This window comes from Festucalex cinctus, chromosome 7 (genome assembly GCF_051991245.1).
Source record: "Festucalex cinctus isolate MCC-2025b chromosome 7, RoL_Fcin_1.0, whole genome shotgun sequence".
In the NCBI taxonomy this organism is placed as follows: domain Eukaryota; kingdom Metazoa; phylum Chordata; class Actinopteri; order Syngnathiformes; family Syngnathidae; genus Festucalex; species Festucalex cinctus.
Window position 1 is genome coordinate 11,605,353 of NC_135417.1, and position 144,179 is coordinate 11,749,531.

Sequence of the window (144,179 nt, forward strand, 5' to 3'; positions counted from 1 at the left end):
CCGATGACAAAAAAAATATTAAAAATCACACACAATTCTCCATTTACATACCAACTTTAAAAAAAAATTATTTTGAGAACATTAGAACATATTTAAATAGAACAATAATATTGGAACATCTATAATTCACCATCTTCAGCTTTCTTCACCTTGATTTTACGATTTCCCTTGGCTCCATAAACCCACCTTTTAACCCCCCTCCGATTGATGGAGGGTTTTCTTTTCAGTCAACTGACAAGCACCTTGGGAAGACCAAAAAAAAAAAAAACAGACTTCTTTCAAAACATGACACTTTGTGACCTTTGTATCGTCTCTTGCCCACTGCAGAAAAAAAAAAGAATGGGAATAGACATCACAGCTTCGTGTTAGCGAGTGTGTGCTTCCACACATCCGAATGCACAAAGCGAACTCAACGAATAGGTGGAATATGATCATGTCATTTCAGTGGACCCATCACTTTATATGAAAAGGATTTATGACGGGTTATATCGTTCTTAAATTGTGGTCTAAAATTCAGTTTATTAAAAACATTTTGTTCAGAGCCATACAAGTGTAAATATTAGGGCTGGGAATCTTTGTCTCACGATTGGACTCGATTACAATTTTTGGGTCTACGATTCGATTCAGAATCGATTCTCGATTCAAACGATTTTCGATTGAAAATGATTTGATTGACAAATGATTTCTGCTTCAATTTACAGATATGCACAACATTGTCATGATCTACTCCAGTCTGCTTTGCAAGACAAAATGACAACGAGAGACATTAAAGTGTTTTTGTTCTTGTTTTTTTAAGTGCCATTTTCCACAAAAACAGCATGTGGGCTACAACTGCCTTTTCCCCTTCGTCTTCATTTTTAATTTAAATAAAATCGATTTTTGGATATTAACTCTCTGACCTCCAAAAACGTTTAATAACGTTTAATAAAATCACCGTGTATGCCGCCATAAACGTTAAAACACCCACTAACTACGGCCAGCAGATGGCAGCGGTAGCTGCTCGGGCCCTAACTAGAGCTGCGAATGACAATGAAACGTGACGCAATCCGATGAAATCGAACGTTTTCAAGGCTGACGTGAATGATCAAAGCCTTTGTAACATTAAACCTAATTTGACGGAGCGTCACTAAACAAAAAAAATATTAGTATCAAAGTCACTGTTGTGGATAAAATGTATCTTTTCAATTTTCGCTCAATGTTACTCAAATGACCTATTTTCAAATGGTGATTACTAAAGAGCGTAATAAGGTAGAAACATACTTTTTTTCTAATGAAAAAATGGAATGCGATCTTTCATGTGGTAGCCATGTTGTATATGTGGCAAAAGAACTCAATATTCTGTATGAAAAATGAGTTAAAATGCTCAAAATCCACTGGCATTGGGGGTTGTTTTTTTAATAATGTGTGGCAGTAAAAGAGTTAATATCGATTCGATTCATAAATGAGAATCTCGATTCTTTTATGAATCGATTTTTTTTGGCACACTCCTACTGTGCGTGCCTCTTTTGCGCTAAATTTGAAGTGACTGAGTGAAGCTTTGTCCAAGGAAGTGACAAATGACTTTTACCACAACGGTGTAAAAAAAAAAAAAAAAAAAAATCTCAAAAAGAAAGCAAATTCCACCCAATCCTCGTCCCACTTTGCACTAGATTTGCACAAAAACAGGGAGTCCTTCGTCTTCGGTTTGCATTGTAGAGATGCCACGGGCAGTTTTCAGCGATTCCCGGAGAAGCGTTGAAACACGCTCGCCCTCGTCTCCTTCCCATCCACTTATCAGCACCGCATGTTATTGGCCTTCCTGCAGCTTTGGAACATCTCAGCTTGCGGTAGCAGATTAATAAAACAAGAAATTAAATGCATTTTGGATGAAATGGTCTCAGTTGGGGGCACGTCGCGCCTCATTAAATCCTGTATTATTGATCAGACTCAAAACCTCTGCTACCCTTGAAACCAAACCGTTAACCAGAATCCTGTCTCGCCCCTCCTCCGCGACGAATGCTAATTGCACAAGAGGTAAAGGATTAATAGCTAATTGAGCGTATTTTTCAGACAAATCATCATCATAGCTTGACACTAAAATGTAATCCTTTAATATGCACGGGCCCTGTCGCACACAGTTAGCCTGGTGTAATATTACGTGCGCTATTTTAACTCATTCACTCGCAGCCATTTTCACATTTCGCAATCCCGTTCACTCCTGACTGTTTTACTGGATCTGGACTGATTTTGCAAGGCCCACAGAATATTGTGTTCTTTTGCTATAAAAGCATGGAACCTATCAAAAGAAAGATTAAAGTCTCTTCTTTCATCAGGAAAAAAAAAGTATGTTTCTATCTGTTTCCGTTTTGCAGCAATTAGCATTAGAAGAGAGCTGTTTCATCAGTTTTCACAAATCTATTCAAAATTCTAAGTAATTGAGCTTTTCTTTTCTAGATGGCCCTGGTTGATCTCCTTTGCTCTACTACCATTTCTGCAACCGTTCTTTGCAGTTGAGAGGCTGCATCAAAGCCTTCTGTATGCTCTAGCATTAAAAAAAAAAAGGAAAAAAAGAAAAAACGTATAAATACGTCTTTGGGACACTTATAACATTAAAGAAAAAAAACGTATTTACACATTATTGGGAGCAAATGAGTTAAAAAGGTCACACACGATCAAAAGAGCTTTGAATGAATGACTTGTGACAAGGTTATAAAAATGATAATACTCATGTAAAATATGATTCACATATTTCGATATTTTTATTATTAAAAAGAAATACATATTTAAGGTTAAGATGTACCCATCTGTGTTGCGGTTGTTTGCAATTGTTTGCCACTGCATCTTTGTTGTCTTTGCTTTGGTCACTATAGTGTTTTCTTTTTTTTTTTTTTTTCCCTCCCAAGCAGCTTGTCATAAAAAATTAAAAAGATGCTAAGTGACTAATGCATTTTCTCCGTCGCGTGTTGAGACAATAAAAAATTAACAATAGAAATAATTAATCTTGATTGGTGTCTGCAGCAGTCGTTAAAAAAAAAAAAAAAAAAAAAAGAAAACTTGTGTCGCGCCCTTATAAGTTATTTATATTCCATGCAAATCCTCTCCTTTAGTTACATGCAAAATAATGTCGCTTCCATGTTATATAAATTGTGAAAGACTTGTGACTTATGTTCCAGGATGTTGTGATGACAATATGCCATTGTGCACCTTTGGAGTTGCTTAAAAAAAAATAAAAAAAAAATAAAAATGTTATATGCTTGTGTTTGGAAGCTTCCAAGCCGTTCATCTAATATGCATTTAACCAGAGGTAAACACGCGTCCTAAGAAGGATTTCATTTTGTAACTATTAATTCGTACCTTTTTCTTCGCTGGCATGGTTCATTGTGGCACGATTGTTAAACATCGCGAGTTTTGTTTCTTTGCCTGCTACTTGGCATGTTTGCTCCGAGCGCTGCAAGCCGTTAGCTTTAACTGTCATTTAGCCTAATGCGGCATCCGGTTCTCCTTGTTTACATCATGTTAGCTTGACTGCTACCATTGCGGTGAATGTTAATTTTGCCTGTTTGCTAAAGTGGCTTTACAAATTGGTTTCTTGTCCCAGAAATAACTTGCTGTGAATTGGTGTAATCTATATTATTTATTGACAAAGTGGGCTGAAGGGGCAATCAGGCCGTTAATTCAATCTTTTTTGAAATATTTGGAATATATATATATATATATATATATATATTAGGGGTGGGGAGATACGGGTAAACCACGATTCGAAACTGACGATATTTGGCTCACGATATCGATAATATCACGATAAACGATATCTACGATTTTTTTTATATGTTGTCCAAAAAAATTTAGCAACATATCACAATATTTGACTGAAAAAGCCAAACAAATGCCCATAAAGAGGAAAATGTGTCATTATGCATTTATTCAATGTTTGCATAGTGCCTCACTGCCTCTGAGCCTTTTAACTGTAAACATTGTAAAGTGAGACAAATTAAAGTGCATAAACATTTATAACATAACACTGCACGAGTGGACACATTATATCGATATCTAACGTCAGTGTATCGATAATTTATTGCAACAGAGAGCGCAACAATATATCGCGATATCGATTTTTTTAGCACACCCCTTATATATATATATATATATATATATATACACTTAATGCTTATGGTATTGAACAGGAAAACAATTTACAACTTCTCATTCAATTTATAACACAAAAAAAAAAACATCTTAAAGTAATAGCAAAGTACATCATCGCAAAAGTTTGACAAATATAAGAAGATTATTTCTACGATGCTCTACTACAAAGTACGGTAAAGATTAGAAAACCATAATCTATTTGGTCAATATAATGTGAAATTTTATGATTTTTTTTTTATTTTTTTATTTCTTTGGTAACAAAGGTTGGTCCATTAATTGGCCTGATGTTTGAAGGACTGACAAAACTTTGCTGAAGAAAATCGGAATTTGGCCTCTAGACTTCAGGTAGTCATCGACAACGAGGTCAATGATTTAAAAAAAAGAAAAAAAAATGTATTAAATTCACACTTTTGCTGTTTAACTCTTTGACCGCCAAAAACGTTTAATAACGCCTTTGTCATATTAAAGTTTTTTTTTGTTTTTTGTTTTTGATAACGCGTGGCAGTAAAAATAATTAATTTCAAAGCTTTGAGAAACATTTGAACTCCTGCCCCGCAAACACTCAAAACCGAAGACAGTCTCACGCGCAGACACAAATTCTTTTTTTTTTTTTTTGGCCCCTCCCCCGTGATCCCCTGTTGTTATCCTCATATGGTATCTAACTGGAAAGAGTGAATCCATCCTGACAACAAATGGAATAGAACACAAAGAATATGTCGCCGCCATATTACTAATGGATAGACCGTTGGGTAGCAAAGCATAAATACTTTAACCACGTCACCACCATTTGTAACTTTGCGGCCCAAACAGATTCAAACAGGAACGTATGAAATATGAATTGGCATTTTATAATGGTCCTTTGTATGTCTGTTTTGGGGCAGGGAGTCCTCAGCCTTTGTAGACAAAGTAAATTATGGATAACTAGAAATCAAGCCTTTTTTGGAAAAAAAAAAATAAAAAAATCTAAAAATGTTTACAATTGATTGCATTGTATAAATTCCGCAATGTTAAAGAATTTTCCACGTTTGCATGACTTTGTGCTTTATAATTTCCAAAGAATGTTATCACAAAAAAACACCACCAAAAAAAAAAAAAAAAAAAAAAAGCTCCCAAATAAACGTACGACAAGCAAAAAGGCAGCAAAGGATTGAAGATGACGAAAGATGTCAGAAATCCACCCAGAGGAGAAAAATGTTACGTTACGAATTGTTGATGTCGCAGAACAAATTCACAGCTCATGTAAGACCACAAGCGACGTTGCTTTGTACAACGCTCGTGTTGGACATCGCGTCAACCCGACGGCCGATCATCCGTCGCGCGCCCGCGCACGATCGCATCCACGCTAGCACAAAAAAAAACGCTAGTTCACTATAGTTTTGCATTTCAGCCGCAGAGCTGTCGTTGTTAAGGCTGTAAAACATCATGTCCGCCTCACGTACACACACAAAAAAAAAAGAGCTTCACTGCTGTACTGCATCTCGAATCACGGCTTAAATCAAACGTTAATCACTGCAGCAGGCGAGAATGACCGAGTTTGTTAAGACGACAAAGTGAGGCAATTGTCAGAAAAAAAATTACTTTTTCATTTGAGGGCCACATACAGAAAATCCGAAGGACGCAAGGGCCACAAAATGTCATAAAGAGAAATTGTGTTTAGTCCTAAAAATTGTACAAATCATTTATGTGTATTTTTGAAAAATATTTAGAAAAATGCTACAGTATATAAACCAATTTATTAGTAATATTCCAATAGGGTTATTATAATTTTGGAATGTTTCGTTTTTGTTTTTATTGTTTTGAGTTTTGTTTTTTTTATTTAGTTTTAATTAGTTTTCAGGGTGGTTCTGTTAGTTTTTTATTAGTTTTAGTTCTTTAATAAAGGCTTAGTTTTAGTTTAGTTAGTTTTCAGTAATAGTTTTAGTTTTTTGTTTTTTTTTTAAAGTGTAGTATTGTGCGCAATATTTTTAATAGTTTTTATTGTTTCGAGTTTTGTTGTTTTTTTAATTTAGTTAGTTTTAATTAGTTTTCAGGGTGGTTCTGTTAGTTTTTTATTAGTTTTAGTTCTTTAATAAAGGCTTAGTTTTAGTTTAGTTAGTTTTCAGTATTAGTTTTAGTTTTTGGTCTTTTTAATGTGTAGTATTGTGCGCAATATTTTTAATAGTTTTTATTGTTTTGAGTTTTGATGTTTTTTTTATTTAGTTAGTTTTAATTAGTTTTCAGGGTGGTTCTGTTAGTTTTTTATTAGTTTTAGTTCTTTAATAAATGCTTAGTTTTAGTTTAGTTAGTTTTCAGTATTAGTTTTAGTTTTTTGTTTTTTTTTAAAGTGTAGTATTGTGCGCAATATTTTTAATAGTTTTTATTGTTTTGAGTTTTTTTTTTTATTTAGTTAGTTTTAATTAGTTTTCAGGGTGGTTCTGTTAGTGTTTTATTAGTTTTAGTTCTTTAATAAATGCTTAGTTTTATTTTATTTAGTTTTCAGTATTAGTTTTAGTTTTTGGTCTTTTTAATGTGTAGTATTGTGCGCAATTTTTTTAATAGTTTTTATTGTTTTGAGTTTTGTTTTTTTAATTTAGTTAGTTTTAATTAGTTTTCAGGGTGGTTCTGTTAGTTTTTTATTAGTTTTAGTTCTTTAATAAATGCTTAGTTTTAGTTTAGTTAGTTTTCAGTATTAGTTTTAGTTTTTTGTTTTTTTAATGTGTAGTATTGTGCGCAATATTTTTAATAGTTTTTATTGTTTTGAGTTTTGTTTTGTTTTTTAATTTAGTTAGTTTTAATTAGTTTTCAGGGTGGTACAGTTATTTTTTTATTAGTTTTAGTTCTTTAATAAAGGCTTAGTTTTAGTTTAGTTAGTTTTCAGTATTAGTTTTAGTTTTTTGTTTTTTTAATGTGAAGTATTGTGCGCAATATTTTAAATAGTTTTTATTGTTTTGAGTTTTGTTTTTTTAATTTAGTTAGTTTTAATTAGTTTTCAGGGTGGTTCTGTTTTTTATTAGTTTTAGTTCTTTAATAAATGCTTAGTTTTAGTTTCGTTAGTTTCAGTGTTGTTTATATTTTTTTTATTGTTTTTTTAAAATATGTATTACTTGTGCACAATATTTAAAAAAATATATATATACCATGGGCGCAACGTCATTAGAATCAGAATCAGAATAAATCACGCACGCGCACGCACACGCATACGCGCGCACACACCCACGCACAAAAACACGTAAAAAAAAAATAATAATAATTGATAAGACGTTGAATCGGTAAGACTACCGAATGAACAATTCTGAGCTCTCTCTTAAAAAGAAGAAAATAAAAATAAAAATAATATTTTATTGTAAATAACTTTTTTGGGTTGACTTCCCCTTTAAAACCTCAGCAGTACAATGATACAAAAATTGATACTCCATACATGAATAGCGATATCAGAAATGTTGATGTTAATCGGTCACTGGAAAAAAAAAAAGAAAAAAAAGAAAAGAGGATTTAGTTCGCCCGCTGTTATTAATGACTCGCCAATTTGCATGTGCACAATAATTAAGCACTCGCAGGTGAACGCAAGCGATAGGCACGTTGCGTTTCGCAGCCACAAATCAAATCAACTTTGATAACATCGGCGGTTATCCCTCTTTTCCCTTGCAACTCGTTCATTCTGCCTCTTTGCCGGTGTTCCCGTTAGTTATCAAACTACCGGCCAAATTTGCTCGCCCATACATCGAGGCGGGAAACGGGAGGGAGAGGAGAGAAAGAGACAGGAAAAAAAAAAAGCCTAATTACTTTCGGCTGTTCGAGTGTCAGGTCATTAATAAAGCCGAGTTATCTTTCTGTGACGCCCAGTGAGGAACCTCCCTCTCGCCTTATCGGCTTGATCGACTATAAAACATTTGAATTTTTTTCGAAAAATAATTCAAGATTTTTGTCTGGGGCATCTGGATATTAAAAAATAAAAAAATAAAATAAAATACGCTTCATGCGGGAGATATTCACGGCATAATGGAAAAGTCACACGAGTGTACGCGCGTGTCGATGCATTTTGATGTGCGTGTTGGTGTATGTGTTCCAGTTGGATAAATGTGCGAGAATTACGCTGGCCCCGGTTTCATAAACATTGATGGATCTGGGGAAACCTGCAAATGCAGATAAGGACCGAGTTAAAAAAAAAAAAAAAAAGAGTCAGTGGGGGGACAAGTCAACTTCTTCCCAAGTGTATATTTAAATAGAATATATATATATTAGGGGTGTGCAAAAAAAATCGATTCATAAAAGAATCGAGATTCTCATTTATTAATTGAATCGAATCGATATTAATATCCAAAAATCGATTTTATTTCAATTAGAAATGAAGAAGAAATGAATTCGCAGCTCTAGTTAGGGCCCGAGCAGCTACCGCTGCCATCTGCTGGCCGTAGTCAGTGGGTGTTTTTGATTTCACAACTCATTGACCCGGCTGCGCTGCACTTGGACGTTGCACTGACCACTGATATATTAAAAAAAATAAAATAAATAAAGTAGTTGACGTCACTTAACGTTTATGGCGGCATACACGGTGATTTTATTAAACGTTAGTAAACGTTTTTGGCGGTCAAAGAGTTAATATCCAAAAATCGATTTTATTTAAATTAGAAATGAAGAACAAGTGGAAAAGGCAGTTGAAGCCCACATGCTGTTTTTGTAGAAAAAGGCACTTACAATACAAAATTAGTCAATGTTTATACAAAAAAAAAAAAAAAGGAGAAACATTAATGTCTCTAATTGTCATTTTGTCTTGCAAAGCAGACTGGAGTAGATCATGACAATGTTGTGCATAATCTGTAAATTGAAGCAGAAATCATTTGTCAATCAAATCATTTTGAATCAAAGAATCGAAAATCGATTCTGAATCGAATCCTAGACCGTCGAATCGTGAGATAGTCAAAGATTGCCAGCCCTAATATATATATATATGGTACGGCTTATATAAGCATTAATATTTCCTTGTGCTTAACCGTGACAAGCTCGAAGTAATAATAGTGTGATGGTGTTGTCCCATGCACGGACTCTAGTTTTGCACATTTTTTTGCACCTGCCTTTACCAAAAGCAAAGAGTTACATGATATTCACTTCAAAGTGTATGTCTCAGTATGTTAAAATACATAAAACAAAATCAACTTTTTTTTTTTTTTTTTTTTTTTTTTTTTTTTTTTTTTTTTTTTTTTTTTTTTTTTTTTTTTTTTTTTTTTTTTGAAGAGCTCAGAATTGTTCATTCGGTAGTCTTACCGATTCAACGTCTTGTCATCATTGCTCTTTTCCTTTTTTTTTTTTTTTTTTTTTTTTTTTTTTTTTTTTTTTTTTTTTGTGTGTGTGTATGTGTGCGTGCGTTTGCGTGCGTGCGTTTGCGTGCGTGCGTGCGTTTGCGTGTGTGCGTTTGCGTGCGTTTGCGTGCGTGCGTGCAAATACGTATAAATTTATACTCATTCATTCACCTAAAACCTTATAAATATCCCATTACCCTTCGCCTTAACCAGGTACTTCAGAATCTTGCCAGAGTCGTGAGATTTAAATGGTCAGGAGACCAGAGAAAAGGTCAGAAAAAAAAGAAATAAAGAGAAAAGAAAGGTAAATCAAAGTGACATCCAGCACCGACCAAACACTTCCTGCCTTCCCCATGATTACAAAATCAAAGTCTTACGCCAACCCCGGAAGCCTCTAAATTCCAGCAAATTTAGCGAGATCTCAAGAGCCCAGAGGAAAAACTAAAGAGAGGAAGGAGGGAAGGATCGATAAGGCAGAGTGAGATCAATAGAAGCCAGTACATCCAATCCATCAAAGTGAAGTCCAGCACCAACAAGACCCCTCCTGCGTGGTTACAAAACCGGAGTCTTATGCCAACCCCAGAAACCTCATACTTCTAATAAATTAAGATCTCAAGTGACCAGAGGAAAAACTAAAGAGAGGAAGGAGGGAAGGATAGATAAAGAAAAGTGAGAACCACAGACACCAGCACCAACTGATTCAAGGGGCTGTGGGAGGGAGAGGGTACTTCTGTTGAGTTTCAGTAGATGCTGGTGCGACGGATCTGGCATGCATAAGGACCACCACCAAAGAGAGAAGCCGTCAACCGCGGTCCAGCAAAGCGAGCACCCCCCCCCCCCCCCACCCCCCCCGGAATCCCCAGGCCGCGGCAGCACCAAGGCCACCCCCAAGCCACCCGAGCGGACACCGGTCAGCGAGCCGACCCAGATACCCGGAACACCCCCGCCCCAGCCCCGGCCCACACCCCCGAGCCCAAGGCCGCAGAACGAGGCCCAGCGGGCCCCCACAGCGCCCCACCGGTCCCCAGCCCCCATCCCCCCACGACCCCCCCGCACCCCACCCAAACCCGCCATCCACCACGACCCAGGCCCCACCACCCCCGACCCCCAAACCCCCGAACACACCCCGACCCCCAGCACCCAACCCCCCACCCACCCATACCTCCACCCCCCCCCCAAACAAGCCGCCCCCCCCCCGACGGCCGCCACCCCCCCCCCGCGAACCCGGCCCCCCGCGAGAACCCCCCACCCCCCCCCGGAAACCGGCACCGGGCAGCAGCGCAGAGAGGGAAGATGACAAAATCAACTTTTTAAAGATATTGTCGCAGGTATCCCACAGGGTTCAATCTTTGGTCCTATTCCGTTTTTTTGTTTTTGTTTGTTTGTTTTTTAACCTTACCTTACCTCTTTGTACCGAGCCCCTAAAGTGACATGGAGAAAGTTTCTTGTCCGGTCAAGAAAAGTTTCTCGTCCGGACAAGAAACATTTTTTTTTTTTTTCCTCCCATGTCACTTTAGGGTCTCCGTATCTTTGATCACATTTCCGGCATTATTTTAAATTTTGTTTTCTGTCATGACTTGGAAAATGATCCCCAAATCGCAGCAAATGCCAAATTTATTTATTCATTTCAACTTTAGCCCTCGTCTTATTTTTCCCCACAATGTTAAGACGAGCTCAACAACACAATTAAATGCACAATTGGCAAAGATGTTTTTTACTCGGATAAAAAACGCTCATCTGTAATTCACACCATCAAATTTCCCAGGCCTCTTTTTTCAGTGGGTTATAAAGTTGAAAATATCCCCAGTAGGTTAAACATCTGTTTACTAGTATTGTATATCTTATAAAATAAAATAAAAAACGCATATTGTCTTACGTTGATCTTATTTGGCCCGATAGATCAAGTTCACATCACGGCTGATGTTGCGGGTTTGATTCAATCACACTTTTATCATCTAATATAACCCCCCCCAGCCCCCCCCCCCCCTCACCGCCACCAACACTTACACATAATTCAGCCCCTTATGATTCCTGGTCAGCCATGCTCATCTCCCCGGCTCTGCATTTAGAGCTCATGAATAAGTAATGACGTCTCTCATCACCTCAGAGCGCTGACAGTCGGGCCGAGAGCTTTTCATCTGCTCCAGCCCCGTGTTCCATGTTAATGTTTTTCTTCCTCCCTGATCATGTGACGGACAAGCAGCTGACCCGAAACCGTAATAAACACAACCAATCTTTCCGTACATGATGGCCTTGAAATATTTTTGCAAAGAGTATTTGTTTATCACTTAGCCATCCTTGGGGCTCTCTAGTTTGGAAACTTTAAAAAAAAAAAAAAAACGGAAAATTATTGGTTTTATATATATATAAGTATGTATATTATTATTATTATTATCCAGCCATCTTCTTGACCACACTCTCACAAGCACAATTGGGAGCACCCAATGAACCTGCCATGCATGTCTTTGGAATGTGGGAGGAGACGGGAGTACCCGGAGAAGACCCACGCGGGCACGGGGAGAACATGCAAACTCCACCCAGGAAGGCCGGAGCCTGGACTCGAACCCGAGTCCTCAGAACCAGGAGGCGGATGTGCTAACCACTGGTTCCACCATGCTGCCTGTAACTATAACTACTATAACTAAATTTATGTTAATAAATTTTTTAAAAATAGCTCGAAAAAGAGTGCTGATGGTATATGTAAAATAGGGGCGTGCCAAAAAATCGATTCATAAAAGAATCGAGATTCCCATTTATTAATCGAATTTAGTATCCAAAAATCGATTTTATTTAAATTAGAAATAAAGAAGGGGAAAAGGCAGTTGTAGCCCACATACTGTTTTTGTGGAAAAATGCACTTACGATACAAAATGAATAAATGTTTAAAAAAAAATAAAAAAAAAAGAAGATACTTTAATGTCTCAATTTGTCATTTTGTCTTGCAAAGCAGACTGGAGTCGATCATGACAATTGAAAATTGCAAATTGAAGCAGAAATCATTTGTCAATCAAATCATTTTAAATCGAAAATCGTTTAAATCGAGAATCGATTCTGAATCGAATCGTTGACCCAAAAATCGTAATCGAATCGTATCGTGAGACACTCAAAAGATTCCCGATCCTGATATTTCAATATATTTTCGATTCCATTATGAAGTATACCGATAAACAGTCGTGTGATGCGTTCGTCTTGAAAGAAAAAAGTAGGATTTTTCAAACTCACAATTCATGCGTGTGTTAGTCCCTCCTCTTTAGTCACCGCTGAAGAGGCCCGACTTCCCCCCTCTCGCTGCTGCATATTCATGTCATGTTAAATTGATAGATGAAGTTATCCCTGGCTCAAAATCAATCGTGGCTTGCATCCCCTTATTCTTTTTTTTTTTTTTTTTTACCACAGAGCCAAAACCCAGCGAGGAAGCGAGAACGAGGGAGAAGGCACCGAGACGCCGATAAGGCCCAGTCCCCATTATATGTCATTTTAAACAAAGAGGCAAAGCAGCCTGTGGAGACTCCCTATCAGCTATTAAACAGAGACGTTGCGCACAGCCCGAGATTGATGATTAGCATTTTCTCTTCCTTTTAGAATAAAGATGTGCCGGCCCGAGCTGGCGATAAACACCCAGTGGAAAGAAACGCATTTTTTTTTTGTTTTTTTTTTTTTTACTCCTCAATTTATTTATTTATTTATTTTTTTACCATATGTGTAAAATGCTCATTGCACCCCCCTCTCTCCTGTCGAGCTCTCTTTACGGAGGCAAATCAATGCACAGGCCAAGAGTCGGTCCCTTTTGTCTGGTGTCCTTGTGTAATCTGTTTGAAATGGACAACACGAAATCCCTCATGTCACAGCCAGAGACTTGTAAGTCCCTTTCCAGATAGAAGGCGGAATGACACCCAATGAAAAGCGCGTTAAAAGAGGGGATTTAAAGGAAGAGTTTGATAGGAGCATGTAGGGGCCATTGTTTATTTGCTGATTTTTTGTTTTGTTTTGTTTTTTTCCCTACACAAGATCAATGTCAAGCTTTGTTGCTGTGACAGTGCGAACGTCGTGTTCAGGCCGTACGACAGATGGATTTTAGCTGAGATTTTAACACAATATTTGATTCAGCTTTGAATGACCATCAAAGTGGAAAGTTAAACTCATACTTAATAAAGTCGTTTTGTCTAAAAAAATAAAAAAAATAAAAAATTTAAAAATGTAAAAAAAAATTATCAGACAATGCCTAATGGGCAGATGGACTGTGGATCATTACATTACATTTAATTATTAATTACACATTACATTACCTGTAATACTAAAAAAAAAAAAAATAAATAAAATAAAAGCACAATATTGTGCTTTTGTACATAACAGCAATGCAGATAAACCACCTGCAATCTCTAATAACAATATTGAGGCACTTATTTGCACTTATTGATCGCTTCACAAGCAAATTGGGTTCCCCTTCGTCTGACAATTTGCAAAGATTTTAAACATAGAGGGCCAAAACATCCCTAATGAAAATTAAATTGCACTAATAAAATAGCCACTAGAGGGTGCTAAACTGCACAAATGGAAATCAACTTTTTTAACAGATGTGTTAAATGTATATATATATATATATATATATATATATATATATATACATATATATATATATATATATATATATATATATATATATATATATATATATACCCCGACGAGTACAAGCGACTGATGCTGGGGGGGGGGCTTTGAGTGAGTCCTCCTTGCCTGTAGCTGGCGCTACCCTGCAGCAGTTTAACACCATGGCACAAATCATGAGGATCACTTCCTGTTTTGACAACAACGAGCAATTGGAGCGTGTCTGCTTTTTTCACCAAAAACTTCACCGGCTTGGAAATACTTCAAAATTGACAACAGCCAACTTTACAACAAACTCTGCACAAGACGGATTATTTTTGTTTAAAAATATCTTTTAGTGATTTTTTTTTTTTTTTTTTTTATCAAAATGTGCTACTGATGTCGACGTTTGGTATCGGTGAGTAGTGAGAGTCTGATTATCGGTATCGGTCTGGAAAAAAAGTGGTATCGAACATCCCTAGTTGTTATATATGGCCACTGTACCGTCCATCAAGGGGGGCGCGTTTGGCCTTGGGGAACATGCTTTTTTATTTTTTTATTTTTTTATTTTATTTTTTTTACTGTCCGAGAATAAAGTGCAATTCCACCTCCACTACATTAGGGGGCAGTGGTGCTCTCATTATTGGCAAAGTGTGCGCAGGGAGCATTTGTTCGGTGGTGCACTTTGCACACAGCAAAAAAATAAATAAATAAAAAATAATAATAAAAAAAAAAAATAAAAATAAAAAAATATTGGAGTCTATAGTAGACTGCTTTGTGCAATGTGATCAAATGTTTTACAGTTTTTCTAATGGAACAACCAAAGGTAAGTTTGTCATGTGTTGTTTATTTTAAGGGCCATATTGCAAAGCCAATAATATTAAAAAAAAAATAAAATAAATCAGTAAAAAAAAAAAAAAAAAAACTTTTGATAAATGATGGTTGAGCTATACATTATTATAGTGATGCAATGCACAAGGTAGTTTACTGCCTTTACTTTTTTTGTTGTTGTTTTTTTTTTTTGTAATTGTATATTTCTGCATAACCAATTGCAAAGTGTATGTTGGAACATGCATATCCTACCACACAACAAGCTAAATGATGTGCAACCAACACGTGTCCAGTTAGTCAACATACACACACACACACAGTCACACAAATTCTGTACGCATGCCAAAAGATGTTTCTCACGCACCATCAGTTGGTCCTGTGCTGTCCTGCATTGGTCTTCCCAAGTGGTCGTGAAAGAGCATCACTAGAGTGCCTCCATCTGATCACTACTAGTACTGCAATCCAATACAGTATTTGGTTTCATTTAGACTGCACCGAAGGTGGTTTGCCGTTATTCGATGTACTGTATTATGTTTACGTGAATGCAAATACTGTTTACATTAACTTAAAGCAGGGGTGTCCAAACTACAGCCCGGGGGCCATTTGCGGCCCGCCATACATTTTTTGGCGGCCCGCGGCCGATACTAAAAATAATTTTTCAATGCTGTTTAAAAAAAAATTTTGAAAATAAATATGCAGCTAATAATTCAGTTTCAAAACTTAAAATAGTTTCATCCACTTGTCGCTTAGCGTCAAGGTCCAATTTGTGAAAACATAACATTAAATTAACGGTTCTTAAGTGTGGTCAGTTGACGACCGATTGTTCTTGTTGTGGTTCCGAATGTCAAGTTGGGATTCAGCTGCTGCTCAGTGGAGAGGCGTATCTATTAAAGTGGCCCACAGGGGTCACTATTTGCCTTGTGACTGTCAGCAGTTTTCAATAAGTATCTGTACATTGTATCAACAGTTTATAATTGCTTCATTGATTTTTACCATGTTTAACTCATTCACTGCCATTGACGGAAAAAGACGTCAAATGATGCATTTTTTTTTTTTGCTGGTCTGGCAATGAATGTGTTAAATATAAGAAATAACTTAAAAAATCAAAGTGGCCCGTGCAGCTTTCTATTTTTCTGTATGTGGTCCTCAGAGGAAAAAGTTTGGACACCCCTGACTTAAAATGTTGGGGGGTGTTTGTATGGGCAACAACAGATCATTATTGCCGCACTTTCAGATTTAATAGTCTGTGGCCAACATAAATTCAAACGGTGTGAAAACCGGAAGCAAGACACATGCTGCAATGTTGACAGACGAGAACACATTTCCCCTTCACAAACCTTTTACCAAGAAGATGTAATTAATAACATGAAACGTGATCTCAGCTTTTCGCCGACGGACAAAATAGGTGCACAATGTCTGCAACGATAGTAAAAATTTGGCACAGAATGAACCATTCAAATGTTCGGGCCGCTTCTTCTTCTTCATTCTTCAACAGATGTGATTGCTTGGCCCTTTTAGTGAGATGCTTTTTAGCCAAAATGATATGCATAATGGATTATCGCTACTAAATTATGAAGCGTAACACCTGCCACTTTATGATGTCGGCGGTGTTGTTTCATACTTCAGGAACCACGGCGATGCTTGTAGAGAGTCAACGTATCGTGATAGTCTGGCAACAGGAGCATTGTTACAGGAAAAAATTAATTCCTACTACTCGGTTGCATACTTCATTCGTCATTTTAGTAAAAACTGAGCGGTGTGTTATTGACACAAAGATGCAGGTCACACATGACCTTGTAGCACTTCCATCACAGGTCAGCTGATCACATGGTCACATGATCATAGTGCGTCTACAGTAGTGTGTTTGTGTAGTCTAGCATGTGTATTCTCATGAAAATAATAATAATAGTAAAATCGATTGGAAATTATTGTGCAAAATACTCAACACTTTATCAACGATTGAACTGATTTTCTACTCTGTCAATGGCACACGCCTCTAATGTGCTCCAAAAATTTTAAAAGCAAAAATAAATTGGTTGCCCACCCATCCATCCATTTTCTGCACTATTCATCCTGAGAGGTCAAAGGTGAACTGAAGCCTGTTCCAGCTGACTTTGGGCGAGAGGCGGGATTAACCCCAAACTGGTTGTCAGCCAATCATAGCTGAGCTGTTGTTCTCTGTGGAAATTATTACCTGTATATTTTGCACAAACATGATATTATATTTTTTTCATAAATTGTCATTGGTTATGATAGATAGTAAGGCTTTTTTTTGTATTTTGTTTCCTGAATTGACTCGATTTCACAAGACTTCAATTCTATTCGATTTTGACTTTTTTGTTCCCGATTCAATTCTATCCAATATTGATTCATGTACATATATTTATGGAACAACAATTCTTGGTAAATATCAAGAACAAGATAAAAACTCCAAAAACATTAAATCCCAGATTAAATTACTGTATGTGGCGGGAGTAAATAGTCAATGGATTTAGTTTATTTTTAGGAATGAACGTAACATGATACAGTCATTTAAGTGTGACACAATCATTGACATTTGCAAGGATGAGACGAAAATTACTAATTCCATCATTGTAATTCAATCATTATAAATTTAAAAAAGATTCCAAATTGTCTTAAAGTGCAACATATCAGGCTTCTCATAAATGTAACAAAATACTTTTAAATTCCTGTGAACAGGAAATTTCAAGAAAACACTACAAAAATCATATTTTATCATGAATTTATGTAAAAAAAAAAAAAATAAAATAAAAAACATTTGATTTATATGAAAATGAATTCAATATTGATCAATACATTTTTTTTTAAATTTTCAACCCATTCCTACTATTTTGTAGAAAATGCATTAAAAATGATATAATGCATTTGGTTGAAACAAGCTAAAATCACGTGTTCTGCATTGATTTTAGTAAGTACAGAAATAAATAAATAAATAAATAAATAAATACAAAGTACCATACCATACCATATATTTTCATATACATTTTTTTTCCCTTTTGCATAAAAGTAAGCACTATTAAACTTATTAAAGCAGTTTTTTTTTTTTTTGTTTTTTTTAAACATGTCTTCTTTAAGTCATGCAAGTTCATGGACAGTTAGTGTGTTAGACAAAAAATGTAAAATGTGTTTACTTGTAAAAAAAAAACAAAAAAACTGTATTCGCACTCGCAAAATGTTTGCTTTGTTCTTGTTTAAGGCAAAACTGATGTTTGTGTACAGCACTTTGTATACAGCAACGCCTGTTCTTAAAGCGCTTTATAAATAAAGTTGAGTTGAGTATATCGGCCTCTCCTATGAGAAGCTGTCAATTGTTATAAGCCAGAAAGTTCCTGTCAAACAAAGTCTCTCAGGGCAACACCATAAGCATGACTTTATGAAGAAAAGCACAAACACAGGCCATGATAATCCTTCTTCACACATCGCCTGCCTTTGTAGGGTATTTTTCCTTTGCCAGTGGACTACGATTACAATTGTATAGATTGTACAGGTGCCCGAGTCCAGCAAAGCAGCGCTGACAGACGGGCGTGCGCGAGGACAGCCAAGCACTTGTGTTCGCCACAAAGATCTTTCCTGTCTTACAACTGTCTGTGTCCTGCCCAACATGTGGCTTTAGTTACAAAAAAGTAGCTCTCCAAACCGAAGCCCCTTCATCTCCCGCCGGAACGGCAGCGGGATGATGGAGGCTGTCTTCCAAACATGATCCGAAAAAAGGGGCTTTCCTCTTTCAAAATGATGTTTGCGGCGCACGGATTCATGTCTTAGCCGGGGGAGATGGCGTGGCACCTGGACACATCATTGAGGAAGAAAGGACGAAGGGACGGCAAGAGAGAGAGAGAAAAATGCTTCGATTTGATGCCAGCGAGGAGACAGGCGGCGCTCTCAGATTTCAAACGTGGGATATGAAAAGGCGGATTTGAGCTCACCTCCCCACCATTATCATGTGAATCCTGCCTGCCCTCCATCACATATGCATAAAAAGTACAGTGTATAACAATAGCACTGGTCAACACACATTTTGTTGTCAAGAAAGTTTCAATGGTTTGGGGGTATTTACTTTAGTTTTTGGTTTTGTTTTGTTTTTTGTTCATTCGGTACTCTTACCGATTCAACGTCTTATCATCATTGCTCTCTCTTTTTCTTTTATTTATTTATTTATTTATTTTTATTTTATTTATTTTATTTTTTTTATTATTATTTTTTTTTACGTGTAGGGGTGCGTTGGTGTGCGTGTGTGCGTGTATGCGCGTATATGCGTGCGCGTGTGCGCATGTGCAAATACGTATAAATTTATACTCATTAACTCATTCACTCCCAGCTGTTTTACTGGATTTTGACTGATTTTGAAAGGCCCACAGAATATTGTGTTCTATATTTTATAAAAACATGGAACCTAACAAAAGAAGGTTTAGCAAGTATATTTTTATGTTTCCGTTTTGCAGCAATTAGCATCGTAATATAGTTTTTCACAAATCTGTTTAAAACTGGGGAAAAGAGCTTTTTGCAACATGGCACCAGTTGATCTCTTATACTCTGCTGCCACCTACTGGCCGTTTTTGTAATAACTACCTTTGATTCAAGCATTCTCTTCAGTTCAGCGGCTGCATCAAAGCCTTCTGTATGCTCTAGCATTTAAAAACAAAAACAAAAACGTATAAATACGTCTTTGGGAGCTAATGAGTTAATTCACCTAAAACCTAATAAAAAACAAAAAAACATTACCCTTCACCTTAACCGGATACTTCAGAGTCTCGCCAGAGTCGTGAAGTTCAGAAGGTCAGGAGACCAGAGGAAAGGTCAAAGAAAAGAAAGATAAATCCAAGTGAAATCCAGCACCAACCAAACACTTCCTGCCTTCCATGTGGTTACAAAATCAGAGTCTTACGCCAACCCCAGAAACCTCTAAATTCCAACAAATTAAAGAGATCTCAAGAGAGCAGAGGAAAAACTAAAGAGAGGAAGGAGGGAAGGATTAGATGAGGCAGAGTGAGATCCACAGAAACCAGCACATCCAGTCCACCAAAGTGAAATCCAGCACCAACCAAACACCTCCTGGTCACAAACACCAGTCTTAGAGACCAGAGGAAAAACTAAAGAGAGGAAGAAGGGAAAGATAGATAAAGCAGAGTGAGTTTTTTTTTTTTAGATATTTTATTGTATGCTAATAATGCACAAGTTGGTATTCTCTCTTTATATTAAAACTTCAATGATAAGCATGTAAAAGAAGAGCGTCAGAATGACCAACATGTCACAAATAAAAAAAACAAACAAAACCATTTCTTTCAAAAATAAAAGTCACACAAAAAAAAAAAAAAACAGGCATAAAAACAGGCACATCTTTATTTTCATACAAGTTTTCGGTTAGCTTAGCATTTAGCACGGCTTCCCCATCTTTTTTTTTTTAATCATCCTGTTGTGAGAGCGATTACTTGTCACAAGTGTAGCTTACTCGTTACGTTTTCGGTTAGCTTAGCATTTAGCACGCCTTCCCCATCTTTTTTTTAATCATCCTGTTGTGAGAGCGATTACTTGTCACAAGTGTAGCTTACTCGTTAAGTCTTATGAATGCCATGTCGAAGTCAATTATGACAAGTCTTTCAGAAGTCACAAGTATTAAACTCAGCGAGTCCAAGTCATATAAATCGAGAATATTATATGAAATATAATATATAATGAATGCTTCCACATGGGTCAATAATAAAAGTTATTCAAGAATACACTTTAAATGAAATAAACAATTGTGTTTATATTTTTTGTTTAGCGAGGTAAAAACGATCATCGTAAACCTCCTTGACTTGGAGGCTGCGGATTGGGGACAGGAGCAAAAAAACAAAGAGCTTTAGTTGATTGACACATCCGCCGGGTCGCCTGCCAATCACGCGCACAATCCATTTCCTCGAGCTCAACGTGTTTTGTCTGTGTGTTGAATATGTTTCGGAACACGGCGGCCATTGATTGACAAGGGCGCGAGGGCTAGTAAAACATTACTGCGGTGCGGAGCAAACAATGGTCGGTATGTCGTTCGGCCTCAGATGTTTGGCCCGAGGGGTTATCCGGATTTAATAGTGGTCGGAAAAAACCCGGACATCCTCTCACTTTCATTTTCTCCCTTTCGCTTTGTTATTATTTGGCGGCACGGAATCATATTTGTATGTGTTATAGTCCAACAATTCATTTTTTGTACTTGTGTTCCCATCAAAATGCATCGTACTTAGGGCTGTGCAATTAAATGAAATTAAATTACAATTTCAATTATTACACTCCACAATTACAAAATCAGCATAATCGTTAAAAAAAGAATATTAATACTATTTTTTTTTTTATACATTTGCACTTTTTTTTTTTTTTTTTTTTTAGTAGAAAATAAACAATTTAATAAATTTTGTTTCATCCAAAAGTAACTTGCATAATTATGGTGTTTCATATTCATTCATAATATTTATTTATTTTTATTTTTATTTTTTTTGTTTTGTTTTTACGTTTATGCATTTATGTATTTTTTTTTGTACAAAAAAAAAAATAAAATTATCATCCTACTGCACAGTGGACGTTCTGCACTTCAACTTCAAGTTTTTGCCCAACATAAATAAAAATATATATTATTATAAATATATATATTATAATAAATTTTGTTTGGTCCAAAATGGACTTACATAATTATAGTTTTTCTACTTTTTAATTGGTTTAATATTTTTAATTGTGTAAACATTGTCTTGTTTTTTTTTTTTTTACAATATATATAATATAATAAACCATTTTTTATTTTTATTTTTTTTACCAAAAAATAAACAATCGTTTTAATAATCGTGATTTCAATTCCTGCCAAAATAATCGGGATTATTATTTTTTCCATAATCGAGCAGCCCTCCTCATACTTTAGATGTATTCAATATTTGTCTTTTCCTTTTACCATCATTTAATCACATTCCAAAAGCCATAACCTCCCTCAAGCACTTGTCACACATTTAGCCTTCAAATGTTTGGTGTTCATTTTCAAGTTGCAACAAATGTCCAAATGTTGTCATCGGAATTGGAAGTCCACAATTTCGTTTTGTCTTTTTGACATTTCAGGTTAAAGGGGAAAAAAAACAAAAAACAACAACAACACATTATTGGTCAATCTACTAAAATGGCCTCCAAACCGAAAACTAAAATTGTTAATTGCGCTATTAGAGGTTCTCTGCAGAGTACCGACATGCAGCTTTGGCATAAACACTATACAACAATGATAGTGACATATTTATACTTGTCTGGGATATTGAAACTTCCCCCCACAAAACAGTTGGAAGGCATGATCGTCAAACACACAGTGAGTCACCTTGCTGTTACTGAATGAAAACAATAATAAAATAAAATGTAAAAAAAAAAAAATGCTGTATGTAGAAAATGTCCCGATACTTGTGTATTTCGAAAATGTCATATGGATTGATTCAACGCTGACATTACAATTTTAATCAGAGGCGTACAACCAGGTGTTAAAGTGCAGTAGCAGCCCTCCAGGCCATAAGAAATTGGACAAGGCACCAGCAAATTGTGTCTCACCCAGAAACAAGTGTTTGGTGATTGTTTACCCCATGTCTTTAAATTGCATTTCTTCCTTTTTAATTTAAGCACCTCGGCTATGAGATTGAAGGGAAGGGGAAGGGGAGGAAGGGTCCGGGCGCAATGTAGGAAAGCTTTTATGCCCCCCCCCCATCACTCCATCCGCTGCAGTATTAAGCATGTCTGATGTGATTCCTGTCAAATGCAAATGTCACTACCTCATACGTCAGCCTACGGCGCACTTTGACTGCATGCTCGACAAAAAAAATGAAAAGGGAGTAGTAGTCTTTGCGCTTTGCGTTTGTTGACGAGTCGGTTCTTGATGTACTTGCAATTACAGCAAAATGTGCGATGATGGTGAGGTAAATTAGCCACAAAATCCACAAACCATTGGGGCCCTTGTTTTGATGAGATGCTAAAGTTATTCAGTATTGTACTTTATTTTTATTTATTTATTTATTTATTTTTTTTTTACACTTATGCCTTTAGCTTGAGGGCTACAGTAGAGCTGGACAGACAGACAGATAGATAGATAGATAGATAGATAGATAGATAGATAGATAGATAGATAGATAGATAGATAGATAGATAGATAGATAGATAGATAGATAGATAGATAGATAGATAGTGTAATAGAGATGTAAATCATGTTCTTACCACAAGGGGATGCACTTCCTCCTTTATCACTGTCTGCCTGTGTTACGGTACTTTATGTAAAGAGAGGTTATTGCCACCAGAGGGAAGCAAAGGATTAGTTACAAATGTTTGTGCATGTCGAATCTGTGGCCGACTGGTCCATCGTTGACATGCAGAAAGAGAGAGAAAAAACCCCCATTACATTCTATGTTTACATTGTGCTTCCTGTGACGTAAATTAAAATGACAAAAACTGGATGACGCTCTTTATTGCCTCCCATATCCGGTTATTTACATAAACGCACCATCGCAAACCAAATAAATACATTCATATCACTCGTAAATTTAATTTTTAAACTTTGTGGATTGTAAAATTAATTAACGTGCATGGAGCCAAAAATGTCTTTACAAAAAAAAACAAAAAACAAAAAAACTGAGCGGTATTATAACAGACTACGGTGCACTGGACATCAAATAAGAAATACCATACCATATATCGGTAAATTTATTATATTTGTGATTTAATACACATAAATGAACGAGCACAAATATTTTTTAACTTGATTATCGAATATAGTATCACAGTATTTATGTTGTTTCCATCCTTATTGTGGTTGGACGCTTTTTGTGCGCATGCGCCATGACAGGGCAGCGGAATCGTGGCTCCGTTAGCATCCCGAGCTAGCGGATCAGTTTTGCGAGAAGGCGTCTCGGCGTAAAGATAAAGACGACTTCAAATAACCCCCCGACTAATCCTTGAGCTAACCATTATCCCTCCATGGTGCCCGATAAGGGGAGATAACGTTAATAAGCACGCACTGTCGCCGTAATTAGCCGCCGAGCACGATAACGATTGGGCGAAAACTGCGTTGCGCGTGGAAAGAACTCTTGTTTTGAATCATTAGCACGTTTGTGTTTTAATAGATAAGAGTAACCCCGACAAATACTTGTTGTCGGGATGAGGTTACGGACCCAGAGACAACAATGTGCGATGGCGGGTGATGAGAAGAAGGTGGACCAAGCGCCTCCGTTCAGAAACCCTTTTGTACATGTCTTGAAATTCACCCCTATGGAAAAAGCAAAGGTAACGTGCATGCACGCATTTGTATCAACGTATCATTGTTTGTGGTAAATAATGCGGCAAGGCTGTCACTATACTATCAATGACGTTTGTTTTCTTTGCTTTTTTTTTCCCTGCATGTATGCCAGTCAGCTGTGTTTACCAGGTGGCTAACATTAGCTGCTTAAATGGTGCAGCATTCTCTCATCTGACTTCTTTGCCAGCTTTCAAATAATGTCAATAAATGCACCATTTGAATGATGCTTTGTTAGCATTGTGCTGTAGAGAAGTGGCTAAAAAAACACACACAAAACAAGCTAGTTCAAGGAATATTTAAAGCATGGGGGAAAAAAAATCACGATTTAAGGATGGCCAGCCACCAATGATGGACCTAGCTTGTTGCTTTTAAACTGTTTTGTTGACCTGAAACACAATAGTTAGTTTTTGTTATATTAAGAGATGAACCCAGCGCATGATCGATAATTTACTTTAGAGAATATCGCTTTATAAAGCTGCAGTAGACCGTTATTTCGTTATTCCCACTTTGTTGCTTCCGCACATCCCATTCAACACGTTTAAGTACATTTAGGTTCATAGGGAAAAGATGATATGTCAAATGTCACGTTGCACGAACTGCTAAGTTTTCAGAAAGCAGTAGAAAAGTTATTAGTGCGATCCATTCTGGAATCTTCCTTGTGAACTTTGATTTGATGACGTAGCATTGTGAGAATTGTGTAGAATTGTGACTGACCAATCAGATGCAACCTTAAAAACTCATCGCCATCCAATAGAACACTATTAAAACACTATTTTGGGGTCATTACTAACACTAAATAACTTCACATGGTAAATTATGGCAGTGCTTTAGATATTTTGCCGTGACCGGCAATTATTCCTGCTAAGCGCTATTTTGCCGTGAATGGCTCTGATTGGTCAATCGCTGGTGCTGGGCGTGGTTCCTTCGATGTCTTTTTCACGAAGTTTTCACACGCCAGCTTTCGGGATTCCCTGCCTAACCATATCCCTCATATAGCATAGGTTGTTTCGACAGTACCAGCCTAAACCCGAACCGTAACCTCCAGGGCAGGCCGTTGTCAAGAAATCGTAGGGAACAAAATAGTTTTTGCGTGTGACTAGCATACAAACCAGGCACATTGTTATAGTCAACATTTTGAAATCAAAATAAACCCCACAAAACAAAATACAACTATCCAAAGTCACAATTGTAACAATCCATAGTACGGGTCTGCTTATTTTGCCAAATAAAAAAATCATTTCTTATATTAAGTTCATAAGATGTCTTTTTTTTTTTTTTTTGGGAGGTACGTTAAAGATTGCAGTAATATCAATATGACGTTATTCAATACCCATATTGCACGTTTTTTACAGTATCGTGTAGCTGTCATGTTCCGTTATGTTTCACAAGTGCTGGTCGCTATTCTTGAGCAATTCCCCAATCAACTCAAATGGGTTATTTGTTGTTCTTTTGACAACTATGCTTGTAACTTTGGTCGGCGCTTTTCCAGTATGGCTGCGCCAATCCAATGGTCTTCCACTGTCCACTTTTACCACGATTAAACCTTGAATGTTGAATGCATTGGTTGTGTTTTATTTATCCATACTTTTTCTTTTCTCTCTCATTGTTTACAGATGGCAGTTATGACGGTCACGCTATTCCCTATCCGTCTACTCATAGCTGCTTTTATGATGCTGCTGGCTTGGCCTTTTGCATTCCTGGCCTCAGCGGGACGCTCTGAGACTGCTGTTGAACCCCAGTGCCTCTGGAGGAGGTGGGCGCCCTGTTGAGAATGAATGTTTTGAAGTCCTGTTCACACAAGCGGATTTTGACATTTTGTAATGGCACGACCGCAAAAATGTTTTCGTCATTGAGAGAAATCATGCCGAGTTACCTCATCAATTCTCATCCGACCCAAATTTTTACAATCTCATTATAGTTGAATTAATGCAGATTTTTTATTTTGCACCCTTTGACGCCCACATACTAGCGGTGTATCCTATTAGAGATTTACATGTGTCATTTTTGTCATTTTCATGAACACATATTTGAATGTTTGTACATTAGTGTTGTGTTGTACTTGTATTGCTGTACTTGTTGATGACGGTTCCGTACATTTTGTCTACGTGTGTCAATTACTGCTAACCTGAATTCTCTTGGTTTCAGACTGGTCGACATCATTTTGAAGATCATCATGCGGGTCATGTGGTTTGCGGGCGGCTTCCATTGGATGACTGTTAAAGGGCAGAGGGCGTTGCCTGCCGAAGCGCCGATTCTCACTCTGGCACCCCACTCGTCTTACTTTGACGCCATCCCAGTCACCATGACAATGGCCTCGATCGTCATGAAAGCCGAGAGCAAGGACATACCCTTGTGGGGAAGTGAGTCGCTGTCACTGATTTTTATCATTTGAAACATATACTGTAGAGCAGTGGTGTCCAAACTACGGCCCGGGGGCCATTTGCGGCCCGCCATACATTTTTTTTGGCGGCCCGCGGCCAATACTGAAAATAATTTTTCAATGTTGTTAAAAAATAAAAAAAAATAAAAAGAGGGTGGATTAAACATTTCTAGCTACGCAAAGACACAAATTTGCAGCTAATAATTCAGTTTCAGAAATAAAAATAGTTTCATCCACTTGTTGCTTAGTGTCAAGGTCCAATTTGTGAAAACATCACATTAAATTAACGGTTCTTAAGTGTGGTCAGTTTACTACCGATTTGTTCTTGTTGTGGTTCAGAATGTCAAGTTGGGATTCAGCTGCTTCTCAGTGGAGAGGTGTATCTCTAATAGTGGCACACAGGGGTCACTATTGGCCTTGTGACTGTTAGCAGTTTTTCAATTTATAATTGCTTCATTGATTTTTACCGTTTAACTCATTCACTGCCATTGACGGAAAAAGACGTCGAATGATGCAATTTTTGCTGGTCTGGCAATGAATGTGTTAATAAATAACTTAAAAAAAATCAAAGTACGGTCTTGATAAGACTGATCTCAAAGAACATACTTATTACGCTAGTCTCTTTGTAATCGTGTACTTGTGAACTTCCTCCGCCGGTACTGACATTTCCACAATTCATCACAAAGATGAAGGGGGAATAAAAAGTAATCAACGTGAGTTTGGTCTGCTTGTCAGATTTAGGGGATGAAAGAAACAGAACCCTTTGCTCAAACTCAGCAAGTTGAATCCAGAATAAGGCATTAAGACGTGATCAGCCGCACCACAGTGCCGTGTGCAAAGTGTCTCTAAGGTGTTGTAGTCGTAATCACTTTCCATTAGCTCACGGTTGGAACCAATTAAATTATTTGCATGACCTCACTTCTCATCCCTTGTTGTGCTTCTTTTAGGAGCAATTTATATCATGTTACGGTTCCCCCTATAAATTTGTGTACGTTTTTCCCTTTTGCGGGTAAAGCTCTCAAAAGTGGGGCACAAATTATATGTTAGGGGTGCAGCTGTACAGGTAACCCACAATTTGGTATGTGTCTCGGTTTTTGGGCCACGTTGGTACGGTTGTGGTACGGGTTTTGTGCATGATGAAAACAAAGTTTTTGTCCCACGTTAAATTTATTAATCTACTGAACTAATACAGCACTTTCTGACAACAGTGCTTAAAATCATGCGTCGTAAAAATGCCAGTCGATTTTCTTCGACTCTCACTATTGTCAAAGTGATTGACTCATTTGCTCCCAACAACGTGTAAATACATTTTTTTTAATTATGTTTTAAGTGTCCCAAAGACGTATTTATCCGTTTTTTTTGGGGGGGGGGGGGGGGGGGGCTGGTTTATGCTAGAGCATACAGAAGGCTTTGATGCAGCCTCTCAACTGCAAAGAACGGTTGCAGAAACGGTAGTTATTACACAAAAGTTATTACATAACGGCCAGCAGGTGGCAGCAGAGCAAAGGAGATCAACCAGGGCCATCTAGAAAAAAAGCTAAATTACTTAGTTTTATTTTAAATAGATATGTGAAAACTGATGAAACTTAGCTCTCTTCTAATGCTAATTGCTGCAAAACGGAAACAGATAGAAACATACTTTTTTTTCCTGATGAAAGAAGAGATTTTATTCTTTCTTTGGATAGGTTTCATGCTTTTATAGCAATTGAACACAATATTCTGTGGGCCTTGCAAAATCAGTCAAAATCCAGTAAAACAGCCGGGAGCGAACGGGATTGCGAAATGTGAAAATGGCGGCGAGTGAATGAGTTAAGAGGTGTATTTAGTTTTTTTTGTACTCTCACCTGTGTCTCTGTCTTTTCCCGCAGCGTTGATAAAGTACATCAGGCCAGTGTTTGTATCACGATCAGACCAGAACTCAAGAAAGAAGACCGTGGAGGAGATCAAACGGCGAGCCCACTCTGGAGGGGAATGGCCACAGGTAAAGGAAGGTGCCTCCAAAAGGCGTTCATTTATGATCACTGTTGATATGTTTTTAGGCCGAGCATCCTTAGCTCATCAATGGAAACTCGAAAGTTGAACACAATCCGTTCACTGATGCTGTTTGACTGATTTGTTATAAAACAAAAAACAAAAAAAAAATCATTTCCATTGAGATTATAATTTGGAATAATGGGTTCTAGAGTCAAAGCCAGTACAAACATTAATTTTACAGTCATCAAGTTATATTTTAAAATACAGTAACCTAACAGTCATGCAAAAGTGGTACATCTATGTTTAACTCTTTTACTGCCACACGTTATCAAAAAAAAAAAAACTTTCATACGTCATCCTTAAAAACGTTCTATTTAATCAGATTTCGTCATTTTGCATACACCAGCAGCCCATTGAAAAGAGATACAATGCTGCCATAGTTAGTGTTTTTGATTCCACAACCCATTAACCAGGCAGCACTGCACTTAGACGTTGCACTGCCCATTGATAAAAAAAGAAAAGAAAATGTAGTTGACGTCATTTACCGTTTATGGCGGCATATATTGCATTTTTACTAAACGTTTTTGGCGGTCAGAGTTAAAAGTAAGATTTCATTTGAGGTTCTGTGTCCTGATTAAATAGTTTTCTGTTGTCATCCTTTGTTTTCTTATAAACATGTGAAGGGGAATATTATTTATTTATTTATTTATTTACTTACTTATTTTTTATGCTGTCTGCATTTTTTTTTTCCCCATGCAGATAATGATTTTTCCAGAGGGAACCTGCACAAATAGATCCTGCCTAATCACCTTCAAGCCAGGTAAGCCGGTCATCGTTTTTCTTTTTCATAACTCGTTTCAGATGTATTTACGTCTAAGCACAGATTCTGTCAACAATTTTTCTTTTTCTTTTTAAAACCATAGTATTAACGGAGGTCCACCGTGTTTTTTTCAATTATATTTACAATTTGAATGTTGTTGGTTTGTAATAAAAAAAAAAACAACCTTTGAAGTGTATTCATTTTGGTTTTGTAGGGGCCTTCATCCCAGCAGTACCAGTGCAGCCGGTTGTGATGAGATACCCAAATAAACTGGTAAGGAGTCTTTAAATCATGATTATGTAAGCACGAGTGATGAACAATTTTGTTTTAACAAACACACTATTCATTCCATCAGGAAAGAAACTTTTGTACAAGTGATTTCTTAGTTTTTTTTGTTTAATTTTTATTACATTTGCAAAGATAAACAAAAAAAAAAGAGGGTGTTGTGTATAGTATTTTGAGGAGAAAATAAATACCATTTTTAAATGAGGCTATAACAACAAATGTGGGAGGGGGAAAAAAGTGAAGCACTATGAATACTTCCCGGATGCACTGTATATGAATCTATACTCCAGTAAACATCAGTCAGATTCATAATACATAAATCTTTCGGTCTTATGCTAAAATTAAGGAAAATGAACCGTTAATTAATAAGAATTTAATTGTATCTACATCAATTAGTGTTGTTAACGTAACATTTCGACTTGCAGTCTTTTAGTTCACTATGACAACTTCTAACAAACAAATCAGTCAATAATAGATCATATTACAACAATAATGGTAAAACATTGATAAATCGGTGGTATATATAAACAAATGGGATCTTATTAGGAATTGTTGGTTTTGTTTGTCCTGCCAGTAAATAAATAAATAAATAAATAAAATAATAAGAAATAAAAGTCTAAGTCAAACGATGACGCTCCTTTGATGAGTACATTGTGTCAATCTTTGAGAGTTCAGTGTAACATGTTATTCTGGAGACACCTGGTGGCCATTTTTGGGCAAAGCATTAGAGTAGAAGCAGTTTAATTTTGGGCATTTCGATTTTTTTTTTTTTTTTTTATTGACTCAGTCATGGTAAATTGCATACTGGAAGACTATTGCGCAACTTTTGGAAGTGTGCTTGCATTCTTTGCATAATTTTAAACCTATTTAAAAATGCAGTCGTGACAAAATCCGTGTCCGACATTTGACAGTATTGAACTGTGCAGCAAACTTTAAAACTACAACTGAAAATGCTCTTATACAGAAAATACCGTTTGTTTAATTTACCTGTGTATTTTGTCTTGTGAAGGATACAATCACGTGGACATGGCAAGGGCCTGGAGCGTAAGTATTATTTGCTTTCACCATGTCCAATACTCGTGTTTGTTTACTTGTGTTTGATGATTGAGCTAATTACTCTGCACCTACATGTAAACCAAGGCTTTTGTGTCACTTTTCCTGCATTGTTTATTTACTTATTTATTTTTCTGTACAGGTTCAAGATCTTGTGGCTGACGCTATGCCAGCTACACAATGTCTTTGAAATAGAGGTAAGTGTATTTGTGTACGTCTCATAGTTCATGAAATAATGCTGTACAACGATCTCAGATGGGATAATAAAGGGTGAGTTTTGAATCGTGGCAAATTACCCTAATCATTTCTGAAGTGATGTATCTTTCTGCAGTTCCTTCCCATCTACACTCCCTCCGAGGAAGAGAAAAGGAACCCTGCTCTCTTTGCTATCAATGTGAGGCATGTCATGGCCAAGTAAGTTTTGAAATGTTTTTTTTTTTTTTTTTGGTTGCGTAAACAAATACAATATGATTCAAACGCTACATGTAGTACATTGCATGGCTCGAAATATTTTTATTTTTTTGTCCTTTTTATGGAGTAATTTTGCTAATGAATTACTTCATTTGGTGAGCATCTTACTAATATTTTACTAATTACTTCATTAGTAAATATAACAGGGAGGTTGAATGCAGGGCTGCAGCGATTGAATTATTATTCGAGTATCCATCCATCCATCCATCCATCCTCCTGAAAATTCTACAGCATAATCGTGTATTTTGGGTAAACAATATTTATACTAAAGAGGGACGTAACGATATCCAAACGTCACAATACGATATCACGATATGAAGGTCACGATACGATAATTATCACAATATTGTGGGGAGGTTGGTGATATTAAAAAAAAGGTCACACTGTTGTAAAAAAAAGAAAAAAGAACTCATACTAAAAAAAAAGCACAATATTGTGCTTTTGTACATAACAGCAAGGTTCTGTTATTATTATTTTGTTATTATTATGTTGTAACCGGTCGATAATGGTTACAATGTTATGTTACTAATGCACACACACATTGAGTTCCTCCGCATACTGACTTGCTTCACAGGCATATTACATTCCCCTTCATCTGACAATTAGCGTAGATTTGAAACATAGAAGGGCCATAACATCCCTAATGAAAATTAAATTGCACTAAAAAACTAGCCACCAGAGGGAGCTAGAACTGCACAAATGGAAATCAACCCGACTTTTTGAACAGATGCGCTGCTTTTAATATCGTGACACGACGACGATATATTGTGGCAGTTTTAATATCACGATAGCACGATATTGCGCTTATCGTTACATCCCTAATGCTAAATGCATTTTGCTGTATAACCAACAAATTAGTTTCCTTTTCCTTTTTTTTTTTTTTATGTAATCAAGAGGTTTTATTTCTTAAATCCGCACTGCGCACAGCAACAAACTCTTTTATTGTCTCTAAATATTTTGTGTGGCTGGAAATTCAAACAATTTTTAGCTTATGCACTTAGCATTGACCTTTCATATTAGTCTGTAATGTGTGCATTTGTGGGAGCGTCATATTATGCTTAACTTTGCATTTGACAGCGTTTTTCTTTGTAATTCATAAGGTATGCAATGTGTGTCCATACACTAAAGAGATGCCATTGTCTTCCCGGACACAGAGCCCTTGGGGTCCCCATCACAGATTATTCATTTGAGGACTGCCAGCTCGCCATGGCGGAAGGTCTGTTGAGGCTGCCAGTTGACACGTGCCTGTTGGAGTTTTCCAAACTCGTCAGGAGACTAGGGTAAGTCGATCAAACCTCACCGTAGGCGTCGTCGTTGTGGTTAATCATTTTGAAGCAGAACTCAAAGGAGTCTATGAGGTGTATGAAAGGAAGTTCTTCGGCTATCTGACTCGTGAACTAAAGTTTCCTTATTATCACTGAGCACACTATTCGTGATAATTCAATTTCCCGTCACAGGCTTAAACCCCAGAACCCCGAAAAGGTGCTTCAGGATTATGCAAACAGATGCAGGAAACTGGAAGGGCAGAAGATGTCCTTGGATGACTTTGCTCACTTCTTGGATGCGCCCGTTTCAGATATGTTACGAGACACGTTTTCCCTTTTTGATGAGGTCAGCATTCTCCGTCTTAAGCTATAAAGTTTGAAGAGTGTATTTGGTTGGGGAAAAAAAATGTTTCGTCATATTTGTAATGGTAATGGCAAAGTATTTGTGTCATTGAAACAATTCATGGATTTTTTTTTGTTGATTTTTTTTATTCGGGCTGCTCTTACTTCTTTTTTCCAGCATGAAGATAATTGCGTGGATATCAGAGAGTATGTGATAGCCTTATCTGTTGTATGCAGACCTTCTAAAAGTCTGGAAACGCTGAAATTGGCCTTCAAGGTAAAGTTGTGTTTTAATCTTTAATATTTATTTTGTAGCTTTGTCATGTAAAGAAGAAAAAAAATCAAATTAAACTGAGTTAATGTTTTAAGATTGATCATGAAAAATAAGGTCTTGTTGCAGTTGCATGTAAGCTCTAAACTATCTACATTGAACAGCTATTTCATTAATTGTAAAGCTGAATATGCGCTATAATTTAGATTTTCAGAATACATGATTTGAATTCAAATGTATTCTTAATAAACTGCTTACTCATTCACTCGCAGCCATTTTCACAGAAGCAATCCCGGCTGTTTTACTAGATTTTGACTGATTTTGCAAAGCCCACAGAATATTGTGTTCTATTGCTATAAAAGCACGGAACCTACCAAAAGAAAGATTATAGTCTCTTCTTTCATCGGGAAAAAAAAAAGTATGTTTCTATCTGTATCCGTTTTGCAGCAATTAGCATTAGAAGAGAGATATGTTTCATCAGTTTTCACAAATCTATTTAAAATTGTAAGTAATTTAGTTTTTTTTTCTACATGGCCCTGGTTGATCTCCTTTGCTCTGCTGCCACCCGCTGGCCGTTTGTGTAATAACTACAATTTCTGCAACCATTCTTTGCAGTTGAGAGGCTGCATCAAACCTTCTGTATGCTCTAGCAGAAAAAAAAACAAAAAAACGTATAAATACGTCTTTGGGACACTTACAACATAAAAAAAAATATTTACATGTTATTGGGAGCAAATGAGTTAATAGGGACATAATCACCGTCTCCCCACTTAGTCTCAGAACCATAGAGCAAAGTCAAGGAGGTGACAACAGCACTTGATGACATCCAACTAATAGTATATATGCTGTGATGTCACTTTTCAGATGTTTGAGGCCGAGGAGGATGGCGCTATCACAGAGACAGAATTGGCAATTATTCTGAAGACCGCTCTGGGAGTGGCTCACCTCAGTGTAACCTTCTTGTTTGCTGCCATTGACGGCGAAGACACAGGAAAGATCACATTTGGTGAGAAAAAAAACAATTTTTTTTCTTTAAATTTATGAAACACAATAGAACATTTTAGCTGAATTTGGCTTTCAAAGTATAAGCAACTTATGAATTAGAAGTAAAGCATTTCTAAGCCTTTGTTATTATTATTGTGGTTATTTCTGTCTTTTCAGCACTAACTAGAGTGAATAAATGAATGACTGAAGAATGAAATGTATTTTATTGCACAGCACAGGAGTACAGAACAACAAAATTCTTTATTATTAACTCATTCACTCGCCGCTATTTTCACATTTCGCAATCCCGTTCGCTCCCGGCTGTTTTACTGGATTTTGACTAATTTTGCAAGGCCCACAGAATATTGTGTTCTATTGCTATAAAAGCATGGGACCTATCAAAAGAAAGATTAAAGTCTCTTCTTTCATCAGGGAAAAAAAGTATGTTTCTATCTGTTTCCGTTTTGCAGCAATTAGCATTAGAAGAGAGCTAAGTTTCATCAGTTTTCACTAATCTATTCAAAATTTAAAAAGTAATTTCGCTTTTTTTCTAGATGGCTCTGGTTGATCTCCTTTGTTCTGCTGCCAAAAACAAACAACGTATAAATACGTCCTTGGGAGCAAATGAGTTAAAACAATTTTGACTGTTTTTTTTTTTTGTTTTTTGTTTTTTGTTTTGTTTTTTTTAAGTCATGTCGCCCTCTTGTGGTGTTCACAGAGAATTTCACAAGCTTTTTGCAAGAGCACCCGGACTTTGCAGAGGAATACCTGTACCCGGAAAACGCAGGCCTCCTCAGCGGCACCTGCCAACACCAACAACCAAATTCAAGACCAAATTCTTTCCACAGCGCGCGTGACACTGCCAGCGGCAAAATCACGAACGGCATCTGCGCCGATTTCAGCCCCAATGATCACGACGGCACAACAACACGTGGACTCAAGAAACACAATTGAAAAAAGCGGTAAGGTGGTTGTTGTTGAGCAACAAACGTCTCTCCTGGTGAGAGGTCGTTAGGTGGCGCATGCTTGGTGTAGATGGTTGCATTTTTTTTTTTTTTTTTTTAAACTGAAAGGGAAGATATGTTTACCTTACTTTTTATTTTTTTTTATTTTTGCTAGTATTGCGTTCAAACAGTTTTCTTTAGTAGCGTTCTACATGATAGCAGTTTTACTTCTGTTTTTTGTAGCAAGGGTTGTCAGAAGACCAACTTCGGCTATTTCAAATACAATGCATAAATACTTGAAGGGCACTTATTAAAGGTCGGGGCAATGTTTTTTTTTTTTTTTTTTTTCGTAGCTGCATTTTTTAAATAGTCTGTGCATGTTTATAGCAAGAGGAAATCAAGCCTTGACAATGAAAAGGAACACATTTTGGGAAAATAATGAGTTTCAAATTTATATATTTTTTCCCACCTTTTTTTTTTTATGGTAGCTGCCTTTTGGCTAGAGTGTGTAGAAACGTGAGCATTTTGTGCAGTATTGAGGAGTATTTTACATAAAAAAAAAAAAAGGTCCACCCGAGTCGACCAGTGACAATTGTACCACTTGAAGCGTTTTTTTTTTTTTTTGTTTTGTTTTTTTTTTTTGTTGCTTCAAGCCACATTTGAGGTGAACTCGGGTGTCTTGAGCTGGTTAGATTTTTTTGCTATGAGCTTGTTTAAATATTATATTTATACAATATTTTTGATTTAGCTCAGGGTTCAGTAACACAAATGACAAACTTGTATGATGTCATCATTTTTACTTTGGCTTTTGTGCACGTCTTTTCCTCGTATGACATCATGCAGTACGGTTCTGCCTACTTTCGTTTTGTTTTGTCTTTTCATTGATGAAATGACACAACGCGGACCAAAAAAAAAAATAATGTGTTTGGTGTTGATATCACCTGTTAAGTCTGTACTGTCCCTATCAGTTGGTGGTGTAATGGCTTTAAAACGTGGAAGGGGAGGGGCTTCAGGCGTGGCTGTTTGAAAGCACATTTTGTTTTCGGTGGTTTAGGTAGATTTTTATAAAGACGTGTCATTCCAAATTCCCTTTCTGCCTTACATTGCCGAACATTTTGACCATTCCGACTCAATTCAGAGCATACACAGCTTCAGTCACTTGGGAAGTAATAAAATAATAATAATAATAATAATAATAATATGCTGAAGGGTCTTATTTTTGTATAAATTCTCAGTCAGAAGGCTAAATGTGGACCCAGCGTGAAAACATGATGCAATGAAATTAATTTTGATCACTGCCCAAAAATGGAGGCAAATTTTGTATTTATCTCATTTTCTTTTTCCGTTTAAAAATTATATTAGCACCACTTTTGAAAGAGAGATTACCCCCTTTTTTTTTTCTTCTTTTTTTTTTATTTAATTTTTTTTAAATAATTCTAACGCTGTCTGAAGACCATGCTTGCATGTCTTTCATGTCTTTTTAGTAAAGCAATATTCCACTTGTTTTTTTTTTTTTTTTTTTTTTTTTTTTTTTTTTTTTAAACCTTTCGCAAAGTTCTGTTATGTATTTTGAATATTCCAAATGCAGGGCATTTTCAGAATCTTTGATATACCGGTACCTATTACGAATGAATTATTTTATTTTTTACCTCCCTGATTACGATCTGTGGTCTGCATATTGTTGATGAAAAAAAAAGAAAAAAAGAGCCACATTGTTTTATTTTTTTCTTCTTCCTGTATTACAATTTAATGCTGTATTTTTCAACCAGTCGAAAGTCCAGTTATTTTATTCCTCTTAAATGCTCGTTGACTGCTTCCGACCTAAATGCAGTTTTAGTAGGGAAACCGATAGCCTTGAATATAAATGTTATGCTTGATAAGAGAATGTATAAGACAATCTTGTCACAATCAAAAGCAACTCCAAGCAAACTGATTTTTTTTTTTTTTTTTTTTTAACGTTTTTATCTTTTCGACGTAACCCTTTGTTGAACTTTCGACGTACTTTAGACTTGCTGTGAGTGTACAAACGTGTCCGGCCTTGAGGTGATGTTCGCGCCGCATGACGGGCCACAAGACACGACTCCATAAAGTACGCGTATTCAAATTGCAATGTTGATACCGAATCACAAAACATTTCGTATTGCTTTCCGTTCATGTTTTATTCCTTTCAGAATACGTTTGCGTTTGTTCTCGCACTTTAGTTTCCTTTGTCGTAAAGAAGAAAGTTCACATATAAAGCATGTTAACTCTGTTTAGTATCACAGTGTTCTCCATTGTAGGTGACATTGAAGGTGCACCAATCCCCCCCCCCCCCCCCCCCCGTATTTTAGGCCAAGTTTGGGTAATTTGCATACCTGAAATGCAACTTTTTAGACCGACTTTACGCTTTGTCTTTGGGATTGTTGAACATTTTACAGCATGAGAATGAAATGACTTTGCAAACTTGGAAACAGATTTGAATGAATAAGAAATGCTTGCGCCGCACAGTGGAAAATGTATTTCACGTTTAACGGGTGTTTAATTACGCAATTTTCCATGTCAATGTGAAGTAAACAATATTTTGGATGTCGAGAGGAGGAGGAGGAGGAGGAGGAGGAGGAGGGAGACGTGACTGTGAAATATGACTGAAAAACAATGGCAAGGTTTGAATGTTTGAATTTACATTAATTACCCCTTTGAGCTTTTATTTATTTTATAAAAAAAAAGAAAACATACTTTTGATGTCAAAAGAATGCTATTATTGAGTATGTTATGTCAGTATTTACACTAGTGTTGTTCCAATACCGTTTTTTGGCCCCCAATATCGATTCCGATAACCAGTTTTGCATGATACCGTACCGGTACTGTTTTTTTGTTTTGTTTGTTTTTTTGCTTTTTTCCAACATGAAAAAGCTTCCCTACCATTGGTTCAGAGCATTCAAGGGCCAATTGGATATCTTTTTGTTTGGTATGCAGTAGGGCTGCACGATATTGGAAAAAAATGCGATATCGATATTATTGCGATATTTAACATGTACCGAAATAAATCACATTTTTATCATCTAATGAAAGAATTAGTTTTTTTTTCATGCACCAAAATAAACACATTCAATATTTTTAGTTAAATAATTGTAATTACCTCTCGATAATGTTCAAGTATTGGATGATGGCGAACATTTTAGTTTGCGCCTGACTGGTCAAATTCAGATAAAAGCATAAAATTCCATATGAAACTTATTGCATGTCTTTGCGATGTGCATATTGCATGGGCCAATATCGCGATATCGATAATTTTTCGATATATTGTGCAGCCCAAGTATGCAGTGAACACATCAGTGAATGTCGTGCACAAGCGAGGCACAAGATGCTGCACACAAAAATTACGTAAATTTACGGTATCGGTAAATTATCGGTATCGGTTACTTGTTAGTACTTGCCGATGCCGAGACGGACCACTGTTTTAATGCAGTATCAGGGCCTCCCGATACAGGTATTGGAACAACACTAAATTTACACCTGTATACATTTACAGTTTTATTACTGCATTTTTCATCTTGCTGTACCCTCTGAATAACTTTGTATTTGTGCTGCTTGCTGAACAGTTTGTCCCATCATTGAGCCGAAGAAGAAAGATGTTGTGTACTCGTCAGAGCGATATTGTCTTTCTGATGGTTCTTTGCTCGTGGACTAAAAACAACTGTTTCCTCTGTAGCTTTATTTCACCTCTTCTTTTTTTTTTTCCTATACTCGTTTTGTTTTAGAAATGCGTTTTGATGAAGAGTCATCATTGCAAGCCACTTTGCATTTGTCTATAAAGGACTGCTATGATGTAACTTGTTAATGTGACTCTAATAAAAAAAATAAAATAAAAAAAGTGGTTGGACAAATATGTACGATACGAATTGGCATGTAGGCTATGTATGGCGTTCCACAGGGGTCAATTCTGGGGCCTCCGCTGTTTTCACTGAGTTCCATCTTAACTCATTCACTCGCCGCCATTTTCACTGAAGTGGTCCCGTTCGCTCCCGGCTGTTTTATTGGATTTTGACTGATTTTGCAAGGCCCACAGAATATTGTGTTCAATTGCTATAAAAGCATGGAACCTACCAAAAGAAAGATTATAGTCTCTTCTTTCATCGGGAAGAAAAAGTATGTTTCTATTTGTTTCCGTTTTGCAGCAATTAGCATTAGAAGAGAGCTAAGTTTCATCAGTTTTCACAAATCTATTCAAAATTCTAAGTAATTGAGCTTTTCTTTTCTAGATGGCCCTGGTTGATCTCCTTTGCTCTGCTGCCACCTGCTGGCCGTTTGTGTAATAACTACCATTTCTGCAACCGTTCTTTCCAATTGAGAGGCTGCGTCAAAGCCTTCTGTATGCTCTAGCATAAAAAAAAAACAAAAAAAAACATTATAAATACGTCTTTGGGACACTTAGAACATTAAAAAAAAACGTATTTACACATTAATGGGAGCAAATGAGTTAAGAAAACAGTGGATGTTTTAAAGTGCTGGGAGTTTAAAAAAAAAAAAAAAAAAGGTGGGACAGGATCATGTTTACATGCATCTTACGTCACCTTTCCTCAGAATACTAATTGTCGAAACTTTTTAGGGGTAATTCTTTCCCATTCTTGCTTGATATACAACAGTTTCTCAGTTTTTTTCTCAGTTTCTCAACAATCTGGGGTTCTCCGTTGTCAGATTTTGCACTTCATGATGTGCTACACATTTTCAATGGAAATCAGGTCTGGACTGCAGGCAAGTACCTACTTTTATTACAAAGCCACAGTGTTGTAAATGGTGCAAAATTGCATTGTCTTGCTGAAATAAGCATGAACATCCCTGAAAAAAAATATTGCTTGGATGATTCAGCACTAACACGCCATCAACCGATGCTGGCTTTTGAACTTGTCACTGACAGTTGCGGACTCGTCAGACCACGGCACTTTTGTGCCAAGCCCATTTCAGATGAGCTCAGACTCATGAGAAATGGGCGGCAGGAAAGTTATTATGGACAGTTGATGATGAAATCCCCTACGAAATACTTGCAACTGACTCGCACTATTTGCTCAAACTGTTCACTTGTTTAAATCAATTGGAAATAGGCTTAAAAGGATTTGCAAATAATTCTGTTTTTATTTACGTCGACCCAACTTCATCGGAATTGGTGTGTGGAACTACGACACAGTTTGCCGACTACAAATATTTTTACTTGACCAGCAGTCAGTTCCGACACCTTGACCTCGCCCATTTCTGGTTAAACCATAACAAGACCGAGGGCACCAAATAACACAATCAGCCATCTAGCTCCCCCGCGGACAGATTTATGATCTTTACGTTCAGAGTGACAGCCTGTTGCTTGCGAGCCAATCACAATGATTAATCAGCCACTAAACAGCCACCGAAGCACACGCACGCCCTCAAAGTACAATCATCCGTCAAGCCTCAGGCTTCATATCAGAAATCATTGGGTCGATGGAAGCCATGGTGGGCGTATGAGGTTTTTTTTGTTTTTTTTTTCCCCTCCCCAACGGTTCAGACAACTATAATCGAGTGGCTTGTTTTCATAAATGCAACAGCTGTGACCCAGAGAGAGGAAGGGCAGAGGAGAAGGAAAAGAGCAAGACATGAGGTGAAGCAGAGCAAGAGAAATAAGAATGGCAGGTTGTAAGAGTTTTCAAATTTTAGCAGAGAATGCAATAACATTCATTTGCAGCCAAAATGTAGCCAAGGCTTACTTCCAAAACAATTGGTAGGTGACTACTGTATTAAACAACAAATATTTAGTTGCTGACATAAACTCTCCATGCGGTTGTTCCGTCTACCCCAGTGCTTCTCAAATAGTGGGGCGGGGGCACGAGGCTCCATCAAGGGAGCCGCATTTGACCTCGGGGAACATGCTTTTTTTATATTTATTTTTTACTGTCCTAGAATAAAGTGCAATTGCACCTCCACTACATTAGGGGGCAGTGGCGCTCATTATTGGCAGGGAGTGTGCGCAGGGAGCATTCGCTCGGTGGTGTCGGGGTTTTGTTTGCACTGAGCATGCGCGCTTTGCACAGGGCAAAAAAAATAAATAATAAAAAAATAAATCACAAATTATTTTATATTTTTGTTTTGCAGGTTTTTTTGTTCTGTTTTTTTTTTTTTTTTTTTATATTGTGCTTCTGAGTTAATGTTGGCGATCAGTTTGAATGCATTATTATTTATTGATTTTATGTCATTTTATTTTTTCCGTATAATATGGTTTGGCAAGGTCGGTCAAAAAAATGTTTATAGTTTAATTAAGGATTTAAGGATTTAACGAGATGTTTTTTTCTTACTAGGGGGGGCATGACAGAAAATAATTGAGAAGCACTGGTCTATCCTAACATGCTTGATACACAATCCAGAGGTGTGCAAAATGTGGAGAAAGACAAATGTAAGGAATGGGGACACATTCCTCGTCTATTGAGGCCACTGCCATTATTTCGAAACGGAACATTGTACCAAAACACACATTTCGGGATTTCCTACTGAGAAACCCAGTGGGGGGGGCTCATGAATTCAATGAATACTAACTGGGCAGTTATTATTTAAGGCAGGGGTGTCAAACATATGGCCCGCGGGCCGGATCGGGCCCGCAAAGGGGTTTAATCCGGCCCGCGAGACGATTTTTGTAAAGTTAAAAAAAATAATTTTAAAATGTAATGTCAGACTAATTAATCAGCCGGCCACAATCAAAATATATCAATATATATATGCAACTTATACGGGGAATCGTCCTGGATGTCATTATTTTACACACAACTTAAAGTTAAAGTTTGTTTAATTATTATTATTATTATTATTTTAATCACAGTCTGATAAATGTGTTAAATATGACACAAATTCAATTACTGGAAACACAAATAGATATGACAACTTATAACGTCATTAACTGCGCCACGCAATGCATTCTGGGAACAATATATATGCAAAACAGGTCGATTTAACACATCCAGAACTTAGAATTTAGGGCAGGCACACAAATAGCGAAAATCTGCGTATAATTGACGGCAAAAGTTATATACCGTTATTTTACCGATGCGGCCCACTTGGTAATATAATTTTCCTCCAATGCGGCCCCTGAGCTAACGTGAGTTTGACACCCCTGAGTTAAAGTTAAAGTCAAGTGATAAATTCCAAAGACTTCTCATTCTACTATTTTTATTTTTTCGTGTCAACGAATTTTACATAAACCAACCGCTGTCTTTAACAAGAGCGATAAAGCTTCTTTTTTTTTTTGTTCCTGTTGAGTGGGTGGAATTTTGCCCAACAGTTCAATAATTATTACATCAATCGAAAGTACTTGCAAATATTTTCTGTTTGAAGATCCTCAATTTCCAGGCAGATAGGATGATTCTCATCCGAGAGGAAATTTACACTGACTTGGATCGTGAAGAGGAGGACGAGACAAAGGGATGGTGAGGATGGGGAGGAGGGGGAGGGGTCAGGGACGGCGTGGTGGTGGGGGAGTGTTGTTGATTGTTCCCCATATTTCAAGAGTGGTCCTGCAGACAGATCACCACAGCAGACCGCACGGTTATCTGGATAACACTTCATCATTCACGAGCGCTTCTTTTCATCACTTTCTGTGATTTTTGCACTTGTTTCCCCCCCCCCCCATTTGGGATACTTTCTAAATTCTAATATAAAGTAAATATGTCAGCATTTGTTTTGGCAGCCAAGTGAGGAACTTCAGCACAACTGGAAGTTGACAACTAAGGGAGCTTTACACTTGATACGGGTCAACGGTGAGATTTTTTGTTGTTGTTGTCATTTTTACCTTGTTCTCATATGTAGTCTAGTAATCACTTTAGTCTTATGGCATTATTCACAGAGTCAAATTATTTATTTATAGTGACGTGCATTTATTATTATTATTATTGAAATGTTTTTGTTATATTGATTAAATGTCAACCAATATTTTACCCATCTTTTTTCTTTTCAAATGAACTGCTTCGGTGAAATAAAATATTGTCAAATGTTACGTGATATTACACCCAGTTATTTCAGTGAAGCAAAGCTAAACTCTTAAATCTCAAAAGGTGAATGATGCGGCCGAGCTTATTAAAGGTAGCTGTTATCAAAATGGCGATCAACAAGTGTGAAGTGTAATTGAGCGTGCGGCGATGGCCTGGTAGAGACGTATAACCGTTCTCGGTTGCTTTTTTGCCAAATTCCTCTTGATCTTTTTGTATGCAAAGCCAGAAAGAAAGTACTAGCAACGTACTTGATATCAATGACATTAAACGGTTTAAATTGAATTTCATTAGGCCGAGCGTATAAAATTTGGGCTGCACTGGTGGGGTGCTGGTTGCACGCCGTCATTTATTGAAGTTCATTTTAATACAGGGGAATAGTGTTACGTTTTATTGTTTACATTTCCTCTATTTTCCCCATAATCAAGGTTATTTGCCTTCACCGAAAAGCTGATAGAGTCCCAATCAGCCTGATGTCATCAGTTGTAGCCCCCGAAAAAAAACCTTCCAATGCTATGGGTCCCAAAGAGGTCAGTGCAAATGTACATATGCAGAATTTGTGTCATATTATTATAAATGTGTGCTCAACTGGAATATAAAATGATTCTATGATTGTTGTTCATGAAGTGCTTAAATGTAACATTGAACATTTGTATAAGTAATCTTTTCCTACTTTTCATTTTACTGTATATTTACTGTATATTCGCATAATTATATATTATATATCTGATTACGTCATTACAGCATTACCAAAATACAGTATATGACATAACAGTAGATGCTCAGAAAGGTTCAGAAAGATGTCCTGCGTGTAGTTTTGTGAGGTGGTGCCAAACTGCACTGCATTTGCATTACGATACCCTTTAACATGAGAAGAAAATTATAAATAGTTTGAGTACAGTATTGGCTGGCGTGCTATCATTATTCTCATTTATAATGTATTACATACTTGATGGGAAAATTCAAGAAAGAACTAAATACCCAAACATGGGCAGACATAGTAACTCACGAATCGGGCCCTCCAGGTGGAGCTGATCCTTGTGAAGGAGCAGAATGGGGTCCAGTTCACCTCCAGCACCCTTGTGGCTCCCACCACGTCTCAGACCAGCCCCAGTGGTGAGGAGGAAAGGGAAACCTGGGGAAAGAAAATTGACTTCCTGCTATCGGTGATCGGGTTTGCGGTGGATCTCGCCAACGTCTGGAGGTTCCCTTACCTCTGCTACAAAAATGGAGGAGGTGAGTTCAAAGCTTAAAGTTGGCTGTAATGGGGGGGAAAATAGGGAGCAATTGGTGGTGTGACAGAAAATCAGCCTCGTATTAAAATAGCTGAGGTGGAAATGAAAGGGTGACATTGTCTGCATTTTTAGTGAGAGAGATTTAGAAAGTGAAATGAAGGTGGAAGTTTAATATACTTGAGTTCGGAATGTTTGTACGGAGCCCCTAAGGTGACATGGTAGAAGAAAAAAAACAAAACTTTGCGTTCAAATTGCGTGTCCTCGCAAAAAACTTTGCGTTCTCTCTCGAGGGAACGCAAAGTTGTTTTTTTCGCCTACCATGTCACCTTAGCTGCGTCGTAAACACTTCCGGGTCATCTTCCATGTGAACAAAAGCGACGTGTAAACAAAGCAGTAGAAAAATACATGCTCCATCCCAGTCGCGTTGGGAAAGCTTTCCCACTGTTGTTTCATGTTTAAAAAACGTTCCATCCTCGTCGCTTTTGTTCACATGGAAAATGACCCGGAAGTGTTTACGGCGTAGCTAACGTGACATGGTAGGCGAAAAAACAACAACTTTGCGTTACCTCGCAAAACAACTGCGTTCTCGCGCAAAGATTGCGTTCATCTTTGCGAGAGTACGCAAAGTTGATTTGCGAGGGCACGCAATCTTTGCGTTCGCAAAAATGTTTTGCGAGGGCACGCAATCTTTGCGATTGCGAAGGAACGCAAATATGTTTGGGAGGGAACGCAAAGTTGTTGTTTTTTTTTTTCTACCATGTCACTTTAGGGGCTCCGTAGTATCATCTGTTTCTTTTCACCAATTCTTTCCAACCCTTTCAAGAGATCAAAATACGGATAAAAAAGCAACCACAGCTGCTGTGAATAGATTAGCGCCGACAATTATGGTCACTAATTATGGCTGTTGAACATGGAGCTCTCATTAGGTTTAAAAGCTGTAGCCGTAGTCAAGGCTCACACCCAGTTCGGAAGGATGCTCAGTACTGCTAAACATGCGTTATTGACATGTCTGTTTTGGAAATATGACTTAAAGCATGTCCGTGTGTGTGTACAGGTGCTTTCTTGGTGCCGTACCTGTTCTTTATGGTGATAGCAGGCATGCCTCTCTTTTACATGGAACTGGCTCTGGGACAGTACAACAGAGAGGGGGCAGCAGGGGTCTGGAAAATATGTCCCATATTTAAAGGTATGATATTATTAAGGTCCGGTGCATGTACAGGTATATCTAAAACGGATGATATTTGGTTTAATTTCTAAAGATAATGCTAATTTCAAATAAACACTGTCAAAATTGAATGAATTTAAAACAATACGAATAAAATTGAGAATTTCCTTTTAACTCCATAATAACAAATAAATAATAATAAAATAATTAGATATATAATAAGTAATTCAATAATATTTCATATTACTATTTAAAATGACAGTATGTTCTTATATTATACTCTACATCAGGGGTGTCCAAACTTTTTCATTTGAGGGCCACATACAGAAAATCAGAAGGACGCAAGGGCCACATAATGTTGTGAAGAGAAATTGTGTGTAGTAATAAAAATTGTACAAATCATTTATTTGTGCTTTTGCATATTTAGAAACACGCTACAGTATATAAACCAATTTATTTGTAATATGGCAGCAGGGTTATTATAGTTTTGGGATTTTTCATTTTAGTTTTTATTTTGTTTTGAGTATTTTTTTTTTTTTATTTAGTTAGTTTTAATTAGTTTTCAGGGTGATTCTGTTAGTTTTTTATTTGTTTTCGTTATTTAATAAAGGCTTAGTTTTACTTTAGTTAGTTTTCAGTATTAGTTTTAGTTTTTTGTGTTTTTGTTTTTATTATTGTGTAGTATTGTGCGCAATATTTAAAGAACACCATAGGCGCGACGTCATTATTCGCGTTTTTATCAAAATAAGTCTACTAAAAATCACATTTAAAATCATCCGCAAAGGCTCATGCATTAAATTAATGACCAAAGACTAAAACGAAGGACATTTTTCCTATAATTATAGTTAGTTTTATTGCCGCTAGCTTTGTAAACATAAAATGTTGTTTCAGTTAGTTTTCTTTTTTAAAAAAGCATCTTTGTTTTTATTTTATTTCGTTAATGAAATTGTTTTTTGAATTTTAGTTTTTTCGTTAGTTTTAGTTAACTAAAATAACCTTTAATAGTGCCTGTTTTTTTCGACACCCTCCCCTTCTTACTTTGACCATCTCCAAACATCTTTGTTTTTATTTGATTTGAACTCAATGCCAATTTTAGGATATGTCGCGGGCCACTAAAAAACGGACGGCGGGCCGTCCAAATGGCCCCCGGGCCGTAGTTTGGACCACCCCTGCTCTACACGTTTTGCCTGCGCGATCCACTGAATCCATCAACGTCCCCGTCCGTCCGTCCATGTGTCCATCCACCTTCCCACCGCACTGTCAAGTCGTTGACTTCCCTCGTCTCCGCAAGTGTCTGCTTGCCTTCCCACTTGCCTGCCCATTCACATGCCAGTCCCGCTTTTGTTCACTCGTCTGTGTCATAAGCGTCGACAGGCATTGTTTATCCTCCCAGAACATCAGGTTCCGGTTGCACTCAGATGGAAAACAAATGAAAATTAGGCTTTTAGACTCTCGTCCTGATTGTCCGAGTGCTTTTTTTGTCAAACAGTGGCTTGACAATCTCTGCAGGTGATTTTCAAAACAATGATGAGCAAGGATGCATTTTCTTTGGATTATTTTTTTCTGCTTTTGTTTGTTATATCTGTATATTGATCTATTTTGCACATGCATTTGTATATATAACATTTATTTGCGTGTATATGTGTTGATGGTCTATTTACATGCAAATAAATTAACAAGACCATCACCAAGACCATCTGTTGCTTCTCCGCACGCCATCAGACATCCATACTGTGTACAATAATGTCCTTGTCGGACTGAAGGTGGCTCATAGTTGTGTTTCAGCCCCTTGTGCGTGACAAAAAGTGCGTGTGTGCGTGATTGCAAGCGTGGGCCTCCTGTCTGTGAACATGTGTTGTCTGTCAGGGTTCCACAGAAGACATTGACGTTCTAATCACACACTTCCCACACTGTCATCGTCTGCCTCTCAGTGGGGGGAGATAACAGTAATTATTCAAATGCATACATGCCAATATTGGCAGTAATTATTCTGATCAACAAGCTGGTTTCCCCTCGCGATCAATGTAAAAGGCAACAACTACTGCATCCACAATTCTTGTGATGGTAATATCAGGCAGTAGTTAGATCAGGGGTGGTCAAACTACGGCCCGCCGTTCATTTTTTAGTGGCCCGCGACATATGCTAAAAATGGCATTGGACTCGGTTCAAATAAATTAAAAACAAAAATGTTTGGAGATGGTCAAAGTAAGAAGGGAGGGTATCGAAAAACACAGGTGCTATTAAAGATTATTTTAGTTAACTAAAACTAACAAAAAAACTAAAATTCAAAAAACAATTTCATTAACGAAATAAAATAAAAACGAAGATGCTTTTTTAAAAAAAAGAAAACTAACTGAAACTACATTTTATATTTACAAAACTAACTAAAATAAAACTAACTATAATTATAGCAAGAATGTCCTTTGTTTTAGTCTTTGGTAATTAATTTAATGCATGAGACTTTGGGAATGATTTTAAATGTGATTTTTAGTTGATTTATTTTGATATAAACCTGAATAATGACGTCGCGCCCATGGTGTTTTTTAAATATTGCGCACAATACTACACATTTAAAAAAAAAAAAAACTAATACTGAAAATTAACTAAACTAAAACTAAGCCTTTATTAAAGAACTAAAACTAATATCACCCTGAAAACTAATTAAAACTAACTAAATTAAAAAACAGCAAAACTCAAAACAAAATAAAAACTAAAATGAAAAATTCCAAAACTATAATAACCCTGCTGCCATATTACAAATAAATTGGTTTATATACTATAGCATTTTTCTAAATATGCAAAAGCACAAATAAATTATTAGTACAATTTTTAGGACTAAACACAATTTCGCTTCATAACATGATGTGGCCCTTGCGTCCTTCTGATTTTCTGTATGTGGCCCTCAAATAAAAAAGTTTGGACACCCCTGAGTTAGATTCTCAATAAATGAATCACTTTCAAAGGTTATAATATTTACTTGAAATGACGATTTTTTTTTTGTATCGCAGGCGTAGGATTTACAGTCATCCTCATTTCCCTCTATGTTGGCTTCTACTACAATGTGATCATCTCTTGGGCTCTCTTCTACCTCTTCTCCTCGTTCACCGCCGAGCTCCCCTGGGTGCACTGCAACAACACTTGGAACAGTCCAAACTGCTCCGACTGGGCCGACAACGGCACTATCAGTGACATTTACAAGGCCACGCCAGCTCAAGAGTACTTTGAGTAAGTTGGCTCAATTTTACCATTTACCGTAGTGGATATACAGGATAGGATACTATAGTATATTTCGGTACAATAAATGCTGTAAATCCTTAACTCATTCACTTGCAGCCATTTTCACAGAAGCAGTTCGCTCCCGGCTGTTTTGCTGGATTTTGACTGATTTTGCAAGGCCCACATAATATTGTGTTCAATTGCTATAAAAACACGGAACCTATCAAAAGAAAGATTAAAGTCTCTTCTTTCATCAGGAAAAAAAAAAAGTATGTTTCTATCTGTTTCCGTTTTGCAGCAATTAGCATTAGAAGAGAGCTAAGTTTCATCAGTTTTCACAAATCTATTCCAAATTGTAAGTAATTGAGCTTTTTTATCTAGATGACCCTGGTTGATCTCCTTTGCTCTGCTGACACCTGCTGGCCGTTTGTGTAATAACTACCATTTCTGCAACCGTTCTTTGCAGTTGAGAGGCTGCGTCAAAGCCTTCTGTATGCTCTAGCATAAAAACAAAACAAAAAAACGTATAAATACGTCTTTGGGACGCTCAGAACATTTAAAAAAAAAACATATTTATACGTTGTTGGGAGTAAATGAGTTAATGATCAAGACTGCAGCGTTAGTAATAATAATTTTCATTGACATTGTCGTGCAGGTATTATTTGATTTATACTGAATTTAATATTGTCATTTAGTTTGATGTCTCCGATATTTATGTTGTGAATATTGTTTGTCATTCACGTTCATTTGGGGATCCAGGTGCGAGCCAGGTGTCTTCTATTCCGGTGAGCAAGGGGATTGTTTTGTTGTGATAGTTGAAGCTTTTCATCAAGTATAGCTGGAATGGCAGTTTGCTATTTATTTACAGTGAGCCACCAGCAGACAGTTGGAGTGCATTTTGTGTCATCTGTCTGAACCGCTCAGGATTAATCTAAATCGTTGCATTATCATGACCAGGATATATTTTTTTAAATTTCTTGATAAGGGACACATTTTATTTCATAGATTTGATTGTTTATTATCGACGTATAATACACGCTCTAATGCTGGGATGGGCAACTGAAATGCTGTGGGACAACAACATTTTTCATCAGCGCTACTTCACGGATCACGCACTTCCGAACGAGATGACAAAATATGATTCATAAGTAGCATATAACACAAAAAAAACATTTTAAACAAGGACAAAATATGTGCACAAGTGCAAAATATGTGTTCTTAAAGCAACATTAAGGAACTTGCAGTTTATGTTGATTATGGCGCCGCCGAATGGACAAAAGCGGTACTGTTATGCCTGGAAGGAAGACCACATTTCCCATGAGGACAAGCGCATTGCGTTGTTTTTTTTCAGCTCACGCCAGCGAGTGAAATCCGGGCCAATGTTGATCCTTGACTTTTATCGGGTTAGCTTCCCTTTTTCTTTTTTGTCTCCTCAGACAAAACTTTTAAGTTTCTTTGCAGCTTCTGCCATGAAAGCAGTAACCGTGCGTCAACATTCAAATTGACTTCCGTCTTTGTAACGAATGGGGCCACCATCAGCACATTTGTAGTTGTTTTTTTTTTTTTTTCTGTGGCAGTGTTCCGACCATCCTAGTTTAGTACCAGTAAAAATTATACAGACACCTCGGACCATAGCAAAGATTCATTCAACTACTTTTAAGTCGATGTTTCATCAGAAGAGTTATGAAAATATTTTATGTAGGTTGAAAATTTCCTTAGTGTTACTTTAATACATAACATTTTTTACCATACATATTTATAAAAGATCACACAACATAGATGTTTTTTTCCAGCACAAAGGTCTGACTTGCTCAAATATTTCCGTTCAAGTATGACACTAAAATGCTCAAAAGCAAACCAGCAGTAAGTGCAAGAACTTTCTTTTTTTTTTTTTTTTGTAAATTTTTTTCCCCACAAAAAATCAACTCCGTCAAATATTTTATATTATTGATGTACTACGTTTGTCCGGCATATCATTCTCTAAATCTTAAAAAAAAAATAAAAAAAAAATCAAATATTAGGCCAACTCACGTTGGACAGCATAAGCCCCAGTGTAAGTGCAACTAAGCCATGTCTGCCATCTAGTGGTGAATGGTGATATTACAACTTAAAACTACAGTTGGCCTCTGTATAAAAGATTTGGATTTTATATTTTAGAGTTTCTTTTTTTTTCCACCCATGGACCATCAGTTGCCCATCCCTTCCTCAAGGGTAAGTTAAAATATATCATAGAGGTCAAATAATTAACCTGCGCGTCCACTTTTTTGTTAATAATTGTGATAAAGTAGTGCAGCAGTGTACACTTGATTTCCACCATAATATTCCTTCCCATAGGCGAGGTGTGCTCCACATTCAGGACAGCAACGGTATTGATAATCTGGGTCGTCCACGTTGGCAGTTGACGTCCTGTCTCGCCGTGGTCATCGTTCTGCTTTACTTCAGTCTGTGGAAGGGTGTCAAGACATCCGGCAAGGTAGGTAGAATTGAAATCTGTCATTTCCGATTGTGGTCATTGGAAACGAATGTATATGTTGGATTTAACCGAGTCATTTAAACTGAGCTAGCTTGAATGCCTATACGGTATTTTTCTGTTGCCATCTTGATGCGTCTGCTAACGCGCATCTATTCTGTCTCCGTTTCTGTGCGTGCATGTTGTGCGGTCGCCTTCTGTGACCCCTCTCAGGTTGTGTGGATCACGGCCACCATGCCCTACGTGGTCTTGACTGTGCTGCTCATCCGAGGAGTCACCCTGCCCGGAGCCAAGGATGGCATTAAGGCCTACCTGTCTGTCGACTTCCTGAAACTCTGCGATGCCAAGGTGAGATACAAGTGGAAAGCAGGAAACCCGAAGTGCGGGTACTTTGTTGCTAAATTTGGCTGTGGAAGTTACAGTAATTCTTTTTCTTCATTGTGTTTCTATAAAAGACAACAGTAGAATAATAAACAGTCAAGGAAAAAATTAATTTGGTCCAGATATATTTTACAGTCTGGGGAGTTGACACTAATGAGACATTTGACATGGCATTGCCCATTTGAACTGTAAAATTACTTCTACTATTCGAAAAACAAGTGAATTAACTCTATAAAGCCTGAACCATGAACCATTCGGATTCTTTGTAGAGTATTTATTGGTCCTTTTGGGGGGAATCGCACATATGATTTTTTTTTATTTGTATCATATTTGATACATCCGGTCACAATGCTTTAAATTTGTACATTTTTAGCAGTCAAAAATTTTATAATAAACCGACATATCAAATATGTTAGTATTTCCAAAAAATCAGAAAGAACATTTCCCACTATTAACTCATTCACTCCCAACCATTTTCACTTAAGTGTTTTCCTGGATTTTGACTGATTTTTCAAGGCCCGCGAAATATTATGTTCTATTGCTAGAAAAATATGTAACGTACCAAAAGAGAGATTAGAGTCTTCTTTTATCAGGGAAAAAAAAAGTATATTCCTATCTGTTTCCGCTGTGCAGCAATTAGCAATAGAACATAGCTAAGTTTCATCGTTTTTCACAATTCTGCTGAGAACTGTGGGAAAACTGTGGGGAGTTTTAACATGGCCTGGTTGATCTCTTATACTCTGCGGCCACTCAACCATTTTCTGAGGTAGAGAGACTGCATCAAAGCCTTCTCTATGCTCTGGCATAAAAAAACAAAACAACAAAAAACGTATAAATACGTCTTTGGGGCACTTAAAACATTTAAAATATGACGTATTTATACGTTTTTGGGAGCTAATGAGTTAATAAGGATAGGTGTCACTCCTTTCGCAATTGGGGCGATCTTGCACGTTCGCTGTAAAAGCCGTATAATGGATTATCATTATCAATGCATGTCAGATCATATATGTCAGAGTTTTAATGGGGAAAAATTATTATACTCAAAATGTCTTGTATTTAATATGATACGTTTGTCGTTATTAAATATTCAGGTTCCCTTGCAGACTACATTTTTACCCAGTCCGTTGGTAAACGTGTTGGCACCTGCTATTTACCTTTCTTGCGAACGACATCTTCAAGTATCTGCAACTAAATACACAAATATGATTTAAAAAAAAAAAAAAGCGAGTGAGAAAGACGCACACATTGCAGGGAATTTTAGAATTAGATTAGGCAGATGCATGGCGCCGTAATTTGCAAAATTACCGCCGCATTCACAAGCGTCTTTCATCTATTGCCGTTGAATGAGTTTCCTGCAATTATCCCTAATAATGGCTTTTTTTTCTTTTCTTTTCTTTTTTTTTTTACCTCCCCTGTGCCTTTTGTTTGCCGCTTCACACAAGTGCACCTTTTCTGTCACCCGTCCCCGCAGGTTTGGATCGATGCCGCCACGCAGATCTGTTTCTCGCTGGGAGTCGGGTTTGGTGTGCTAATCGCCTTTTCCAGCTACAACAAATTCAGCAACGACTGCTACAGGTAAAGAGATGCGCGCGTGAGGAGTTGCCTCACACGCACACGAGTTACAGAATCCTTTTATGTTGTGTTTTGATATTGCTGTAGCATCTTGATCATCTCACCATATAATATTCAATATTTACTCATTCATTATCAGTGTCAAGATGGTGATGATGGACTAATTCTGCCTTCTGTCCTTTTCATATTCAATCTTCACCGGATTTGGTTTTGATGATTCGCAGGGACGCCATCATCACCTGCTCCATCAACTCTTTGACCAGCTTATTCTCTGGCTTTGTTGTCTTCTCCTTCCTCGGCTACATGTCACACAAGCACAACGTGTCTCTGGAAACGGTCGCTCGAGACGGTATGTCGCTATTGCAATCATACACATGAATTCACGGTTTGAGTCGATATTTTAGTGTCACAGTTTCAAATTATTTTTTTTTTTGGTATGTTGTTTTTTTAATTTAGAGATAAATTAGATTATTTTTGAATTATTGGTGATAATTAGTTATTCAAAATATTTATTTATTTATTTAGTTATTTAGTTATGTATTTATATAATTTTTTAAAATAATGATTATTAATTATTGAAAATATTTTTTTGTTGGGAAAGTATTTTTTTTTAATTAGAATATTTGAATTATTGGTGATAATTAATTATTCAAAATATTTATTTATTTATTTATTTATTTAGTTATGTATTTATATATATTTTTTAAATAATGATTATTAATTATTGAAAATATTTTTTGTTGGGAAAGTATTTTTTTTAATTAGAATATTTAATAATTTCATGCAACTAAAATAATAATAATAATAATAATAATTTTAAAACTAACAGTGTGAACAGCTGATTCTGAACCAAAAAAAAAAAAAAAGGATGGGAAAAATGAGAAATGCCTTAATCAAAGCAGGCATAAAACCCACTGTGCTCTTCTGATAAGGTCGGCACATTTTTGGTTTTCTGTCTGAACTTAATTCAAGTTACCGTCTTTGGCTGCCACTATTTTTTACAAAATGATTCACAGCTTGTCGGAGCTGTCCACGGTGCTGAAACCACAGACCACTATTATTATGTCAAGACTTTTTTTTTATGTCATGACAACATGATTACCTCAATTACATGTCATTTAAATTCTTTAAAGAGTAATAGGGATAAACGTGACCAATTTCCAAACAAATCTACATATCCAAGTGACACTGGATGTAATATATACAGTGAGTAGTAAGTATGCATGCACAATAGAATGGAATCCAATACAATCAATGTTTTGAAAGTAACACATTTACAAACATGGTCTGTGTTGACAGATGCTGTCCAAGAGGTATTGATTTAAATGCTTCCAATGTATTTTCTTGACTTACAACAAAAGTAACATAATATACTAGGGGTGTGAATTGCCTAGTACCTGACGATTCGATTCGTATCACGATTCACAGGTCACGATTCGATTCGATACCGATTAATCCCGATACGAATTTATAAGTCGATTGTTGCGATTTTTTTTCATTCAAATTTAGAAAATACTAATCAGTAAGCTTGTAGAGTGTAAGATTTATATGAAAATGTATTATTTATTGATCTGAAATTTCAGTCTTATAGAGGTTGTAATCTGTTTCATGTTTGAACAGCATTAAAATAAAATATTAAGGCTTAATGTTCCGTTCATAACATTCTTCCATGCTCAAGGTGTGAATCCTAACCCGAAGTCAGACGTTTTGTTGAATATTTTTCCATTAAAAATGGACGTTTAAAAATCGATTCACACACACACACACACACACACACACACACAAAAACAAAAAAAAAGGCAATGATGATAAGACGTTGAATCGGTAAGACTACCGAATGAACAATTCTGAGCTCTTTAAAAAAAAAAAAAAAAAAAAAAAAATCGATTTTTTTTTTTAAATTGAATCGATTCGAGAATCGCGCGATGTAGTATCGCGATATATCGCCGAATCGATTTTTTTTTTTAACACCCCTATACTATACTGTACTAGTATGACCTCTAAATAAAATATAGCCAAGTTTAACACCACTGCATTTTTTTTGGTATTTTCTGTTTAGGGGCCGGATTGGTGTTTGTGATTTACCCAGAAGCCATTGCCACATTGCCTGGCTCATCAGTGTGGGCAGTGATCTTCTTCATCATGCTGCTGACGTTAGGCATCGACAGTGCCGTGAGTATGCAGTCACCTTGTTCGCAAACGTCATCTGACAGCGTCTTACGATATGTTCCATATTTTCTGCCTTACGATGCCTACAACCAATGATAAATAGAGCGAAACCTCATTTTAATGGATTAATTGGGGAAAGGTTTGTCCGTTAGAACTCATTTAATGTGACATCATGTACTTTTGTAAATGGCCTAAATACTCCCAAATACCATACAAAGTTATTGTTTTTTTTGTTTTTTTGTTTTTGTAGCATAAAATGCCGAGTAGCCTATTGTACAAAATTGTTGAAAATGCAGAAAAAAGCTTGAAACAGTTTGAAACGTTTTAAAGTTTTTCCAAACCGTTCTCTTACATCCTTAGCCATTCCATTTGAAGGGACTCTCTCTTTTCTTAACATGGCCGCCATGTTTGTCCATACATTGTTTTGATGGGAAAGTTGCCACATTGACACACTTTTTAGCTCGCTCTAGTCATGTTTATACTGTCTATATATGACGATAGAGCAGCTGGAAGCTGGAAATACGTGACCAGTTTTTTGATAGTGCCACAGCGCCCTTTAGTGGTAATATCGGTAATATTTTTTATTTTATTTTTATTTTATTTACTTCTTTTTTTTTTTTAATTTAATTACTATACAAAGTTGAACTATGAAATAAACACCAATCACTGCACTGGTTAATAAACAGTAATCAGGGGAAAAATGCTTTTGTAATACACTTTAATGCAAAATGAAAATGAATCTCATGAATCGATGGACAGGTAAAAAAAAAAAAAATATATATATATATATATATATATATATATATATATATATATATATTTTTTTTTTTTTTTTTTTTTTTTTTTAATTATGTACAGTAGTTTAATATTTCATTTAAGAGGCAGTGCAAAAGACATTTCTCCTTCTCCTTCTTCTTCTTCTGTACCGTTTAGATGGGCGGGATGGAGTCTGTCATTACCGGCCTGATTGATGAATTCAAATGCCTGCACAAGCACAGAGAGCTGTTCACCCTCTTCATTGTGGCCGCCACCTTCCTCATCTCTCTCTTGTGTGTTACAAATGCAAGTATTCACGCCGAAAACAATTTCCAATTATTGCGTAATCATGTAAACCGAAAATCTTCAATCTGCATACTGCGTTGAACGTGACGTTTGTCTTTGTTTCTTGTGTCGCCGCAGGGCGGGATGTACGTGTTTACTCTGTTGGACCACTTTGCCGCGGGGACGTCCATTCTGTTTGGAGTGCTTATTGAAGCGATCGGCATTGCCTGGTTTTACGGTGAGGGGAACTGATCGAACGATAGGAGACAAAAAAAAAAAAAGAAAAAAGATGATTCGTACGGTCGTGGCGAGCAATGCCGATGTTATATTAAGGCCCTGATGAGAAATCTGTCCGTACGGACGTGCTGTGACTCAACGTGACGTCCTTCTATTAGGCCCCAAGTGTAAAGCAAGAAAGAAAAACGTCAACACACAATAATCGTTTTTTCTGCCACTTCAGTCTGTTGACCGCCTCAGCGTGCCTCCTGCTTGAGGCATAATCTGACTTATTAAATGATCATTATCATGTTGTCATTTTTTTGTGATTGCCTTTTGCAAGGATGCGGGAAATTGTGATCGATATTGACTTGCTTATTTTGAATGTGCTCGTTATGCACTGCAAACAAGATGTAGAAAAGATGAAGAGCAAAGTTATGCTATATACACTTATTGGAACGCGTCGGAGGAAAACTTTTAAACCAGCAACGTGTAGGGATGTCACGATAAGGGCAATATCGTGATATTAAAATTGCCGCAATATCGTCGTCGTCATGTTCACAATATTTCAAAGGACCACATCTGTTTAAAAAAAAAGTCAGGTTGATTTCCATTTGTGCAGTTCTAGCACCCTCTAGTGGCTACCTTATTCGTGCAATTTAATTTTCATTAGGGATGTTTTGGCCTTCGATGTTTAAAATCTATGCAAATTGTCAGATGAAGGGGAACCGAATTTGCTTGTGAGGCGATCAATAAGTGCAAATAAGTGCCTCATTATTGTTATTAGAGATTGTAGGTGGTTTATATGCAGTGCTGTCATGTACGAAAGCACAATATTTATTTATTTATTTATTTTTAGTTTGAGCTCTCTTTTTTACAATATTGTGATCTTTTTTTAAATATCGCCAACGCCCCCGGAATATCGTGATAATTATCGTATCGTGACCTTCATATCGTATCGTGATGTTTGGATTATCGTTACATCCGTAGTAACGTGCAAAAATGATCATAAACCGGCCGTAATCGTCTTCCGCCATCAAAACGATCTGAAGGTCGGGAATGAAGCGCGACTTGAACTCCTGTCTCGGGTTACTTTTCACATGTCCGTTCGCCTCATCGGGAGGATTCAATCCTAACTCGGCCCCCAGGCGAGTAGGCGGGTAGTTTTGTATCTCGGCCCACTTTTGGTGGGGTTCGACCTTGGCAGGCCCGATAAATCAAGCCGGCGGCCTCGGTGAGCCCTTTTCTTCCTCTCCTCAGAGCTCTTAACGAGAACCTTTCGACCCTGGCCACTGTGGTCTTTTGGCAATAAAAACCTCGGCGGCAAGAGATGCCTTCCGGGGAAGGAAAGCTCTGAAAAGTGAACTCGTGGTGTATTGTATTATAACTAAAAAAAAACAAAACGTATTTTTGTATACAGTTCAGTAGGGATGTAACGATATCCAAATGCCACAATACGATATCATCACGATATGAAGCTCACGATACGATAATTATCACGATATTGTGGGGGACGTTGGCGATGTTTAAAATAGGTCACAATATTGTAAAAAAAACAAAAATGAGCTCATACTTAAAAAAAAAAACACAATATTGTGCTTTTGTACCTATCATCGATGTTGTTATTATTATTATGTTTTATTATTCTTATGTTATGTTACATATTAACTTGCTTCCCAGGCATATTACGTTCCCCATCATCTGACAATTAGTGTCGATTTTAAACATAGAAGGGCCAAAACATCCCTAATAAAAATGAAATTGCACTAAAAACCTAGCCACCAGTTGGCGCTAGAACTGCACAAATGCAAATCAAGCTGACTTTTTTTTTTTTAAACAGTTGTGTGGCATTTAAATATCGTGAACATGACAACGAGGATATTGTGGCAGTTTTAATATCACGATATCACGATATCGCGCTTATCGTTACATCCCTGCAGTTCAGAAATTTACCATTTACAATCTGTGGACACATTTCGAAGGCTGTGAGTAGTTTTGAATAGTCAGCCACTGCTAGATCAACGGATTTTTCAATTTGTCAGACACTGTGTTGAATAAATGAATGAATGAATGCAATCGGAGTGTTTATTTGCCTTTCCAGGGGTGGATCGTTTCAGTGACGATATCGAGGAGATGATTGGTCAGAGGCCAGGCAGATACTGGAGACTGTGCTGGAAATTTGTCAGCCCCTGCTTTCTCCTGGTGAGTAGCTCTCATCCCGTCGTTTTGGGCCGCCATTACATTAATTGATTTACTTCAATGACCTTTTTCACAGGAGTCAAAAAATAAATAAAAAAATAAATCGATAAGTATGACACGTATAATTTACAGGATTATATTTTCATGTCATTTTGTGTGAGTGGTGCATAGGTGGACGCAAAACAACATTGTTGTGTCGCACAGTAATGGGGGTGCTTTTAAAAGAGTTTTGTGATGCTAATAATAACAATTCATTCAGAATCATACAATGATTCATATTTCTCCCATGTTGCTGTCATATTGACGATAAAATATGATGACTCGCATCACACACGTCAGCTCGATCAAATCCACCACCTGCGCCAACATTTAGACCTGCTTTTTGTGAGTCTAAAATGTCATCTACTTTCAATTCAATTCAATTCAATTCAATTTATTTCACTCTTTAAATTAAAAGAAATGAAAGGGGACAGAAAGAAATAAAACTTATCTGCCCCTAATTAACACACACACAAAAAAAACACAAAATGAATGACGCTTTTAGTGTAACAATACTACAAAATAATTCAACTGCATGTCCTTTTGATGTATATATATTTTTGCAGTAAATGTGCTTTTATACATTTTTTGCAATCCAAATTGAGTATTTAGGTTTCGAAAAAAAAAAAAAAAAAAAAAAAGTCTGTTCCTCTTAATTTATACTCACTTCCCCTTTTTATAAATCCGGTTTGTATATTAATAACTGATAAAAAAAAATAATAATTCATGATGGGCTTTATACATTAAGGCGGTTAAACTCCATCAATTCATTACCTTTGAAAGTTTTTAAGATGTATAAATAATGGATTAGTGTGGTCTCTGCATCCACAACCAAAAATGACACAGATAGCACGTTTCTGTAGAAAAGAAAAAAAAAAAAATTACTTTTTGTCGCCAAATTGCGAGTGAGGCCCCAAAAATTTAAGACAAAAATATCCATCCGTCCATTTTCGGTAGCGCGTGTCAAATTTCAGCTGACCGATCAAAACGATCAGTGTTGCTGTTTCAAGCGAATGTGACTCCCGATTTGATATTCAATTCACATTGTGCTTTTGAATGTGATTTTATCTGATTACTTGATGTCTTCCCCCCCGAAAAAAAACAACAAATCTCTTAGTTCATGGTGGTAGTGAGCTTTGCAACATTTAACCCACCCAAATATGGCACCTACGTTTTTCCTCCCTGGGCTAATGTGCTTGGATGGTGCCTGGCCATTTCTTCGATGAGCATGGTGCCCCTTTACGCCTTCTACAAACTTTGTCGCCTACCTGGAAAGTTGTGTGACGTAAGTCTGAGCCGCTTTTAAGTTTCAGTCGCGTTTGGGGAATAATGACCATTTTGTCCAACCTCCTACTGGAACAGAGGCTGGCGTACGCCATCACCCCCGAGACGGAACATCATCTGGTCGACAACGGGGAAGTTCGTCAGTTCACAGTAAGAACCGATTAGCATTGATGACCGATTCTCGTGCTCAAAAGTGACTGCCGGTATTTTCCGCACTATAAAGCGCACCTCATTATAAGGCGCACCATCAATGAATGACATATTTTCAAACTTTTTTCCATATATAAGGCGCTACAGTAGAGGCTGGGGTTACGTTATGCATCCATTAGATGGTGCTGCGCTAAAGGGAATGTCAACAAAACAGTCCGATGGGTCAGTCAAACTTTATGAATAGATTACAAACCAGCTTTCTGACAACTCCCAAAATGAATAAACAGCTTTTTTATTATTTTCTCTGAGGTAAAGTATTCGTATTAGCTAGCGATCCAAGATGGCGGGATCTTCTGCACATGCGCGTCACCGATCGTGCAGGGTCACCGATAGCATCTCAATATTGATCCATATATAAGGCGCACTGGATTATAAGGCGCATGGTCAGCTTTTGAAAAAATTGAAGGCTTTTCGCGCCTTATTAGTGCGGAAAATACGGCAAATTGGTTCTAATGTAATTCATTCTTATTTTGTTTCCTTCCCATAGCTTCATCACTGGCTGGTTGTCTGAATGCTAAAGTGGAAATTTCAGCGAATGCATGAACGGCAAAGATCTGAAATATGACGACGAGGTGAGAGGAGTGCTCGGGAAGCGGGAGAAATTTCGAAGTGCCAGGAAAAAAAAAAAAAAAAAAAATCTTGTAAGAAATCGTAGTGTGATTTTCATTTCAACTGTGCATATGTGAAGCTGTCTGTAAACCCGTTTTGAACGGAAACCCGGTTACCGTGCTGTTTCACCTGCAGTCAGTCGTCCTCGAAACGATGCTGCCTAACTTCGACACGTCGCTCATCATCACTTTGCATGTGATCGTTAAATTTCATATGTTGTGCATCATCACTTAAAATGTGAGGCGAAGGGGCTGACAGAAGTGATCAAAGTGTCACATTTGATTAACACGGTTGAGATACTAAAATCACAAATCTGTTGACATTTGAAATCTTGATAAGCTTCATTAGATTGTTTTTTTTTTTTCAAATACTGATGAAATAGTAAATATCGTTAATTTGGGGTTGTAACTAGAGATGTAACGATATCCAAATATCACGATACGATAATTATCACGATATTGTGGGGAGTTGGCGATATTTAAAAAAGGTTACAAATATTTTAAAAAAAAAAGAGCTCATGATAAAAAAGCACAATATTGTGCTTTTGTACATAATATCAATGTTATTATTATTATTATTATTATTATTATGTTTTATTATTATTATTATGTTATGTTGTTAATGCACGCACACATTGAGTTCCGCCACATATTGACTTGCTTCGCAGGCACATTATGTTTCTTCATCTGACAATTAGTGCCGATTTTAAACATAGGAGGGCCAAAACATCCCTAATGAAAATGAAATTGCACAAAAAAAAATAAAATAAATAGCCACCAGATGGTGCTGGAACTGCACAAATGTAAATCAACCTGACTTTTTTTTTTTTTTAACAGATGTGTTTCTTTTAAATATCGTGAACATGACGACGACGATATTGTGGCAGTTTTAATATCATGATATTGTGCTAATCGTTACATCCCTAGTCGTGACATACCAAATTTTGATTCAAACATTTCAAAACATTTACAACAATCCTACATCCTATTTATTCAATTCACGTACTGTCTTCTTTTAATGACTGTTAAAACGCTCGCAACTCATTTTCACATATGGTAGCTCACAAAAACGTTGACATTAAATGGCCCAAATTTGATGCCGACTGCTGCGGAGCTTGTCAATATCCAATTTAGTATCTTTGGCAATCTGTGTCCTGAGAAAGAATTGACTGAAATTGTCTCACTTGTGGGAGTGAAAGTCATAACTTGACTGTCATGTTAATCTTACAAAAACGTACATTAATGTAGCATTAAATATTATAATGAGCATTTGGCACTTAGTCGGTATAACGCGTGAATCGGTCAGACTGCTGATTTAACGACCAAAGACTCGGTAAACTCCAAGTTGAACCTCAACTGAGCTATCTTGTTCTCTTTGGTTCATGTATTCCATTTCTATTTTGACACGTTTGCATCACAAGCTTTAATTTTACTCTCAAGACTGTTTTCAAGGCTGCTCTTTGATAATCTGCAAATGAATGGTGTGATATGGATTATGAGGTCAACTATAATATCGATATAGCCTATTGTAGCTATGAGTTCACGTGTTGTCGGGAGATTTTACGGTATTGTATTTTATGATCGTTACGATACATAACAAGTGTATTTATTTCTGATATATAGCCTCCACAGTATAAGCAATGTAGAAAATGTATGTATGTATTTATGTATAAAGTATTGACTTTGTTACAGTGAAGATACTTATTAGCCTTAATTAAGGATCTCAACGACCGTCCATGTTATAATCCAAATAAGCTCATGTCTGACCCAAAAGCGGAACGAGTCCTGTTTCAAGTATTTCGACAATGACTTGTGGTTTAATATTGTTTTCATATATTAATTTTTAATATTGTGCTGCATTCAGTCAACACATTAAAGGCTTCAAAAAAAAAAAAAGTCCTGAACGATATGCATGTGCTGCTGGATTTTGCCTTCTGATGTTTCTATGACTTATAAAAGTATAATTGCTCACGTACGTATGTTGCAATATTAGCTTTTTTTTTTTCTTTTTTTTTCTTTTTTTTTATATAATCTTGTCTTTTTCTGCACACCTTCCACATGCTTTTTCATTATTTTTACCACAAGAGACTTGCCCACAATTTTGAATGACCAGTCTATTAATGCATTTTGAATATAGATAGCAAAATGAAACATTATCAATAAAAATCAGTAGCAGAACTTCATGTTAGGCAAGAGTTGAGCCGGTGGTGCAAAGACAAAATGCCAGGAATGATTATTTATTTATTTATTTATTTATTTATTTATTTATTTATTTATTTATTTTTGTGCCAGTCCAGCCCTGCTGCACACACAAGTATTTTTTTGATTGACATCGGGCTCTTGATTACCTCATCCATCTACAAATACTTGGGTCAAACTGATCCAAGTAGCGGGTTTTGACTCTTCAAAAATTGCACCCAACTTTCTGGGTTGTTTTATACAAAATAACTTTTTTTTTTTTTTTTTTTTTTGGGTTGTTTGCACAAAAAGCAACCAAGAGTTGGGTCAAAATTGACCCAAGTCGTGGATCAATCCAGTTTTTGTCCAAAAAAATTGGGTTATTTTTAACCCAGAATTTTAAAGTGTGCACCAATTTTCCACTAAACTTTATTTAAAAAGGGCTCATCACAATGTTGCTGTTTATTATTATTATTATTATTATTATTATCCTTTGTTTGTCGTTAGTTTCATGTCATTGTTACAAGACTCGATTAAAAAAGGAAAAAAAAATAGCAAATGTATCACAATTTATGTAGTACAGCGTGTTCCCTATAATGTGCTTTACTCCAGCACCGCCAAGTGGTTTTAAAATAGAATTGCACGCTCTGATTGTCAACCGCTTCTTCTGCCATTAAATTATACACACACGAACATATCTGGATGAGATCTATTGAGAGTGACAACTGCATTAAAGTCTTCATACTTCAACAAATTGATTGACAGATAGTGTGTAAAATTAGAACATGTTTCAAATGAATGGATTTTGAGATTTTTTTTCTTGGTGGGGGGGAAACTTTACAGCAGCCTTAATTATTTCCATACGATGGCTTGAGCATGCGCGTGGGAGTCCTCAGTTACAATTTATTTTATGCTGTATGAATTGCCACTTGTCAAAATAAATGTTTTCGGACACGCGACAATGAGAGCAGAAAGAAGCAAACATGTTTTTGTCCCACTTTCCCGGATGTCACTGGCAACCTGCGTGCTCCCACCGGGTCTCTTGATGCCTAATTAACTTTGTGCTGCAGCGTTGGGTTGCAACTAAATATAACATTATGCTTTTTTTTTTCTTTCTTTTTTTTTTAGTGCGTCGATCGCTTCCATGGCGGTGTGCACATTTGCGCATTTATTGCGCATTTTGGAAGCTCGTGGTCGCTCAATTACGACCATTTTGCCCATCCAGCTCAGCTTTATTGATAGACTGTGTTGATTGCGGCTGGTAAATATCACGTTTGTTCCCATAGATACATCCCAACAGATGAGTTCTCATGAGAGGCAGCTCTTAAAGTCTTAAAGGGCTCAGCCCTCTGCAAACGCGTTTTAGACGCGTTTTGAAATGACTTTGCAAAGCATGGCTTAACCGAGAAAAAAAAAAAAAAATTACCACGATTGAATGACTTTCTGAGCTACTACTTTTTTTTTTTTTTTTTTTTTTTTTTTTACGCACAAGGATGGGCTCGGAGACGAAGCCGAACTTTCTGTCCCAACCGGTGGTGAAGAATATTTTCGTGTTCCGAAATGGCGACCCGTACTACGAAGCCCGCCGAGTGGTGATTAACCAGAGGCGAACGTGTCACTTCGAGACGTTTTTGAGGGAGGTCACGGGGGGCGTCCAGGCGCCTTTTGGAGCGGTGAGGAACATCTACACCCCGCGCGGAGGGCGCAAGGTGGACTGCCTGGACGAGCTGCAGAGTGGCGAGCAGTACGTCGCCGCTGGGGGGGAGAGATTTAAAAAGTTGGAGTGAGTAACGTGCGTTTATTTGAGCTCCATCCGCGTTATTTTATTTTGAAATGCGACCAAATGCATGTTGGCATCAAATAAAGTTGACAATTGATGGAAATTATGCCAACATGCAATTCAATTAGCATTGCTGTCAGTCGAACATTTGTTTACGTTTTTTGTCAAAGGATGTTCAGTGTGACTTTTTTTTTTTTTTTTTTTTTTTTTTTTTTTTTTTTTTTTTTTTTGCAGCGTTGCGCAAATTAGGTCAGGGGAGATGCTTGCATGACTATTGGCCTAAAAATAAGACAGTAATGAGATTTGTTGCTTTCGAAGGCCACATGTCGTGCGTCATCTGACTATGGAGGTATTTAGCTGGAAAACAAATGCACATTATTATTATTATTATTATTATCTTTTTTACACTATGTAATATTTCTCAATTCGGGATATCAAAAGTATTTGTACCCTTATAGAATAGTGATTCACAACCAGCATGTTGTGGTACCTTAATGTGCCACGAGAGATCATCAGTACTGCGGAAATGATCATTTTTCAACTCATTTGGTTAAATCAAGGGTTTGCAAACATACGGCCCGCGGGCCGGATCAGGGCCACAAAGGGGTTTAATCCGGCCCGCGAGATGATTTTGTAAAGTTTAAAAAAAAAAAAAAAGTTGTAATGTTGGACTAATTAATTAATCAGTTGGCCACAATCAAAATATATAAAATTTGTAACTTCACAAGCAGTCCTTGTATGGAGGAATCGTCCCAGATGTCTTTATTTTACATACAACTTCAAGTTACGATTTGTTTAATTATTATTATTATTAACTCATTCACTCCCAGGCGTTTTCACTGTTTTGTTTTTTGACTGATTTTGCCTTGCCCACAGGATATTGTGTTCTATTGCCAAAACAACACGGAACCTACCCAAAAAAAAAAAAAGATTAGTCTCTTCTTTCATCAGGAAAAAAAAGGTATATTTTTATCTGTTTTGCAGCAATTAGCATGAGAGAGCTGCGTTTCATCATTATTCACAAACCTGTTTGAGAACGCTGGGAAAAAAGAGAGCTCTTATACTCTGTTGCCACCTGCTGGCCGTTTTTTGTAATTGCATTGCTTTAAGCGACCTTTTCAGGTCTGAAGCTGCATCAAAGCCTTCTGTATGCTCTAGCATTTAAAAAACAAAAAAAACAAAAACGTATAAATACGTTTTTGGGAGTGAATGAGTTAATAATAATAATAATAATAATATAATAATATTTATTTTAATCATAGACCAACAAACGGGTTAAATACGATACAAATTCAATTACTGGTAACGCAAATCGATATGACAAGGATTAAGCGTCCTTATAACGTTATTAACTCATTCACTGCCAGTCATTATAGAAAGTTTTTACATTTCCAATACTCACGTGATATTACATTCAATAATTATATATAAACCGAATCTACCAAATAACAGAATAGACTCCCTACTTTTTGTCCCGTCCCGTTCTTTTATAATTGACAGCAGAAAAATGTAGGTTTGCCAAAATACAGCCATTTCTCCCATGGACTCTGAAACTGTGTTTATTTCCTATAAAATGGGGCAATGATGTCATCTACCGGTGGTTGGGCATCAGTAAAGTTGTTTCCAAGTTTGATATTTACAGTGGAGCATGCTCAGATTCGCCCCCCATTTTGCACCGCTCTAAAAAATACAATTGACAAGTATACTTGTCAAAGGCAGTGAATGAGTTAACTGTGCCACGCAATGCATTCTGGGAACAATATATATGCAAAACGGGCAGATTTAACACATCCAGGACTCAGTGTTGCCGTGTTCCATTTGCATTTGTATTATTTTTTGGAACAATATGATTACAGTTGAGCTCCGTAATTTAGGGCTGGCACACAAATAGCAGAAAATCTGCGTATAATTGACGGCAATCGTTTTGAAGTTATATACCGTTATTTTACCGATGCGGCCACTTGGGAATATATTTTTCTCCATACGGCCCCTGAGCTAACAAGTGTTGTGTTTATATATTTGTTGCGTATACATAAAAAAAAAAAAAAAAAAAAAACATACTGTATTTGAGCGTAATGAGTAAAGAATATCCCGGATTATTTGATGAATTCACGACTGTACTCGTACATCTCTTGTGTGTAGCTATTTACAGATCAGCTCGAGAAAGAGAAGGCTGTTGCAGTCACTTCCACTGCAGGTAAGCCACAAAATGAGACTTGTGAGAATCTTATTTCATTTTTCAACACAACCAGTTTCGTCCTCTATTTGGCTTCAGATCATCTTTGTGCTTCACTGCTTTAGTCTTTTTTTCTTGATATGTAAGATGTCTTGGCATGGAACCATGAGCACTTTTGGTTACTTGATTACATGTTAACATTAATCTTCTGTACAAGTACGGCAAATCTGCTGCCATTTAACATGGCTGATTGTGTCAATCAGTGGTAAGGACTCTTGCTCCATAAATAGGTGGCTGCTTTTTTTTTTTTTTTTTTGGCCCACAGTTTTTCTTCTAAGATCCTCTTAATTCCTTACAGTAAAAATCATGGTAGTCAACCTGACACCATGTTTTTTTTTGTTTTTTTTGGGGGGGGGGGGGCACAGTTTTTCTTCTAAGATCCTCTTAATTCTTTACAGTTAAAATCATGGTAGTCAACCTGACACCATATTGTTTTTGTTTTTTGTTTTTTCTCCAGGCCAAACCTCTTCCACCAAATCGGATTCCCGTGTCTGCTCGGTTCTTGAAACCAATTAAGGAGCCATGTCCCATTTTGTGAGTTTTACCTCTCATCCAAAATGTCACATCGTTGTGTGCCACTAAATGCATGATTTGTCCAAACATCACGATACGATAATTATCACGATATTGTTGGCGATATTTTAAAAAAGATCACAATATTGTAAAAAAAAAAAAAAAAAAAAAAAAAAAGAGCTCATACTAAAAAAAAAAAAAAAAAAAAAGCACAATATTGTGCTTTTGTGCATAACAGCAATGCATATAAACCACCTACAATCTCTAATAACAATATTGAGGCACTTATTTGCACTTATTGATCGCTTCACAAGCAAATTCGGTTCCCCTTCATCTGACAATTAGCATACATTTGAAACATAGAAGGCCAAAACATCCCTCATGAAAATTACATTTCACTAATAAAATAGCCACTAGAGGGTGCTAGAACTGCACAAATGGAAATCAACCTGACTTTTTTTCTTTTTTTTTACAGATGTGTTCCTTTTAAATATTGTGACCATGACGACGACGATATTGTGGCAGTTTTAATATCGCGATATCACGATATTGCCTTTATCGTGACATCCCTAATTCATACCCAGATAGAATATCATTTGGAAATAACACTGTTCTAATATCAAAATCAGCTCATCTCGAGGAAACCCATCTAAACAATGAGTAATTTCTCATTTCATTCTCATACTTTTATCCTCAGTGTGGTGGCAAACGGGGAGACGATGGATCCTGCAATACGGCTGCTCATTCACCAGAGGATGTTGAGCCAGTTCGAAAGAATACTGGAGATGGTCACCGAGAAGATGGGTTTGAGAGTGCTTGGCGGAGTGAGAAGGTACAACTGCAAATTTTGTTGTTGTTGTTGTTTTTTTTAGCAAATTTAGCAGCTTCTGACTTTCTGACACATGGCACGGTGGACTAAATGTTTGCAAGCCTGCATTACAGTTCTGGAATTGGGTGTCTATTGGACTCCTTCTCTCTCTTTGCGTTTACGTTTCTAGTCTGTACACTCATGAAGGGCAGCAGGTGAGCGATGGCGCTCAGCTGGAGAGCGGTCAGCTCTACGTGGCCGTGGGCAGAGAGAGGTTTAAGAAGCTCGCCTACGCCGACCTGCTGTTCAGCAAGCCTCGGGGCGCCCGCCGGCTCAATGGGTAAAACAGTGGACGCGGTCACGCTCCTCATACCGGTTGGTACAGTGTGTGTTATTTAGCGCCATCTCCTTTTAAAAATGTATGCAAAACTGTCATGTTTTGGTTCTGTTTAGGGTGGGTTTTGCTTTGTTTTTGTTGGGTTTTTAGTTTGTCATGTTTATGTTCTGATTTCCTGGTTTTCCCTAGTCTCGTTAAGCCTTTCCACGTCCACCTGTGTTTACCTGCCCGTCCTCATGTGCCAACCAATCAGCACTCCCTTCCACTTGTGTCTTGCCCAGCTGTGTCTCGTCGTGTGTAATTAGTGTGTGTATTTAGTTATCGGTTTTCGTGTCAGTGTTTGTCGGTTCGTTATTCTTGTTTCCCCACGTCCATGCTGCCATAGTTTAGGCTGCTTCTGTATAGTTTTTTTTTTTCCCTTTGGTATTTTTGTTATTCTTAGTCACCAAGCCCTGTTTGCAACTTTAGTTTTTGTTGGATTAAATTTACTCCTTTTTCGCACCTCTGACTCGTCCGCCTCCTGCATTGGGGTCCACCACCACACTTCATAGCTCCTGACAAAAACAATCTATGTTCTATTACATCAGTGGGGGAGGGGGGGGCTCCATCAAGGGGGGTGCGTTTGACCTCGGGGAACATGCTTTTTTATTGTTTTTATTTATTTATTTTTTTACTGTCCGAGAATAAAGCGCAATTGCACCTCCACTACATTAGGGGGCAGTGGTGCTCATTATTGGCAGAGTGTGCGCAGGGAGCATTCGCTCGGTGGTGTAGGGGTTTTGTTTGCGCTGAGCATGCGCGCTTTGCACATAGCAAAAAAAAAAAAAAAAAAAAAAATCAGCATAAATTATTTTATATTTTTGTTTTGCAGGTTATAGTTTTTTTTTGTTTTTTTTGTTTTTTTTTTTAAATATTGTTGTGCTCCTGCGTTAATGTTGGCGATCAGTTTGAATGCATTATTATTTATTGATTTTATGTAATTTTATTTTTCCGTATCATATGGTTTGACATGGTCAGTCCAAAACTGTTTGTTTTGCAGGTTATAGTTTGTTTTTTTTGTTTTGTTTTTTTTAATATTGTTGTGCTCCTGCGTTAATGTTGGCGATCAGTTTGAATGCATTATTATTTATTGATTTTATGTAATTTTATTTTTCCGTATCATATGGTTTGACATGGTCAGTCCAAAACTGTTTTTTTTTTTTTATTTAATTTTATTTTTGAATTTCAGATGCACTTTAAATCTTTTCTGTTACAGTTACTAAAGTTATTCTTTGTTGTAAGTTGGTCCATATTTCTTTCTTTGTTTTCATCTCTTATACGTTAATACGGGATACAGTGTTACGCAGAGTTGTGCTTACAACAATTTTATAGACAAATGATACTATTTACTTTTGTAGCGTCTCCCGCTAGCCGCTGTCGTTAGCCACTCCAGCTAGTTCTTGCTCGCCACTCTTGTTAGCCGCTCCCGCCGCTCCTGCTCACCCACTCCAAATAATAATTGGTAGGTTTTTGTTGTTGTTGTTGTTGTTGTTGTTGTTGTTGTTGGTAGGCTTGCAAAGTGTGGTGAGGCACCGTAGTGTGTGTGTACTTCAAAATTGTTGCATTCTATTCGTTCACCACGAGGTGGCACTGAATAATAGACACTGTCCCTTTTACTAGTAATGATACTACTACTACTACTAATAATAATAATAATAATAATAATAACAGTGCACAAATTGATTTTTATGTTTCTAGGATGAAAATGGGCACTCTGCCACCAATCTACAGATCCTTGAAGCAAAATGGAAACGTAAGAAACGCGTGCTTTTTAAGTAGCTGATCTTGAATAATTTGAAAATGAAAGTTAGACACAATTTCACACGCAAAAAAAAAAAAAAAAAAAAAACTTTGCAACATCACTTCCATACGGACAACATTCTCCTTCTCACAGTTATGGTGGCATGTGCATTTTACTTTGCCCCCTCACAGTCAATCTAATCTTCCCCTCCAGAGAAAGTCGGCGGTCCGCAGCACCGACAGTGGCGATGGCGAGTCGAAGGCCTCGCCTCGGAACAACAATGGCGGCAGCAGGGAGCGCCTGTCCTCGATCGTCAGAGAAATCTCTCAGGCCAGACTGCTCTCGCTGAGGCTGAAGAGGAGTGGCCAGAGCATAACGCTCGGCGACTGTGGTAATACTCAAACTCGACAATCAAATATTTGTATGTTTATTATATCTTTTGAATTGAGTATTCTCTATTATCCATGGAAATGCTAATTTAATTACATTTAGTTTGTCTTCCGTTTGACACACGACAAGCTAGCCAGTAAGCTGGTCAATATCTTCAATCAAATATTCATATATCAAATATTCATTCATTCATTCATTCATTCATTCATTCATTCATTCATTCATTCATTCATATAGGATGTGTGTGATTATTGCTTCATGTGCTTGTCTACTACTGTTTTTTTTTTTTTAATCAAGTAATCTACTCAAGTAGTAACGGGAAAAAAAAGACTGATTATAATTCCAACATTTGACACCATCACTATGTAAAATGATCGAACTTTTATCTATTTTAAGATCATTGTACCAGTACACTTTTTGCCCTCACTATAGTGATGTGTCAGATATTACACCGTGTAGAATTGCGTATTTTCACTATAGTAGCAATAAGTACTAAGTAATGGCAATTGTACGAACGTCAAGCTGGATATGAAGGATTTGAAATCGACGGTTTCAATGACGTCATGCCATCCCCTCGCAATCTTACGTAACCTGCTGTCTCCTTAAATGGCCACTAAGGGGCGCGGTTGTTCCGCGGCAGATGATGAAAGTAGGCAACGATGACATGAAACACTTTTATTTATTTATTTATTTATTTTTACAAGAAACACATGACGTCACCTCCACTCTGCTCTGATCTCGTAAACAAACAGCCCCACAATTTCCGGTTAAAGCACGCTCATTTTCACGTTGACAGATAAGAGGACTGACAGGGATTTTGGCTGACTTTTAAGTGACCGCCATTGCAGGAGAAGTCATTTAAAGTCACCTATTGGTTTGGCATAGATTCTTGCTTGTTTTCATCTTTCACTAGGCTTTTTGGTGTTTGAGCAAATCAGCGTGTTTCTTCATTTGAAACAAATAAATAAAAACAGGAAATAGCCAGTAAGCTAGCTATTTAAGCTAAATAGGAAAATAGGAATCTTTGAGATGATAAATAAGAAATAAACAACCATGAAATGTAGGCACTGACAGAGAGGTCTTTTTTTTTTTTTTTACGCGTGGCCAATATTCACTGTCTGTCATCTGGTGGGAATAAGAGAAAAATGTGGAGAGCTTCAGACTTTTCTGCTTCATTAGAAGTGAACACAGATGCAAGTGACAGAGAACACAAGGAAAATGGTGGCGGGAGTGCGACAACTCATGCAGCAAAGGTCATGGAGTGTCTCCCGCTCTCTTTCGCCCTCCAAAACATCTTTCATATTCGATCTGGAGACAACCAAATGATGCTGATGCTGTTATTCTATGAAAAAAAAAAAAAGCAGTATTGATGTGTGTCAAAAAAAAAAAGTGACCAATTTGATTGAATCAAACTTAATTAAAGATGACAAGCAGAACAAATAAAGTGAAAAATGTGAAATGTTCTGAAAGGTGAACATAAGAGAGTCGGTTTTTGGAGGGAATACAAGATAAGTAAAAATGGAGAAAAGAGAGAACGTGTGCAATCAAATATGATGAATAGTTGAAGATGCGTGGGAGGGGATGAAAATGCGTAGCTGGGAGACGGTAAGAGCTTTGGATAATTGCCTATCGTTTTGGTTAATCTCTCAATTTCGAGTCATCAAAGCAGAAATGAACTCGCCCGTGGCCCTTGCTGGGACCAAATTGCAGCTCGGGAATCAACAAAAGAGTCAAAGGGAGCGATCCTCAGATATGGACATGATGAGGGACAGGCGAGGCAAGACGAGACCGGTGCAAGGAAACGGTCCACTTGTTCATTAGACTGCAAACTTAATTTTTATTTTTATTTTTTTTTTAAGTCTGTTCTGAACATGAATGGTATTGCTGAAAATTCAATTCACCCTCCAGGCAAGGTAGCAGTATCTTTTAATTTGGCCGAAAAATACTGGATTAAAAATCATTTTTACTCTTCTTTCATCAGGAAAAAAAAAAGTATGTTTCTATCTGTTTCCGTTTTGCAGCTATTAGCATTAGAAGAGAGCTAAGTTTCATCAGTTTTCACAAATCTATTTAAAATTGTAAGTAATTGAGCTTTTTTCCTACATGGCCCTGGTTGATCTCCTTTGCTCTGCTGCCACCTGCTGGCCGTTTGTGTAATAACTAGAATTTCTGCAACCGTTCTTTGCAGTTGAGAGGCTGCATCAAAGCCTTCTGTATGCTCTTGCATAAAAAAACAAACAAACAAAAACTTATAAATACGTCTTTGGGACACTTAGAACATTAAAAAAAAACATATTTACACGTCATTGGGAGTCAATGAGTTAATTGTGCAAACAAGCTTTTTTTTTTAGTTTTGATTTTTTTGTTCTAGTTTTTGTGGTTCATAAAACACTCTGAAATACAAGCTAATCAATAAATAACACTTAACAAACTGTCCATTAATAGTGCAGCTACGTATGACTCCTTTGCAATTAAAGGAGGCGATCTGCTGGAGACCCAATAACTCATCGTCCAAGGTCTTCTTTTCAGCAGAATCTTTTTTTCTCTCTCTCTCTCTGTCTCTCTTTGGGAATATTAGAGCCCCTTTTGTGTCAGACCTTTTGGAGGTAGTAGTGGAGGTGTCGAGTGATTTTTCCAATGGAGCCAGGTAAGCCAGGGCCAGCATTGAAACCTTAAAGGGTATTCATCCACACAAAACCTCGTGTTGAAAAGCCCGCCGCCTCCCTTTCATACGTGCACGGGGCTCCATCTTTTCTTTTTTTTTTCTTTTTTTTTTCTTTTTTTTTTAATGCGGCAGGAGCAAATTCAATTTAGCGTATGTCACGTGATGGAACACCATTATGTCCACTTATGTTATTTCCTTTCCCAGTCAAGGACGGGTAGCAAAGTTTGAAGGCGAGATTGAGGCCACGTCCGCAGCAAAACATTAACAGTATTTTCCAAAAAACTTCAAAACATGTATTGGAGAGACTTTTTTTTTTTTTCTTGAAAAAGCAATTTTCGAAAGAACTTAGTTATCTTGTGTTGTTTTTGGAAGCTTCACGTTAAATAGTGTGGAATGTTTTCCTTTAAATTCAAATGAGATGTTTAACTCTTTGACTGCCAAACGTTATCCCAACAACAACCCTGACAGTGCCGGCCGATTTCGAGTATTTCCGCTGCATCTTTCAAAGCAAACAGAATATTGCTCGGTATGACTACATAAACATGGCGGATACCATATGAAAGATTGGATTCCATTCTTTCATGAGGGAAAAAAAAAGTATGTTTCTACCTTATTCCGTTCTTTAGTAATCACTTTTTGAAAATAGGTAATTTGAGTGACAAAAGCAAAAAAAAAAAAAGAACAAGCTTTTTGTGAAAAGATACATTTTTTTTTTGCACAACAGTGACTTTGACACTATTTTGTTGTTCAGTGACACCGTGAATTAGATTTAATGTGAAAAAGGCTTTGATCATTCACGTCATCGTTGACGACGTTCTATTGCATCAGATTTCATCAGATTCCGTCACGTTTGATTTGATACACCGACAGCCCATTAACTCATTCACTCCCAGCCATTTTTATGTTCTATTGCTATCAAAACATGGAACCTACCAAAAGAAAAATGTCTCTTCTTTCATTAGAGGAAAAAAAAAGAAAAAAGTATGGTATATTTTTTTTATCTGTTTTTATGTTTTGTAGCAATTAGCATTAGAATTAGCTAAGTTTCATCATTATTCACAAACCTGTTGAAAATACTAGGAAAAAGAGCTTGTTGCAACATGGACCTGGTTGATCTCTTATACTTTGCTGCCACCTGCTGGCCGTTTTTATTTTTTTATTTTATTTTTTTTATTGTTATAAGTACCTTCGCTTTAAGCGGCCGCTTCAGGTCAGAAACTGCATCAAAACCTTCATACAAAAACTCTAGCATACAAAAACCTAAAAAAACGTATAAATACGTTTTTTGGGAGTGAATGGGTTAAAGAGATACAATGCTGCCATCTGCTGGCCATAGTTAGCAGCGCTGCACAAGACGTTGCACTGCCCTTTGAGAGAGAAAAAAAAATGTAATAAACGGCAATTAACGTTTATGGCGTCATTCATTAGGATTTTAGAATACGTCATTAAACGTTTTTGGCAGTCAAAGTGTTATAAAGTGGTTCATTATTAGGCATACGAACGCAACGTACGCAAGGCGAAGGCCGCTCGCCGCGAGAATGCATCCGTGTGTGCGTGCACGCGTCATCTTAGCCGGATCAACCCGGAAGCTTCCGTGTCATCGAAGGCGATGCTGCCAGGGGGAATTATCCATGTTAGCGTACGTATCTGTAATGCCTCGTCAGAGCAAAACAGCGCTGGGAGACAGGAGGCGTGTGCACAAAGACAAATATGCTGCGGCTGTGTCAAAAAGAGGCTCAGAAGCTCAAGGATGAGGGATGGCAATATTTAAATGATTTTCCTGTTGCACAGATGTTTTTTTTTAGGGATTGTGTGAGCAACGTGTTATTTGTGTATACTGCGCCTTTTTTTTTTTTTTTTTTACTGCAGCAGTTCTTTATGACCCTCTGATGCAGGATTAGGAGATTAAAGTGCGGGGTGGCAGCGCTAATCTGCCACATTTAATCTGTTAGCAAGTGTGACGTGCAGAGTGTGGAGTCTGACACGTTCACAAAAATGCAACACTTTTGCTCACGTCCGTCATTTTAATTCCAAGCTGCTTTTTTTGCGCGGATCGCGGAGGCGTATCGAATTTGTGACATTGCACCTTCTCACAATGTCCTGAGACAGGAACATGTGTTAACATCCCTGCTGGGAGAACTACTTGGCAGGAGAAAACTATAGTTTGGATTTGAAATGTACGTATGTATGTATGTATGTATGTAAAGGTAAAATCGCGCAATCTTATGAGGTTCAAATTCATGTGCGGTATCCCAGATTTGCGTTTTAGAAAACTAACCTCAGGTTGAATTGACACTGATTGAGAAGTATTAGACTTTTGGAAAACTGCAAATTCAGTCAAGCGCAGCTCCGTCAAGGCTGAACACAACACAAGTGGACAGCATGTGAAAAGTCAAAAGGATTGCTGGTGTTTACAAATTTAATCGTAACTGTAATGGACAACGAGTTTAGTTTCTAATTTTTTTGTCAACGTTGGTACCTTTATTTTCTAACTTCCTCTTTGGGCGGAACTTTATTTTGAAGGTATGCGGAAAGGTAGAATGACGTAGCAGACGGAAGTGGATTCAGAGCGCGAGACGTTTGAAGCAGTAAAATAGTTTCACGCACGACGAATCAAACATTAAAGATACTTAGCGCCGTTGAAAGTGGCAACAAGGTAAAGAATTAAGCTAATCTTTAAATAGATTTGTTGAGTTTGTGTTTACATTTTGAGTTTAATTAGCCTAAATGTATCTGTATAGAGGAAATGAGAATATGTTTAATTGATGGCGTCATGTTTGCTTTACTTTCAGCTCTTACGGTGTAAGAGGTTTTTATGCATGGACAAAGGAAAGGAGAATTAAAAAGAAAAGACCACCAGTAAAGCTTCATTATTTCAACCGACGCTACAGTAACATTAACATGATGAGTTGGGTTCTTCACAAGTCATAAATTTTAACCTCACACGTCACTCTTGGTAGTTATCATTAACATACTGTTTAAGAATATGATCCCCCCCCCCAACCCAACAATCATTCATTTTGTTTTCTGTTTATGGGCTTATTATATTGCCAAATAATACACTACTGGAAATGTAAGGTAATAGGGCTGGGAATCTTTGACTGTCTCACGATTGGACTCGATTACGATTTTTGGGTCTACGATTCGATTCAGAATCAATTTTCGATTTAAATGATTTTCGATTGAAAATGATTTGATTGACAAATGATTTCTGCTTCAATTTACAGATATGCACAACATTGTGATGATCGACTCCAGTCTGCTTTGCAGGACAAAATGACAAATAGAGACATTAAAGTGTCTTTTTTTTTTCTTTTTTTTTTTTTATAATATCCATTCGATTTGATTCATAAAAGAATCTCGATTCTTTTATGAATCGATTTTTTGGCATACCCCTATAAGATAATGTAGCTTAGAAGAATTATGATTAAACTTTAAAAAAGCCTAACTCTAATTACCAGAATGTGCTCATTATATTATACAGTGATACCTCGGCTGACGAACGCTTTAGCTCACGAACTTTTCGCCTCACGAACATTAAATTCGCGAGAATTTCGTCTCGGCTGACGAACTACTTTTCGGCGGACGAACCAAACCACGCGGTCGAACAGCACCACGGTGGCGGCCACGAGAAGCTGACGCACGCTCACGGCGTCCCAGTTCGTCACCCCCTTTCTTTTAGTGCGGACGCGGTTTGTGTTTGATAGACATTTTGAGTGTACTTTTGCTATTATGGGAGCGAAAAAGACCCCACCACAGGCTAGTGTTAAGCCGAATGCTTACCAGCAAGGGACGGCGATTCGGCGGCGTGTTTGCATTGTAGTCAATGGAGTTGGCGCCACTAAAAAAAGCGAAAGTGCCATCACGTACCTCAAAAAAGGAGAAAATCGTGCCACGGCTGTTTAGTCCCAGGAAAGAGGTGAAAGTAGTTGGCGGTGCTCACTTTTTGTTGACTCGCTAAAGTGCTCCACTTCCTTGTTCACCAAGGGACACGCCTCCTCCGCTCCGGTGAGCACAAAAGTGCGAATGAGCCGCAACCGTTCCATAAACACTGAATGAAGTAAGTCTACCATTGCTACTATCCTTAAGAACTACCATCACAAAGTAAAATAAAACGACTTTATTATACAGGACAATTTATTTCTTTAATTACAATACAATAGCACATTTATTATACATAAAATAAGGTCTATTTTTGTGTAGTTTTAAGGCTTATTTAGTAGAAAATTATGTTTTATAGGGACCTGGGAACGGATTATTCTCATTTTAATGGTTTCTTATGGGAAATAAATGTTCGGAAGAAGAACTTTTCGGCTTACAAACACTTTCTGGGAACCAATTAAGTTCGTGAGCCGAGGTATCACTGTATATTGCAATCCAATATATATATATTATATATTATATATATTGAATGTATATTGCAGCTCTGGAATCAACAAAAGAGTCAAAGGGAGAGATCCTCAGATATGGACATGATGAGGGATAGGCGAGGCAAGACGAGACCGGTGCAAGGAAACGGTCCACTGTTCATTAGAGTGTAAACTAAATAAATAGGAAATAAATAGAGCTAATCTAAGATAATCTAGTATATAATTGATTGCCCATATGCTAAAATTCATCAGGCCTTCGGTGTGTTTTTCAGAGACTGTAACAGATGGCTCAGCAAATCCATCAGAATAATTATCCAGGAGACGGCGGCTTTGTTTTTGTTGTTTTTTTTTTCTTTCTCAGCGTGTCAGTTTGCCATAAAACAAGCAAAGAGTCTCTCCTGAATTCAGGCTATACTGGTTTGAACAGGACTATGGCCAGTGAATGGAGCCTCACTTGATGAGTGGCGACATTTCTTAATTGCCATTCAGAGCTTGTGCTCATGTTTTTTTTTTTTTTACACACCACCATAACTCAACTATGCGCTTGCTGGAGGAATCCAACTGGGCGTAAATAAGAAATATACTTTGTGCCGGTGTGGAGTGATTTAATGTTCATTAAGCTCAAGACGTTGGCGTCTTAACTATGAGGCTTAAGTGATAAACCTAGAATTGGATTTTTTTTTTTCTTTCCCCAATACAGTTAGTTAGTTAGTCAGACGTAATCTGTACGGGAAAATGACTTCATTTATTTCTCCTTTCAAAACTGTCATCCACATAACGTGTATGAGGTAATGTGCTTTTGCATGATAATGAGAGAAAATGACACATGGACAAAGCTTCAGTCCAAAATGTGTGAAAGTATATCGCTTGTTATTAATTGCCCTGTTTTTAATGTCCTGATCTTCGTACCTGAAGATCATACCACAGCTTCATTGGCCAATCAGTCATTTTTGCGCCAACTCTAGATGAATGCAAGTTATTTCCGTAAAATATTATTGAAGCCGTCTTCTAATTCCCATCATGTTTCATCGTCAACCGTATCAAAACTTCAATCAGTTTTAAATTCGAAACTCTTCTAATCTCGTTTGTGCCTCCGTTGCTGAATGAAGAAAAACATGACATGATTTTCTCTTCTCCCTCTTTTGCTGTTTACTTCAGATTGTAAGTTTCCCATTCACGCAATGTTTCCGAACAAGCGTGTAATTACGGTGTTTGTCAAAGCGTTGAGTTGAATTCCTTTCATGACAGTTTAGGTTAATTACTCTCGGGCCTTTGATGTACAGTACATGTTCACACTAAAGCTGAATATTTTCTATTAATGATGCACTCCAACAAACCTTAATTGTAATAATGATTGCTTCAAATGAAAAGCTTTGTGTTGCAATATGATTTCTTTATTCATTGTGGGATGTTAGGTAAGCTATCGCCTTAAAGGAAATGTTAAACATTAGTATTTAATAAACCTGACCTAAGCGTTAGTGAAGACGATGACGAAAATGGTCAAATGACATTTCATGTTTTTATTTGCCTCCGATCTTCAGCTCCCCTTTGAGCCTTTCGTGTTTACAGCTCTCTCTCTCTCTTGAACGGTTCCATTGTCTGGACAGGTTGTTTACTTGCATGAAACCAAGCAGGGGCGGGAGGGTGTAGTTTTATTTGAGGCCACCAGATGTCCCTCTTGTGCTGTGCTTGTGCAAACCTGACGGCACCTGTTTTTAACAAGTCAATTACAGTGTCTGATAAATATTTTAAATGTTTCATTTGACTTGACAAGAGATGAGACGAGAAGAGAATTGATGGACCGAAGAATGTGGATTATATAAAATATATTTGACATACGTCACACAACTGAGGGTTTTTCCTTTTACATCTTTCTCCCCAGATGATTTGGATTCAAAAACTAATGATGGAATTGCTGACGTTAAGTCGCCAGACCAGTCAACTGAAGAGGTAGAATTTTGACTACATAGTATTGCCTATTACAAAGATGTTGGCTGAATGTGTTTTTTTAACACTCACCTCACAGTTTGCTTTTGTTATTGTGGAACTCAGATCACTATTTTGTCGCCATGCACTGTTGACTTGGGTGGTTGTGTAATGTATGCATTGTAGGTATATGTAGGTAAATTATGCACGATGCTAATTTGGGTCATTGACAACTACAAACCGTTTGTGTTGTATTGCAGGACCTTACACCAGATGACACCAAATCATCAGAGGGAATTGGCAAAAAGGCTGAAGAAAAGCAGGAGGAATCTGCTGAAAAGACCTCTCAAAAGGACTCTTCAGTTATCCAAGAAGAAAAGGCAGACGAGGAGACAAATAGTCTGACAAAAGGAGGTGCAGAAAAGGAAAATGAATCAGCAAAGAAGGAAAATGACGGAGAAGCGACTGTAGTACATGAAGAGCTGTCAGAAGAGGTGAAGGACGAGGTTGTGCATGAAGGTAAGGGACCCTCAGATGAGAGTGGGAGTGCCGCAGGGCGGAGGAAGGAGAAAGTTGTGGATGAGGGCGAGGACAAGAGTGAAGATGTGAGTGGCATGGCAGAAAATGTCAGTCAGGATGTTTCATATGAAAAGAAGGATGAGATTTCAGAGGAGAGTAAGGGTGAGGGTTCCAATAGGAGTAAGGATGAGGTCGGAGGTGAGAGAAAGCACAATGATGCCAATAACAGTAGGGATAAGGTCACAGACAAGAGAAATAATGAGGGCACTCATGAAAGTAAGGATAATGTTGCAGATAAGCCCCAAAATGAGAGTAAGGATGAAGTTCCAGATGAGAGTAAGGCTGATGTTGTAGACGCGAATAAGGATGAGACTGCCAACGAAACTAAGGGTGATGTTGCAGAGGAGAGGAAGGATGAGACTCCAGGTGAGAGTAAGGACAAGACTTCGGATGAGAGTAAAGATGAGATTCCAGATGAGAGTAAGGACGAGACTCCAGATGAGAGTAAAGATGAGATTCCAGATGAGGGTAAAGATGAGATTCCAGATGAGAGTAAGGATGAGACTTCAGGTGAGAGTAAAGATGAGATTCCAGATGAGGGTAAAGATGAGATTCCAGATGAGAGTAAGAATGAGACTTCAGGTGAGAGTAAAGATGAGATTCCAGATGAGAGTAAGGATGAGACTTCAGGTGAGAGTAAAGATGAGATTCCAGATGAGGGTAAAGATGAGATTCCAGATGAGAGTAAGGATGAGACTTCAAATGAGAGTAAAGATGAGATTCCAGATGAGAGTAAGGATGAGACTTCAGGTGAGAGTAAAGATGAGATTCCAGATGAGAGTAAGGATGAAACTTCAAATGAGAGTAAAGATGAGATTCCAGATGAGAGTAAGGACGAGACTTCAGATGAGAGTAAAGATGAGATTCCATATGAGAGTAAAGATGAGATTTCAGATGAGAGTAAGGATAAGACTTCAGACGAGAGTAAGGATAAGACTTCAGACGAGAGTAAAGTTGAGATTCCAGATGAGAGTAAGGATAAGACTCTAAATGAGAATACATCTGTTACATCTTCTGGAGACCAAATGACTGGACAAGTTGTAGACGAGAATAAGGATAAGGCTGCCAATGAAAGTAAGATTGAGGTTGCAGATGAGAGTAAGGATGAAACTCCAGATGAGAGTAAAGTTGAGATTCCAGATGAGAGTAAGGATAAGACACCAAATAAGAATATGTCTGTTACAACAACGACTGGGCTTTTAAACAACATCAGTAGCGATACCAAAGAAGGTCAAAATGAGGGAAATGATGCCAAAGACTGTACTGATAAAAAGGACAGCGGTAATGATCAGAAAGAGAAAGAAAACAAGTAAAAAAAAGATGTGCGTATAGTCTGGTAGTTAGACCAAAGAAACCGTGATACTTGTACTAGTAGCAATATCTAAGAAATGGAGCTGAAGATGGAAGACCGATTCTCAATCTCAAGATTCCACATCAAAGAGAGGTGAAGTGAAACCAAGTGAGGTTGAAAATAGATAATGGGATTGACATAAACAAAAGGAATAGTCACAAATGTCATCATATTAGTTTAATGAATGATTTACAAGATTTTGAAAAAAAGAAAACACGTTACACGGTAGGAATGCAGCACTCGATGACAATCTTGGTATACCTTCGACTAAAAATGGTTCAAATTCATTTAGCTATGTCGAACAGCTAATCTCAGGATGTATGTAATCACCAAATATGCTATCATGTGACATCATATGGACATAACATTATAGTGAAATATTCAACTTTATTTCTCAATCTATGCTTGTATTTGTAATTTCCTTTGAATGCATTCTTATTCAAACCATTAAACCACTGTGTCGATTCTCAACCAAATGGGAATTTTATGAAGGAAAAAAAAAAAGGTTGTTACAGGTTAATGTTTAACCCGTTTACCACAATGGACTATAACCACTGTTATTTCCTCTCGAGAATAACTACTAATTGAATGGAAAAATCCACATTTAATTAATTAAAATGACAATCTCCATTCATTCGCGATCTGTGTTTCCACTCTTAGGTCACACATTTCTAAACTTCGAACTTTTTTTTTTTTTTACCACTATTTATGCAGATGCCACATATTGATGATTAAATCATCATGTGACTAATGTCATAATTAACTCTGCTGCTCCCAATAATGCAAAATTTTCATTTTGTACGGTAAATTTGCCTTCATTCAGTGCAAGAATTTTTTTTTTATTGCAACTCATCAATTTCCTAATCAGACCTAACAACTACCCCCTAATGTATTAATTAGAAGGTGAATTAATGACCGTTGCTGTATAATTAAACTTGCGTTATGATTCCCATTACATTAATTAGTATAGTATGATATACTATACCAGCCTCTACATAAAATGAAATATTTTTAGATGATATAGTATGTGGGTGATGGCTTGACTTCTTTCTCTCATCAGCAAAGTTTCTTTATTATTTGGGATCCATCCTGTCTTAGGACTCCGGGTGTGTGTGAGTCATCAGTGCGCAATTGCGTGTTTGCGTCATGACTCACCTCTGATTGCTCAAGGTGACGGTCCTCTGGGTTCTATTTCCAGGTATGTCATTCATTCTGTCCTATCTAGTCCAGCGGTCCCTTTCAGTGTGTGCACATGTGTTAACATGTGTTAACGAGGCCTCAAATAGCACACTTATCATCCTTTACATTGGTACAAGGTATCGGTGCTGGTCTTGTTGGACCTCGGTGCAGCATTTGACACGATTGGTCATAATATACTGTTGGACAGGCTGGAAACTTGGGTGGGGTTAAATGGAACAGTCCTTAACTCATTTGCTCCCGTTAACGTGTAAATACGTTTTTTTTTTTAAATGTTCTGTGTCCCAAAGACGTATTTATACGTTTTTTTGTTTTTTATGCTAGAGCATACAGAAGGCTTTGATGCAGCCTCTCAACTGCAAAGAACGGTTGCAGAAATGGTAGTTATTACATACACAAACGGCCAGCAGGTGGCAGCAGAGCAAAGGAGATCAATCAGGGCCATCTACAAAAAAAGCTAAATTACTTACAATTTTAAATAGATTTGTGAAAATTGATGAAACTTAGCTCTCTTCTAATGCTAATTTCTGCAAAACGGAAACAGATAGAAACATACTTTTTTTTTTTTTCCTGATGAAAGAAGAAACTTTAATCTGTCTTTTGATAGGTTCCATGCTTTTATAGGGACTATTTCTGTGAAATGGCTGGGAGTGAATGAGTTAAATGGTTCAGGTCCTACTTGGAGGAAAGCAGTTACATTGTGACCATCGGAAATTTTGGGATCTGATCGAATGGCCATTACATGTGGGGTCACTCAAGGGTCAGTCCTTGGACCCCTGTTGTTCAGATAGATAGATAGATAGATAGATGTGTGAGACCCCCAAAAATGGCATGTTTGCTCAATGATTAAAATTACATCATCAAAGAGAGCAAGTCATTTTCTACACTTTAGATTTGGGGGAAAAAAAACTAGCACCCTGGACTGACCAATAGCATAGAAGTATGTTTATGCTGTATACATATTAATGGAGAGAGAGAGAAAGAGAGAGAGAGAGAAGGAAAGAGAGAAAGAAAGCAAAGAGAGAGAGAGAGAGAGAGAGATATGCAGAGAGCACAAAGCTTAAATGTGAATAATAGTAAATGTGACTCTTGCACAACATTGGCCAGCATATTTAACTCTTTTATTATGTTTGAAAATATACTACACAATATAATACTACATTGTTGATTTTGACTTCAGTTGTTCTTTCTGCATAATCCCCTTGGAGAATACATTTACATCAGGAAGGAGACACACTGAATGTCTAGACTAAACCTTGTGCAACAGTTTTGTTTTTTTTGTTTTGTTTTTTTTGTTTTGTTTTTTGAGAGAGAGAGAAAATATGTTCAATATGTAATTCAGCTTTTGGACAGCAAACCAAACACACAATTTACAGCATGAGACTACTAGTGAGCACATTTATCGATCAACTGCTGACACTCTCACTCAACCTTTTATAATCCTGGTTTATGGTTTTGGAAAAGGATTACAGATTGCATGAGATTGGGTAACATTTACAATGTCGATCATATAGCTTTGTGGTTTGTCTGGATAAAAAAAAAAAAAAAAAAAAAAAAAATCACCAAACTTTGTAAAAAGAAATAATAATGAAGACGGTAGAAGTAAAGGATGAACTGTACGTTTGTTTGTGGGTCTAATGATACACAAAATAAATACATTAATAAAATGTGTTGTGATAGTGTCTTATCCCTATAATCCAGTACAGCATAAACATTTTTCTTAAATTTGTGTAACTTGGTCCAGCGAAAAATTGCACAATCAACGTCATATTCATTGTAAGATGACTATTTCCGAAAAAAAAAAGAAAAAGAAAAAAAATCCTCCAGATCTTCATTTTGAGAGACAATATAACCGATGCTTTTACTGAATGAGTGCTCGTGTTGCTTTTTGTTTTAAAACAAAATTCAGATTAGGACCTCAAAAGAGCTCCAGGCCTGGTTGCCTTGGTAACGAAAAACCAGACTTGCACTCTAGAGTGGGGCAGCTTGAGCAGCATCTTATTTGCATGAGAACAGCAAACTGGGGCTGTAAAAAAAAATAAAAAAAATAGCATGAACTGGCAGCAGACTGCAATTTTTGATCCTTGGGATAATTTGACCGAAGCATGGTTCTATTATGGTTAAATTGGGGAGGAAATATGAATTGTATGAACTCAGGGGTGGTTGATAGTTTAAAGATGAGGAAAATATTAATTTAAGCATGAAGTTCAGACTAAATTGCAGAAATAATGGAATTAGTCATCCTCCATTTTGAGAATCCCTGCTTTAATACATGCAAGTCGTATATGACAGGAATACTGTGTCATGTTTAGGTACAATAATAACTCAACACTACGATGATATCTGACTGATGAAATATGTCAAAATCTGTGCTTTTTCTTTTTAATTGACAGATCGTGATGCTGAGTTTTACTAACCCATCCAATGTACCTTTCATCAAGGACGTTTACTCGAGAAGACAAGGTCAAACATGTCCGAAGTGAATGTCACACTTTCAAGTCAGTTTTGTCTCTTCATCTAATTTACACTCATGTTCACAATGATCTAACTAACATAGGGGCATATTCACTAAGAATGCGCAAAATGTTGCCTATTCACTAAGGATATTGCTCCAATCATATACCGGCGCAAACACGCCCACAAAACTGACAGCTTGGAGCAAATTTGCACCTGATTTACCACCGAGAGTAAGCGTTTATAGCGCCATTAAGCTGTACAGAGCAGAGAGGACGACAACGGTGTCATTCATTCATAAAGTACAAATTATTGGTGCGATGGTGTTTTAAAAATATATTTTCAGAGATTGGCGTGGGCGTACAAGTTGTTACTGCCGATCAACCCGGGTTACGTTATGTGTCCTAAACTTAGACAAATATCCCCCCTCTCTCTTTCTCTCCTCTCTGCGTGATCAACCACGCATGTTGTGCAGCAAATGGCATGCACTGCCGGAGATCGAGGTTGCGTCAGGTTAATACATGCTTTCCAAAAACGTTATTTGCGTCACGCAAACGTGGTGTTGCTATTTGCGCTGGCGTTAGTGAATTAGGCGCTGCATTTTTTTTTAAAGAGAATAAAAAAAGAATTAGACGCTGCATATCAATGAGTCTCATTTGCATTGGGGTGGGCATATTTTTGCGTCAAATGTATGCAAATGACCTAATTTACATACGCGCAAATAACACCGGCGCACCGTGGCGCAATCTGGTTGGCAGCGCATTTAGTGATGGATTTCCCCATCTGCAACGTGTTTAGTGAATTAGGTGCTCCCTAATTGCTCCATTTTTGCCGGTTAGCGCGGTGCAAAGGCGACGCAAACCTTTAGTGAATAGGCCCCATAGACTCTCTTAAACTCACGGTTGCTTTTTTTCTCAAATGTAGACAGTAATGCTGGTGATTTTATCAGCCTATATTTATATGTCATGTGATTGGTTATTGTGCCTTGACGCTTTGGCCATTGTGAAATGGCGGCGAAACATCGATAATGCCTGCCGTTGCTCAGTCTCACATTCCTCCTCGACACGATGACAATCCGCTGAAAAGAAACATCATCGCTTGTTCAGTGGCTGTGTTGTATTGATTTGTTCTCGGGTGACTTACTTTGTCTTACTTTGAAATTTGTGTGGCTACAGCTCACAAACGGTGTGTTTTGTCTGGTAAAAAAAAAAAAAAAGCTAATACACACGAAACGTCAATTTTGTTGGTCCTATCAGTCGGTGTAATCTGACAACATCTCGGAATGAATGGACATACACGCAGTCTACTCACTCAAAGGCTGCACACTATCACTCAGAAAACCATTTTATCTCTCTTCGAGCAGACTTGCTGTCAGGTTTCTGACTTTGGGGTTACTGGCTGGATGTTTTGGACTTTGGAAAGTGTGACTGGCACCTTTCCTTCCCCAGGTGTTGGTGCTCTCATTATGGGGGTACCTGTGATCGAAGCGTAGGTATTGTGTGTGAGTCACATTTTAAACGGTAGTCAGCCTCTTGACGGAGAATCAAACCTTACCGACTGTTGAGTGCAAATCGGCCAACCGCTCTTTAAACTTTTGCTGCAGATATCGTTCCTCTTTGGAGTAGCTTTTGGCAAAGGCAGACAGCAGGAGACCCACGGCCATGGCGGTGCCCCCCACACAGAACAGCACGGCCCCAGTCAGCTTGCAAACATCCAGCGCGCGGTTAAAACTGACCGCCTGGCTGTTGAGGAACAAGAAATGTCGAGAAAAAACCCTGAGCACAAACTGTCAATATGTATTCCGTCATATAATTATATCATCGTTATATCATCCGTTCACCACGGGCATAAGTGTACCTATCCACAAAAAGAAGATCCTTTTCACCAAACGCTTCGATCCGAGATGGAGTAGCGTATCCCACGATGATGACAATCAGGCCTGCAAACAAGATGACGGTGCCAAACGCGAGACAGACCTGAGTTGGAAAAAAACAAACAAAGAGGAAATATTTGCAGATTATGTATAGTTTAGGAATGCACGATAACTATCGGATACGTCATTTGTATCGGTCCGATTTTGCAAAATTAAACTGATGTTGCCACCTGAAATACACGAACGTTGGTCTGGTTAATTTCCCTTTATATATATATATATATATATATGTATAAATATATATATGTGTATGTAGAACTTTATTCGTGATATATTGCAAAAATGTTTTTGACAATATATCAAAAATCGTAGATATCGTGTATCGTGATGTTATCGATATCGTGAGTCCAATATCGTCACAGTATCAAATTGTGGTTTACCCGTATCGTCCCACCCCTAATATATATATATATATATATATACACACACACACACACATATGTGTGTGTGTTTTTCGATCCGGCTTGAGCAAGTTTAATCTCACCTTCCAGAATAAAGAGCTCCACCTGCTCGGCGATCTCTGAATCTGAAAATCTTCATCACGTTCCCAGATGGAGGCTGTGCACTCCTCATAAAACTGGATGACAGAGACATCGTTCTTCATTTCTATCTATCGCTCACACTTTCTCTTGCGGGAAGATGGACGTCTTTTTGTTCTACCTGGTGCAAGTAGGAGCGGACGCCATACTGCTGGCAGTTCCCGCCGGTTTGGGCTTGCTCACCATATTCCGACCCACAGATCTCGGGGCAAGACGCCATCCTTCACATCTGTCTGCCTGCTTGAACAAACGCAGATGGGTAATGCATGAATGAATCCACCCACGGGTTTTTCGGTCCCTGCATAATACACATGCTCATATGAATAGAATACATTTATGCATTCATAAACACATCTCGCTCCTCACATCACGTTATATAACACACTGAAGCTTTGGCATGCAAACGCATTCTGATTTAGCGAAGAAAAGAACCGTGCACTACTGCACTCTTTGCAGTGTTGTAGAAACCTAAAGAGGAGTCAACTCACATGTGCTCTATATTATTTATAATTTCACTCAACTTAGCGCATTTGCTTAGTAGGATAAAGTGCCTGAAAGCATTTGACTTCATCTCCCATCATAAAGCATCATTAAGAAATTTGCTTCAACCATATCAGATGGTCATGAACGGTCCTTTTTGAATCAAGGTCCTGAATCTTGAGACAACGTATATGACTAATCAACGGTAACCATACTGAATATTTGCTGCCTTGGAGACGACATGTTCCAATGCTTATTTGTAATGTAATGAAGAACATCCTGTTTTGCTTATTTGGTATTTTTTCTTCCATTTAGCCTGTATCTATCTTGTTTAGCGCATAGCTATCTAGGGTAGCTTGTGTTAGCTATTAGGATGTGTACGGATATTATTTACATTTTTGTACGTTCATTTATCTTGATTTGTGTGTTACAGTTTTACAACTAAATACAAATGACTTCACTAAAAGGCAAGAAAGACCAAACCTTGAGTGTTTATTGGAAGACATTTAACCGTTAGCTAGCTGTCGATCTGCGCAGAAGTCGACACGCTGCGCTGGGCAGTGCATTCCTTTTTCTGTTGTTCACATTTGAATCTTTAAATGTTAAGCAACGGAAAGAAGAAATAAAGCTACAGTTTTTAATCTTAGATCGCCTCGAGATGCGGGTTTAAATAGTTCCCATGATGAAACCTGTAAGTCGAAACACTCTCAAATCATCTTCCTCAACTGAATGAATGGAAACGCCATTAATGTGTTCCAGACTTTTTAGCTACCATGCAGCGAGTGTGACATGCTCGGTACTTAAAGTGATACTTGACTCACTGAACACTTTTCAGCAGTGAAAAGTGAATATTTTGTCCAGAATTTAATGTGGTAACTTCATTATTTTTCATGAACAATATAAATACCTTTGAAACGTAATTTTTCTACTTGCTGTCCACTGATGATGACATCACACGTGCTGAGGAAGTAGGGAACGACCAATCATGACTCACCTGTTTTCTGCGTTTGGTCAGTAAACTGCAGCCGTGATTGGTCGTTCCCTACTTCCTCACCACGAGTGATGTCATCATCAGTCGACAGCAAGTAGAAAAATGACTTTTTAACGGTTTTAATTGTACATGACAAATAATGAAATTACCACACTGATTATAGACAAAATATTCACTTTTTATTAGGGATGTTCGATACCACTTTTTTTTTCAGACCGATACCGATACTCAGACCCTCAGTACTCACCGATACCGATACCAACTGCCGATACCAGTAGTACATTTTGACAAATAAAAAAAATCACTAAAAGATATTTTTAAACAAATATATTTCCTTTAATTTTGACAAAAAAAAAAAACAGCACAGTCACTCTTCAATAGTCTTAATGCTCAAAATAAAACACAAAAATGCTCTTTTAGTTTAAGATTCACAATTTTGAAGTATTTCCAAAGCGGTGAAGTTTTGGTGAAAAACTGCTGCAAGCTAGCGCCACTTACAGGCAAGGAGGACTCACTTAACGTCTTCGCTCGCTTGTACTCGTTACTACTTCACGAGTACTCGAGTACTTGAAAAAAGGCTGGTATCGGTACTCGCTCATCCCTAGTTTTTATTGCTGAAAATGTCTCATTGAGTCAAGTGTTCCTTTAAGTCCAAGTTTAGATTGTGTCAAAAAAAAAAAAAGACTCCTGTAAAAAAATACTTTCTAACTCCTGTACTTCAAGTATACAGACTCTGAAATGTACCCGAGTACAAAAGCACTAACTTTGGCATTTCCAATTTATTTATTTATTTATTTATTTATTTGAATCAAGTAAAAAGTCATCAAAAGAAAAGAAAAAGAAAACACTCAGGTAAAGTAGCCTCCAAAATACCTCAAAAATCTACTTCCGCAAAAAATCACGAATTTGCTGCTTCTTCGGTCCCCATTTTGTACGCATCCAGCGTTGATGCTGAGCGCCATTAGCCCAGCATGAGAAAACGCACACACATGCCTACGTAATACGTGATGACGTCACCTCGAACATGCGTCGTCCCAACCCCGATGAAACACAACCTACGTAGCTTTTCAATGACATTAAAAATGAACTGTTGTTGACGAAATCCGCTCGACTGACTAATTCGCAGCGGTGGAAACTGCCAGCGTTTTTTTTTTTGTTTTTTTTTGTTTTTCCCCGAGCAGGATACGTCCAAATATATGCGGATTAACTTTTCTTTTGACGTGCTCGCGTTCGTGTTACTGCAGCTTTTTAATTCATTCAACGAACTGACAGCACACAAGTTTGAAGCGGACGTTTGCATCGACAGATAACAGATGAGAATGACATGATGAGGATTTATTAAGCACGCACGCACGCACTCGTTTTTTTTTTTATCACAACGCGCGCGCGTCGACGACGTCAAGAGTAAAACCATATAGTCAAATGTGCACAGATGTTGGTTGGAAAATAGCATTTAAAAAGAAAAAGAAAAGAAAAAGCAATTTACCTGTCATTAGCAGCACGGAGAGCGATGACTCGCTGCTGCTTGCTCAGCCGGCTCCCATCACTCTGAAGTCTCTCTCTCTCTCTCTGCTGCGCATGTGCCAACTCCTTGACAACATCATGATTCAGAGGCGTATATAAATAACCAGGCAATGGCTGGATAGGACTGGTATTCGTTCAAAAATCCAAACAAAACAAGATGCATGAGATAGATAGATAGATAGATCGCACTGTTTGAACTGTCACCTCACTTATGAATCTCAGGGTGTCGTCATTTGGTCATTATTTAAACACTATTGATTATTGGCAATAATTTATTGCCCTTTTCCCACAACTTCCCAAGGAGGTCTCCTGTTACTACAAGAGCTTCTTTGACAAAAAAATAAATTATATGTGTATATATATATATATATATATATTATTATTTTTTCTTCTTCTTCCACAGCTGGTAATGTTTACTTGTCTTTTGATAGCAGACATCTGCTGCAACTAAATGACTGTAATCTAATCGCATATAAAATTGTGCATTTGTGTTTCTATTTATTCGATCTAATTTATTTGTGCTGTTGCACATTTAGAAAAATGCGACAGTATATAAACCAATTTATTTGTAATATGGCAGTATAGTTTTGGAATTTTTCATTTTAGTTAGTTTTTATTAGTTTTCAGGGTGGTTCTGTTAGCTTTTATTAGTTTCGTTCTTTAATTAAAAAAATGCTTTATTTTAGTTTAGTTTGTTTCAGTATTAGTATTAGTCTTGTGCGCAATATTTATTTATTTTATTATTAGTATTTTTTAATAATTCTTTATAATAGTGTGTTTTCACATCTTTCTACATAATTACTATATAGGCCTGCATTTTTAACCACACAAACCAGAAAGTTTGGTATCACTTAATTTTGGGCCCGGAACAGATTAATTGCACTTTAGTTAATTTCCGTGGTTATCTTGGTTTATGAATGTTTTGGGCTACAAACCAGCCCGAGGTTCCACTTTATGTGCGAGACGGGAAGAAAACTCATTTCCTCCTCCTCCTCCCTGCTCGCCCGCCCGCCTTGCCTGTCGTTGACTCCGCCTCCCTCCCTCCCTGACTCTGTGTACAGTACATGGCGAGCATCTCAAAGTCGAGCAAGGCAGTTTCTATGGTGACATGAAAAGGTCACCTTCAGGGAGCGCTGTGCGAGCGTGCGCGGAATACCAGTTGAATAATCAGGCTTCCTGTAATGACTGATAGCAGATCACAGCTCATTACAGGGAGAGAGAGAGAAAAAAAAAGAAGATATGGCTCAAGGCTTCTAAGAGGGATTATTAGTGTCTGAGCAAAGAAACAATTTCCACTAAGCGGTATGCCTGCACTTGTATCTTTTGTGTGTTTTGCGAATGTTTGTGGTTGACAATCTGCGTAGATCGTAAAAATGGAACAGAATCGGATGTAAAGCGCTGCTCTCCAATGATGTCATATCCTAATTTCAACAACATCATCACTGACAATAACAAAACTACCGGTATGCTTACCAATAAACATTCTATTGATTTCTATTTAACTCATTCACTCGCCGCCATTTTGACATTTCGCAATCGCGTTCGCTCACGGCTGTTTTACTGGATTTTGACTGATTTTGCAAGGCCCACAGAATATTGTGTTCTATTGCTATGAAAGCATGGAAAGATTCAAAAGAAAGATTAAAGTCTCTTCTTTCATCAGAAAAAAAAAGTATGTTTCTGTTTCCGTTTTGCAGCAATTAGCATTAGAAGAGAGCTAAGTTTCATCAGTTTTCACAAATCTATTTCAAATTGTAAGTAATTGAGCTTTTTTTTCTACATGGCCCTGGTTGATCTCCTTTGCTCTGCTGCCACCTGCTGGCCGTTTGTGTAATAACTACCATTTCTGCAACCGTTCTTTGCAGTTGAGAGGCTGCATCAAAGCCTTATGTATGCTCTATCATAAAAAAAAAAGTATAAATACGTCTTTGGGACACTTAGAACATAAAAAAAAACGTATTTACACATTATTGGGAGCAAATGAGTTAAAAACAAACAAAACAAAAACGTACTTTTATGACCTAGAGATTAGCCTTACTCTGCTAATAGTCAACAATCTGCTAATATGTCATTTGAAGGTTATAGTTAAGAAATTGTCAAATTGTACACAGAGCTTCATTGCTGACATCGACTGGACATGCACTGCATTGGCAATGAAACAACACGTAGGAGTTATATTTATTTATTTATTTATTTTAAATTATTGATTCATTCCAAACACATCTAATTCCCTTCATATTGATGAGTGCACACGCACAACTGCTCCTTTTATCTGTATTCATCTTTTATGTTATTTCAATATTTTGGATAGTTTACCGTGAAAAGTTTTTTCTTTATAGGTTGTCAAAAGTCACAAGTGAACCAAAATGCATTTGCAGCTGTTTGAATCGCGTCCACTTCCTTTTTTGGCTTCAGTCGTCCTTGCCACAACTGACGATAAATGAGATGTAGGCCGAAGCGATCGATCCATCTGAACAAACTTCTCCTTGGCTGTGGTGTCCATTCTTCATCTTATTGATTCTTTTTTGCCATCTTGCCAGAACTGGAAAGTCCGACTTCCGCAAGTATTTCATATTCTACTGACTGGAGGGGACAAAATTGTGATGCCCCAATGGAAGTGTTTGTTTTGTCAAGGGAAAACTGTCAAAAGTTCGAGCGGCGCGCATATTAAGCTGTTGTGACATTTTCTCTCTTTGCAGGAAACACTGTTGAGAATTTAGAAAGTAAATTTCTATCATGTAACAATAGCGGTTTTCTTCAGAAGGATTTCTGTAACAAAAGTATTTGATGCACAGTGTCATGACTCGAGTCATGCAGGAGGAAAAGTTTGGGTCTTGTCTCATGTCTGGGGTCACGCTCGGGGGTTGAGTTTGAGTTCATGACCTGCTAATCTAGTTTCAACTAGTTTTAGGCTGTGTGATGTTATATGATGCAGGGACTGTCTCACGATTCGATACGATTACGATTTTTGGGTCTATGATTCGATTCGGAATCGATTTTCGATGTAAATTCGTGTAAATACGTTTTTAATGTTGTGAGTGTCCCAAAGACGTATTTATACGTTTTTTTGTTTTTGTTTTTTTTATGCGAGAGCATACAGAAGGCTTTGATGCAGCCTCTCAACTGCAAAGAACGGTTGCAGAAATGGTAGTTATTACACAAACGGCCAGCAGGTGGCAGCAGAGCAAAGCTCAAAAGCTCAATTACTTACAATTTTAAATAGATTTGTGAAAACTGATGAAACTTAGCTCTCTTCTAATGCTAATTGCTGCAAAACGGAAACAGATAGAAACATACTTTTTTTTTTTTCCTGATGAAAGAAGAGACTTTAATCTTTCTTTTGGTAGGTTCCATGCTTTTATAGCAATTGAATAAAATATTCTGTGGGCCTTGCAAAATCAGTCAAAATCCAGTAAAACAGCCGGGAGCAAACGGGATTGCGAAATGTGAAAATGGCGGCGAGTGAATGAGTTAATGGTAGGAGGCACGAAACCAACAGTGACACAAAAACAAAAACAGACGAGATGATGTTCAGTCATCACCTTATCTGAATCTTTATCATTTTTCGGCATTTGCACAAAGTTGTTTTCACTGGTACGTCTGCAGGGTTGATGTATAGCTCGGAGCCGTAATATTTCTGTGTTCGGCTCTCCAGGCACAACATTACTTATGAGAAACACTTAACGGCAATAAATCATGCTAAATCACACAACAATAAAACACAAGCACGCACGCACCTTCTCCACAAACCAAATCTCGGAGAGCCAGTTGTGTGCACACATTATTGGTTGAGCATCTTGTACAAAACATTAGGTACACCCCGGATTCTTACCCCCCCTCACTCACCTAAATCGATATCTGGATATTGTGCAAATTTAGCCTAACGTTGTGGCTCGGAAAAACGAATACGGTTTCTGTTGCTAGCGTGATCTTGACTCGAGCATAATACAACCTTACAAATCTTCAATTACTTTCGGTCTGAATGAATGAAGCATCCCACACAGCAGTACCTCTGGACTCAACTGTTTTTATGTTTTGCACTTCCCATCTGTCATTGATTTTCCACTGCCCCCCCCCCCCGTCTCTTCTGTGGTGTTCATTTCTCTCTGTCCTCCTATCTCTGTAATTGGTAATTTAAATGAAAAAAAGCTTCAAGTGGGGGATTAGAGTTGCATGTGTGCAAATCTCCAAGGGATGCACTTAAGAACAAAAAGCATCTGTAAGTTTGCTCCTTCGCTTGCTGTTACCGTGGTTACAGGAGCGTCTGTTAACCACAAACGTTACTATGTCGATGACTAGTTGATATGTTTGAAATATTTCACTCGTTTTACAGATGATGTGAGTTATGTGCACGTCACCACATGGCAACAGCCGCCCACGCTTCACGAGCGTCACCAGAGCACTCGCGATTACACGCGGCTCACTATGCCAAAGAGGCCCCGCCTTTCCTCCGAGAACACGCGATGCATCACGGGCTGCATCCGATAACACAAACACGCATGGCGAACTCCTCACGTCTCTTTTTCATAGTGCACCTGCTGTTCCCCTTATTGGCCAGTTAAATTATATATAATTATAGTGATTGGAAAAAGAAGCTTCATGAAGCACCTGTAATGTATTTTACACTCCTGTAGATGGTGCAGTTGGTTTATATATAAGGGCTAGTGCAATGGAAATTGTTTACAATTCCACGTGCATTAACCCAAGAGTGCCATCTAGAGGAGTCGAAAAATCTCACGTGCTTCATGAAGCGTAATTTGTGATGTCCAAACTACGGCCCGGGGGCCAATTGCGGCCCGCCTTCCATTTTTCGGCGGCCCGCGGCATATGCTGAAAATGGCATTTGACTCAATTCAAATAAAATAAACAAAACAAAACATGTTTGGAGATGGTCAAAGAAAGAAGGGAGGATGTCGAAAAACACAGGTGCCATTAAAGCTTATTTTAGTGAACTAAAACTAATGAAAAAAATAAAATTCAAAAAACAATATTGTTTCCGAAATAAAATAAAGACGAAAAAATGAAAATGAACTGAAACCTACATTTCATGTTTACAAAACTAACCATAATTATAGCAAACATGTCCTTCTTTTAGTCTTTGGTAATTCATTTCACGCATGAGCCTTTGGGGATGATTTTAAATGTGATTTTTAGTAGATTAATTTTGATATGAACCGGAATGATGACGTTTGAAAGGATGTCACACAGAAGTGACGTCATTTAGCAGCAGCCAATAGAAAAACACCAAAAGATGACGTCGCTCGCATTGCGCACAAGTAATACACATGAAAAAAAAAAAAATAATACTGAAACTAACAAACTAAACTAAAACTGAGCATTTTTTAAAGAACTAAATTAATAAAAAAACTAACAGAACCACCCTAAAAACTAATAAAAAAAATAAAAAAAAATAAAATGAAACACCAAAACTATAATAACTCTACTGCCATATTACAAATAAATTGGTTTATATACTGTAGCATTTTTCTAAATATGCAAAAGCGCAAATAAATTATTTGTACAATTTTTAGGACTAAACGCAATTTCTCTTCATAACATTATGTGGCCCTTGCGTCCTTTTGATTTTCTGGATGTGGCCCTCAAATGAAAACGTTTGGACAGCCCTGGTATAGTGATTGGAAAATGAAGCTTCATGAAGCTTCATGAAGCACCTGCAATGTATTTTCACTCCTGTAGATGGTGCTGTTGGTTTATATATAAGGGCTAGTGCAATGGAAATTGTTTACAATTCCACTGCATTAACCCAAGAGTGCCATCTAGAGGAGTCGAAAAATCTCACAAGTGCTTCATGAAGCGTAATTTGTCCGTCACTACTGCATAATTGTTCAATGAATAAAACTTAAATGTAGCAAAGTCAGGCTACACATCTCAAAAGTCTTAGATTGAGTACATTTCTAGGAGCATAAGTGACTGTTTTGCCCGTGTGCACAAAACACAAACGACTCAATTTACCAAAATAGCGGGTCGCAGAATTGTTCACCATTTCTTCAAGATGTCGTTTAATTCAAAACTCCGTCAGACCTTGCAAAGAATCGCCTCCAGCAGCAGGGGTCTCTCAAATTAGAAATCGGAGGTAAAATAAATCGAAGATTGCTTCCTTCCCCGTAGAGTCCCAAACATGGCTGCGGGGGGGCATATTGGGGGGCTGGGGGGGCTGAGCATGAGAGCTAGCAACATCCACAGAAGGAAAGAAAAAAGGAAAAGGATAAAGAACAAAAACAGAGTGGAAAAATATGAGGTTTTTTTTTTTAGGAACGTGATGTACTGCATGAATGGATCTGTAGTCGCTTTAAAGTATTTCCAAAGCGGTGAAGTTTTGGTGAAAAACTGCTGCAAGCTAGCGCCACTTACAGGCAAGGAGGACTCACTTCACGTCTTCGCTCGCTTGCACATCCCAAGTATTTGTTTTGTGCTGCAGACATTTTCGAACTGATATAGCCGACCTGATTCGCCTCCTTTTCTCCAAATAACCATTTTTTTTCTTCTTCTTCTCACTCCATACTCCTTCTCTCCCTCCTCTAATTTCCCTCAACGACTGATCCCGACACTTTCTTCAGATAATAAGATCTGCAAGACTCGTTCCCCGAGCATCCATCACTCCCAGAGTCACGTTACTGCCCTCTACAAGCACCGGGATGTTTGTTTGTTTTCTTCTCCTTAGTTGTAGCTGTAATAATAAATGGTCTTGTCCTCCATTATGGCCATTAGGGAACTCACACTGAGAGTAGCACGCCGCCCACATTGAGGACAGCTCGTATTGAATGAGGCATGAAAGAATGTCTCCTACATTTCAGACACGCCAGGTCATGCGATGTTTGACTACAGCATTGAAAAATCCAGGTTGTAATGTTTTTGTTTTTGTTTTGTTTTTTTGCTCACAATGTCTCAGTGAAGTCGAAACAGCAGGCTGGACAGTTGACAAAGACTCCCAGGAGCAATGTTTATTTGCAAGCAGATGTCTCCAACCTGCAGCCAATCTTTTATGGCTGTGGATTGGAACGGGGAAAAGAAAGTACACCCGATTGGCCAGAAGATGTCACTATTGCAAGAATCTTGCATCTTGAACTAATCGTTGATTTGCAGCATGCCTGCATTTAAATGAGATGCCCCCATCGGGCTTGAATGACTTAATGCATGACGCTTTTATCTCTCTGGCATTTATATGTCGTTTGCTCTACAAAAATCTTGACTTATCAACCCTTCGGTAACTAGACATTATGTCATTGTAATTGAATGTTGTATATTTACCAAACCAGCAGTAAGTTTAGATTTGTAAAAATGTTTTTGGAGGTCAAATATTTGCTTAAGAAACAACTTTTTTTTATTCTAACATTAGTTAGTTTTGTAAACAGAAAATGTAGATTCAGTTAGTTTTTGTTTTTTTAAAAAGCATTTTCGTTTTCATTTTATTTTGTTAATGAAATTGTTTTTTTACGACGGCGTATTAGAGCCACGTAGAAATACATATTTTATTTTGGAGGGTGGGGGCAATTTGCCGAGAAAAAAAGTGGCAAATTTGTCACTTTTTAATATGACGAGAAAAAAAAGTGGCAAATTTGCCACTCTATAAACTGGCAACTATGATATTGTTAATCTCAGCTAAAGCAATTAGTATCTCCTTGTTTGAAAACCGGACCGAAAAGTACATTTTAACGAGTTCTTCCCCCGTAGACAGTTTGCAAACCGTGACTTGTGTAGCGTGACATATTTGCGTTTCCTTTCTGCCAGCACTACACTTGACGCAAACAGCCGCGCGACGGAAAAAAACGTGGTTTATAAAGTTATATAAAGTGCCAAATTTGCCACTTTTTTTTCTCGTCATATGAAAACGTGGCAAATTTCCCACTTTTTTTTCTCATCACCTCTAAAAAAATATATATTTCTACGTGCCCCTAATACGCTGTCGTAGTTTTTTGAATTTTAGTTTTAATTTTTTCTCGTTAGTTTCAGTGAACTAAAATAACCTTGGTCCAATGTCCAATTATCGACCACTTTTCTGAAGAATTGTTTCAAATAAATTTCAGACATTGGATATACCTTTATTAAAAAAACACTTTTTTTTTTTTAGTGATTGATTTCGTCTTTGCTACGTTGGGACACTCCCATCTGTTTCTCAGACGGCTGCTGTCATGTCTGACTATTTGTTGTGTGCCTGTTACCAACGGGCCAATTTACGGACGGTGACACGGGAAACGGACAAGGGAATAATCATTATGGACACATTCATAAATATCAGCTGCTCTGGTTCTTTTAATGGTCAGGAGTCAGAAGTTTACGGTCTGAAAGTCCCCGAGCTAAAAGACTCAAGGATAGATCAATGTCAGTCGTCAGGGGGGGGATGAAAGCCAGTCTGGTGGAAAAAAAAGTGGGGGGGGGGGGGGGGGGGGGGGACAGGAAGGAGCTTCGGGCACCGAAAAGTCACATCATAAAGTCGTCAGGGTGGTTTTCAAATCATGAATTCTTTAATGTACTAAGTCGAAATGGTCCCCTGTGGCCCCTTGCTTGGCACTCTGGAAATAATTGAGGACTTGAGCAGGAGGAAAAGGAGAAAAGGAGGCGTGAGTAAAGAATGGGCGCCAAGATGGGACACTGAGGTCAGGATGGAGACCAGGGGTGTCCAAACGTTTTCATTTGAGGGCCACATACAGAAAATCAGAAGGACGCAAGGGCCACGTAATGTTGTGAAGAGAATAGTCCGAAAAATTGGACAAATAATTTGTGTTTTTGCATATTTAGAAAAATGCTACAGTATATAAACCAATTTATTTGTAATATGGCAGTCGGGTTATTATAGTTTTGTTGGAATTTTTCATTTTAGGTTTTCATTTTATTAGTTTTCAGGATGGTTCTGTTAGTTTTTATTAGTTTAGTTCTTTAAAAAATGCTTAGTTTTAGTTTAGTTTGTTAGTTCCAGTAGTAGTATTAGTCTTATTTTTTTAAAATGTGTATTACTTGTGCGCAATATTTAAAAAAATAAAAAAAAATAAAAAAAAAACAGCACGGGAGCAAGGTGATCTTTTGGTGCTTTTCTATTGGCTGCTGCTAGATGACGTCATGTCTGTGTGACATACTTTCAAACGTCATTATTCCGGTTGATATCAAAATAAATCTACTAAAAATCACATTTAAAATCATCCCCAAAGGCTCGTGCGTTCAATTAATTACCAAAGACTAAAACGAATGTTTGCTATAATTATAGTTAGTTTTAGTTAGTTTTGTAAACATAAAATGTAGTTTCAGTTAATTTTTGTTTTTATTTTATTTTGTTAAAGAAATTGTTTTTTGAATTTTAGTTTTATTTTGTCATTAATTTTAGTTAACTAAAATAACCTTTAATGGCATTTGTGTTTTTTTGACACCCTCCCTTCTTACATTGACCTTCTTCAAACATTTTTTGTTTTTTTTTAACTGAGTCAAATGCCATTTTTAGCATATGTCACGGGCCACTGAAAAATGGACGGCGGGCCGCAAATGGCCCCCGGGCCGTAGTTTGGACACCTCTGATGTAGACTGAGTGAGGGAATGAATGGATAACAGAAAGAGCGAGAGAGACCATGCTCTTTACAACAAAACAAAAAACAAAAAAGACCTTAGATCTACACTTGCAGTGCTCTCTTGTGACACAGGGGGCGTCATATTTTTTTTCCAAATCCTCCTGGTCCTTTATTATCTGCACTGATGATGACGCTCTGGCAAGAAGATGTAATCTGGCGGCATTTCAAAGGAACGGGCCTCCGAGAATGACTTCTTTCATCCAAAGTCATTCATCGCCTCGTCCAATCAGATTGCTTTGTAGATCGATACCAAAGAGCCGTGTTGGAACATTAAGGCATGAGAAGTGATGTTCGAGTCTAAAAAAAAAAAAAACATGTGGTAAATGTTTCCCCTCAGCAACTTTACAGATGGTCGAATCAATGAGTCGGAGCTGGTCCCGATGTTCGGTTCTTGGTGATGGAAAAGTCAATATCGTGGTGGGTTTACATTCGAGGCAGGGGGGGGGGGGGGGGGGGGGGGGTCAGTGGCAGATCACATGGGGATGTTTCTAATATGTATTTCATATTTTAGAAAGTTATTTCAGCTTTAATTTGGATAATAAACATTTTTTTTTTTTTTTAAACTCATTCACTCCCAACCATTTTCACAGAAGTGTTTTCCTGGATCTTGACTGATTTTGCAAGGCCCGCCAAATATTATGTTCTATTGCTATAAAAATATGGAACCTACCAAAAGAGAGATTAGAGTCTCTTCTTTTATCAGGGAAAAAAAAAGTATATTCCTATTTGTTTCCACTGTGCAGCAATTAGCAATAGAACATAGCTAAAGTTCATCATTATTCACAATTCTGCTTCGGACTGTGGAGAAATCAGCTTGTTTTAACATGGCCTGGTTGATCTCTTATACTCTGCTGCCACTCAACCATTTTCTGCAGTAGAGAAACTGCATCAAAGCCTTCTCTATGATCTGGCGTAAAAAAAAAAAATTCAACAACAAAAAAACGTATAAATACGTCTTTGGGACACTCAAAACATTTAAAATATGATGCATTTATACGTTTTTGGGAGCTAATGAGTTAATAATCACTTTTGTGTGCTGCGTGTTTGTGTGTTGTGCCATGTGCTGAAGGTTGTATCCCAAAGCGCAGACACAAATAAGACTTTATTTATTCACATTGCGACGGATGGAACAAACTTGACTAAACGAGAAACAAAGAGAGTTGCACAAAAAGTAATAATCCGACAAAAACGCACACTTCTCAGGAGGCTTATATAAACAATGGATCGATCTGATTGGTTGTGACTAAGTAAAGGATTAAAGCTTGACATCACAAAGCTTCTGACATCGCATAACATCACATAGCCTAAAATCAGCTGAAACTAGATGCTTGTTACATCAGTTCAAAAACAGACACTTGACCTCACGGTCATGAACCCAAACTTAACCCTGGCCTGACCCCAGACATGACAGCATGCTTCTGTGACATGATGACATCATCTCTCTTTCACAGTGCCATTATCGATCTCCTTCACATCAGAGCATAAACTGCATCTACTTCATAGAGCTCGAAATGGAACGTCTGCCAGGGTGCGTTCTTGGAGTTGTGCCCAACAGTGACAACACTAAGTGACAATTTGGCGTCAAACCATGTCTAAATATTGGTGCAGCTTGTTCAATGTCATTTTGATGAATTTGATGGGGGGGTACTTTTACTGTCTTAAATTTATTAGTAGGGATTGTAACGATATCCAAATGTCACGATACGATAATTATCACGATATTGTGGGGAGGTTGGCGATATTTAAAAAAGATCACAATATTGTAAAAAAAAAAAAAGAAAAAAAGAGCTCATACTAAAAAAAAAAAAAAAGCACAATATTGTGCTTTTGTACATAACATCAATGTTATGTTATTATGTTTTATTATTCTTATGTTATTATACTTTTAGCGTTCATTTAGTTCCTCCACATATTGACTTGCTTCAAGGGCATATTACTTTCCTTTTTTCCTTTTATTATTTTTTTGAACATATAAACAGATGAACAGCAGAAATAAAACAGAAAACAACAACAATCAAAAGAGAAGAAAATCCCAATAAAATAATCATTCAATCAATCATAACTTACATTACGTTCCCCTTCATCTGACAATTAGTGTCGATTTTAAACATAGAAGGGCCAAAACATCCCTCATGAAAATTCAATTGCACAAAAAAAAAAAAAAAAAAAAAAAACTAGCCACCAGAGGGTGCTAGAACTGCACAAATGGAAATCAACCTTTTTTTAACAGATGTGTTGCATTTAAATATCGTGAACACGACGACGACGATATTGTGGCTGTTTTAATATCACGATATTGCGCTTATTGTTACACCCCTGGTTTTAAAGTAGTGATATGTTTCCAAATGAAATATATATGAAGCTCAATAACCAGCAGCCCATATACACTTACTCCATGTGTTCAGCAAGAGGGGGACAAATAACCCACATCAGCACACCTCCCAACACGGCCACAAGGGGAGGAAGTGATCAGCGGGATTGGGTTATTCCAAAGATGAATGTGCCTCGCAGCTTTTGGGGCACAACACAAAGCCAGCGAAAAGGAACGTCGGCATCATTTGATGAGGCATTCCAAATGTCTCGGGGGAAGCGAATTGCCACGGGCTAAATGACAAATATATGTTGTTGGTGGAGGAGAGCGATTCTGCTGGCTGCCCTCAGGTGCTCTGCGGCTGCCAGCAACTATTCTATTTGTCCTTGAAGATGTTGGCGGAAAATGTTGTCATCTGCTCGGGTTGCCTCTTTTGTTCCTGGTTTATTGTGTGTTACACTATCTACTTCCAATTGCTTCACCTTCTGTGCAGGTGATTTTGCAATGTTTTATTACGTTTTACAACGACATGTAGTATTGGGTTTTGTTTTGTTCTCATTTTTATTTGGTGCACTCTTGTGCTAGTATTTCTTGGATTTTATTTTCTCAGACAGTTGCTAAGGTGGCAGTGTAAGTTGAATAGTACAACCTCACATGGAAAGTCTCCAGAACTGTCTAAACCAGGGGTGTCAAACTCAAGTTAGCTCTGGGGCCGCATGGAGGAAAATATATTACCGAGTGGGCTGCATCGGTCAAATGACGGTATATAACTCATTCACTCCCAACCATTTTCACTTAAGTGTTTTCCTGGATTTTGACTGATTTTTCAAGGCCTGCGAAATATTAGGTTCTATTGGTATAAAAATATGCAACATACCAAAAGAGAGATTAGAGTCTCTTCTTTTATCAGGGGAAAAAAAGTATATTCCTATCTGTTTCCGCTGTGCAGCAATTAGCAATAGAACATAGCTAAGTTTCATCGTTTTTCACAATTCTGCTTAGAACTGTGGGGAAATCAGCTTGTTTTAACATGGCCTGGTTGATCTCTTACACTCTGCTGCCACTCAACCATTTTCTGCAGTAGAGAGACTGCATCAAAGCCTTCTCTATGCTCGGGCATAAAAAAACAAACAAGCAAACAAAAAACGTATAAATACGTCTTTAGGACACTTAAAACATTTAAAATATGACGTATTTATACGTTTTTGGGAGCTAATGAGATAACTTTAAAACGATTGTCGTCAATTATACGCAGATTTTCGCTATTTTGTGTGCCAGCCCTAAAATACGGAGCTCAACTATAATCATATTGTTCGAAAATACAATACAAATACAAATGGCAACAGTGAGTCCTGGATGTGTTAAATCGACCTGTATTGCATATATATTGTTCCCAGAATGCATTGCGTGGCGCAGTTATAAAGACGCTAATCCTTGTCATATCTGTGTTACCAGTAATTGAATTTGTGTCGTATTTAACATGTTTGTCGATCTATGATAAAAAATAATAATAATAATAATAATAATAATAATAATAATAATTAAACAAACTGTAACTTTAAGTTGTGTGTAAAATAATTACATCCAGGACGATTCCAACATACAAGTTGCATTACTCATCTGAGGACTGCTTATGAAATTACAAATTTTATATATTTTGATTGTGGCCGACTGATTAATTAGTCCGACATTACAACTTTTTTTTTTTTTTGTAACTTTACAAAATCATCTCGCGGGCCGGATTATACCCCTCGTTGCGAACGTCACGTGACCAAACCCAGAAAACAGGCGAGCCGTGTAAAGCATTGTAATGGCTGCATATGAAACTCGTGGAAATTGACCACGTTGAAGAAGAACTCCCCGAGGGTGACGAGGGTGACTGAACCACTTGACTCCATCTTTTACTTACGATATAACGTTTTATGGGTTCCTCACCTCACGACCAAAAAATGTCGACTGTTACAATATGACTAAATTTGCACTTTGATGCAAAAGACAGCGCACGATAGTCCTACTGCTATGAATGTATTATTTATTTTAATCAAAAAGACCCAACACTGATGATAATCATTCATCGGTTTGAGTGTGCTGAAATTATTTAAGAGGACCCCTAAAGGCACCACTGAAGACTCAAAATTATTTTAAACATTAAATATTCTTTATGACAATTTCATCAGTTTCAACTTTCAAGCATACGTTTTTTACACCATGTAAGGCATTGCTCCCATTTAAAAGTTCTTTAAGCGTAAAAGGCTCAAACTTAACAACAAGCTTGGAGATGAATAATCCTACGCGGGTTGGCGTCTCATTCTTTCTTTTCCGACCGACGGTATATGCCTGAATTATTGATACAAGACTCAAAGAATTTCTTCCCTGCGCACAATGTGGATTATCTCTGCTTACGCCTAAAGACAAAACAACACGGGTAAAAAAAGGAAAGAAAAAAAAACCTCCATCAGAGGGCGAGCGATGGAGTTTGAATATTTGCAGTCAGTTAATGACATTTCCATTCTGTGCGCTTGTCAGAAATAACAAAGCCTTGCATTTACCCCCTCCGCATCTGCTTAAGTCTCTTTCCTCCTCCCTGTGCCCCAAGTGGCTCAGAAATCCTACTTTATAGCAGAGAGGTGTCAGAATTTTAAACAGGCCCCGTCTTTATCCCGCAGCCCCCCCACACGCTTCCCCGAGCTCTTTCCTTTTAATTCCTCGAAGACGAGGCCGCGGTCGCCTTTTAACCCTCACCGCTTCCTCTGCTGGAGTAATGTTGGCTCGGGGTTGGTGGGCAAAGTGAGGGGGGGGGAGAAAAGGTGAGATATGAATTTTAGTCAGGGAAGATAGGGTTCAAATACAAGGAAATATAGCTGTGTGGAGGGGGAAACAAAAAAGAAAAAAAAGAAAAATGGAGTATACTTGCAAACACATGAAGGCACAACATGGACAGACAGCAAAAGCTGAATTTGTTTTATTCTCTGGCGGGACACTGAGTAGCAATTTATCACACCTCACAAAAAAAAAAAAAAGATTTGGAAAGTGGAGGGTGTTTATCTCTTGTCAGGAAAAACTTGCTGACAAAACGAAATCCACACACGCGTTGGCAACAATCCATTTTGAAATGTTATAATTAACTTTACAGAAAGATGAAACAAAAGCGGAATATGGCATTTTTATGCAATACAATTGCTGCTTAACACATCATCATCGGTATGAAAGATAACCGGTTATTATTCATCAATGTTAAATGTTACTTTTCTTACATAATTTGAACTATGGCCCAACTGATAGGGATTTTTTTCTTTCTTTTTTTTTTAATTGGCATTGGCAATAATAATAATAATAATAATAATAATAATAATAATAAATAGTTTTTCTGCAAAATAGCATTCAACTGTAAATATATTGTATTTATATAATAATAATATATATATATATATATATTTATATAAAAACTTTCCTTTTTGGTTCTCAGAATGCATTTAACGGATGAAGTTATACGGACATTAATGCGTCTCCAATATGTGTTTGTGATACCAGTAGTTAAATGAGCACATTTAGCGCATATTTAGCACATTCTTGTTTGATTGATGTTGTAAACAAGCCATCACTTTAGGTATGCTGACATCAAGGTCAGTTCCTTCCACCATTTGCATTGCTTATCAAAATTATGATTTGCTATAAATGCCAAGTGACCCACAGAATGACCTTATCACCAACTTTTATTCGTATTTCGGTATACAAAGTTATGGCATAGATGCATTAATAATGCTGCAAAGGATAGAGTACACGAAGGCAAAAATAATCAGCAAACGCCCGATGATTTTAGCCGATTGTGGCCAATTTTAAATGGCCGTCCAATTGAGCCCAAATTCAGCTATAAATTAGCCACAATTTCTAACGTTGACATCAGGAGATGATGTCATTACATTGAGACAAACTACATGAAAAGCATGAAAAGTTTACAAAATGTAGGACATCTATTTTCTTTTTTAAATCAGCCCAGGACTAAAAAGGGGTATTAAATTGGGAGAAGTCTTCAAATGAATTGTCTTTAAATGATATTCCGCCGTACGAGTAATTGCCTGAAATTCACTCCCCTTTGAGTCAATCTCATGTGTGAAGTCAACGCTGTTAATTAGACCTATTTTCATGTTTCAGGAACCAGCTGAGCCTCTTTCTGTTCTCGTTTTTTTCTTTTTCTCTCTCTCTCGCTTCACTCGTTCTTTCTCTAATCTAGCGTTTGCGCTTAATTACTGAGGGACTGCTGACTGCCACGGTGAGGCGTTGCAAAGAGATGTCGTGTCATTAGCAAGCGCGCATGAAAAACAAAACAAACTTGAAGGGAAAGATTCAACATATATTGTCGCAGTTGTTAACTCATTCACTTCTTTGCAGTTGAGAGGCTGCATCAAAGCCTTCTGTATGCTCTAGCATAAAAAAAAAAAAGAAAAAAAAAAGCGAGAGCTAAATTTCATCAGTTTTCACAAATCTATTTAAAATTGCAAGTAATTGAGCTTTTTTTCCTACATGGCCCTGGTTGATCTCCTTTGCTCTGCTGCCACCTGCTGGCCGTTTGTGTAATAACTACCATTTCTGCAACCGTTCTTTGCAGTTTAGAGGCTGCATCAAAGCCTTCTGTATGCTCTAGCATAAAATAAAAAATAATTTTATTTATTTTTTTTAAACGTATAAATACGTCTTTGGGACACTTAAAACAAAAACGTATTTACACGTTATTGGGAGCAAATGAGTTAATTTTTAAAGTATAGTGTTGTAGTTGCAACTTGTTAGACGTGTTGTTTCTATTCATGCTACTGATATTATGCAAAGCATTCTGATTATAATGAGCAGCAATAATAAAGTATTGTAAATACAAATATATGTCTATTATCCAAATCCTGTAATCTTAACCTCTGGTTTAATGAGAAAATAGTGTTTTAATTCTAATGGCGCAAATGGAAATGGGCGTGGTGAAAGTTGCCATAAGGCGCACGATGTCACCTACTGGGTGTTGAAAATTGGATTCTCACCGCAGTTGGGTGCTTCCGTTTGTTGTTCAGTGCAGTGCAGTGAGAGAGGAGTGCGGATATTGAGTGCCAGGGTAAAAAGTACGTGTGTATTCGCACACGCACGCACGCAGCTTTTGACACTTTTGATTGCATTTGACACCACAGTCCACAGGACACGAAAAGGTGGAAATTGTCCATTGATTACAGAACTCTGCAAGGTTTTTCCAGAGCAAATTGAATCACTTTTCTTCATGTACTTTCACTCTAAGAGATGAAATACTTTTTTCCGGCCAAACAAGTGTAAGCATTTCAAGAACAGGTGTTTGAACCAATTATGATTTGAATCTGTTAATTTTTTTCCTTTTTTAATGTTTGGTATTGCAAATTGCTGTGAAAAATATACTTTTAAAATTGCACAAAAATCCCACACATCACACGAGACCTTCGCATATACTGTATTGTGAGATGCTAACAAATATTGTATCAAAAGTATGTATGAAATAGAACCATCAAACATGCTGGCTTGTATTAACAGAATCCTGAAATACTGGATCTCACATCAAACTGTTTTAAAACAAATTTATGAATTCTTTTTTTTTTTTTTTACTGTATCAATTACTGTATCAATGACTAAAAAAAGGCAACCATATAGACTTAGACTTAGACTTGACTTTATTGATCCCTTTGGGATGGCTCCCTCTCTTGGAAATTGACGTGTCCAGCAGCAATAAGAACAGATAATAAAATAAAATAAATAATTCAATCAATCAATAAATAAGGTTATTACACCAGAGATTGAATTAATAATAATAATAATAAAATAAAAAATAAAAATTAAATAAATAAATAAGGTTATTACACCAGAGATTGAAATAATAATAATACACAAGAACATAACCTCAACAGTGCATATATGAACAGCCACTACCAAATTGTATGGCTGGTTCTTGGGGGGGGGGGGGGGGGGGGGGGGGGGGGGGATAGTTAATGCTCAGTCTGACAAAATGCAATTTACCCTGCAACATGCATGTAACACGAAATGACGGTTAAAAAGCATCCTTTCGGAGGGTATCTTAAGGTCATCACAATTCCTCGCAGCTCACTGGAAGCTCTAAGTTGATAAATTCAGAGGGGCATTTGCCCTTCAAGTTGCACAACTTGCTAGCAGCTATGCCTCTCTTAAGCCTGCCATAATCTAATGCCAACTGTCTGGGAAGAAAAAGAAAAAAAAAAGGTAAAATTGTTTGTGAAAAATGAGCGTCGAGTCCTTTCCTCAACACCCCCCCCCCCCCAAGAATCAGAATACATTTAGTGGTAGCATTTATTAGGCCTAGGAGAATTTCTTATGTTTTTCCCTCCAACGAGAAGTAAATGCAGGCAATTACAGATGAAGTGATTTAACATTCCACTTCTCAGCAAATGTGGCTCTTTGTGGAAGTGCAAGTCGCAGTTCCCATATGATGACCGTTGTCGGTCCATTGGAGCATTGAGATGTTTTCTGACATGTTATTTACAAAGTCAATGTTTTTTTTTTTATGTTTTAAGTGTCCCAAAGACGTATTTATATGTTTTGTTTTGGGTTTTTTTTTACGCTAGAGCATACTTTGATGCAGCCTCTCAACTGCAAAGAACGGTTGCAGAAATGGTAGTTATTACACAAACGGCCAGCAGGTGGCAGCAGAGCAAAGGAGATCAACCAGGGCCATGTAGAAAAAAAAGCTCAATTACTTACAATTTTAAATCGATTTGCGAAAACTGATGAAATTAAGCTCTCTTCTAATGCTAATTGCTGCAAAACGGAAACAGATAGAAACATACTTTTTTTTTTTTTTCCTGATGAAAGAAGAGACTTTAATCTTTCTTTTGATAGGTTCCATGCTTTTATAGCAATAGAACACAATATTCTGTGGGCCTTGCAAAATCAGTCAAAATCCAGTAAAACAGCCGGGAGCAAACGGGATTGCGAAATGTGAAAATGGCGGCGAGTCAATGAATTAAGAATGTTTTGATATAAAGACGTGGCAGCAGATTTGCCTTACGTCAGTCAAGCCATGCTTCAAACAAACACGTGCAGATAGGAGACAACATAACCCGATCACAAATAGGCGAACCATCACCCGCATTACAATCTAACGCCCCTTTAAGCGCCTCTTCTGCATGCCTCTGCCATAACTAACTGGATTAGTCAGCTACAATCGATTTGGCACATGCTATCAAAACCAAACGACCAATCTCCTCTTGTCCGTCTCGACGCCCCCCCCCCCCCTTTACCCCACCCCTCACTTCCTGTTTTAAAAAACAAAAAATCCAAACCCTTTTCCCTGCTCCATCTGTCCTCTCAAATTCAATTCCCCCTGCTTTTTTTTTCTCCCCCCGACCTCATCACTCATTCCCCTCACGTCGCTCTTCATCATTCGCTCTTTTGTCCCAATTCCATCGATTTCACTCAGCAGCGTTCTTCATTTATTTCCCCGATTCCTTCCTCGCTCCCAAATACTTTCAATCATTTAAGCTCATTCTCAGCCTGTTAATTTCGTCACAAAGCCTTCCATGATTCAAAATGTTGTCCCTTGCCCTCCTCCTCTCTTTTAAAATAAACTTTCTCCGCCTCCCTCGTCCTCTGCCCTTCATCATGACTTTCCCTCCTCTTCCTCATCCCTCCCTACCACGGTGCCACGCTATTGCTCACCACGCATCCATCCAGCCATTTTTTTTTTCTCCCCCCCCCCCCCCCCCCCCCCCTTAAATTCACCAGCCAAATCGCTCTCTAACAGATGCCGGCCTCATTCAGTCGGCCTCCCAAGTGTACGGGTGTGTGGCTGGCCGCGTGAGTGTCAGTTGTGTCGGCGTAATTATGCATATGTGTGTTTGTGTGTGTGTGTGAAGGAGCACGCGTGGGCATGCGTGTGCGTGTGCGTGTCTCACTGGAACAGGCCTGGCCAGGGCTAATTGCTGCCTCCTACCTGGTGGTGACAGGCCTAATCAAGGATGATGAGCTCGCTGTTGCTCGCTCTCTCTCTCTCTTTTTTGCTCCCTCCCTCTTTTGGCAGAAAAAATGGATAGACAGCCTCCAGTACCCCATTATCGGTTGTTGTTGTTGTTTTTTTTTAAAGGGGAGAATAGGGAGATGATTGTGGTAGAGGAGAAGGGGACAAAAATCTGCCCACGTGCTTGACGGTTTGAGGTACACATGATGCTGCACAAGAGGTCTCACCATCTGTCACATAGTCAAGAGGTCAAAATTGACTGGTTGGATGAATCAATATATTTGGTTTCCGGGGTGTTTTGGTGACTCGACAGAAAGAAAGCGATACAATACTGAAGATACTTGAGTGTTTTTGTATTCTCAAGTGTTTACACATCCAAAAATTGCCTCTTGTGGCTCGGGAATGTTTAACTCTTGTGTGTTTCTACCTCCATAACACCATTACAAGTAGGGATGTTCGATACCACTTTTTTGTTCGATACCACTCAGACCAATACCGATATTCAGACCCTCAGTACTCACCGATACCATCTGCCGATACCAGTAGTTAGTGTTGTTCCGATACCGATACTGGTATCGGCAGAGGTACCAAAACAGTGGTATCGGTATCGGTGAGTACTCACAAGTAACATGCCGATACCATTAATTCCAAAGCTAATATAGGATTTTGGATGCAGCATCTTGTGTCTTGCTCGTGCAGGACATTCACTGATATGTGACATGTTCAGTGCATGCTGATCTAAGATACCCTATTGGCCCTTGAATGCTCTGAACCAGTGGCAAGACAGCTTTTTCATGTTTCAAAAAAAATGTAAAGTATCGGTATCGGCCGATACTGCAAAGCTGGGTATAGTATCGGGAGCCAAAAACGGTATCGGAACAACATGTCCAGTAGTACATTTTGACAAATTAAAAAAAAAATCACTAAAAGACATTTTTAAACAAATATATTTCCTTACATTTTGACAAAAAACAAAACAAAAAAACAGCACAGTCACTCTTCAATAGTCTTAACGCTCAAAATAAAACACAAAAATGCTAATGCTAAAGTATTTCCAAACCGGTGAAGTTTTGGTGAAAAACTGCTGCAAGCTAGCGCCACTTACAGGCAAGGAGGACTCACTTAACGTCTTCCCCCCTCTGCCATCGCTCGCTTGTACTCGTCTGCGTCACGAGTACTCGAGTACTTGGGAAAAAAAAGGCTGGTATCGGCCCGATACCGATACCTGGTATCGGTACTCACCCATCCCTAATTACAAGTGTGTAATTGTGTGCATGGATGGTTCTTTACATCAAATTAGGATGGTGCATGTTCCCTTCAAACATGGTCTGGATGTTGAAGCAAAATGACTTTAAGTGTCTGTATTGTATCAACTACCATGAAAAGTAGTTGCCCTCTTCCCCAAATTCCCTTTTTTATTATTTTTATTCGACTTTAAAATACCTAATTACCTCAAAACCTGCTCAAATCAAGAAATCACATAAATATATCTTATATCCTGTTTAGATGAGGTAAATGTTTTTGTATGATACGCAAAACATTTCTGCTCATCCACTCCTCCTTTACAGTCTTTATTGCTGTATAACTAGCTAGCATTTGCCTTCCATTCTGTCAAATACTGAAGCAACACAAGTAAAAATATCTAACGCTCGTTATTGGATGGTGTGTTCATTAATGTCTACGGTGATTGAATTATCTAGCCCGGCATTTGTTGTTCAATAATGAGCACCATTAGCATCGAGAACCACAGCACTGGAGGGCCACGCAAATCAGACCAACAATTAGCCGTCGGTGCAAAGACGGCGAGATTGGGGCCACGGCAACGGCATTTTATGACAAGAGTGGTCAACTCATTTCCATTACAATCAATTAGTTCTTTGCCTAATTTGATTCAAGACAAAAAAAAATAGAATTAACAATTGACAAGCAATGGCCATTTTGTTTGAATTAGTTCCATAGCAGTAATTGAAGACATAGATTATGTGCTAGCATTAATTATTTAGAAGAGTGGTGTCCAAACTACAGCCCGGGGGCCATTTGCGGCCCGCCGTCCATTTTTCAGCAGCCCGCGACATATGCTTAAAAGTGGCATTTGACTCAGTTCAAATAAAATAAATAAAACAAAAATGTTTGGAGTTGGTCAAAGAAAGAAGGGAGGGTATCGAAAAAACAGGTGCCATTAAAGCTTGTTTTAGTTAAAGGGATCGTTGGGCTTTTTTAACATGAATCTCAATTTGATCCTCACCTCCCGTGTGTGCGATCAGCACTGACTTACCCCCGACAGCGTTCTGTGACACACGTCGGGGGTAAGTCAGTGCTGATCGCACACACGGGAGGTGAGGATCAAATTGAGATTCATGTTAAAAAAGCCCAACGATCCCTTTAACAAAAACTAATGAAAATAACTATACTAAAATTCAAAAAACAATATTGTTACCGAAATAAAATAAAAATGTTTAAAAAAAACAAAACAAAACTAACTGAATCTACATTTTATGTTTACAAAACTAACTAAAACTAACTATAATTATAGCAAACATGTCCTAAAAAAACTAATACTAATACTAAAACTAACAACCTAAACTAAAACTAAGCATTTTTTTAAAGAACTAAACTAATAAAAACTAACAGAACCACCCTGAAAATTAATAACAACTCAGTAGAATGAAAAATTCCAAAACTATAATAAGTAATAATCCTACTGCCATATTATTAAAAATAAATTGGTTTATATACTGCAGCATTTTTCTCAATATGCAAAAGCACAAATAAATTATTTGAACGATTTTTAGGACTAAACACAAATTCTCTTCATAACACTATGTGGCCCTTGCGTCCTTCTGATTTCCTTTTTCTTTTTTCTCTTGCAGTTAATGAGCACAAAGGAAGCATGACAGCAGCAGAGAAAGATATATCTTAAAAAAAAAAAAATGTACTGTCCTACAATTTTTTTGGATGATGTCATTGTGGCACTTCAAGGCCAGACAAAAATGATTTGTTACCGCTCCAACTTAAAAGGTGTAATTTACTGAGCAGCCTAAAGGAGGCAGGAAAGGCCTTTGTATGAATGGATACAGTAAAACAATCACGTCATCACGTACAGTAAACATAGGAAATAATACAATGAGTGCTATTTTAAAATCGTGACAAGCCATGCTAATCAAACATTTAGTCTTTATAGAAATGACATCAAACTACTTCATGCTTTAAACCTTCTTTCACAGAAACAAAGTCAATCAAAGCTTGTCTTAATTGCACCATCTCATTAATAACAATAACGTGTCCACTTTATTTACTTCAATGTATTAACCTAGCCTGAATTTTTAATGACATGAGTGTGAATTAAAGTTACAAAATAAAAGCCAGGAATTTGTGACTTTTGTGTTGACAAAATCACCTCCTGATTCTGCCTGCGAGTGTGCACGATAACAAGAAAGAATTTTTTTGATATGACTGCTCTTTCTGCCTGTGTCTTCCGGCACGGAATCTGTTGGTGGTTCAGAGCAGACTCATGCTGGGCCCCTCCAAGCACTCACGCTGTTGTTCCCCATTTGTGTGTCTCCTCTTACTCTTCTCAACCTATTTTATTTATTTATTTATTTTTTACTGGTCCCTCTTGTACTCCCCCCCGATCGGTATCCATCACAATCTGTTTTCAAAACAATCTCTTTTTTGTGTGAATGCTCATGAATTTATGGATTTCTTCATGAGGGAGGGGTCCTCTTTCAGAAAACCAAAAATGATTTTGTAGCCTACTGTGTGGGAGCTCAAGGCATCATAATGCTTTTTTTGTTTTGTGTTTTTTTCTTTCAGACTTTGCAACCGCGTTCCTCACCAAAAAGAGCATTTCATAATTTGTAAATCAGAAGTGTATTAACGTAACTGATACCTGATATGAGGCCTATGTATTTTATTTTTTTTAACTCTTTTACATTATCCACTCGAAACCAGGATTTCGGAGACTCATGATAATTTTTCCAGAGACTGAATAACTTTGAATACTGACCTTGCCTTTCAATATGTCCAACACGCATCTTTCCTGAGATGATATCATGATGATGATGATGTCAAATGATCATGTGTGAACACCACATAACAATAATTGTCGATCACTCTTTACCTTAGCGGTGATCAGGGTCCTCATTCCGAAGTAGATGTCCGTCCTCGTCCATACAAATGTCGCCTTTCTTGCTCACCTGGTATTGTCCACCATTGTTAGCATGTTTACATCGCCATCTTGTGCTCTTATAAAGAAATTAGGAGATTAGAACCATGCGGGTGCCTGTTTGAATGCCAGATTCAAACAAATATTGGTTAAAACACCAGGCTGAGCAATATTAAGAGATCTCACAGATAGGGTCAAAAGTTTAATGTTGGTGCAGGTAATTGTTATATACATGCAGAGGTGAGTCTCTTAAAACTCATTCACTGCCTTTGACAAGTATACTTGTCAATTGTATTTTTTAGAGCGGTGCTAAATGGGGGCGAATCTGAGCATGCTCCACTGTAAATATCAAACTTGGAAACAACTTTACTGATGCCCAACCACCGGTAGATGACATCATTGCCCCATTTTATAGGAAATAAACACAGTTTCAGAGTCCATGGGAGAAATGGCTGTATTTTGGCAAACCTACATTTTTCTGCTGTCAATTATAAAAGAACGGGACGGGACAAAAAGTAGGGAGTCTATTCTGTTATTTGGTAGATTCGGTTTATATATAATTATTGAATGGAATATCACGTGAGTATTGGAAATGTAAAAATTTTCTATAATGACTGGCAGTGAATGAGTTAAGAAAAGATTTTCACAGGTACTATACATTTGGTTAAGAAAATATCAATCTTCAGTAATGAAATATTATGGCTAGTTTACAAAAAATATATAATGTATTATATATTTATAAGGTTTGAGAACATCTGTTGTCTATATGTTTTTGTTTGCATTTACTGTTCCTTTGTCCATACCTGTCGACTGCTTACTACCCTCTCAATTTCCTCCTCATGTATCATCTCACTACTTTCCAGTTTATTCTTCTCCAAGGCCTTCCCTTATGATCCCAGCACCGACTCAGTTGTGAAGCTTTCAAATTGACCATAACTTTTATGAAGGCCAAACCACCCATGCATCACAAAGCACAAGGACTCCTTTGGAACAACCGTCATCACAATGTTTTCCAACACCTAAATAGATTAACACATGTTGATTTTACCTTGAGTTTTTGGGACAAAAGACATGGTCATAGGGTCCTTACCATTCAAAAATTGCGAGGGAACGCAATCTTTGCGAGAGTTGCTAAAGTTGTTTTGCGAGGGAACGCAAAGTTGTTTTTTTTCGCCTACCATGTCACCTTCGCTGCGCCGTAAACACTTCCGGGTCATCTTCCATGTGAACAAAAGCGACGTGTAAACAAAGCAGTGGAAAAATACATGCTCCATCCGAGTCGCTTTGGGAAAGCTTTCCCACTGTTTTGTTTCATGTTTACAAACGTTCCATCCTCGTCGCTTTTGTACACGTGGAAGATGACCCGGAAGTGTTTACGGCGCAGCTAAGGTGACATGGTAGGCGAAAAAAACTTTGCGTTCTGCGCAAAGATTGTGAGGGAACGCAAAGTTGTTGTTTTTTTTCGCCTACCATGTCACCTTCGCTGCGCCGTAAACACTTCCGGGTCATCTTCAATGTGAACAAAAGCGACGTGTAAACAAAGCAGTGGAAAAATACATGCTCCATCCGAGTCGCTTTGGGAAAGCTTTCCCACTGTTTTGTTTCATGTTTACAAACGTTCCGTCCTCGTCGCTTTTGTACACATGGAAGATGACCCGGAAGTGTTTACGGCGCAGCTAAGGTGACATGGTAGGCGAAAAAAAACACAACTTTGCGTTCTGTCGCAAAGATTGTGAGGGAACGCACATTTTTTTTGCTAGGACACGCAAAGTTGTTGTTTGTTTGTTTTTTTCTACCATGGGGCTCCGTACCATTCACATCCACATTTATGAATAAATGTGGTTGACTTACCTTGATGGTAGTAATAAATAAGCATAAAATATTGAAAGCATATACTGAAAGCATATCAAGTTTGTGCACCGTAAATTTTAAACATACTTTTACACAGAGACTTACACTTTCAAATGTTGAAAAACTGTCTGCCGAGTCAATTCTTGAGCTTTTATATTATGTCAAATAGTATGGGAAAAAAAAGGCTAAGAAAAGGAAAAGCTCAGTTACAGCTGAATAAATTCCTCCCACATATTCTGTTCTTACGTAACATGTCACTTTGTGTTTGATAGACACAAATCCCCGTAAAGAATGAATTATCTCTACATAGCCCTAAACAGTCAAGAAAAGTTTTTTTTTTTTTTTTTTTTCTGTTTTACATAATCCTACATTTTTGTATTTCACACGGAGAAAACTTTTCTATGGAAAACGCAGGTCAACGCACTGCTCGCATCCCAACTTGAATCGTCTTCCAGGCATCATCTAGGAAAGTAATATACTAACATATAAGCAGTGGTCTAGTGGGGGAGTTTGAAGATTTGTTACTAGACTTGATGTACCTCATCCTGACCTTACTGGTAAATAGTCCTTGCCTGTATACCACAAGCAAACTCAATAAAACTCCAAACCCAATGATTTGGTCTCGAGAGAAGCGTCGAGACGGAACGAAGGGAGGGAGGCGAGCTCTAAAAAAAAACATAGTCCAAGAAATAAATAAGGAAGCAGATGGGGGAGTACAAGATATTGAAATTGAGGGAGACGGAGGCAACGGATAAGCCGGGAAAGAGAGAGATCAAAGACAAAATAGTGAAGCAGCTGAGACAAGGAGAGATACACTCAACCAAGGAAAAAGGGAAAGAAGCCGTTGGTAGCAAAGTAATTCAGTGCTGGAGGGAGAAGTTGTGTTCCGTTTCTGCTCTTGGCCTCACCAGCTGTAATGAGCCTCCCATTACATGGAGGCCTCGACCCTGACATGTGCAAAAAGGCATTTGGGTGCTCGGGCTGGCAAAGCAGGAGACGGCGCTCATCATTAAAATATTTTGCCCTCGGCCAGAATCAGTGAGAAAAAAAAAGAAATTGGGTGCTGTGCTTTTTTCAGAAAGAAAAACAATGAATGAATAAGACAAAGAGAATCGATGAACATTTTCATTTAGGAAATTGGCATTTCCTTATTTGAAATGTAGTCATTTAAATACATAAATTAGAAAATTGAAGGCTTACTTTAAGTATGGTACATAATTTATCTAGGTTACAATATTTATTGTATTTTAGTACAGCTTAGATCAAATCTATTTATTGGAGCTGTCAAGTTTTTTAATTAGATTAATCACGTTAGAATTTTGATTAATCACGATTAATTGCTTAATTACAAAGGCTTTTTATCGACATCTTTTTTTGACTTAAAGTTTAAGAGCACCTGTTGTGTGTTAATCCTTTCGACATTTCATGTTTATGAGTACGTCTTCAACATTTTTTGATCCGCCGCACACACGCTCATCCTCCTCTTTTTCTAATCAGTTAAGTGGAAATATTGTGTTCATCATCATGTGTTATCGTTCTATTCTGTACAAACACATAGACACAGTATTGTTTTTAATAAAACAAATATCAATAAATAAAAAGAAAAGCCCTGCAAATGTTACATACAATTCCTCTTTTGTTGAGAACACCAAAGCAGTTTCAGCACTACACCCCCAAACTACACAGATCTATATTGAATGAAGGAGGTTACGTTAATCCTCACCCCAGGCCATGCCACAAGTTACAAAACCAAAAGGAATTGTCTTTCTGATTGAATACAATAAGAATCTGAAAACTGACACACGCACATCCATCGGCAGACCTGCACAACCTTCAGCACTCGGGCTCGTTAAGACCCTTTCTATCTATGTCGGGAGAGAGGCTGAGAGCCCTTAACCGTACTTGTAGGACTTATTTCCATTCCAGTACACATCAACACACCAGAAATATTCTCATGCTGCACATGGCCACACACGCGAGGGATGCGAATCTTCAATCACCTGTAGATTGCAACCACGCGTTTGACTTCTTTTTGACCTTGCAAGTAGCAGGAAGTCGCTTGTCAACCTCTCGAAAATGTGCGCTTGAGATCCAAGTGTGTTTTGGTCTCGGTGGTAATATGTCACGCTTCGTCTCTGTGTGACATTGCGTGTTTTTGTCTGATACCATCCATGGCTGTTACGGCATTGAGTGGACACCTGCTGCTGCTGTGGTAACGAGGGCATCAGTGTGCAGAGGAAGGCTTCATAAATATATATTAGAATCAGAGCTGATATTAAACTTGCGAATATCTCGGTGAACGCTCTCGCTAGGTCAGTGTGATCTGCTATAATCTCTCTTTCGCCTGTTTGCCTTTTATTTATGTTTTCGTCATTATTATTAACAGCAATAATATATTATTATTATTATTGTGGGAATGCTGAAGCATTCCCACATATGTTATTGTGATTTTTAGGGGTGTTAAAAAAAATCGATTCGGCGATATATCGCGATACTACATCGCGCGATTCTCGAATCGATTCAATAATCGGCAGAATCGATTTTTTTTTTTTAATTTATTTTTTTAGGATTCACACCTTGAGCATGGAAGAATGTTATATGAACGGAACATTAAGCCATAATATTTTATTTTAATGCTGTTCAAACATGAAACAGATTACAACCTCTATAAGACTGAAATTTCAGATCAATAAATAATACATTTTCATATAAATCTTACACTCTACAAGCTTACTGATTAGTATTTTCTAAATTTGAATGAAAAAAAATCGCAACAATCGACTTATAAATTCGTATCGGGATTAATCTGTATCAAATCGAATCGTGACCTGTGAATCGTGATACGAATCGAATCGTCAGGTACTAGGCAATTCACACCCCTAGTGATTTTTATTCTCCACACTTTTTTTTTTTTTGCCGCGTAACAACTCCCACATAATACTTCCAATTTACATTGTTCAAATTTCAACTCGTTTAAAGAATTCACGCCTTCCGTATACATTGTCTGATTCCACATTGCTAACAGTATTCGCACAATTTAACATTTAAATATCAACTTTTCCCCATTCATTTTCAATGGGACAGACATCACTTTCCACGTGGCACAGTTGGTAAAGAAGCACATTGTCCAGTAACCAGGAGGTTAGAATTTCATAATTTCTCTCTCAGTTAGCTTCATAAGCATTCCATATGCATTCAAATCTTAGCGTTTAGCTTTCAGCATTCCCACGCAATTTCTCCAGAAATCCAGTGTAGTTCTTCTTCTTATTATTATTATTATTATTAGTAGTAGTAGTAGTAGTAGTAGTAGTATATTATTATTATTATCTAGCCCATATGCCTGGTCTGTCATTACATTTTTTTTAATCAAATTAATAGATTAATCACATCTTAGAATTTTGATTAATCGCGATTAATCACTTAATTGAAAAGGCTTTTTAATATATACATTTTTGCCCACCAAATTTGAATGCATTAATTCTTTCGACATTTAATGTTATGAGGATCCATCCATCCATTTTCTTGACCGCTTATTCCTCACAAGGGTCGCGGGGGGCTGCTGGCGCCTATCTCAGCTGGCTCTGGGCAGTAGGCGGGGGGACACCCTGGACTGGTTGCCAACCAATCGCAGGTGTTATGAGGATGTCCTCCACATTTATGATGCACTGCACGCTCTCATCCACCTCTTTTTTCAATCTGTTAATTACTTGCACAATTTAAAATGGAAAAAAAATGACCCCAATATTTTGACAAGAACAAATTATTCTGAATGTCATATGCAGACATTTATTAAATGCTTTATTATTGCTCAAACCTAAAGGATAATCTGTGGTCAAATGCAATAGTATGATTAATGGGATACTTTTTGTGATTAGTTAATAATATATATATATATATATATATATATATATATATATATATATATATATATATATATATATATATATATATATATATATATATATATATATATATATAATAATGATATAAGGAACTTAAAAAATAATTGGGTCAGGAGAGACTGGAATGCAGTTTTGTCAGTACCTTATTAATTTGACCCACTAATATCAAAGAGTGACATTGCAACATTACTACCCTCATGCTTAAGACAATATATGGACTCCCAAAAGTTGATGTATCGCTTTCCCTTAGGGGGAATTCATCTTGCCTGACAGACCTTGGAGCTACAGAAAGACATGAAATCCTATCAGACCTTACCATTCGCCTGTAATTAGAAATATAATGAAATGGTTGACTGCGCACTACATCAGGGGCAGGATATATGGATTCGATTCTAATTGATCCGAGACAGCATTGTGGAGCAATTCATTTACTATCTCAGGTTGTCTATTAGATTCCTTTGGAGTTATAGATGTGCAATGTTTTATCAGTGGGTGTGTGTGTGTGCCTGAGTGATGAGTGAAATATCCATCCAATGTTTTTCATTCATTGTTTAAGTGATACACTTATGGCTCTATATATTCATAGACAGTGCAGCTGTGATTGAGCATAAAAACTGGCACATCTTGAGTTTCAACAGTAATGTGAGTCATTTTGAAGGAATAACATTCTGTTTACTTAAAACTTGATTAAATATAAAATATTTCTAGATGTGTAAAAACCCTATGATTTAGAGTATCAATATCGTAAAAACAATAACAAACCCTGTTGACCTACAGCACAATTCTTAACAGTCCAAATACCATATGAAACTATCTTTTCACTTTACGGTCTTGAGGACAAGTCAAAGTCAAAGCGATGGTTCATTCCATGTGTGGGTGCCTCCATTCATTTTCTTTCCACTTCCAATTTAGAGAGGTAAGAAAAAAAAAAAAAGTAACCCCCATGGCAGTGACCTCTGCTGTAGGGCCATGAATAATGGAGACTATTAGTTGCAAGATACAGAGCTTTGAGATGAAAAAAAAAAAAAAAAAGTGTAATTTCTGCCACAGGATGTTTAAATTAGACACAGAATTGCATGTGAAAATGTTTTACTATAATGTCAAAAAATATGAATCTACTTTTGCATGGAGAACATGCTGCAGCAGGTCACAAACATTCATTTCAATTGGCTGTTATCCCTTTCGCGAGCAACTAGTGATGTAACGATAATGGCAATATTGTGATATTAAAACTGCCACAATATATCGTCGTCGTCGTCGTCGTCGTCGTGTCACGATATTAAAAGCAGCGCATCTGTTCAAAAAGTCGGGTTGATTTCCATTTGTGTATTTCTAGCGCCCTCTGGTGACTAGTTTTTTTTTTTTTTTTTTTTAGTGCATTTGAATTTTCGCAAGGCATGTTTTGGCCCTTCTATGTTTCAATTCCACACAAATGGTCAAATGAAGTACGTGGAGAAACGCAATATGTTGCGTGCATTAGCAAGTGCCTCAGTATATTTTTTTATAAATAATATTTTTATAATATTTTTCACTGCTGCATTAGCTTTTTTTTTTTTTTTAAGAAAATTGTGACCTTTTTTTGTATCGCCAACCTCCCCACAATATTATGATAAAAAATTAAGTATCGTGGCCTTCATATCGTGATATCGTATCGTGATGTTTGGATATCGTTACAGCCCTATTAGCAACATGACGACCTCTGGCAACAAAAGTGAGTACACCCCTAAGTGAAAATACCCAGGTTCACCATTATTTTCCAGCACTTTGCATTTTGACAGAATTTCATTCTTGTGAAATAATTTCACAATTTTGATTCACTTTTCAATGGTAAATTCAACATTTAGAGCCATGTACATACTTTTTTTTTTTTTTTTATGTCACAATAGTGATGTAATCTATTACAGCCAGTGTGATTTAGTGACAAAGCTTTCTACATAAGAAAAGCCAAATTACAGGTCTTTCCATATACAGTCCCACATAAATCATACAGTTTCTAGTCCATCAAAACATATTTACAAATCGCCTGGAAGGTTAGCTGTCAAAGACAAAATGTTAAAAAAATTTCCTAGTAGAAAAAAAAATATCTGCATCCCGTCCTTCTCTGTGTGCAACAATTTAAGACCAAAAACCAATCAATCGCAATGAATTATGTGCAAAAAAAAGATCCGTATGAATCATTAGGTGTTATCCTTTATTTCTGCCTCTCCTTGTTGGTTCTTCATCAATAGACACCCATTTGGGGGAAATTCACACTTCATTAATTAATTCATCACCTAAAAGCTGAGTATTGATTTCTAGTAATGGCTTGACAAATGTGTCATGCGCATAACAGCAGCACAATTAAAAATAATTCCTATTTGCGATACATCATCTTTAAGAGGGTTAAAAGTCACCAGGAGGTTACAATAGCAACAAACATCATTACAGACACCAAAGGACGGCTTTTACGATTGTTATTATTATTTTTTTTTTTACTGCAGTACTATCAACCAAAGTGAACCTTTAAAGGGTGTTGATGAAGGACAAAAGTGAAAAGTCACAGTAAGCAAGTGATGTAATGTTGGAAGGCTACTGATTAAGATGATGTGACAAGTTTAAGAGTCCAGTTAGCTAATTCTAACTTGGCATGCTAATGCTAATGCTAAGTTAGCATGCTAATGCTAGGTTAGCATGCTAAGGTAACGTAACATTAGCATTAGCATAACTTAGCATTAGCATGCTAACTTAGCATTAGCATTAGCGTGCCGAGTTAGCATTAATATGCTAACTTAGCATTAGCATGCTAACCTAGCATTAACATGCTAACTTAACATTAGCATTAGCGTGCCCAGTTAGCATCAACATGTTATTAATAGTGATGTCATAGTGATGTCATTAATAGTGTTAGCATGCTAATTTAACATTGGCTTGCTAAGCTAGCATTAACATTTAGCATGCTAAGCTAGCATTAGCATGCTAAATGCGAAAAAAATTGCAACAAATTGAGCTAGTAATCATATTGGTCGGTTAATGTATGGGCGCACAGTGTGGCTTGGAAAAAAGGTGCTTAATTTGTGGCTCTTCCCCCCCCCCCTTCTCCATTCATTCCTATGGGGCTTTTTTGCGAATTGCATCACTTTGGTAACTCGGAATACCAGAAAAAAATGGTTCCCCACCGATTCAGATCGAGCCGCATCTTTTGATACCTCGTTTGTGCTGGTACATTTAAGAGTTCGGGCCGCATTTTTTCTGAAAAATTCCGCTATAATAAACACCGGGGCCGTTTTCCTAGGATAGTAATATGTGCCTGCTTTGCGCCGCAGCAGTCACATAATTAAGAATATCACCATGGAATGAGGAGAAGGGAAATGATTGGACAGCAGAAGGGCTCCCTCAAAGTACGAAATAAATCTGTACATGGAAACCACAATGCATATATTAGTATCATAGTGACCATTGTCTTGGGTTTACTATAAATTAATGGCCTTTACAAAGAACGGTTCACACACAAGACAATAAAGTGCAAGCATCAGGGGAGGCATTTATCTTGCATAATGGCAAAAAGACATTACAGCTATTGCCATTAAAAACACACACAGAGCCGAGTACGGAATGCAGTTAATTTTTAAATACATTAATAGAGGGCAAAGTGAGGTACTATTTCACAATACCATTCAATAATTTTTGCTAACCTTATATTTTCAAAACATTTCAACCACAAGCACATTCGTATCATGGTGAAAATAAATGCAGTTTAACATTTTAATGACTTGAGATCGTATCTTCAACCAGAACAGTCCGTTTGTGATCGATTCAATAACCCCCGAGAATTGAATATTAACATTTCAACGTCTTTTGTAAAAGACATATTAAATCACTTGTATCATAACGGGTGTGCTTCACACTTTATCAAAAAGTAAACCCAAACAACGTCAACAAAACTGAGCTTCAATTTTGAAGAAATTGTCCAATCTTCAAAGCTGACTGAAGGAGGCGACGACCCGAGCGCGCTGACATGTTGCCGTCATTACCGTGCGAAATGACCCCCTGGGCTATACTATCACTGGCTGGCACTCCCAATTACTAAACAAAGGCGAGTTGTGATATCACAAATGTGAATTTATAGTGCCTGTTGTTCGAAAGTAATGCGGCATGAAAGGTCATAGGGGGTGCGCTATAAGTATGTATTAGGGAATTGATGGACTGAATTGCAGCAAACTGCACATTGAATGCTTGGCGTGGAGAAGGTGAATCTTAACAGGCAGACCGGTCATCATAAAAATATGAATTAGAGAAGATTCGAGAAATTATTGAATGGCAAAGCAACGATTGCGCAAACGAAATCATGTGCACTTGTGCAGCAGACGAAAGAGTACACAAGTGAATGAATCACCATTTCTGTATTGATTTCCGTGCATATTTATGTCTTCTGTTCTAGTTGGTCTGCTGTGTTTTCAGGTGAGCTAGCCCTGCTCCATGGAGCTGAATTAACTACACTGAACATGCAACATCTCTCCACTAGCTCCTCTGAAGTTAGCATTAGCATGCTAACCTAGCATTAACATGCCAAGTTAGCATTAGCATTAATATGCAAACTTAATGTTAGCATGCTAATTTAACATTGGCTTGCTAAGCTAGCATTAACATTTAACATGCTAAGCTAGCATTAGCATGCTAAATGCAAAAAATTGCAACAAAATGGAGCTAGAAATCATATTGGTCGGTTAATGTATGTGCGCACAGCATGGCTTGGAAAAAGGTGCATTCATTTCCTAGTTTACATTGTTGCTTTTGTCCATCGGGTGTGATGATTAATCCAAATAGTCAATTTCAATATGGGATTGATACTAGTGAGATTGTAGTTTCATTTTGGCCCCTGTACGTACTGCTTCAGTTTTGTCAAACAGGTGGCAACCAGTTTGCCAAACTTGCCACTTCTGTTTCAGTGCCGAGCAGGCACACTTTGCTCCTGTAGCATGTGACTTAGCGCCACAAGGCTCGCAACCTTGCAAGCTGGAGTCTACTTGTCCATTTGCACAAACAGAATTGCTAAACAGTGGCTCACTTTAGTTTTAGCCAAATACAAAAAAAAAAAAAAAAAATCTTGTGCTCCAAATTTGGCCTCAGGCCAGACCCTTTTTCAAATGGAATAAACGTTTTGGCAAGTTGCATGTTAGTCTTCTATTGCTATAAAAAAAAAAAACTATTGTGTGGGCCTTGCAAAAAAAAAAAAAAAAAAAAAAAAAAAAGTCAAAATCCAGTAAAACAGCCGGGATTGCAAAATGTGAAAATGGCAAGTGAATGAGCAAGTTTGCACAACATAAAAATTGGTTTTTATATAACAAAAAAAAAAAAAAAAAAAAATTAGAAGCAAGAAGCTGGACAGTAAGATGCAGTTGTAGAGTACTTTATTAACCAATGCAGGGAACTGAAAGTAGTTTACATCATCTTTACTCAGCTGCAATCATGCCTAGTCGCCCTGTACTTCCACTTCACACAGCGTCAGGTATTCTTTTCTTCCAGGGATCACAATGTTGACAAAGCGGCCTTTCATTCCATTGCACCCATATGATTTGGAGTGGCCAGCTGGGATTGATGAGATCACAGTACATCTTGCGGAAAGGGGGAAAAAAAAAAAAAAAAAAAAAAAAGAATATATATATATATAATAAAGTCAATTATGAGTACAGTACATGATTAGCACACTTACCTAGGATTAGCATTGCCATTGTCTCGGAGGGAGTTGCCAATACGGATCTCGGCTCCATTAAGTCGTTCATGGCAACAATCTTTTCTGTTTGTAATGGTGACAATGTCTATTTTGTGCATTTTCTTGAGGTCCAGTCTCCACCATGGTTTCAGCTCTTTTTTTGTGTGAGAACAAGAGTTGTGTTTCCTGTCGCTTGCACGATTTCCATCAATGGCCTTGTGGGGACTGCCACTCCCGTGCCGGGAGGACTGGCAGGCTTTTCCATGCCGGGCAATGTTACCTGCACAGAGGAAAATGTTTTTGTGGGAGCAACCTAATGGTCAATGAAATAACTACATCTGAACCTGAGCCTAAAGAGCAAGAGTACAATTTGGAATTCAACTAGTTTAAAAAAAAAAAAATAATGAAAAAAAAAAAAAGGCAGCTTTTGAACACAATAGGTGCTTTTCCACCACAGAACTTTTCAGTTGACACATTTTTCCACCACCACCACCACCACAACTAGGGTAATTAAACTGCCCAGGGTGCATCCATGTACTCTTAGAATGAAGGCCTTGCTGAGCCAGGTTGGAACTTTGAGGGGCCACGGCTGATATGTCAAATTTGGAGTTGTTTTTACAGCAGCTGGGCTCAAATCAAACTCACTTGAATTAATTACCGAGAACTGAGACCCCGTGGAAACTATTCTAAAATTTGCTGATGAACTTTTACAACCACAGAACTCCCATTCTGGGCTTGTTGGTGGAAAAGCAGCTAAGGACACTAAAAGGAGGGGCACCTTGTGGGTCTGCATTAATTAATCACCTCATTGTCTGTACAGAGTAAAAAGCACCAAGTGAAAGATTGGGAAGCCACCAATCAGATATAAGCCCAAGACAGACAAGGGTGATTATCTGTTCCCATTCATACAGGGAAGAGAAGACTTATCGTTCGAGCTGCTTGCCTCTTCCGTTATAACCAACAAGGTGAGAAGGGCCAAAAAGAGCATCCTATGAAATGAGTAAACAAGTTATGTAGCCGATGCAATATTTGAATCAGTCTTGCCAAGTTGCAATATATTCACATGGCATGCAGGGTTGAGAACACAAGTGCAGAGAAGCAGGCAAAAGCAAGCCGTAGATGTGCTCACAAAAAAAAAATAATAATAAAAAAGAAAAAAAGAACTTGAAATTAACAAACAGATGAAAAGGAACAACCACTACACTTACTTGTGATACATGGAGCCAAGGACACACTTGCCAACAAACACGAACGCTCGACTGAGGAGTGAATTGAAACAGACACCTAAATACAAGCAAACTAACGAGACGACGAGAATCACCTGGACAAGACAAGTGGCTGAGGGAGCCGATTGGTGGACACAAGTGACGGGGGCTGAACGCTAACAAAACACACATAAACCAGAAGAAAAGACATAACATGAAATGAAACCAAATACAAAGCTAAACAACATGGATAATGACCGTCATGTCTCCTATTTAAATGCAGTAAATTTATATGTATTGTACTGCATCTATTGTACCTAAAAATCTAAATTTTGTTTTAATTTGCTTTCCGACGACCACTTTGTACACTTTCTGGCTTTTTTCCCGTCAGGGTGATTATAAATGTGAGGTGGAACATGAAGCACTAATGGCTGGAGGAAAGATTTCCATTGGTGTCTCATTGCCTCGCTCTGTGTATCAAAAATGAGACAAATGATTGAAGGCCACGTTGACTAAAATCCATAAAACATGCACCAAATCATTAGAACATTGAAATAATGTATATTTTGTTCATTTTAAAACTCATTTGCTCCCAATAACGTGTAAATACGTTTTTTTAATGTTCTAAGTGTCCCAAAGACGTATTTATACGTTTTTTTGTTTGTTTGTGTTTTTAATGCTAGAGCATACTTCAGCCTCTCAACTGCAAAGAGAAATGGTAGTTATTACACAAACGGCCAGCAGGTGGCAGCAGAGCAAAGGAGATCAACCAGGGCCATCTTGAAAAAAAAGCTCAATTACTTAATTTAGCTCTCTTCTAATGCTAATTGCTGCAAAACATAAACAGATAGAAACATACTTTTTTTTTCTTGATGAAAGAAGAGACTTTAATCTTTCTTTTGATAGGTTCCATGCTTTTATAGAAATTGAACACAATATTCTGCGGGCCTTGCAAAATCAGTCCAAATCCAGTAAAACAGCCGGGAGCGAACGGGATTGCGAAATGTGAAAATGGCGGCGAGTGAATGAGTTAATTACAATAATTGAATGAAAAGATTTCAAAGCAAGAACAAGTGCAGTAAGACTTTTGATTTATTGGTGACAGAGTGCATACATTATTAACCAATACAGCAGAAAAAAGAAAAAAAAATCACAATAAAGTGAAAGTGAGGTAGGGGGACTTTCTTCTACTGACCCCTCCCCCAATGACCAAGAGCCCTTGATGCTGGGCTGATGGATATTGTGTCGCATTTGATACATAAAATACCCAAAGAAAAGGCCAGAAATATGGATGTGCTGCAATAATACACTGATTAGCTTTATTATCAATGAATAGGTGTGGAAGATCTTGATGGTCAATCAATTACCTGGATGATAATAGATTGAAAGCGGAAAGGAGAATGTGGTTTATGTTGACCTCCCCTTATCACCACCCCCACAAAAAGGTTTGACATTATGCATACTTATTTTGCAAATTGAAGCTGAATATGTCATTTACAGTCTGTGGAGTTTAAAATGTAAACATTGCCAAATGAACTGCCACCTGTCTGTGATTTGGCCAAGCTATTAGTGTTACTTTGTAGAAGAGTAAAACGATCCGAAGTCATCCTAAAGACGACAGTACAGGTACCTTAAGCTTAAAAATAAAGAAAAAAATATGATTAATGCATTATGAGAAATTGAACTCCAAATAAGAATTTGGCTTTTGCGGAACGCTCGTGACTCAGCTGCAGTCGTCATGGTTGGAGTCCTCGTCGGCCCCGTCCCCTTGTACTTCCACTTCGCACAGCGTCAGGTATTCTCGTTTTCCAGGAATCACGATGTTGACGTGGCGCCCTTCCATCCCGTTGCACGCAAACGATTTGGAGTGGCCAGCTGCGATCGATGCAATCACAGTACATCTAAAGGAAACGACATTTAAATACATAAAATAAAATAAAATAAAAAGTTAGCAGTGGAGTATAAAAACATTACTTGTCCTATATCTGTGCCTGGTGCAAGTCTAGTGGAGTGGAGTTTGCTTCCGTTTGGTCGTAGTTTGCAGATAAACGGTGTTTGACACTTATGTGCCGTTGTGGGAGGGAACATAGCCAACTCCTGGCCAAGCAAAACCAAAACCAAATTCATTAGAGATCGGTCTACATGCCAGAAAGACTCAGTGGAGTCCATGCAGGAGATGGTAAAGAGGAGACCATAAGCTCAGTATGTCTGCCTCGATGAACCAAAATCACATTATGCCACCTAAGCCAAAATGTACACCTGCTTTTAGTCATTCTAAAACAGTGGTGTCCAAACTACGGCCCCGGGGGCCGTTTGCGGCCCGCTGTCCATTTTTCAGTGGCACCGCGACATATGCTAAAAAATGGCATTTGACTCAGGTCAAATAAATTGATAAAAACAAAAAATGTTTGGGGATGGTCAAAGAAGGGAGGGCGTTGAAAAACACAGGTGACATTAAACGTTTTTTTAATTAACAAAAATTAACTCATCCACTGCCAATCTAATTAAAACGATATTCGACGTCTATAGTCGTCCATGGCAGCGAATGAGTTAACAAAATAACGAATACAATTCAAAAAACAATTTTGTTAACGAAATAAAATAAAAATGAAAACGTTTTTAAAAAAAAAACAAAAACGATCAAATTACATTTTATGTTTACAAAACTGACTAAAACTAACTATAATTATAGCAAACGTCCTTCGTTTTAGTCTTTGGCAATTAATTTAATGCATGAGCCTTTGGGGATGATTTTTAGTAGATTTATTTTGATTATAAAAACAAACAAACAAACAGAATAATGACGATTGAAATTATGTCACACTGAAGTGACGTCATCGAGCAAGCCAATAGAAAAGCATCTTCAGATGACATCGCTCCAATAGTGTTTTTTAAATATTGTGCACAAGTAATATACATTTTTTTGCAAAAAAAACTAAAACTAATACTGAAACTAAAATAAAACTAATTATTTACTAAAGAACTGAAACTAATAAAAACTCACAGAACCACCCTGAAAACTAATTAAAACCAACTAAATTTAAAAAACAAAACTAAATAAAATAAAAATAAAAATAAATAAAATAAAAACTAAAATTCCAAAATTCCCAAACTATAATAACCCTACTGCCATATTACAAATAAATTGCTTTATATACTGTAGCATTTTTTTAAATATGCAAAAGCACAAATAAATTATTTGTACAATTTTTAGGACTAAAAAACACAATTTCTCTTCATAACATTATGTGGCCCTTCTGAATTTTCTGTATGTGGCCCTCAATTGAAAAAGTTTGGACACCCCTGGTCTAAAATCTAGTCTACTTTTGGTCACTAAATTGCCATATGAGATATGCTTGCAATAAAAAATGCCTATCGAGGTGTCGCGCGGTCTACCAAATTCACAAACATGTTGAACCAAACTTGCCCCGGCACAAGATGAAGAAGCTCCGTCCATTTTGACACGCATTAGCACACTTACCTGGGATTAGCATTGCCATTGTCGTCAAGCGAGTCCCCAATGCGGATCTCGGCTCCATTAATCCGGTTGTGACAACAATCTCTTCTGTTCGTAATGGTGACGGTGTTGATTTTGTATCGTTTTTGGAGGTCCAGTCTCCACCATGGTTTCATATCTTTGTTTGTGTGCGTGCAAGAGTTTTGTCTCCAGTTGCTTGCGCGATTTCCATCGACGGCCCTTTGGGGGCTGGTATTGCCGTACCTGGAGGATTGGCAGGCTTTTCCGTTCAGGGCAATGTTACCTGGACAGAGAAAATGTTGAATGTCTTTGTGGGGAAATTAACGCTTTGACTGCCAAACATTATCCAAGAAACAACACCAACAGTGCCAGCCGATTTCAAGCATTTTCACCCATCTTTCAAAGCAAACAAAATATTTTTTCACAAAAAAGTATGTTTCTACCTTATTCTGTTCTTTAGTAATCACCATTTGAAAATAGGTCATTTAAGTGACATTTGCATAAATAGAAAAAAAATGATAGAAAAAAAGCTTTTTGTGAAAAGATAAATTTTTTTGCACAAAAGTGACTTTGACACTATTTTTTTTCGACACTCTGTGAATTAAATTTAATGTGACCAAGGCTTTGATCATTCATGTCACCCTTGAAAACGTTCGATTTGATCAGATTCATCGTAATTTTAGACACCCGGCAGCCCATTGGAAATAGATACAATGCTGCCATCTGCTGGCCATGATTAGTGGCTGCTTTTTGGGATTTCACAACCCCAAGGACAAGGCAGTGCTGCACAAGATGTTACGCTTCCCGTTGAGGGAACAAAAACAAAACAAAACAAAAAAAAACGTAGTTTATGCCGGCATTCATTAGGATTTTTAGGATACGTCATTCAACGTTTTTGGCGGTCAAAGAGTTAATGTTCAATGACGTATCTGCATTTGAGCTTTTCTTAATGCCTTTTTTTAAGTGCAAGAGTACAATTTGGAATTCAACCAGTGTTTGGAACGTCGGCTTTTGAATATACAAGACACCAAATATGGGCATCTTGTGGGTCTGTACTGAAGTACTGAAAGCTCGGAATGAAAAATTGGGAACCCAACAGGGATAAATAAGTCCAATACAGACAAGGGTGCAGATCATCATATTTGCTATTAGGCATAAAATAAATAAATATTTTGTGTTTTTTTGTGTGTTTTGTTTTTCAGAGAAGACTTACCCTTCAAACTGCTGGCCTCTTCGGTTACAGCCAACAAGGTGAGCACCACGGTTAAAATAATCATCCTGTGGAAATGAATCAACACGTCAATGACATGAGCGTTAACTTCCCCTAATTAAGAATGATTAAAATGTTATCTGTGATTATAATTTAATAGTAGACTTTCTCCGTGAATCTTTTTCAAGTCGCAATGTTTTTCTCCTACTGGTATTTCGTTCAACCAAGTAAAGCAACTTCTGGATTTTGGATGTTTTGACCTACCTGAAGATCTCGGTTCACTTGAAAGGTGCAAACCCGTTGGTGTTGTGTTAGTGAACTCTTATTTTATACTCTTGAGCTTACCTATGTGTGATTGTCCTGTTTTATCAAGAGAATATCCTGGTCAAATAAATGACTGTTGGTTTTATTTTGTTTGAACTGTGCCTTAGCGTGCTTGTTATGATAATTGCAACGGAATCTTTGTGAGCCCGCGTAATACAATACAACACTTCAATGATAAGCTTGTTTTCTTTTGCAACTCAAACAGTATTTTATGTGCAAGCCTCCTTGCAGATTACTCCCACCAACTAACAAACTTACTGAACAGGTGCCTACATCTTTTGTTTTTTTCTTTTACATTTTACATTTATATTGATAATGCAAACAAATGAATGAAAAATTATTAAATTGCACATACATTAATTCTAATTTTATGGCAGTAACTATACTATTTATTATTTATCATGTGTGGCTTCACTTAGACTTACTTTTTTTTTTTTTTGTCATGAACCCATGTACAATACCAAACTTGGAGATTATTAATTATTTTTGCAACAATAACACACACAAAAAAAAAAAAAATGTGTGCGATCCTGCAGAACTCACCTGCTATTAAACTTAGACTTAGACTTGACTTTATTGATCCCTCTGGGAAATTTACATGTCCAGCAGCAATGAGAACAGATAATAAAATTTTACAAAAATTAAATCACTAAATAAGGTTATTACACCAGAGATTGAATTAATAATGACAAGAATAATAATAATAAAATGAAAAATAAGGATACAATCAATCAATAAATAAGGTTATTACACCAGAGATTGAATTAATAATAATAATAATAATAATAATAAGGAAAAATAAAAACTAAAATTCAATCAATCAATAAATCAGGTTATTACACCGGAGATTGAATTAAATAAATGAAAGTACAGTAAAGTATGTATTATATATATATATATATATATATATATATATATATATATATATATATATATATATATATATATATATATATATTTTTTTTTTTTTTTTTTTTGTATGTATATATTTTTTTTTTTTGAGGTGCTTTGTGTTAGTACTTTGCATAATATAAAAAATGTTGTCAACCCGCTCCTGATAGTTTAAAGTATTTTGGATTTATGACACAGGTCACGTCTGCCAAAATGGAATTTGCATTTATTTTCGTTCATATTTTTCTTGTTTTGAATGGTTCGGCATCATCGCATGCGATCTGCCCAAAAACCGGCAACTGTGACTGCTCCCTTTGACTCATTGAAAAATATGTTTGCAGCCCATTATGATTTGTATTTGAATATCCGTAAAATGCGAGTATCCTGATAAACGCTTAGCGTGGCCTCACTAAAAAATGAAACTAAACGTGATTCATGGTGTCCGTCAACCCCACAACATTGTTTAATATGTCAGGATGCAGCGTTTGGTGGATATCACTGAGCAAATCGGAGTATGTCCAAAACCTGACGTGCTATTTTGTCAGTTTTGTTACACCTCATTCAACACAAATATACATTCAGATCTCTATTTGCAAATAGACAGTCATAACAAAAGTATTTCAGTTGATGTTGCAGCTCATCACACCTGTCACACGTCTATGAAGCATTTCAAAATATATTTGCAGGTTGCCTCCCTTGACTGTCAAAGGATCTGTCTGTCTATCTATCTATTTATGTATTAAAACCTGGACTCGTGCACCAAATTTGCATTTGCATATTTGTTTACCATTTAACCAACAAATCCATTTGAATGGATTACTAATTGTCCTTTTGCGAAAAAGCGTGTCATAGTAAAAAAAAATTACAAAAAAAATAAAAAATCCAATTGGATCATAAGGGATGAATGGAGTGCACTAATATAGCGCTTTATCCACACCATATGTTGTCCTTCCTCAGTGCTTTACCAGGGCTTCACTTTTTATAAAAACATATCAGCGTGTACATATGCGGCTAATGCGCAAGCTAACACAGCCAACCTATGGAAAGTTTTTTTTATTAATGTTAAAAACAACTTCAACATCCAGGATCCCTAGCCGCAGACTGGTTTACGGCTTACTGGCTTTTTTTTTTTTTTTTTTTTTTTTTTTTTTTTTTAAGTCCATTCATGTCATGTCTTTTGTAGCAGCTAGCTAAACCGCGTGCAAATTTGCAACCTCCAAAGCTTGGACATTGTGAGAAGCCAACGTCGAAGTAACAACAAAAGATGTTGACACTAGTGTTGTTCTGATACTGTTTTTTGGCTCCCGATACCGATACTCAGCTTTGCAGTATCGGCCGATACCGATACCATACCGATACTTTCATTTTTTTTTTGGTTCAGAGCATTCAAGGGCCAATAGGATATCTTAGATCGGCATGCAGTGAACATGTCACATACCAGTCAATGTCGTGCGCCAGCAAGACGCAAGATGCTGCATCCAAAATCCTATATTAGCGTTGGAATTAATGGTATCGGCATTTTACTTGTGAGTAGTCACCGATACGGATACCACTTTTTAATGCAGTATCGGCACCTCTGCCGATACCAGTATCGGTATCGGAACAACGCTAGTTGACACGCTGCCTTGATGCACTTTATTGATTGCTTAACAGTTTCATATAATGCTCATGATGTAGCTATGCCCCTCCTCCTGTTCGCTTATCTACAATAGACTAATGATAATAATAAAAAAATAAAAAATAAATAAAAACTGCATTGAATGCAAAGTGGCTGCTTCATCCTGGCATGAAAGCTCTCGTGTGTTGCAACAACAACAATGATTTGCATTGGCATTTTACATTAACTCATTCACTGCCAATGACAACTATAGACGTAAAAAATCCAAGCAAACAGCCAGTGTTAATTTTGAAAAAAAAAAAAATAAATTAAATGAAATTAAATTAAAATTTTAATAAAAAAAAAAAAAAGAAATTTCAATTTAGTTTTAGTTATAGTCTTCTGACTAAATATAATTAAAGCCTTAGTCATAACTTAGTCACCTGATTGTATTTGAGTTTTAATCCAACCTTTAGTCAACAAAAATAAGGAGCAATTTTAGTCGACTAAATTGACTTCTGGAGGTCGAGACCCAGTTTGTGGTCTCAGTAAGACCAAGACCGATCACTATGCACGATGGTAGCACTTAGCAATGAAATTGTTGTCATTGTTGTTATTAATAACAATGGGGATTAATAACTATGAATGAAAACAATGAAAAACTAAAACTAAATTCAAATTTCTTGTCAAAATTTGCACTGGCTGTTTGCTTGGATTTTTGACGTCTATAGTCGTCATTGGCAGTGAACGAGTTAAAGACGGCTTGAATGACGAGTTCAGGGACTATGCTGGACCATTTAGAAGAAGAAGAAAAATGAAAATCTCCACAATATGACTTCAGGATATTTTTTCCCCCCCTTATCAACACATTAAAGTTTCAATGACGACAACTGTCACACATTACAGTACCTTATCCTTACTTGACCTATTTCTGACAACCCCCATCCTCACAGCCTGCGTCTATTTGTTTCCTTTCCCATCCTTCTCCTATCCGCTCAATCCTAAGTTTACATTCGTCACCGTGCTTTTTTCATCCATCACTCTCTCCCATCTGCCCGCCAGGGGGGAGGTCAAGTACATGCGGCCTTTGTCTGAAAACACGTGGAAGGAATTAATTGGCTCTTTTCACTCAGCTGCTTGTGTGCGGCTGTCACTTGGCTTCTTGCGCTCGTCATCTCGTCTCATTCCTCATCATTTTCTCTTCTTCTTCACAGACTTCTTCTCCCCCCCCCCCCCCCTACACACACACACATACCTCTTTATGTGCCGTCGCACCCCTTTGTAAGATCAAGCCCCCTGTTGCAACTGGATGCAGATTGTCTAACGTCAGGGGTGTCCAAAATACGGCCCGCCGTCCATTTTTCAGTGGCCCGCGGCGTATGCTAAAAATGGCATTTGACTCAGGTAAAATATTTATAATACATTTAATTGTAATACAAGTGCTATTAAAGGTTATTTTAGTTAACAAAAACTAGCGAATAACTACAACTAAAATTCCCAAAACAATTTCCTTAAGGAACTAAAATAAAAACGAAAATGTTTTTGTTTTGTTTTTTAAACGAAAACTAACTGAAATTACATTTTATGTTTACAAAACTAACTAAATCTAACTATAATTACAGCAAAAACTCCCTTCGTTTTAGTGTTTGGTAATTAATTTAATGCACTAAAATAAAAACGAAAATGTTTTTAAAAAAAAAAAACGAAAACTAACTGAAATTACATTTTATGTTTACAAAACTTTTTTTTTTTTTTTTTCTCTTTAAAAAAAAAACGTCTTACTATACATGGTCGTTTTAAAAAAAAAACAACAACAACAACAAAAAAACGCCTTAGTATACATGGTCGTTTTATTTTTTCGTTTGTTTTTTTTTTTTTTTTTTTTTATGTTTACAAAACTAATTAAATCTAACTATAATTACAGCAAAAACTCCCTTCGTTTTAGTCTTTGGTAATTAATTTAATGCACTAAAATAAAAACGAAAATGTTTTTTAAAAAAAAAACGAAAACTAACTGAAATTACATTTTATGTTTACAAAACTAACTAAATCTAACTATAATTACAGCAAAAACTCCCTTCGTTTTAGTCTTTGGTAATTAATTTAATGCATGAGACTTTGCGGATGACTTTAAATGTGATTTTTTAATTTTTTTTTGTAGATTTATTTTGATCTAAACCAGAATAATGACATTTGAAAGTATGTCACGTAGAAAGTGACATCATCTAGCAGCAACCAATAGAAAAGCACCTTCAGATGACGTCGCTCCCATGGTGTTTTTTAAATATTGCGCACAAGTAATACAATAAAAAAAAAAAGAAACTAAAACTAATACTAAAACTAAGCATTTATTAAAGAACTAAAACTAATAAAAACAGAACCGCCCTGAAAGCTAATTAAAACTAACTCATTTTAACCCTACTGCCATATTACAAATAAATTGGTTTATGTACTGTAGCATTTTTCTAAATATGCAAAAGCACAAATAAATTGTTTGTACATTTTTTATTTTTTTTTAGGACTAAACAATTTCTGTTCATAACATTACGTGGCCTTTGCATCATTCTGATTTTCTGTATGTGGCCCTCAAATGAAAAAGTTTGGACACCCCTTCCTTGAGAAAAAAAAAAAAAAAACAGTTGACAACCTAAATTGATTTCAAAAGGACGTGAACAGGAATTCAACATATTTAAACATTTTGGATAAACGGCTGAAAATGTCCTGTACATTTTTGGTCACAGACTGATGATGAAAGCGAACCGTTCTCAAGCCCCTCATACACATCCGCGTGCTTGCCAACTGAAAAAAAAATGAAACGAGGGAGACGTGTACAGGGGGAGGCTGATAGAAAATAAATCTCATTCCACTTCTTGATCCTCTTTTTATCCCCCCCGCATCAAACCATCCGACCAACGCTCAGCTCGCACCTCACAATTTCAACGCGTTCATAAAAAAACCTCTGATTTCACTTCATCCGCTTCTCTATTTCCTCTTACCCCAATTACCGGCCACCCCAGTTAATATTGCCCCCCCCCCCCCCCCCCCCCCGCACCATAGAAAGAAAGCATGAATCAGGCTTAGAAATTAATTGCATTCAAAAGGGAGGCCATGTGCCGAGCGTACTCCATGTTTCCATGACAACTGGCTCGGGATCTATAAAGATTAGAAAGAAGGGGTAAATAGAGCTGGAAGGGAGGGGGAGGGGGGGGGGGCTTGGGGGGGGTTCACCCCAAAAGAGGATAAGCATAATTACAGTGAGATAGGGAGCCAGTCGAGAGCGACCAAGTCTGTAAGCATGTGTCCCGGCCAGAAAGCCTGCCAATAAATAAATAAATAAATAATTTTTTTAAAAAAACAGTATCTCTGTGTGTATGGAAAAATGAGTGCAAAAATATTTGTTTTCATAATAATAACAACTATTAGGGATGTAACGATATCCAACAAACATCACGATGCGATATTATCGCGATACGATAATTATCACGATATTGTGGGGGCGTTGGCGATATTTAAAAAAGATCACAATATTGTAAAAAAAAAAAAAGAAAAGAGAGCTCATACTAAAAAAAAAGCTCAATATTGTGCTTTTGTACATAACAGCAATGCATATAAACCACCTACAATCTCTAATAATAATATTGAAGCACACATTGATGGCTTCACAAGCAAATTCGGTTCCCCTTCATTTGACAATTTGCATAGATTTTAAACATCGAAGGCCAAAACATCCCAAATGCAAATCAAATTGCACTAATAAACTAGCCACTAGATGGTGCTAGAACTGCACAAATGGAAATCAACCTGACTTTTTTTTTTTTTTTAACAGATGTGTTCCCTTTAATTATTGTGAACGTGACGACGACGACGATATTGTGGCAGTTTGAATATCACGATATCACGATATTGCCCTTGATCGTGACAACCCTAATAACTATTATGCCATTTTGGCATCAAATGGACGGGAGAAATCTAACGGCTTTCCAATCCGTGTGAATTGCACTGTAACATTTTTTTACGTTTAGTCTAGCAAATAAACAAGCAACGACATCATTTCGTCTCGACTTGACGTGCATTTATCAATCACGGTGACGTGAATTTGCAGCATATGGCTGGATGTGAACACCAGCGCAAAGAAACGTGTATTTTCCAGTGTTGCTACGAATGATCGTATATGTGCATGTGGCGCCTAAAGCTCGTCATATGCACATGTGGGGGGGCAGAAACATGCTCATCTTTTTCTCATTCTCTACTGCGGTCGAACAAGCTTGCCAGATGTAATTTCATCTCCGGTTTTGTGGATATGATGCAGTCAAAATGATAAATACATGTTATGTTATGTTATGTTATGGTTGTACCGGCCTCAAGAAGGTTGGAGCAGGCGCCTCAGGCCCTAATTCCAAACCATGTTTGATGGATGAATGAACAGACAGATGGCGGTGGGGGGGGGGCGGGGCTTGATCGATGGACCGATAAACGAATTGGCTGGCAGACAGACGGACGGATGAACAAATGGATGGCTGGATAACGGATGGATGGACGGACATTTTGACACATGGTTGTCTGTCTCCATTCCTGTCATGTCCAAGGGTCATTTTTCACCCGTGTGTGCGTATATTTGTTTGTGTAGCCATGTGCGTATGCATACAGTATTTAGTAGGGGTGTGAATTGCCGAGTACCTGACGATTCGATGCGTATCACGATTCATAGGCAAGGCAAGGCAAGGCAAGTTTATTTGTATAGCACATTTCATACACAAGGCAACTCAATGTGCTTTACACGAGGAAAGACAACACATAAGCATCAAAAAACAATAGTTAACATTCAGAGGAAAAAAAACAAAAAACAAAAACAAAAAAACACTTAATTAAAGCTGTTTAAAAGTCCCTAATCAAAGGTATAAGAAAAAAGCAAAGTTTTTAACCTGGATTTGAAAGCATTTACACTCGGGGCTGACTTCACTTCTGTTGGCAGCCTATTCCATCTATGTGCAGCATAATAGCTAAATGCAGCTTCACCATGTTTGCTTCGAACTCTGGGTTCCACTAGTTGGCCCAAGTCTGTAGATCTCAGAGCCCTGCTGGGTTTGTACTCAATCAGCATTTCTTGGATATATTCAGGACCCAAACCATTTAGTGATTTATAGACGAGTAGCAGAACTTTAAAATCGATTCTACAGCTGACAGGGAGCCAGTGTAAATCCTTAAGTACTGGAGTAATATGTTCTGATCTTTTTGTTTTGGTCAGAACTCGAGCTGCAGCGTTCTGAATGAGCTGCAATTGTCTCATGTTCTTTTGAGAGAGTCCAGTCAGAAGACCGTTACAGTAATCTAGTCTGCTGGAGATAAAAGCATGGATAAGCTTCTCTTGGTCTGCTTGACGCATGCAGTCCTTCAGTCTGGATATGTTTTTCAGCTGGTAAAAGGCTGTTTTAGTGATGAATTTAATATGATTACTGAAGGTCAGATCTGAGTCTATTAATACCCCAAGATTTCGAACTTGGTCTTTAGTTTCTAAAGACAGTGACTCAAGCTGTTTTTTAACAGCAATCCTCTTTTCTTTATTGCCGAAAACAATGAGCTCCGTTTTGTTTTCGTTCAGCTGAAGGAAATTTTGGTTCATCCAGTTGTTAACTTGCTCTAGAGAATGACACAATACGTTAATAGAACTGCTGTCATTTGGGGACATCGATAAATACAGTTGTGTGTCATCTGCATAACTATGATAGTCAACATCGGTGTTCTGAAGCATTTGACCCAAAGGTAACATATACAGACTGAACAACAGGGGTCCAAGGACTGACCCTTGAGGGACCCCACATGTCATGGCCTTTCAATCAGATTCAAAATTTCCTTATTAAATTTCCTAAGCCTTAATATTTTATTTCAATGCTGTTCAAGCATGAAACAGATTACAACCAAGTTTCAGATAAATAAATAATACATTTTCATACAAATCTTACACTCTACAAGTTTACTGATGAGCATTTTCTAAATTTGAATGAAAAAAATCGCAACAATCGACTTATAAATTCGTATCGGGATTAATCGGTATCGAATCGAATCGTGACCTGTGAATCGTGATACGAATCGAATCGTCAGGTACTAGGCAATTCACACCCCTAATATATATATATATATATATATATATATATATATATATATATATATATATATATATATATATATATATATATATATATGAAATTACACTTCATCAGATTATTGTATTTGTGTGCATTTCTTGCATGGGCCTATAAATTAATATCTCCATGTGAATTTGATTTCAAGCTTTGTTCAATGACGGGTTTGCGATTGCGATTTGTCCCTTTGCGAAGTGATAAACTATGATTGCCTCGGCTTTTTTTTTCTTTTTTTTTTGTTCTTTAACCTTTCTGTATTACACCTCCCAATTATCTTTCCTCGGCCGTGACCTCACAGCCCTCGAGAGAAGAGAAATGGAGAAGTGGCCCTGTGGATTGTCATTCTCCCAGTATGGTGCAAACAATAGCGAACAAACACACACACACGCAAAAGAATACTGTACACGCGCATGATCTTTTTTTTCCAACCGACGTATCTCAGCCATCACTCAGCAGCGTTACGGGTTTGAGACTTGCCATTCCGCGGTGCAAATCCACACACATGGACCGACCTTTGCACACTAATGAGTTCACAGGAGGCAAATGTTGGACCTGCCGTGGTTATGACGATAGCAGGAGTGTTAAAAAAAAAAAAAAAAGTGGCGATGTGCAGCTCCTTGACAGTTTGTGCTTGGATGATGTAACAGCAGAATACTCTGAGCTATTTAAAAGGAAGCGTTACTCACTCAACAGCCATGTTATGAGGTCACATCTGCAGCATCGAATGAGAGCTGCACAAGAGATGCATAACAATTTCTCAGGTAGCAATGTAGATATTTATTCAGTTTCTTGACTGCTTACTTGTTTTAAAATTTAAGTTAGATGACAAAGTTATTTAATTAGTTACATTGAGCGAATACTAACAACCCTGCTCAGCATAAAAAAAAAATGACACCTGGTTTCACCACTTAACTCGTTCACTCGCCGCCATTTTCACATTTCGCAATCCCGTTCGCTCTGTTTTACTGGATTTTGACTGATTTAGCAAGGCCCACAAAATATTGTTCTATTTCTATAAAAGCATGGAACCTACCAAAAGAAAGATTAAAGTCTCTTCTTTCATCAGGAAAAAAAAAAAGTATGTTTCTATCTGTTTCCGTTTTGCAGCAATTAGCATTAGAAGAGAGCAAAGTTTCATCAGTTTTCACAAATCTATTTAAAAGTAATTGAGCTTTTTTTTCAAGATGGCCCTGCTTGATCTCCTTTGCTCTGCTGCCACCTGCTGGTCGTTTGTGTAATGACTACAATTTCTGCAACCGTTGAGAGCAGTTGAGAGGCTGCATCAAAGCCTTCTGTATGCTCTAGCATTAAAAACAAAAAAACAAAAACAAAAACGTATAAATACGTCTTTGGGACACTTAGAAAAAAAACGTATTTATACGTTATTGGGAGCAAATGAGTTAAGTGTGCTGTGCTTTCGGCACATCAAAATGCAACTCACTGATGTGTGAGGACACGCAATATAAAGCCACAAACTCCTTGATCATAATTTTCATTGAACAATGGCAACGTTCACGGCGTATTAAAAATCGTGAACGAAATTGGAAGAGTGGAGGGCTCGTGGTGTTGGGGGTCTGAGAGTGGTTGGGTTTCTCTGTCTTCATGGACCATTAACCGTTGTGCTAAATCTCGTAAAATTGGAAGATGCATGCAGCAAATTAACTGTTCCATAATAATTATTTTCTGCAAATAGTTGTTGAAGTTTGTAGGTGAAGAGTTGAAGCTTATCCGGAATTTCAGTGGAAGCCAATGTCGGTGTTACATGGTGGTGGTGGGGGGGTGATGTGCAGCCAAGTTTTGGTTCAGCTGGTAACCCTGGCAGCCAAATTCTGCGCATATTGCAGTCGGTCCAGTGCTCTGCCCGGGAGTCCGATTAGGAGCCCATTGCAAAAGCCCGGGTGGAAAATAAGGAATGAGTGGGAGAGCGTCTCACCAACAGTGAAGGCCGAAGTCGCTTCTGTGTAATTGTTGCGTTAACATTCAGAAAATGTGGCTGTGCTGAGTAGGGGTGTGAATTGCCTCGTACCTGACGATTACGATTCGTATCACGATTCACAGGTCACGATTCGATTCGATACCGATTAATCCCGATACGAATGTATTTTTTTTTCATTCAAATTTAGAAAATACTAATCAGTAAGCTTGTCGAGTGTAAGATTGATATGAAAATGTATTATTTATTTATCTGAAATTTCAGTCTTATAGAGGTTGTAATCTGTTTCATGTTTGAACAGCATTGAAATAAAATATTAAGGCTTAATGTTCCGTTCATATAACATTCTTCCATGCTCAAGGTGTGAATCCGAACCCGAAGTCAGATGTTTGGTTGAATATTTTTCCATTAAAAATGGAAGTTTAAAAATCGATTCACACACACAAAAAAAAAAAAAAAAAAAAAAAGGCAATGATGATAAGACGTTGAATCGGTAAGACTCACGAATGAACAATTCTGAGCTCTTAAAAATAAAAAAAATTAAAAAAAATTTAAAAATCGATTTTTTTTTTATTGAATCGATTCGAGAATCGCGCGATGTAGTATCGCGATATATCGCCGAACCGATTTTTTTTTAACACCCCTAGTGCCGAGCATCCTTTGTGAGACGTGCACCTCTCGCGCTCCTCCGGGTGAACTTGCTGGATCCGACGTTTTGACAAGTCGGTCAACCCGTATGTGGATACGAGGTGAAACTGTTCCTCCCACATGGCGCACAGCAGCAGCAATGACGGGTTAAGCAGCCACAGAGGATTCGATTATATGCAGCTCTTGCCCAGCAGATAGATGGCCGCCTTTGCCCGGTCTGGAGGCAAAAGGGGGATGGGCTTATTCGCCATTCGCATGAGAAAACACATGCAAACCCTTTGACTTTAACATGTTGTTTTGCAACGTCACGTATTTCTCTCACCGTCTCTGCCGTCGGGTGTGATTCGTTTGACGCTGCACTTTTGCACCCGCTTCCTCCATCTGCCACTCGACCTGCCCGCAGCGCTATTTCACTTCCTGCTGTGGCGCGACTGACTCTGTCAAACAGAAGCAGACAGGAAAGACACCTGCGTGGAGGGAAAAAAAGGAAGTTAACGCTTGGAGGAAATGTGCGAAATGCACAAAACTTTTGTATGTGCAGAGTGAAGAACAAAGAAT

General features: G+C 37.5%; 5 protein-coding genes and 2 long non-coding RNA genes across 11 annotated transcripts in view; 3 read left to right on the forward strand and 4 right to left on the reverse strand.

The window, feature by feature from the left end:
• The first annotated feature begins 23,652 nt into the window (after window positions 1-23,652).
• On the forward strand, window positions 23,653-38,763 carry LOC144021838 (lysophosphatidylcholine acyltransferase 1). The gene is made up of 14 exons (XM_077526030.1): window positions 23,653-24,095; window positions 25,722-25,861; window positions 26,254-26,468; window positions 28,357-28,469; window positions 29,222-29,282; window positions 29,497-29,555; window positions 30,577-30,611; window positions 30,763-30,817; window positions 30,952-31,034; window positions 32,246-32,371; window positions 32,549-32,702; window positions 32,877-32,975; window positions 33,834-33,975; window positions 34,672-38,763. The coding sequence occupies exons 1-14, from the start codon at window positions 23,970-23,972 to the stop codon at window positions 34,905-34,907; spliced, it is 1,644 nt and encodes a 547-aa protein (XP_077382156.1). The 5' UTR covers window positions 23,653-23,969; the 3' UTR covers window positions 34,908-38,763.
• A 3,302-nt stretch (window positions 38,764-42,065) lies between these two features.
• On the reverse strand, window positions 42,066-44,633 carry LOC144021840 (uncharacterized). Its single transcript, XR_013284197.1, has 3 exons — window positions 44,091-44,633; window positions 43,886-44,011; window positions 42,066-42,405 (listed from the first exon to the last, which is right to left on the reverse strand). It is a non-coding gene; the product is annotated as an uncharacterized LOC144021840 (long non-coding RNA).
• On the forward strand, window positions 42,411-62,656 carry slc6a3 (solute carrier family 6 member 3). Its single transcript, XM_077526029.1, has 16 exons — window positions 42,411-42,648; window positions 43,305-43,406; window positions 43,902-44,112; window positions 45,166-45,297; window positions 48,285-48,501; window positions 50,827-50,965; window positions 51,176-51,310; window positions 52,815-52,918; window positions 53,140-53,264; window positions 54,975-55,087; window positions 56,018-56,146; window positions 56,264-56,363; window positions 58,443-58,543; window positions 59,697-59,864; window positions 59,942-60,013; window positions 60,561-62,656. Exons 2-16 carry the CDS (start codon window positions 43,350-43,352, stop codon window positions 60,582-60,584), a joined length of 1,827 nt encoding a protein of 608 aa, XP_077382155.1. The 5' UTR covers window positions 42,411-42,648; window positions 43,305-43,349; the 3' UTR covers window positions 60,585-62,656.
• A 1,673-nt stretch (window positions 62,657-64,329) lies between these two features.
• On the forward strand, window positions 64,330-81,798 carry LOC144021836 (uncharacterized). Its single transcript, XM_077526027.1, has 9 exons — window positions 64,330-64,642; window positions 66,782-66,836; window positions 67,333-67,409; window positions 68,086-68,220; window positions 68,387-68,536; window positions 70,271-70,325; window positions 70,527-70,704; window positions 79,621-79,688; window positions 79,925-81,798. Exons 1-9 carry the CDS (start codon window positions 64,353-64,355, stop codon window positions 81,554-81,556), a joined length of 2,640 nt encoding a protein of 879 aa, XP_077382153.1. The 5' UTR covers window positions 64,330-64,352; the 3' UTR covers window positions 81,557-81,798.
• Window positions 81,799-83,890: 2,092 nt separating this feature from the next.
• On the reverse strand, window positions 83,891-90,796 carry nrsn1 (neurensin 1). 3 transcript variants are annotated; one of them, XR_013284196.1, is made up of 7 exons: window positions 90,675-90,778; window positions 87,839-87,954; window positions 87,663-87,755; window positions 87,103-87,221; window positions 86,800-86,987; window positions 86,557-86,720; window positions 83,891-84,817 (listed from the first exon to the last, which is right to left on the reverse strand). XR_013284196.1 is itself a non-coding variant. In XM_077526031.1 (6 exons), the coding sequence occupies exons 2-6, from the start codon at window positions 87,935-87,937 to the stop codon at window positions 86,617-86,619; spliced, it is 603 nt and encodes a 200-aa protein (XP_077382157.1). In that variant the 5' UTR covers window positions 87,938-87,954; window positions 90,675-90,796; the 3' UTR covers window positions 83,891-86,616. The 3 variants fall into 3 exon arrangements, 2 of the variants coding, with proteins under 2 accessions (XP_077382157.1, XP_077382158.1); XM_077526031.1 differs by having other exon boundaries at window positions 83,891-86,720; window positions 90,675-90,796; XM_077526032.1 differs by having other exon boundaries at window positions 83,891-86,720; window positions 87,839-87,957; window positions 90,675-90,785.
• A 23,804-nt stretch (window positions 90,797-114,600) lies between these two features.
• Window positions 114,601-115,948, reverse strand: LOC144021841 (uncharacterized). The gene is made up of 3 exons (XR_013284198.1): window positions 115,844-115,948; window positions 115,557-115,772; window positions 114,601-114,832 (listed from the first exon to the last, which is right to left on the reverse strand). It is a non-coding gene; the product is annotated as an uncharacterized LOC144021841 (long non-coding RNA).
• Window positions 115,949-125,876: 9,928 nt separating this feature from the next.
• The window catches only part of LOC144021734 (fucolectin), a 76,372-nt gene continuing 58,069 nt past the window's right edge, over window positions 125,877-144,179 (reverse strand). For 2 of the 3 annotated variants that reach the window (XM_077525813.1, XM_077525814.1), the window contains 5 exons: window positions 143,944-144,088; window positions 143,649-143,838; window positions 132,092-132,156; window positions 130,882-131,161; window positions 128,475-129,301 (listed from right to left, as the gene is read on the reverse strand). In XM_077525813.1, the coding sequence (XP_077381939.1) occupies window positions 129,124-129,301; window positions 130,882-131,161; window positions 132,092-132,156; window positions 143,649-143,743 (618 nt within the window). In that variant the 5' untranslated portion in view covers window positions 143,744-143,838; window positions 143,944-144,088 and the 3' untranslated portion in view covers window positions 128,475-129,123. Of the gene's footprint in view, window positions 126,098-126,195; window positions 126,470-128,474; window positions 129,302-130,881; window positions 131,162-132,091; window positions 132,157-143,648; window positions 143,839-143,943; window positions 144,089-144,179 lie in introns of those variants that run through there. The other variant, XM_077525815.1, reaches the window with a different exon arrangement.

Excerpts from the sequence above, each read along its gene's own strand:
- slc6a3 (XM_077526029.1), top strand. The coding sequence starts at position 43,350 with ATGTCATCAGTTGTAGCCCCCGAAAAAAAACCTTCCAATGCTATGGGT. Across the intron at positions 55,088-56,017 it reads CGTTAGGCATCGACAGTGCC|ATGGGCGGGATGGAGTCTGT; the intron begins GTGAGTATGCAG and ends TGTACCGTTTAG. Across the intron at positions 56,147-56,263 it reads CTCTCTTGTGTGTTACAAAT|GGCGGGATGTACGTGTTTAC; the intron begins GCAAGTATTCAC and ends GTGTCGCCGCAG.
- nrsn1 (XM_077526031.1), bottom strand. The coding sequence starts at position 87,937 with ATGGCGTCTTGCCCCGAGATCTGTGGGTCGGAATATGGTGAGCAAGCC. Across the intron at positions 87,222-87,662 it reads GGAGCTCTTTATTCTGGAAG|GTCTGTCTCGCGTTTGGCAC; the intron begins GTGAGATTAAAC and ends TTTCCAACTCAG. Across the intron at positions 86,721-86,799 it reads CGATTTGCACTCAACAGTCG|GTACCCCCATAATGAGAGCA; the intron begins GTAAGGTTTGAT and ends CTTCGATCACAG.
- LOC144021838 (XM_077526030.1), top strand. The coding sequence starts at position 23,970 with ATGAGGTTACGGACCCAGAGACAACAATGTGCGATGGCGGGTGATGAG. Across the intron at positions 26,469-28,356 it reads GGACATACCCTTGTGGGGAA|CGTTGATAAAGTACATCAGG; the intron begins GTGAGTCGCTGT and ends CTTTTCCCGCAG. Across the intron at positions 29,556-30,576 it reads TGAGATACCCAAATAAACTG|GATACAATCACGTGGACATG; the intron begins GTAAGGAGTCTT and ends TGTCTTGTGAAG.
- LOC144021836 (XM_077526027.1), top strand. The coding sequence starts at position 64,353 with ATGGGCTCGGAGACGAAGCCGAACTTTCTGTCCCAACCGGTGGTGAAG. Across the intron at positions 66,837-67,332 it reads TGCAGTCACTTCCACTGCAG|GCCAAACCTCTTCCACCAAA; the intron begins GTAAGCCACAAA and ends TTTTTTCTCCAG. Across the intron at positions 70,326-70,526 it reads CCTTGAAGCAAAATGGAAAC|AGAAAGTCGGCGGTCCGCAG; the intron begins GTAAGAAACGCG and ends CTTCCCCTCCAG.